Genomic DNA, 126,184 nt, shown 5'->3' with positions numbered 1-126,184 from the left:
GCCGTATGCGCACGTGCGATTCCCGACCTACAAGGCCAGAACCATTTAGGAATCGTTCTATATTGAGTTACCCATAAGCAAAACACTTCTATCGTGGATAAATCAAAGAAGTCTTTAGGTATGTAGGACCATCGGGGTTGTACTTGTCGGCGATAAGGTAGCCTCGCCGCCTGTGGGATTATCTGACTGAGCTATGTCGAATGCTTGTTTGCCATAGTCGGAAATCGAATCCTGCTGTAAGAGCTTTTTTTACGATGGTGAGCTTGAAATTCACCTCCTCCGGTGCACAACATCTGCAGGCTTGCAGTGACGCCTGTCACTGGTACACGATGCCGAGAGCGAGTGGGGCTATACTAATCCAGGTACAACCAAATTACGAAGGCCCACTAAGCTTCAACAAGACACTCCCTCACCAGAACAGGAATTGGCCTCCCTGGTGCAGTATTCGGCCACCCCCTCCCCAAATGGCTCACTCAGTTACCCAATGGCCCTCAGTCACCAGCAGCTGCGGTGCATCTGGCCAAGGCGACGGTCAGACCTGGAACGCAGCAGAGGGGGCTAAGAATCTCTGAGTCCGGACAGGTCGCTTATGGAAACTGACCCTTGCAACGTTTAACACCCGAACCCTCTCGAGGGAGGCTAGCTTAGCAGGACTCTTTGAGGAACTATCAGACATTGTTTCGGATATCATCGGCCTTAGTGAGATTAGAACTGGTGAGCCTTATACATTGCTGAATAACGAACATGTCTTCTGCTATAGAGGTCTCCTAGATAAGAAGCAATACGGGTAGGATTCCTAATCCATAAGGACATAGCGGGCAACATTGAAGAATTCTACAGCATTAATGAGAGGGTAGCTGTGGCTGTAATCAAACTTAATAAGAGGTATATATTAAAGGTAGTAATTTTGTCAATCATTTTCAAAGTGAACCCGTCGGTGGCTAGAAGCGGTACAGATGGAGACGTGGTTCGCTTTGTGTTCGGTCGCTGTTGCTTGGATGCTGTCTTATTGCCGACTATGGCCATGCAAGTTGATCATTTGGAATTTGGTTTGAACACAGGGCTGTGCTTTGTCTGCTTCGGGTGGCCGTGCAGGGCCGCGATTCTGTAACGGTGCTTTTTTTTTTATGCTATTCCTTTTCGCGCTTCGTCAGTGGTCAGAGCGAGGCTCCGCTCACGTTATCAGTGGGATCTGCCGGCACTGAACGGTGGATAATAAAGTTTGCATAGAATCGAGCGGGAGGCACCGTCACATAATTGTTGTCCAGTTGTCGATAACAGCTCGGGCTCCAAGTTGCGTTCGAAGAGATGGTGAAAGATTGTCACTATCCGCTTTACAAGCAATGCGTCCGCTGGCTACGCGACCACAGAGAAAGGTCCTTTGTAAGCTGCGGTTCTTCGCCACCGGCAGCTTCCAGAAGTCTGTCGTCAGCGAAGCATTTATCGCAATGGTCCAGTCCCCTATCAGTGACAGCATTACCAATTACCACCCGCCACGATGGCTTAGCGGCTATTGTTTGCGCTGCTAGGCACGAGATTGCAGGATCACATCCCGGCCGTGGCGGCCGCATTTCGATGGGGGGGAAATGCAAAAAACGCCTGTGCCCCATGCACTGGGGGTGCAATAAAAATTCCGTGGTGGTTCAAATTAATCCGGAGCCCCCCCCCCCCCCCCCCCCCTCGCTACAACGTGCCTCATAATCAAATCTTCGTTTGGCACGTAAAACCCCAGAATTCAGTTCAAATCCATATGACCCCGCGAGTGTCAAAGCCAGCGCCAAAGCGACGTTTGCACGGCATAGTTTTAAATATTTACCCGTCCCACTCACTTCAAGGTTGTCTTGGTCGGCACATCTTTCTGACATTTGTGCATCGGCCTTTAGGAAGTCGTGTTCTTTTTTTCTTGGAAGAAACTTCGGAAAAACTCCAATAAAGCTCATATTATTGCTATACAATACATACTTGAGGTCTAAAACAGAATATGCTTCTATGATTTTGAATTCCCAGACAAAACAGGATATACAAAAGCTAGATATGTCACAAAGGAAAGCTGGCAGATTTATTTATGGGAAACATAAAATGAATGGCTCTCTTGCAAAGCTTACGCGTAATAATGACATTCCAACATTACGAATGCGTTGAAGATTAGCCCACATAATATATTTGCACACTCTTTTAAAAGGTAATCTAGACAAGTCCATACCTTCACATGTCCAACCCTTAAGTACCCGAAGGAATCGACGCACATATGATCGCACGCTGAAACTGATTTTTGGAAGAACAAGCGCATTTAAGCAGAGTTTATTTTTTTCTTCCACGGACTAATACTGACTCTAACGCAATTCCTAAAATTGTTTTTGATGTTATTGATTGTTGCAAGGCAGCTTGAACATATGTTGTTACATTAGTCTGCGTTTTATTTTGCAGGAGGAGGAGACAAAGGAGAGGAAAGACAGGGAGGCTAGCCAGTGTAAGTACCGGCTGGCTACCCTGTGCTGGGGAAAGGGGTAAAGGGAATAAAAGGAGAAAGAAGAAGAGGAAAAAATTGAAAGAAAAAGAAAATTCACACAGTAACGCGAAACTACGCGCTACAACGTTCAAAGGCGGTCGCACAATTCGCATGTCCTTAAAAACTTCAACAAAGCCCTTAAGGCCTTGAGTGCCGAAGCCCGTCTGGACCACTGTCCTAGAGCTTTTTCCTCTGTAAAGGGGCGATTGTCCAGTTTTGCGAGAGCGGTCACGAGCACTTTTCTTCGCACTTTGTAACGCGGACAGTCACAAAGGAGGTGTTCAATCGTCTCTTCGCAGCCGCAGGTGTCACAAGTAGGGCTGTCGGCCATTCCAATGCGGAATGGATAGGAGTTCGTGAATGACACGCCGAGCCACAGGCGGCACAGAAGTGTTGCTTCCGCTCGTGGCAACCCTGGTGGTAGGCGGAGTTGCAGACGTGGATCCAATCTGTGGAGACGTGCGTTCGTGAATTCACTGGTGTTCCACAGATTCTGTGTAAGCTCGCGGGCGAGGAAGCGAAGACTTGTGGCTGCATCTGTTCTTGACAGCGGTATGGGTATAATCTGGGCACCATCATGAGCCGAACGGGCAGCGTCATCCGCACTGTCATTTCCTGAAATTCCGCAGTGACCCGGTATCCACTGGTAGATGATGTTGTGTCCCTTGTTGATTGCGTGATGGTGGAGTAGTCGGATGTCTGCGACTAGTTGCTCATTTGGTCCATGGTTGAAAGGGGATATCAGACACTGAAGAGCTGCCTTTGAGTCACATAAGATGGACCATGAATTTGATGATTTGTGAACAATAAACTCCAGAGCAGCACGGATAGCTGCGAGTTCTGCAGCCGTCGATGATCTAATGTGAGATGTCTTGAACTTGAGGGTGACACACTCTGCGGGAATCACCACTGCTCCAGCTGAACTATTAGAGGAGACAGAACCGTCCGTGTAAACGTGGATGCGTCCTCTGTGCTTTTCATGTAGCACTGAAAGCACGGTTTGTTTGAGGGCGAAAGTTGACATTGGATTGGATTGTAAAAACTTTAATAGAAGTCCTGCAGGACGCACGTCAGCGTGCAGTGGGCGTCTCCCACGCAGGGACCGACAGGCAGTACCTGGCGGCCGCTGCGCGAGCCTGCTGGACGGCCCATTGCTGATCTTGTAGGAGCGGGCTTCTTATCGTCTTCTCCCACTTGTCGGAGGTAGAGTCGGGCGGAGCGTTTCTGCACTCCCAGAGCACGTGTGCGAGTGTCGCCGTGACCCCGCACGAGGGGCACGCATCGTCTGGGTAGACGATGCGTGAAGTTGACATCTCCGTTTTCTTTTTGATACCGGGAATAACAAGAAGAACCTGGAGTGGATGGAGGCACCACAGCGGTTGAGATGGTCGGGCTGCAGGCGCAAAGTTTGACGGTAAAGTTTCATGCTTGGCGGCAATAACCTTGCTAAACGCTGAACGAGGTCGAGCGGCAGGAAGGGAGGCGAGAAGATGCGATGGAAGTCGGGTGAAGTGCCTGATATGCATCCTTAAAGTGTCGACTTGAAGATACGTGTTGATGGGGTGGTCATGCGCGATGGCTATTGTTGCTGCCGTGGACGCACATCTGGGAAGACCTAGGCAAATTCGCAGAGCTTGAGCTTGTACAGATTGGAGGGCACGGAGGTTGGTCTTGCCGGTCCCACCCAGTACAGATAAGCTATAGCGCAGGAGACCGAGGAACAGTGCTTTATAGAGTTGGAGCACCGCACTCACAGACGCACCCCATGACTTTCCCGCAAGAAATCTGAGCACGTCTGTTATCATCACTAGTTTCCTTTTTAGGTAAGAGACGTGAGGACTCCAGGAGAGGTTTCGATCTATTATTACTCCTAGAAAGCGGTGCGTCTTCTCGTAGGCAATTGGCTATCCATTAATTCTGATAACGTACGGTTTCATTGCTTTACGCGTGAAAGCGACTATAGAGCCCTTCTCGCAGGACAGCTCCAAACCTCGTGCTCGAAGATAACCTGATGTTAGTGTGGCCGCTTTTCCCTATTCATTTCTTAGTGTTAATAACTATATTAATTAAGTTTTATTTAGTATTTCTCAAAGCCTGGTACCTTCATTTTGTTTCTCTTTTTTACGCCTATTCCACTACGGCTTGTGGTAATCTGGCCTATAATATTGTGAAATTAAAAATAAAGAACCCTACCTGGTCGAAATTAATCCAAAGGTCTCCATACTATCCCTGAAAGCCGAGGTGTATCTTTGGTACATAAAATGTCCACTAAACTATTTCATTACAGCCCCTGAGCACCTCGTAACATTTTGGCGCACAGCAGAGGCCTGCGCACCCAAAAGTATAATCGTAATGACTCTTGTTCGGAATGCGAGATTGCATCACTTGGCGCATAACCAACAGAATGTAATTGATTGCTTGTGGCACAGACGTCCAGTTTACGCAATGTACAAGAGGAAAATCCAGGCCCCCCACTCCGCTATTGCACACTTCGTGACAGCCAGGACGATGTGTCTTTGAATCTATCTTTATTTACCAGAAAACGTCCTAGCTGGTCTTTTCGTGCTGATAGTAGATGACCCTATACCTGACCTCCCTGTGCGTCCTTGCTGCATGCGGAGCCTGCGTTCCCGCTATATGTGTTTCACAGAATCCGGCACACGGTCTCAAGGTCACTTGCATCTAGCAATATGCAGTCTCGTAGCGCGCGACGGGACCGCTTCGTTACTCAATAATCGCATGAGAAATAGAAAATATACGAGCTGGCATAAACATCTCCTAATGTCTCATGACACTTCTGCACTGCGGCCTTTATGAAAATGTTTCCTGTGCGTTTTCCGTAGTGATAGCGAGTGAGAAATGAGACCTAGTGCGGAGTCCAGGATAACGCTGTGTGACGTGCCACCAAACTGCGCACCGCCACCCATACATGCTGGCGTGCACTTTGCCATGTTGAGGTTCATAGGCGGAGAGATTTCATTCTTCAGGGTGGGGGGCCCGACCAAATTTCTAACCCCATTTATATATATATATATATATATAAATATATATATATATATATATATATATATATATATATATATATATATATATATATATATATATATATATATATATATATATATATATATATATATATATATATGCGTGTGTGTGTGTGTGTGTGTGTGTGTGTGTGTGTGTGTTGTTGTGCCGGAGCACTTCGGCGCCAGTTCTGTGCCAGCACGGAGGAAGAAGTTGACGTTCGTATGTGTCTCGCTTTGTCGGCTTTTTCGGGCTGTGACTGCCTTGTGTAAGTGGCCCTTTTCCAGACACTGTGCCCACCAGGTCGCTGAGACGAACACGCCTACGCTTATAACTCTGTAGCCCAAGCTACCAGATGTTTCTCACCTTTCTTTCTTCTCTATGGACGTGAACCACCATACTCCATAGACACAATTCTGCCATATTGACCTGATGTTTTTGAAGCGAAACCTATTTCCGAAGCGGCTTCTTATGCAGAAGAATGCCGTCAACTGGCGTGTTCGTTCACCACGCAAGACGAGTGTCGTCAAAAATCTCGTCATGACGCCTCTGCATCGTCTACTGCCCACTATTCCCCCGAAACGCTGGTTTGGGTATGGGTTCCATCCACCACTCTCGGCCTTTCTACCAAGCTCTTGTCCAAGTACCACGGTCCTTACAGAGTTCTAGAGCAAACGTCGCCCGTGAACTATGTCATCGAGCCGGTCGAGCCAGCTCCCGACAATCGTTTCCGAGGGCGCGAAACAGTTCGTGTCGCACGGCTTAAACCGTGCTACGACCCGCTTGGGCTGTCTTCTGCCTAGGTCGCTAGGTTGGCTCCTTTCTACCCGGGGAGTGTCGTACTGGAGTACTTCGGCGCCAGTACTATGCCAGCACGGAGGAAGAAGTTGAATTTCGTTTGTGTCTCGCTCTGTCGGTTTTCCGGGCAGTGGCTGCCTTGTGTTAATGTCTCTTTTCCAGACGCCGTGCCTACGTTGCTGAGACGAACACGCGTGTTACAATATATGCATAAATAACCTTTAATAACAGTTGCACTTGAAAATTCATGTGACCTCGAAGAATTGTTCACTGAAGGGACGGCTTATGTGAGTATCTACAAGACCCCATAGTAAGAGACTGTTCAATTTCACAGTCTGAGTAGCCCCCTCGCACCACCAAGAGACTGGCATCTCTCGGATGAGTCATACGACAAGCGGATTCAGTTGAACACGTTAGGAACATATATGTGTTTTGTGCGTATTAGGTGGCGCAAATATGCATCAATGAAAATATCATGTAGCGCTTTCCGAAAGCTTTATTACACATAGATACAATAAAGGAATATTTTCCTGACGAAAGGTCATTTGAGAATATAGGACGTAGCGTATAAAGAAATTGCAGAACATATAACAATTTCTGAACATGACTTATGACTATAATTAGTAGCACAAAGCAAATGTGACTCCATAATGTAATAGCTTAATTACATGTCAAAACACACCTTATTCCATTGGTTTCATTCATTTCCTGGCGGCAAAATAAATGATTATAGGGTAATGAATTATCAGGTGCACAAATTAACAAATACATTAACAGCTAAATCAATATTTATTAAGACACAGCGATGTCTCAAAAGCGCGAAAGGACACGAGAGCAAGTAGGAACAGCATGTATTATCAATCAATCAATCAATCAATCAACCAATCAAATGATTTTATTTCCAACATATTAGTTGGGGGTCGCTCAACAATTATGTTATTGAGCTCCTGATAAAGCATATGACGAACAAAAATTAATAAGGGAAATGCACAGCATAGAAGAGGGAGTTTTACAAATAGTGGAACCAAGCGTGCTTGCGCGCCCAAAAGGCCTCACCCTGCTTGCACTGTTATGTAATCCATTTTCTCTCCTTTGTATAACTTTTTGCGTTGTTTTTTAGACGAGGTGGTTAGCTTGAAGCTTAGCTAACTTCCCTGAAGCTTCCCTCACTGCCTCCTCGCCTCGTATTAGCACCTGATAACTTTTGCCAACTGAATACCTCATGTGTGCCTTGCTGTAGATGGAGCACTCTCTGTAATACAAACTGGCGCCCAGGTACAGAATGGACCTGAGCTATGCGATAGCTCCCAACTTCTTTCTTTTATCAAGACGGATCACCAAGCAACGTTCATGAAGGCGCACCCTTCTAATTACAACGAGAGGGAACAATTTTTCGAATCAGTCAGTTAAGCGCGCGTTTTATCCTGTAGTTTGTAGTGACTGCACTCGGCTGTCCGTGCGCATGAGGAGTATACTGCATACGCGGGTGGCACGCTTTATTTTGGAGGTAATCTGCGCCGGGTTCAAGCTTGCAATCCGAGATGGCTGGTTCCTTCGCGTGCGCTGCCTCCCCGCGCGCCTTGTGTTTATACGTTAGAAAATGCGCTTTCTTCTCAGCGTCAGACGGGTTCTTGCGAAGTGTCGATAAACGATGTGCCCACTGTTGGCTTTGTCGTTGGTGCTCATGCTGTGTTTGTAGCCGGTGCACACTGCGAGGTGCGCAGCCGCGCTAGACGTGAGCTCGACGCATGTTTTCTATTTCTCGATTTATTTCTCGTCGTCGCCGTGATGTTCCGTTAAAGTCCAAAAGTCATATGAATGAGTGACCCAAACATCGTGGATGCGAGAAAAAGCACGTAACAGTGAGCCCAAAAAGGATGGTGGCTTGATGGGCATTATCTTCCCACGCACCCAATGTTCGGGTTAGTTGGAGGTCACGTGATGAAACGCGCGCCTTCTCTATCCCTGCCGTAGCTGCGAATGACAGCGCGGCGGACGTTTACGCGCCTGCAGGCCGCGTCTAATTGTTCGCAATCATTGGTGGTGCAATGACAAAGGCCGAGCAGGAATGGCTGCTAACTTCATGCGCGCTTGTCTTCCTTCCCGGGCTGTCTTTCCGCGCCTGATAGTGTTGCAGATAGCGTAGTCTAAGCTTAGAGAGAGTGGTAATTCGAGATAGATGACAGAGGCCGTACCGTAGTGAACATAAAAATAGACAAATGATGATGATGATGAATTGAATTTGCGGAGTCGTGGTAAATATCGCGGCTGTGCGAACCGTTCGCCCGCGCTGTTGACGTTCTTCGTAATGCCAGCGTTGTGACAGCGAGTGCTCGTGGGATATTTACTGGTTTACATGGCCGGCACATTAAGCTATGCTTCTTATTTTAATTAGTAAGTGAATGTTTACTACAATTTATATGGCCGATATAACTAACGTATAGACTCATGTAAGTGCCGCACTTTCTTGTCGCGATTTTGACGAGCCTTACATGAGACCTAACCATGAGACCTGGAGCAATTTTTCTTCAACCCTTAAGAAATACTATCTTGGCCTTAATTCCTGATTCTTATGTTATTCTTCATGTTCCTGAATTCCCTATGTTATTGATAATGTGATAATGATGCGTCTATTCTTACATATTGTGTCATTTCGAACATATGATAGTACACTCTGTAATTCACTCTGATGCTAAGTTATTTATAAGACTTTCTAACTACTTCTTACTACAGCTTGGAAACATTTATATTCGCGGTAATGTGACGTTTTGATACTTGAAGTTTTTGTGTTTATAAGTGCTTGTTAAACGCGTACCTGCGAATTCTATAAAACGTGTTATTTTAGCTTTTGTTACATTTAATTATATGTTTCAACAATCTTTGAAGTGAAAATAATACGTGTACGTATATGATGTTCTTATTCCTGTAATGTAATTATGCTGTAACTATATTGTATAATGGTAGTACCAGTATTTGCTTTATACTGTTACTCTTTCATTGGACCCGCAACTAGCCTTTGGCTACGGGTCCAACCAGTTTTGGAAACTTTGTATATTCTATGTCTGCATAATAAATAAAATGAATTGAATTTGAGCTAATTTTTTCAACTACGGGTATAAAATCCGACGTAAACCACCACGACCGCCTCCTGTCGGCATCTAGTAGCGAAGTGCGGAAGTACGCTGCACGGGAAAATTCGCTGTTGAGCGTGATCGGAATCAGCGCACCGAACGTGATTTCTTATCGGTTGGGTACTTCTTTAGATATTGGCTGTCAAGTTGAGGGTGCGGCCCTTACAATGGGTGCGGCCCTTACACGGATTTACGCGGTAAGAATTTTCCTTCTTGTAATAGTTTTATACTGTGCTATTACTGTCGCTGCTTCGCCTATCCGGCGAAACTGCAGCCTCTTCTTTTTTCTGTGTGAGGGCTGGGTAAGTATAAGCGCTGCGGCACATGACTGGCATTGAATATAATTTCGAGTGAATCCGGCTTGGCCTCATTTCAGTTACTGAGTGAATTATATATGTGTTTATGACTTCTGTATGCAAGTGGCGATGTTACATCCCTAATAAATGTTGTAAATTATTAGCAGAGTATTTTTCTTTTTTTTCGTGAGTCCTTAGTATTGCCGACTGGAAAGAAAAACAACATTGAGACACATATCATTCACGTGCATTTCACACGCCGTTGATAAAATACTCTGCCGAAGTGGTCACAGAAGTCTAGAAGCGTACGGTGAGGGGCTAGTTGGTATAGCATTACGAAATCCAAGAAAAAACTGCGCAAAAAAAAGGGACAAGACGAAGAAAGAACCACACGACACGGGCGCAGTGGTTCTTTCTTCGTCTTGTCCCTTTTTTTTGCGCAGTTTTTTCTTGGATTTCGTAATGGTCACAGAAGTCTGCAGGCTTCTTTCAAGATAAAGAAGCACGCAAAACAAGTTGAAGTGAACATACAGAAACATATTCATTTTCTAGGCATAGACTATCCATAACATTAGCAATAATTTTTAGTTGGCTAGCTCTTCTCTTGAATAAAGATAATAGAGTTTGTCCTGTGTATATATTTAAGTATATTGCGTTTGTGCATAGAGTCCACAGTGGACATTTCTTTTAAATTTTGAAGTTAAAAAATACGGCTCAGGCAGCCGCCGCTGGTGCTTATAATGCGTTTGTCATCTTATTGTCAGGATTTGCAGAAATAAAGCTAAAGTATGAATTAAGAGCTGTCCACGTCCGCACCGACAATTATGCAGCAGGCTTTTAACCACAATAAAAATCTGACTGAAAAGCTGGAGGCAATTCAAAAGAAACCTCAAATGATGTGGGCAACAGAACGCTGGTCATGTCACTTCAGGGGTGGGAAGGCAGAGTGTAGGCTTCGGCATCGCCGGGGAGGGAGGAGGGGAGGAGGGCTTGGGCCCCGGAGCCCCTCCGTAGTTGGCGCCTATGGTGAGATTCACATTTGACGCGCTAGCATGCCTCTAGCGCTGCTCCGCCATTCACCGCTGTATGCCACCTGTTGTTAGGTTGCTTCGTTTTCCGAACTGATATTGATTTGAAGTCACCTGTGAGAAACTGTGCCGGTCCGACTTTCTCGGCGAAGTAAAAGAAATATCTTTTTTTCACGAGCCAAACCCACGATATGCTTATGAGGCAGGCCGTAGTGGGGAACTCCGGATTAATTCTGACCACCAAGGTTTCTTTAATGCACTCCCAATGCACGGGTGGTTTTGCATTTAGCCCCCATCGAAATGCGACCGCCATGGCCAGAACTGGATTGGTGGCCGCGCCCTTTCGCTACAGTGGCTGTATTTTCGCTTAGCAGCGCACCCTACAATCACTACGCCACCGCGTCGGGTCTCTCGGTCAATTTCTGGAAGAGGCTGAAATTACCTGCATGAGAAATCGCAATGTTCAGGTAACAATAAAATGATTATCTGAATGAGTATTTATTTATTCATGTTAGAGTTCGTGTTCCAATCGCAAAGTTGAAGCCCAGTAGTGTTCCCTTAGCAGAGATAGGGAGACTAGCACCCCTATCTAAATATCCGTACTTAAGATGTGCTAAGAAATGAATTGATGTTCCACCTTAGTTTCCTAAAAAAGCCTGCGTCAAGCAATTCAGGACGATTTTGACTGAAACGCCTATGTATTTTTTTGCAGACTCTGGGTGTGGATATTTTGAAAGTGAAACTAGTGTTATTATTTCTGCTAAGCAGACGCCACTACTGCTCGGCTTCAATTTTACAATAAGAACATGTGTCCTAAAGATAATTAAGAAGTTAATTAGTTAATCTTTTTAATTATTCACTTGGACATTGCGATTGGTCGCACAAGTAACGTCCGCATCTTCAGGTGATTCATATGAATAGTTCAAACCTGGCTGCTCCAAGCGAGTTCTTTTCTAATTAAAAAGAAAGAAAAGAAAGAAAACTACCGGTATATGTGTGTTCATGCTGTGCGAATGGTAACAAGCTGTACACGTATATAGCCACCGTCTCCTTCGATGTGTAAACTTCAACGTGCTTTCCAATGAACACAGGATATTTACATGCTTACGCGCCTATATGCTGCAGGGTCCCTTTATTCTTTTCCCAAAACCAGCCCAAAAAATTTGAGTGTGTATACGTTTGAACTATAATTTTATTTTATTTCTATTTTTTACTATGAAATTAGGTAGCAAGAAGCGGGTGCTTTCAAACTCCCTACCTTCTATATCAGTTAAATTTATAGAGAGAAGAGAGAGAGAAATAGAAGCGGCAGGAAAGGCAGGGAGGTTAACCAGACACACGTCCGGTTTGCTACCCTGCACTGGGGGAAGGGGGTATGGGGATGAAGGGGGAGAGAGCGAAGAGAGAGAGCTAGCCCACTTTCGCTCAAAGTTGAAGGTTTGCACCGAGTCTACACACGGTTCCCAAGACCTGTCGACTTGAGGTATTTCAAGAACGCTTTCGTGGCTTTCTGTGCTATCGACGCGTATGGCCAGTGTACAAGGATCTTCATTATGGAAAATGGTCTAGAGTCCAGCTGGTTCAGTGCTGTCCGGAGAACTTCGCGCTCGACGTCCTATTGGGGACAGATACATAGCATGTGTTCAATCGTTTCTGTGGTTCCGCAAGAGTCGCACATGGGCGTATCCCCCATTGCAATGCGGAACAAGTAGGCCTTCGTAAATGCCACCCCGAGCCATAGGCGGTACAATACTGTCGCCTCAGAGCGGGAAATTTTTGATGGCACTTGTAGCTTTAAGGATGGATCCAGCCTACGAAGATGACACTTAGGGAGGTTGGGAGAAGACCAGTATTTGTGTGTCATAGCTTTAGCCACAATATGAAGCTTTCTTGCAGCGTTGGTTCTTGATAAGAGGATTAGAACTGGTCGGTCATCCAGATAGGCAGACCGGGCGGCTTCGTCGGCAAGTAGTATGTCAGTATGTCCAGGTAATGGCAATGTCAGTATGTCCAGGTAGCCATTGGAATATAATTTCATGCCCTTTAGTGATCGCTTGATGGTTATCTTCTCTTATTTCATATGTCAGCTGCTCATGAGTCCTGTGATATAGGACAAAATGCTGACTCTTATGTGCTGCCTTAGAATCGCAAAAAATGACCCATTTCTGAGCTGTCTCTTGCAGGAGATATTTGACAGCAGCACGCAGGGCAGCAAGCTGTGCCGCCGTTGATGTTGTCATGTGGGGCAGTTTGAATATGATTGTGGCTTTCGTAGCAGGAATGACAACGGCACCTGAAGAGCTGGTAGGTGAGACCCAACCATCAGTATATTCGGTCCCCGTATGTCTCATTGATTAATAGCAGCATCATCTGTTTCAGAGCTATTGTTGGGTTATTGGCCTTCTTCTTTACACCCGGGATAGTTAGGCACACCTGAGGCTGTTGGAGACACCAAAAGAGTAAGGAAGGCCTTGCTGCTGGTGTGTATCCCAACAGAAGACAATCTGTATGGGTGACCATAACTTCAGAAAACCTTGCACGCGGTCTCTGCGATGACCAGAACGCCAAGGGATGATCAGGGACGCGGTAAAGATGACGGATATGCGTCCTGAGACAATCCACCGCAACGCATGTTTGGATGGAATGATCTTTGGTGAGCACAACTGTTGCAGCTGTTGACGCACAGCGAGGAAGTCCTAAACACGTGCGCAATGCTTGGCCCTGTAAGCTCTCCAATGAGCGAATATTTGATTTGCACGTACCGGACAACACTGGAAGGCTGTAGTGCAAATAGCTCTGTACCACTGAAGCATGGAGCGTACAGATGTGCACCTCCCGCTCATGAATCTCAGTACCTGAGCAATCGACTACAGTTTTTTCTTCAGGTACGTGCAATGAGGGCTCCAGGAAAGATTTGGATCGATTATTACACCCAAGAATCGATGGGTCCTTCCATAGGTGATAGTGTGTTCATTAATGGAGACTAGGGGTGCGATCTTGTACGCGTTCCAAAATAGAACGGAGGCGGTTCGTTCCACCGAGCCAAATACGGTTCGTCAATTTGAACCGTGCCGAACGCCATGACGTCAATTGTGACGTGATATCTGCTGTCAATCATTCCGTGTCGTCTGCTATCGGACGAACGGAACGGAACATACCGCCTATTTCGTGACGTAAAGAACGGGCCGCCTCCGTTCTATTTTGGAACGCGTACAAGATCGCACCCTAGGTATGGTGTCGTAGGTTTACGTTTGAATGCAATCAATGCACATTTCTCGGTCGATACAGTCAAGACTTGTGTTTGCAGGTATGCTGATGTCAGAGTTGCTGCCCGTTGCAATCGCGCGCGAAACTGAAGGCGAGTTACCGCAGTCGTCCAAAGGCAGATGTGATCTGCGTATATCTAGAGGTAGATTGTTTTACGTAAAACTTCAGCTAGTCCAATGAGTGTCACAAGCTGCGTCAAACATGAGTGGTAAAATGATGTATTTGCTCAGTTGATGTGTTTCAGGAGTCCAGATGTTTGCATTCGAGCACTGAGCGTAACATAAGCTGGCGACCTCTTTGTCAGCCGCATATGCTGGCCTCAGCGACACGAAAGAGCAATTTTAATTTACCCTAGATGTCTAAGTTACGATTTTATAATACACATTTAATATACCAAAGCTGTCCTTTTTACTGTGAGTGGAAGCTTGGTGAGCCAGAAAACGATATATATAACTATAGACAGGTGCAGGCGCCATCTTGAAAGTCCAGCACCAGTTCCCCGTTAAGCGATAGATTTCAGTGGCGGATTTTCAGCGCTGCTTCTTAAAACAGCGAGCGAATTTTCCGCAGAAGATCGTGGAATTCGTAGGAAAAGAGCGTTCAGGGATCATGGTATGTTTAAGTAGTAGAGTCCTCTTCCTTTTAGATCTGAACATTAAAGTCTGTTGGTCGCCCTTGATAGACCTGATATTTTTGAAGAAAGGCCGGCTACATTTTGCAATCCGTGAAAAGTATAGTTGTATGCACGGCACAACTAGCATCCTTAAAAAAACAGTTTTCGCTTACTACGGGTTACACGTGTTCTGGCAATCCGCATACACCCGTACTGTACTATTACCGGAAAGGGCAGAAAATAATGCACTTTTCTTTCCTTGCAACTTGAGGAGACTTTGGCTAACACGAAGTAAAGTTTTCCTTTTTGAAAAGTACGAATGTGTCAACGCTGTGAACCGTCGAATGAATACTCGAGCGGAGCGAGAAAAGACGAGGGCAAGCGTACATGGAACAAATGAAACACAAACGGTTGCCATGCGTGTTTTTTTTTTTTATTGAGACCTTAAAGGCTTGTCCTCGTCTTATTTTTTTTTTTCTCACTGTTCACTTGTTCATGAACCAACCAACCAGACGAGGCTTTGATTTTGGCTGCGAGACATATTTCGCGCGCCGAGAAAGCGCACTGTAAGAGGCGCTTGCTGTGGGAAGTCACCGGGAATGGTAGGCAGCCGATAGTGCTGTTCGCAACTTCATAATCTGAGGGCCGGCGTTATGAAAATGTATTATCAGCGCCATCTGACCGTTTATGCCCACTAAAACGGCCAAGAAATGTGTGCCAGTCAGAAGCAAGGGGTCACAGGCCACGATACTCATGATACATCAAGAAATAATCTTGAAAGTTGTGACACTTATAGAACAAGCATCCTTTCCAGACGTCCGACCACGAAAACAGACCCGATGACTTCATTCATATGGATGCATTCGATTGTGTAAGTACACTCAATAATTACAGGTACCCAGACAGCCGAAAGCTTCACTGCACTGTAAAAGAAAAGAAGTTTGAGTCGACTTAGTCAGGAATACGCATTTTTAAGCTCCAGCGCCCAAGTTGAGTACTTATAATCCCTACCAGCACGTCTTATAATCGGTTCATGTGTGCCCATGTGCAAAAAGTGCGCGCACTGGGGCATATAAAAAATAGGCATTATCTTAAAACAAAGTCTCAAGCGATCATGTCTTAGGAAATACGCACGCAGAGAGAGTTACGACGCAACAAGAATCACACAGTAGTCAATCTGGAGGCCTTCGGGCTTAAATGGGCTCGATCTAAATACGGTGCTATTCATGGTATGCAGTTGCCGAATATCGCTAAATAAAGAACATGACGACTGAAGCGAGGCATATTCGAAAAAAATATTTATTGCTGAAACCTTCAGTGTACAATAAAAAACATGAAAGGCTAAAAGAGGCATACGCCTCATGACTAGGCCATGTATTTCCTTTGTCAACTTGATGAAAAAGCAGGAAACCGATGAGAATGAAATGCAGTGTTTTAGTGACTGATTGTCACTAGTTATTAAGTTAGCCATTTCTTTTAGGGTGTGGTGCGTCACAGAGAATCATGCAAATTTCTTCTTGTGGTCTATTGGCACTGAAAACCCCAAGCTCTCGCAGAAACTGAAACACCGACGCCACACATATCCTTATACAATTGGTTCAGCGATTGTGGCTTGTTACATTGCTTATACCGTCTAGTATAATAAATTTTAATTCCACCTGAAATCGTGAACTCAAGTAGTCTGGTATTTTTCTAGTTTTGTTGTATTTCAGTCGTGAAATCATTTGCAGACATGACACGGAATAACGAAAGAAGAAAAAAAACTACGTTTGATCCTATCGGTGATTGTGTGCAACGGCATAGGAAGGTGACATAGCCGCGTTGATTATGTTATGAAACTGTGCTGCTTGTTGTGAAGAAAATGGCACTAAACAGAACTCTGCGTACAACCTTAAATATCGATTGTTCCACCTTCCTGCAAGAACGTCTCGAGAGAGAGAAAGGTAGGACCAGGATAAAAAAAAAACTACAGCCATTTCTCAATGCTCTCCATAAAATGAAATCAGTCTCAAATTACCATTGGGTGTAAGCCATAGAGAGATACTTGCGCCCAGTCCCTATGAAACAATCTTCTGGTGACGCTTACAAAGGGAGGAAGCACTCGCAGAGAGCCATTCTCGCAGCGACCCTATGGGTTGCCACATGTGCAAAATGCGTTCCCCTTGTTCGCTAAAGTAATACTCTCGCTGCTAAACATGATGTGAGATGCTGAACATGATATAAGATGCTAAACATGATGTAATCTACCAATACATGTTGGTCATTGGTAGCATGCGACTTGTACTGCAACAACACAGAGTTACCAGTGTTTGTCATCATGCATTCTTTTTTGAAAGTATTCCATCGCAGTGTACTTTTCCTCATGTAGTGGGGCTGCGCCTCTGCCGGTCCGCCTTTCACCCAAGAGGAAATTATGAAGCTCATTTGGGCCCAGGACCAGACCTCTCAAATCCTGGCAGTCCAGAGGGCTCGTGAGAGGGCCGTCAGGTTTCACCTGATGGTCCCCGAGTGGGCCTAGCCAGGTGACGTTGAGTTTCCTCGCGTCTATTGTGGACCAAATAAAGTTGTTTCACTCACTCACTCATGTAGATGTATCCTTTTCAAGGTATTTAGGTCAGAAAATAATATACAAAATATTTTACAACTGCTTGTCGGAAATCCCTATAATACGTGTCCCCGTAACCTCAACCAACAACAACGAAACAAATTCGCATATTTCCTGGCATAACCAACGACTCACAACACACACACGCCCCTAATATTTTTCTAACGATGGGGAAAAGGGTGTTCTGCAACGATGCAAAACCAGTGATTGTACTATTACGCATGTCATCATTCGGTAACACAACACAGAGGCCTCCTTATTCCTAACTTAACAAATCTAGTTTCCCGCGACCTGCACAAACAAATGTACAGGCAACACTTACAACAGGTGTGCTTCATCAGCGCACCTTGCACACGAAGTCAAATTGAAGGGGGAATGCTCTAGTACGCAAAAGGGCGCCTGTAGCCACACATCCGACAGAGATAAAACTACAAATGTGACTTCTCAGCATCTGGTAGAAATCCGGCGTTATCAATGGCACTTTTCTTTTTGCAGTTGCCGTGATTGTTGTTGCTGCTCTCGGAGCTGGCTTTCTCGATATCGACTTCCGTAGTAGAGAGGTCGTCGCTCTTTCTTTGCGATGGTTTTGAGCTAGTAGGCATCTTGAATAAAATCCTCTGCAAATGGAAGGCTGGTGCTTCGAAGCACAAATACAGCAGGTAGCCGAAAAATGCGCTGTAGCAGAATATTCCCAGTGACATCATTAGCTGGAAAACAAAGAAGCAGATGTACGTCAAATTCTTTTTCTTACATTATCGTAACGCAACGTGTTGCAGCATTTCTCGGGGGGGTCAACGCTACCTGAACCAGCATACACCGTAAATGTTTCCCTCCGAAATGGCGCTCCACGGTGAAAGTAATCAACTTTCCGGTGTATTTTACGAAAAACTAGACTATTCAAACTAGTTATTACTATTTGGGAACAGCACTTCTGCGCACATTTAGATGGTGGGTTTCGTATGCGGTATAGCTCAAAATAATCTAGCAAAATCCCTTCGCAGTATGAAATTTATGACTTCATTCATGAGAAAGTGACCAAACAGTCAAGCGCACCGAATTTATTGCTGTAGTATAAGCAACTGTGACAATTTCAACGCAAGCGTAATCATCATGATCATCAGATTACTGTTTTCCGTTGTCCTATGGGCCTTATATTTCCTTCTCCTACACTGTTACCAGGGCTTCCGCGTAATGAGGAAACAATGCTGTGCCGTTTACGCTTGGGCGTCGCATTGACCAATGCATGTACGTTTTTCATTAGAATGGCTGAGAGCACAGAGTGCAATGCCTGCGGTGTCGAGGAAACTATAGAACATCTACTCTGCCACTGCCCATCTTTTGAAAATGAAAGACATGACCTCTGCACAGCTCTCAACCAGTTAGATAGACAACCGTTCACCTTGAACAAGATTTTGGGACCATGGCCTCGCATATCGCAGCTACAAAAGGCCACAAAAGAGCTGCTGCGATATTTGAAAGCTGCAGGATTGAGTCAGCGTCTGTGATCCGGACTGAGTGACCGAACGATGTCCCCAGTGGACTTTCTCTTCTTTTTTTAATATTTCTGTCCCCTTTTTCCTTTCCCCAGTGTAGGGTAGCCAACCGGGCTCAGTCCTGGTTAACCTCCCTACCTTTCATTCATCATTTGCTCTCTCTCTCTCTCTCTCTCCTACACTGTTGTACGCGTGTGGAACAATGAGGCGCTAATGAGACGTACAATGTATGAACTCGCAAAGACGTAGTAGCTCCTCTCTGTTTTCGCGCTTTAGTTACAGGATATTATAGGACTTATTATTTGCTACATTGGACATTTTGCTAGTACGAAATATCTCAAGTTACCTATCATAGTGCATGTATTTGTTACTGCTGGTTAAAATAGAGGACAAGCGATGGGCCAAATTTTTACAACATGCGGCTTAGCGACACCGTGAGGCTCTCTATTAGTTCTATTTTTCGTGCTTACTGATGAAAACATGACATGTTCAAGTACCACTCACCTGCATGTATTCGTCAAGTTCAAAATTTGTTTTCATGTTCCCCATGCGAATTAGGAAGAACAACAAGTGGACAAGATATATGCAGTATGTGAGTCGTGACAAAGGCCTCAGGGCTTTCCATGACAAGAAACCTTCCAAGACGCCTGCGGAAGCATTTGAAGAAGAAAGAATTCGGCATACGTAAGACGAACTGCCATGTAGTTTGAGGTAAATTCGGCAACGGTGTTCACGTAGCACAAAGCTGGCTATTAAGCATAGTAATTAAAAGAACTAGTCTCAAATGGTTCGATCAGCATCAGGAAGACTGCACAACTGCGATAAAAAGATACTTTTGCTCCACTTGACTGAAAGAAAACGCTCGGCACGCTGGACGTGCCGCGCTTTCTGCCCATGCAATTTTTACGTATAGTATACATCGCATTCACGAATGAGAACGGTCATTTAATATGGATCCCGGCGAATTTCGTCCACTGACGACTTTCTTTTATTCTTGCATGTTAGGACAGCTTCCGAGTTACAAATAGTATCTTTCCGCAAGTAGTGCGCATCCAATGGAGTATAGACGAAGTAGTGAGACAAGCATATCCTGAGCACACTGTCCTTCGGTTTCATCACTGTGCACCACTCGCAAAGCACGCGGAAAAGTTAAGGCACCCGCCAGTGGCCGCGCATCTCACCTCCTCTGCCTGTAGCGCAGGCAAACGATGGCCAAGCAAGCGACAGCGCCCAAAGGAGCCGATGGCATCCGCCGTAGAGGGCATTTGCTGCCTTGTTTGGCACATTGCCTTGGTTCCAGTACACCGTCACAAACATCACGAAGCACGCCAGCCCTATGGACAACAACCAGTGTACTGTCTGGATCACCTAAGAGAGGGAGAGGGAAGAAATCAACAAGACAAGAACGCTTTACTTTATTCATAAAGGGATCGCGGAGTATACGTTTACTGCCTGCAACAAAACTCAATTATTGGCCAAACTGCGAGGTTTAAACAAGACTTTTTATTTTTATGCCATAAGGATTCGACCTTGAGCCGGGGTGTTCTTTTTTTTTTCGTTTTTCGGCTTTTTTCTCCCTGGGGGGGGTGTGGCGTGGTTAGCGAAGCGTCGAACGTATGAACTCCAGGTTCATTATGCGCAACAAGCTTATCTTGGCTATTCAAGATGCGTACGAAATTCGTCCGTTATCTGCTCCGAGAAAGGGCCACGAACCACACTAATGAATTCAGGGCAGCTTCCGCTGCACGACGTTTCGCCTGCTGCTGCCTACAAGAAGCCACAGTCTTCGTTTTTTATCACCAGTGATAGAATATAGTGCGCCCAAGAACTAGTTTTTTTTTATTATTAAGATTCTCTTTGTTATCTCTGTACATATGGCACTGTTCGACTGAGCACGAGATCGAGGCTTCGATTCCCGGCCGCGACGGTCGCATTCTGATGGGCGCGGAATGGCAAAAAGCTCGCGCGTCGTATTTTTTGGGTGCACAGTTAAGAATCCCAGGGAGTTAAACTTAGTCCAAAGCCCTCCACTGCGGTCTTTCCCGTAACGTATCTCACTTTGCAGCCTCGGGAGGTTAAACCCCATAATTCCATTTACCTTTATCAAAGTTATCTTTTACTGTTTGTTTGTTTGTTCGTTTGTTTTACTTCAGCATTTAGAGCTGTCTGCCTTTGAGCATTCTGGCTTCCTGCTGTGCATAGAATAACTAAAGTTTCGCCTACTATGTCAAACGTCTGATTTAATAGAAATGTCGCAGTTTCGCCCGAAAGGCGAAGCATCGATTGTGATAGCAAATTATTAGACAGCTATACGAAGTAAGTATAGCAGCCTTATCGGTCGTTATATACTTGTAAACATTCACTCACTAACTAAATTAACAAGCATGGTGTCACGCGCGCACATGCAAACATGAACACGCTCGATGACTGCGTGAGGAAGAGTGGCAACAACAGCGAGGGAAGTGCCCTTCGTGCTGCCTCACGCTTTAACGCTAACAAAATGGCGAGACCACAGCACACACGAAGTTATTAGCCCTCAGCGCGCCTAACTCTATTGGGGGCGTGCTCCACCACTGGAAAAGCTGGCGCCACCGTCGGCGTAACGTGACATGAGGGATCACGTGGACACAGCGGCCGCGTCGGCTGCTTCGGAAGCGCCGAAGCGAGCTGAAAACGAAAGTTTAAAGTCCCACCTGCGCTGCGGTTCTCAATAAGTGGTGAGGCTGTACCGCCTTGGGTGTCTGCTTGACAACATTTGAAAGTACTATAATACGTAGTGGCTGCCTATGGAGGCGTGCAGCATGGTAGGCTACTGCTCGGTGGCGCAGTGCCGGACGTACGCAACGGAGCCCGGTGTCAGCCTTATTCACACGTATACAGCCGCAGGACAAGGAGCTGCGTGAAGCTTGGCTCGCGAAACTTAGAACTGGCAGGCAGCCATCGGCTACAACTCGGGTATGCAGCAAGCACAGACGCGAGGAAGATTTCTGCTACGGCGCCGGGACTGCACGACGTTCGGTGAGTAGCAGAAAACGCGCACTGAGACGCTCGCCCGTGCCCGCTACCCGGCTAATGTCATGACGGTTTGGTCTATGAACTTGTCGATTCTAGGTACTGGCAAATTCCATGGAACGGAAAGGGAGCGGTAAGAAGCACATTAAAAAAAGGCGTGGCATATAGTCATGTTTGTGTTATGGATTAATGCACTGGATTACGAAAAAGAAGTAGAAGGAAATCGCATGCTGAGAAGACAGATAAGCATACAGTGCGACGCAATTTGAGAAATAATATTGAAATGTCCAAGAATTTAGAAGACAAAAAAGATTGAATCGTCGCGCCGGCACATCACAGTCGCCATAGGCGTCGAAGTCTCTATAACGAAATTATTTTTGAACAGTTCTGATAGCGTCCATGCAACAATGGTTGCTATTGTACTGTCAAACGCTCATATGCTGCGGCCTGAAGCTCGCGGCACGGTGCGAAAACGAGGTCACAGCGAAAGCAAAACATTGTGCGCGGACATGCTTGCAGGCGCGAATTCGGTCGCTGCGAACCCGTGCGATCGCTGCATTGAGGCTTCATTCTGTTTGCTCCATTTTGGTTATACAGAAAGCTCACTATAAAAACATATTTCACATATTTTACTCTCAGCGTTTGCCTACCTTTCACGCAAGAAGCCGGTTCGGGAGACTCCATCGCGGCGACCGCGCGCAGTGGCGCTCACTGTACGTATTCGGTAAAGAGATAGCGTCTGTAAACGATCCTGTGCTTTCAGTTTCCCCAAGAATATTATATCGACAGTCAAAAACTTCCCTAGATACGAGAGTACTTACATAAATGACTAGGAGGGCTACCGCGTGGTGTTTTTATTGAACGCCGTAAGCGAAATCTATGAGGAGCGCGCCGCGTGATCCCTCGTACTACGCAAGGCAGGCGCTTCCGACAAATGGCGAATCCGTAAGTCGCCGCCCCCATGCCCACCACAGATCGCCTTCAACATAGGGCCCGTGCGATCGTGCTCAGCCGCGCCATACGTAGCCGCTGGCAGATACAGCCTCCCCTTTACTTTCTCCCCGTCTTCCTGCTTTGTACGCGCGAGATCGGGCCACCATCCTTCTCGACTCACCCTCGCACGCATTCACTCGCACCGTTAGCAAAGGCGCGCGGCCGCGATGTTATCGCACTTGGGCTTCATACGGAACATCGCGGCGACAACGGCGCCGACGGCGGTAATTAGCCTGGAGTTTCTGTATAATTTCTATCGCAAACGAAAAGCCCAACAAACTCATTTACCTATGATAAAGCATTATCTTCACCCCTACTTCTGGTGAACGTACGACTAACGTTTGCCACGTTGCTCAATATAACTGAGAAGTGGGCCTTTACAGTATACTGGTTGCAAACATCCGCAGATGTCTGGTATTTTTTTCAGCATTCTACGTTATTCCTTACGACGCCTATTTGCAAAGATTTTACACTGTCCAAAATTCTTTATGATACTTCCCACGTAGACTAGAATTCGGAGCCGTTCCCCGGAGCCGTCATTTTTCGCGACGCTGGCGAGCATTGGCTACGGAGTGCGGGCACCGCGAATAGCTGCTCTCGCGGAAGCAGGAGCGGTGGCAATGAATTGTTCTCCAAGCGGACCGTTGACGCTTAAAATGGGTAAGTGCATGCTCATTTCACTTCTGCATTATGTACGCATGGCGAACGCAGTAGAACACGCGTAGGATCGGGGGCACGCTTGACTTTTGTGAAGTTTCGCGGCATGATATTCGAAATGAGGGCGATGGATTTTCGTTTGCGGAAGACGTACGCATTGGGTTCCGCGCGTCTTGAAGCGAGATTAAGTGTTCTGGCAGGTGCCGACCATGGTGCAAGATAATTAGTGCCAATAAGCATGCCACAGCTGCATGTAACGTCGCTGTGCGCTGCCACAGGGCCTTTGCAGTGACATGACACTGTGTTGTGGTGAAGCTTTAGTTGTTGACAAAAGTGAAACTCGCACGGCGTAAAACTAGATTGCATTCATACTTCGACAAGCTTATCCAAACAGGGTAACGGTTTTCGAAATGCGTTTCACACCTCATGTAAAATTACTGAGTGAAGGATGCGATGCAATATTGCCGCGAAGCAATGTTTGTTTTCTTTTGAACCGCCTCTGAAAGCTTCTCTAATAGCCTCGGTGGCTACGCGATACCTGACCAAAGCGCGTTCGCTTGAACACGCTAAGAAAAAAATATGAATACTTGGGGAGACCTTCTGCCACCCAACAACAATCCTGATCTGGTTCCCTAGCGTTTCATTTCTTCAAAAGTCATCGCTCGGCGCCGCCGCGTTGGTGCACTGGTTACGGTGTTCGGCTGCTGACGCGAAAGACGCGGATTCGATCCCGGTCGCGGCAGTCGCATTTCAATGGAGGCGAAATTTAAATGCTAGACGCCCCTGTACTGTGCGATCCCGGTGCACGTACAGGAACCACAGGTGGTCGAAATTTCCGGAACCGTCCACTACGGCGTGCATCATAATGACATCGTGGTTTGGCACGTAAAACCCCAGCAGTTATTTGGACGAAGCTTTTATATGTCTCATGCGGAAGTGTCCTTTAAAGAGTTGGCAATGTCCTTGTCGAAAACCCGGCGTCGCTGCGGATGGCAAAAGAAGATGTCACGTGGCCCTATGGAAATGCCTATACCTGATCACGTATGGCGCATGTCCGGGACATGCGGGTATGCGCCACACGCGATTTTGCATGTAGCGAAAACCTATCATTTGGTAATGTATAAACTAGTGTGTAACTTAATGTATAACTCAATGCATGACTAAATGTGCACCAGGCTTTGGCCTTCAAGTGTTGCAAAGAGTGTAACGCCGAGCGAAATTTTTAAAACTCGGCTCTCGCCACATTCCTATCAAGAATGCTAAACGCGCTGATAGAGCCCATGCCGCTTGTAACTTGGAAGTACCGGGCACGAGGCAATAACGCAGGTTAAGCATGCGAGATAAATTACGACTTTTGTTGTGCAGCAAAATAACTCTCCAAATACTAGATATTTATTTAACGCGTAGGATGTTGGAGATGCGTTTCGGAACTTAAGGGCATTATCACAAAACTTCGCCGCCAAGGTGAGCGCGGCTGACAGCGAAGCCATTCTTCACCCGATGACCATGCATTGCTCTTGCTGCTATCGCTGTCATCCTGTTAATTTATTTAGAGGCACAAGCTCACCCAATGAACAGTTTGCCGCCAGAGCTTTGTTCTGTGTGTTTTCATGTATGACGATATTGCAACTTGCGCTTTTTTCTTCTTGCTTCTTCACAGTAGGCGACCGTGTTCTGTCCCATCCTCTTTCTATCGCGGCCAACGAATGGAAAGACGACACAAAACTCTGGCCCCCCCTGCAGGGAAACCAGATTACGTATTACCTGCTGAAAACAAAAGCCTGCGACCTGGAGGACCGCCAAGCAATCAAGAGCTTGGAATCCTATAACTGCGTCGGTCAGCTCCTCGTTTGCCTAGGCTGACAAAGAGACATGTTTCATAAAATGGAAAGTCTCTCCTTCGCAAGCTGACTCTGACCGGCCATACGAAACATGGGTTTGCGTTGGAAATGATTGCCTTATCTTGACCGGGTTGTGCTTGCACTTGCGTGTGATTCTTCGTGCAGGATGGATGTATGGATGAATGTTATGAACGTCCCCTTTGGAACGAGGCGGTGGGTTGCGCCACCAAGCTCTTGCTATTATACTGCCTAATGTCCTACCTATAGGTTAAATATTTAAAAAAACACGATGGATTCTCATAACCAAATTTTCTGACCCCCTATTGAGAACTTTGTTTTTGTACGCCTCCGTTGTTTGTCGTGTCCCTACTTTTCTTCCACCAATCTTGCAACCGCCTCTTACTAAACTCTATTGCGGACATGTTTACTTTCCCCTAGCTCTCGCTGAGCCGAAGGGCTTCAAGGAAGCCAGTGATGCCTAAATCTACCGCTGGGCAGATATCTTCACATTCTAATAAAACATGCTCCATCGTTTCCCTAGCTTTACCACAGCAAGCACATGCTTCTTCTCCTTTCTTATATCTGACCATCCTGACCTCCCTTCGAAAAGTAATGAGCTTCCCTTTGAGTTATGATAAATCGTTTCTTTCCGGATTTCTTTTTTTCCTCTTAAGTAGTTCCTCATCGCAGGTTTCTTTTCCATTATTATTTCAGCTTCTCTGACTTTGCGCTTGACGTTCTTTGTTGCTGTGTTGCTCACCCTACAGGCCACGTAGTTGCTCATAAGCTTCCTAGTTCTTTTACTACACTGTGAATCAATGTTTTTCCTGTACAGATACCTCAACACTCTTCCAACCCATTTACTTTCTTTCATATTCCTCAGTCGTTCTTCATAATCAATTTTACTGTGAGCTCCCTTTGTTCAAAACTTGTACAGCCCATACCACCCTGCACAGCTTCATTTGTAGTCTTCCCGTGAGCGCCCAATGCGAGGCGACCCACTGACCTTTGGTTCCCATCGCGTCCTGATCGTACCCCTGATTTCGAGCAAACAACCGCATTTCCAAAAGTAAGTACTGGAACCATTACGCCTTTCCACAAACCCCGGAGCACCTCGTACTCATTTTATCCCCATAACGCTCTGTGCTTCATATTGGCCGCATTTCACTTCCCCTTTACTGTTATTGCTTTTTTCTTTGTTTCCATATATCTATTGCTTTCGTTTATCCATATACCAAAGTATTTATATTCTTTTACCCGAGGTATTCCTTGCCCCTGTATTGCCAGTGTCTGTTCACTGTTTTCATTGAATACCATAACACCTCATTTCCTAATGCTAAATTTCAAGCCTAAATTCTCGCCTTCCTGTCTACAGGTATTACTCAGACGTTGCAAATCACTCTGCTTGTTAGCTAGCAACACAATGTCGTCCGCATAAAGTATACCTAGACGCTGCTGCTCTACTCCTGTACCCACCTGTTTGTATGAGAGATTAAACCCGATATTACTTCCTTCTAGCGCCCTCTCCACCCTCACCATGTACATCATAAACAGCAGTGGGGATAAATGGCACCCCTGCCTCAGTCCCTTGTTGATATCAACTTTCTCCTCGCTCCTCATTTCTTGCCATTCAACGCAAACGGTATTTTCTAGGTAAATCTATTTCAAAAGCTGTAGACAATCATCGCCTAAGCCTTCCCTTTCCAGAAAGGAGGAAAGAGAAAAGTAGAAGGCAGGGAGGTTAACCAGAATAACGTCCGGTTGGCTACCAGAATATCCCACGAAATGTTGCGGTCTACGTTGTCATACGCTCCTGTAATGTCTAAAAAGGCCACATATAACGGTCTGCTTTCTACTCTTGGTATTTGAATACACTGAGTAAGAACAACTAAGTTATCATCCAAACGCCTACCTATTCTGAAGCCATTCTGAAGTTCTCTCAAATGCCATTACTCTCTGCCCATGCTTGCAGCTTTACTTTGATTGCCTGCATTGCTAACCTGTATATTACCGATGTAATGGTCAACGGTCTATACGAGTGAATTCTATCTTTCGCCCCCTTACCTATATAAATCGAATTCATTCTACTTTGTCGCCAACTGGCTGGTATTCTTCTATCTTTTAAAGCTTTTTCCACTGCTTTCACCAGAGCTTCCTTACTTTTTGGTCCTAGTTCGTTAATCAGCCTAACGGGAACCTAGTCTAGCCCTGTTGCTGTGCACTTAGGAATTTTCTCTTCGGCTTTCTTCCAGTTGAAATTTGTCAGCACCAGCTCCTTCTACATCTGGTTGTCCTTCATGCTCTTTTTTTTTCTTTAAGTACAACCTCGTCATTGCCTTGGAAAGATTCGGCTGTTATCTCTCGGATGTAATTAAATGCCGCTTCCCCTTCCAGTTTGTTTCCATCTTCGTCTAGGATATATTGTTGTATTGTTGCTGACTTCCTACCTAATAATTTTATGTGGTTCCAAAATATTCTGGGTGCGGCCTTCTTTTTCTCACGTATTTCTGACAACCAACGTTCACTTTTACCTTTTAATTTTGCTTGCACCAGTATTTGAACCATATACTTTTTCTCCCGGTATATTTCCCATTTACTGGTTACTTCATCCTGCGGCAGCTGCGCCTTCTTTGCCTGCCTGTGCTCTCGAGATGCTTTCTGTCGTTCGGCGATCGCTTCTCGTACCTCCCTGTTCCACCAGCTTTCCGGTTTCTTTTTTTCCTTTCCAACGAACATGTTATTTCTATTTCCGTATTTCTGTCGTTATTACACCCAGAAACTCACTATATTCTGCCTTCACTATATTCGTCTGCCTTGAGGGACCCCCGAACACTGCACGCTTTCCCGGCTTTCTTGCCATGTATTGCACGACTTTTTCTAATGAAAATACCATAATACTATAATAATGCAGAGCACGAGCCTTCTAGCAAAAACCGATACGCACAGAATCTAAACCCTTAAGATGCCGCAAATTCTCACCAATGTTTTAAAAGCAATCAATGCCGCACAGACTTAAGGTATGAAACGTTTTCGCACGTGTTCAACCACGCGGCCACGCTCTCACTTTCCTGCCAAAGCAATATTCCCAATACCAAAGCACACACAGTAAAATCACTAATAGCTATTAGTCTTGCCTCTTCGAAGCTACTATTTAAAGGCTATAAAGACAACGTCCCACCCGGTTTCACGTGTTGAAGCACGTGGCGCGAAAGGACGTTCTGACTATCCTGCAAAACTAAATATACACGAAACACAACCGCCCACTCCAAAAAAGAGAGAGAGAGAAAAACGAAGAAAACTGGCCAGTTGTTACTTGAAGGCTATAAAATAAACGCAAATCAAAAACAAAAGCAAGTTCTAAGATGCACAAAAAACTTATGATTTCGTCGCCGCCATGGAGCCCTGAAAAGCACGTCCATCCGCCACATCTCACGCTGCCGAGCAGCTGACGACGGCACAATGCCGCCCTGACGAGTAGCTTTTGTACATTGTTGCTGCACGCTCAAACCATGAGTAACAACGACACACACACGCAACGACACAAACAAGCGCCACGCATAAACAAACACACGCGCTACTCCGCCGATTCCCGCAGTCCACGCCGAGAGGTGGCGCCTGGTGGCGAGAGTATAGTGAGTATACAGGAGCGCGCCCGCAGCCTGCGTGCGAGGGTAAAGTAATCTGGTCTATACAGTCACAGAAGACGGTCCTGGAAGATATAGAGCGCGGCAAACAGGACAAGAGTGCTCCGTATCCAAATTTTTTGCTATCATCCGTTGCCTCCTGTTCATTCCTGTTCGTTCGATCGATGTTCATATCTCCTGTTCGTTCGATCGCGCACTTTCTGATCAAAGAATTCAGTTTGGCCTGCGCTTCGCAATATTATTGACTCATTCCGTAGGAAAGTTTTGCTAATTTCTTCCTTCATCCCGGGTGACGAGTGTCACAAAGCTGCAAGATAACGAGCTCTTACCTTGTGAATGGGCTTGTTTCTGTATTCCAGTGCAAGGTATCCCGCTACGAGGCCCACTACGTACGTACCAACGTGCGTAAAAGGCTTATAATAGATTAACTCTAAAGAACGGTATACTTTTCTGGAAAAAAAGACATGAACAATTTTTAATGTCATTGGGCCGAATACATTGAGAGAGGCTTTTTAAATAGTAATGGTAAATAAAAAAGCCGCTAGGCGATGCATGAAATTTCTAAGGTGCAACTCCTTGGCGCCATATTTTTTCCCTTATATCAACATTAGGATAGCAGCACTGAACGTTGTGTGTTATATTTCACTAAATCTAACTGCGAACTTCTCATACAAGCACTAGAGCTACAGGTTTAGTCTAATGGGACGTGATGTCCTCACCTTTGGTCGTTTGTCGCCACGGTCATGGAGTATGTGACATTCCAGTGGTAAATCTGATACGCGGTCATCACAGTGAAAGCAATGGCGAGCGAAGCAGACAGCACCAGACCAATTTTGGGGTGCCTGCGCAGAGAGAGAAAAAGGAATGGTACAATTTTGATGCCTATAGTAGAGCGAGTTTCAGTGATGGAACAACGGTGGATATATGAATTTCGGGGTGATACTAGTTTTTGTCATAGCAGCCTGCCGAAATGCACAATATTCAGCAGGTCACTTTTCGGGATTATTGCAATTTATTCAAATAATATACATAATGAATGCAGATGCATCAACTTACATAAGGCGGTCTCGAGGTAATTCACCGTGGGCAAGACCTTCTGTGCAAGTGAAATGAGGTCATCGCATTTCTGGGTGCCAGCACAGGCAATCACGGAAATGCAACGGGATAATGCACTTCTCCAAAGGTGACCCTACCTTGATGATCATGCCTTTCCATACGGAAAAATATACCTCCACTATTTATTTATCTTTTATTACGTATGTGATTTGAGGTGGAATGAGAAACCTTGACCGCCATTGCGAAAGTACCAAGATGGCGGCTAAGTTTTTTTTTCTTTGAAGTCGATCAGGTTTGCCTTTGGCGAATATTTTTCGTTAATTGTTCTCGAATGACGCTCTACTGAAGAGTTTATTGTACGAAGCGGCTATTCAATGAATCCATGCTTCGTGTACCCACGCTCAACAACACGTTGCCACTGATGGCAGAACGACACGGGACGCTCACGTCGAGTCGAAAATACGAAATGCGCTGAAAAAAAAAAAGCTTATACCAACGACAACCATGGGAACAGACCCTGGAGTCGCAAGGATTCGTCGTCTCGGACGGTTCAGTTCAGAAAGAACTCGGCCAATAATTGTTAATCTTACTTCAAAGACGAAAGAAGAGGCTGTTCTGTCAAATAAAAGAAAGTTAAAACGGAGTTCTACTGGCATTTCAGCGGACTTCTCTTGTATGACGCTCTACTGAAGAGTTTATTGTACGAAGCGGCTATTCAATGAATCCATGCTTCGTGTACCCACGCTCAACAACACGTTGCCACTGATGGCAGAACGACACGGGACGCTCACGTCGAGTCGAAAATACGAAATGCGCTGAAAAAAAAAAAGCTTATACCAACGACAACTATGGGAACAGACCCTGGAGTCGCAAGGATTCGTCGTCTCGGACGGTTCAGTTCAGAAAGAACTCGGCCAATAATTGTTAATCTTACTTCAAAGACGAAAGAAGAGGCTGTTCTGTCAAATAAAAGAAAGTTAAAACGGAGTTCTACTGGCATTTCAGCGGACTTCTCTTGTATGACGCTCTACTGAAGAGTTTATTGTACGAAGCGGCTATTCAATGAATCCATGCTTCGTGTACCCACGCTCAACAACACGTTGCCACTGATGGCAGAACGACACGGGACGCTCACGTCGAGTCGAAAATACGAAATGCGCTGAAAAAAAAATAGCTTATACCAACGACAACCATGGGAACAGACCCTGGAGTCGCAAGGATTCGTCGTCTCGGACGGTTCAGTTCAGAAAGAACTCAGCCAATAATTGTTAATCTTACTTCAAAGACGAAAGAAGAGGCTGTTCTGTCAAATAAAAGAAAGTTAAAACGGAGTTCTACTGGCATTTCAGCGGACTTCTCTTAACCCGTACAAAAAAAATGGAAGATACTGTGGGATTATGCCAAAACTCACAAGGTCACCAATGGTAAAGCGCATTTGAAATACGATGTACTTTATTTGGATAGCGCCAAACACATATATGACGAATCTTGGGGCCAGGTGGTTCAAGCTACTTGACAGACAAACCCGGAACGCTCTGTTTTGTCATTTCTGGTTCTAAATTGCAGAAGTGTTAAGAACAAAGTAGAGGAGCTGCGCGGTCTAATCGGCATGATGAAACCGTCGGTTGCAATTGGAAGTCAATTATGGCTGGACGGTTATGTCATGGATATACAGCGAAGTTTTTCCCAGCAACTACGTCAGCTATCGAAATGATCACGACAGTCATGGTGGAGCTGTCTTTATTCTTGCAGATCTTTTGGTTAACTCTCGTAAGGTCGGAATTGATGTAAGCATAAGTGAGGCTGTGTGGCCTCAAATTAGACCTCGAAATGGTAAATCGCTATCCGCATGGTGATCTTACAAGCCACCTGGAAGCTGGCTTCATGTTTTGGGCGACTAAACTGACATGATTGAAACTGTTCAAACTGACAGTTTAGCTATTGGGAGAGATTTTAACATTCCTGAAATAAACTGGTGCTCAAAGGGTGTTTCATATCGAACCACTACTGCATTAGGCTACGAAATGCTAACTCTCTGCAATGCGTTCAGCTTATCCCAGTTAGGGATGCAGCCAACGCGTGGCAATAACGTTTTGGATTTATTAAAGACTAATCCACTATCGGCAGTTCAGTCTACCCTGGCATTTCCTGGTATCAGTGATCACAGTTATGTTTTGGCGGAAATGAACTTTCAGTAAGTTAAACTTGAAGATTGTGGCTATCGGGACATTTACATTCATCAAAAGGCGCGTATCCCCGAGATAACGTGTGTATTAGAATTCTATATTGATGTGTACAAAACGTCGTCTGAATCACTCAGCGTAGATGAACTGTGGAGCACACTGAAAGATAAACTTCTTGATCTGCGTGAACGATATGTGCCGTCATGAGTGATGACGAAACGTCCCAGCAAAAGCAAGCCATGGTTTACAAAAGAGGTGCGCAGAGTCATTGAAAAGAGACAACAGCTATACGTACGTATACGTCCCGGGCCATGCTGGTATAGAAGGCAACGAAATAGCAGACTCATTGGCAAAATCGGCCCATAAAGATGCAGAAATTCAACTCATTCCTTTATAACGAATGGACACAAAACGGATATTGAGAGTACTAAAGAAAGACTTGTGTATGTCATGATTTAATGAAAACACTAAGGAATCAATTCTTTACGAAGCGCACCCTCAACTGAAATACCAGCTGGATGTACAACTTTCTAAAAGTACTGAGACACTAATTTATCGACTGGGCCTTGGGACAGCATACACCAAACATTTCCTATATCGCATCAAATGGGCTCCTTCCCCGGCTTGCTCCTGTGGCCACGACGATGAGGATGTCCGCCATCTACTCCTCGAATACCTCATATACGAGGTGCAAAGACGGCAGCTAGAACAGAAGCTACACTCCACTGATCCTCACCGGCCGTTCTCACTCGCAAAATTGCTGGGCTTATGGCCACCGAAAATAGCACAGCGAAAAGTATTGAACGCACTTGAACATTTTTATGAAGAAACAGGCATCCTTAACAAGTACTAGGTATTGCACTGAATAATCACACGATGTTACTATAACGTTCTTCTATTATATGTAATTATTAGTGCTTGTATATTACGTGTTATACATTTTTTCCATGCGTGAATTGTTTTAACACTGTGTAATTCCTCCTCTGTTTATATGCTCATCGAAGTCTACATCACGGCCGTTTGTGTGTGTTTGTGACTTTGTTTACGAACTCATTGTGGTGCAACTTGCATTTGACCTTTATACTCTTATGTTCATGGGCGTATAGGACTGCTCTGTGGATTCCTGAGCGTGTGAAGCGATTTCTTTTCATTTTCCTACATATTTCTATATTGTTGTTTCCGCTATGAGAAAAGGAGCGGCCGTCACCATCATAAGGTGACTACGTCTCTTTCTTTTATTTTCATTTCAATAAAAAAACAAGAGATATGAATGCTTCGGTTAAAAAAAGCAAATTGCCTACTTCCATTCCTTCGACTTGCGCATCCATGATAGCCCTAAAGAATTTTGGCAGCATGTTAAAAGAAATAGAAAGGATGAGTTGTCCTTCCCACCACTCGGTCATGACAGAATTATTGTTGACGATAATCTGGAGAAAGCCAAGTGCTTTAACGCGTTTTTCAGCTCAATGTTTTCTGCTGCAACAACATTAGCCCTGCCTACTGTTGCCCTGACTTTATCAGTGCCGAACCCATGGCGGACGTTGTATTTGAACAGCGAGGAATTGTGTCGCTCTTAGAAGGCTTAAAAGAACACAGTACCACTGGACAGGACGGTATACCCATGATCCTGCTCTCTTCTCGTGTTTTTTTTTTTTCTTTGTCAATGTACCTGCAGATTCTTTTAACCAAGTTATTACAGGGCTGATCTTTCCCTGATGAATGGAAACTTGCAAACGTTTTGCTTATACATTAATCGGGACCTATAAATATTGTCTAAAATTTTTTACCCGTATCTTTGACCAGTGTGATGTGTAATGATTTAGAGCACGTGTTTTATACTAACAATATGAGCCATCTTAGTGCATACTCATAACGTTGGGATTTATGGTTCTCGCAGCGGTTACTCGTGTGTCACCCAGCATACCGAATTCCTTCATGACTTACCAAGCGTACTGGATACACGACAATCTGTTGACTGCATATTCCTGGACTTTCTAAAAGCTTTTGAAGTTGTGTCACATTCGTCATTATTAGAAAAATTATCTTTGTACAAGATAAATGAGAACGTTAGGAGATGGATGATGGAGTATTTGAGCCTGAGGAGTCAGAGCGTTGTTATCAGGGGGAAGCAGTCTCAAGAAATTGATGTTACCTCAGGGGTGCCTCAGGGATCTGTTCTGGGTCCTATACTGTTCATAATTTACATGAATGAGATTTTTTACAGGTATTTCTTCGTGCATGCGACTGTTGGCGGATGATTGTGTACTGTATAGCATTATCAACGATTGGGGTGACTTCGAAGCATTACGACAGGACTTGTGTACAGTAGTCCAACGGTGTGAGCATTGGGAAATGCATATTAATTTACAAAAGTCTGTACATATGTGTTTCATTAAAAAAGGCTCCTCATGATTTCACATATAACAGTAACAGTACCAAACTGCTGTCAGTATAGGAATTTAAATATATTAGTGTATCTTTAACCAGTGTAGTGTTGTGGCACCGCCATGTCGATTTCCTTACTGCCAGAACATGGCGTGTTTTGGGCTTCCTGCGTCGTAACGCCAGACATTTTCCTGTAAAGACCAAAGAACTGTTGTATATATCAAATGTTCGAAGCATACTTAAGTATGCTTGCACAATCTGGGACCAGAAATCTGTATTTGACATTAAAAAGTTTGAAAGAGTTCAAAATTTGGCCATTCGTTCTTGTTTAATAACCATGACAGGTATTTCAGCCTATCGAATGTGAAAAACACTTAGCGATGGGACACACTTCAAAAACGTATAGAAGTTCTCCGGTTAAAATTGTTCCATAATATATTTCAATCAAAAACTGGAACTGACCGAACTCAATATATATTTATCCCTGATTATGTGTCCGTACGAAGAGACCATTCGCTCAAGGTTAAGGAATACAGGTAACGGACTGACCTTTTTAAAATGTCTTTGTCCTTTTTCCCAAAAACAATTTCCGACTGGAACAAGTTGCCTGAGGAGCTAGTATCCATAACATCCAATGATTCATTTTCTTCCTTGCTGTGACATTTTTATGTATAACAATTTTGTGTTTTTGCTATCTCAATGTTATTTCTTTTTCTCGCCACCAGCATGCGGTGGTATTTTGTGTACGTTTTCGTTTTCACCCCCCCCCTCCCCCACTGTAATGCCAGGCAATGGCGTTGTGGCTATTATGATAAATAAACACAAGTTCGGCGTCTTCAATGCATTGTTTTTTCGCGAAATTGAAAAAGCGTCACATACGAACGCACACGTAAGATTAATATCAGACAAGGGGTCCACATACATTGAAATGGGTTCTGTGGTTGACAGTTAAGAGAAAATAAAGAATAAATATGCGTTCGATTTGCGCAGTGACGCAGCCAATTTCTTTATGCTTTACACAATGTTTCGATTATATGGAGGTTTTCTCTAACACCGAAGGATATGTAGAGCAATGATTCTGCGCAGTTACAATTAAAACCTGTTATTTCCGTGCTCGCCTGTTTTGCAGTGCTATTTTCGCCCCTTGTTGTCTCCTTTTCAACGTCATAAATAGGTTCACCATCTGCAGCTTAGTTCTGATGAATGGAAATACATGGCGGGGATTGTTACGACCCAAAGTGTCTGTGAAGGAAGCTGTATTAGAGGGCTAAATTTGACCCCGCTCGACTCTTTTACGTGCCTCTCAATCTACGAACACGAGACCCTGTGAGTAAAAACAAAAGGCCGCAGCCGCTGAGCCATCGCGGCGAGTGTTCCGTGAAAAACGAAAACCTGAAGCCCTTTACAATGGACCAACCAATGGCCGCGCATTCATTAATGAGAGTACAAACGGTTGCTCGTCCTACACGTTAGCAGTTAAAACAAAGTAGGTAGGAAGCATGATCGCAGCAAGCCACTATATTGATGAGTTGCAATATTTAGCAGAACGCTTACCTGACGAATATGAGAGTCAGCGGAAGTGCCACAAAAAGGAAAAGCTGCATGTCGGCACTCACGTACCACAGATGTTGCAGGCACTGTAGCAAAAGGGAGAGATACAGTCGTGAGAAAGAGTTTGCTTCAAAACAATTCTAGTATAGCGTACATCTCTTAATTTCATAGTTTCTACGGCGTGTCAGCCCGTGCCCCGTAAGCATTTCTTATGTCTGTTGCAGTCTTCTCTCCTACGTAGAAGAAGAGAAAGGTACTGCTTAGAAATTAAATATTACTGAACAATAAATTATTATCGAGTTAAAGCTGTGTTTAAGAGCATGCTATTACGCCATTGTCACATATATCTTTGTTACTGTTGTTGTATTGTGCGCCAAACGTGTTTGTAATTTCCTATTATGAATACGCGAAAGACAACGGCTGAGTTCACGCAAATACGAGTCGCTATAGACAGGCAAAAACCAATAAAACTAAACAAAATGTAAGAGGTGAACGGATGTAACGAGAACAGACTCTGGTGTCTGAACGTGAATGCTGCGCCGCGGTAGGTGATCACTGCCTCCGGCTGGTCACGAACAAGGACCTGCACTGCACCTGTAGCATGGATGATATAGCACTTTACGATATATTTAGCGCTGATCTTACCTATATCGTCACAGCTACATTGTAAACGGATATGCGGGGTCTTTGAGCTCTCTGATAAGGAAACATATTGCATTGCGCTCAGAAGTGCTACCGAAAAGCATGCTCCACTGAAAGCAGCTAAAATTGCAGGCCGCACGTCACCTGATCTACTCAATTAATCAAAGCACACCGCCAAAGGTCTAAACGTCACTGATAATGAGCGTTAGGTTAATCTCAAAAGTTGTTAGTCGACGCGTCAAGTAAGGCGCCGTGCACGCACCATGTCATTCATTGAGTTGAAGTTGTTAAAGTGCAGGAACACGGTCCACCATTTTGAAATGCAGCCCTGCACTTCACTCGCCACGAAATCTTGATCCGCTGGACCATCGACTAGTAGTGGTAGCAAAAATGTGCACAAGATGACTCCAATGATTGGTATTGTCAACCTGGCAATAGCAGACAAGTCAATTAGGAGACTTAGATGGGCTAGTTGGTAGCTGGCTTGGTGGAACGTGCTTATAACGGCGCGTTTGAGGACGTCCTCTGTGCATTCTTTCGGTGTCCCGTCCTCAAACGAACCGTTATAACCCCGTTCCACCAAGCAGACAAGTCACAAGTCACGCAAGCAGTTTCCCGGTGAATAATTCAAGGGGTGTGATACTGCCGACCGACATGGAGATGTATATTGTCGCGATAAATATAGGAGTCCGATCACTTAATCCCGAAGTTTCAGAGCTCTTCTGGCTTTATGTCACCAAAAAATTCTGACAGAGCCCATTTCACGATGAATGTCGAGGTTAATATGATTACCATTGAAGCAATATGATAACACATCGCATTGTCACCGCCGAAATGCGACATGTATGAGGAGTGTACTGCAGCCGGGTTCCTCTCTCGCGATTCCCTCTGTACACACTGCGCCATGCGACGGCGCCGCCACGAAGTCCGCACGTGGCCTGCGAGATTCGTGGCGGGCTGGTGCTTGCGAAAGCAGATAATCTTTTTCCCTCGCCTAGTGCGCGCATTCGTGGCGCAGCGCTAAAGCGTGGGACAGCTGTGATTGAGGAACCCGCGCGACGAGGGTTCGATTGCGCCTAGCACTAAATCGATTTTAAAGTTTTTTTTTTTTTTTTTGTATGAGCTGCGTGAAAGACGTTAGACGCGGCTGTTTTTTATCGTGAGCAGCTGAAAATGCGCATGAGTCGCCAGACTATTAAAGCGCTCGCGATTAAACAAAAAAAAATCATTTTGAAATAGCTAGCCAATTCACTCACATTTCACAAAGTGGTCGTTTAATGTACGACGAACACGGTGCGATAACGACAGTGCCAAGGTACCTTTGAGTTAAGATGATCGATTTATGATTATAACAAGCGCCTCGAGGCTCTTAGGCCAGCCAAGGGCTGAACTTTTCACTTAATTGTTACCATATCGAGAGATCCCTCCACCAATAGGTCAGCCGGTTACTAAATCAAACAATTAGTATTCATGCAGTCACGATCTCCTTTTATCATTAGGCAACAGTTCGCGTTTTTTTTTAATGATGCTCAATCCGCAATTACACAATGCGTACCTGATATAACGCTTGCAGCAACCAATGAGGAAAACGATGAGCAGGTTCTGCTTGTACAAACCTTGCCGAAAGCCAAGTAGTGAAAACGTTAACGCGAAGCCACTGAAAAGCAAAACAAAATGTATAAGAAACTGATAAAAAAATCCCTACGAGCGGTTTATTCATGAAACGTAGTCAATTATTACGAGTAGCATGCTGCGTTCGAATGTTATTTCGTTTGCCTAAATTTCTCGTTTGTGGTAAGAAACAACGGGCGTCTACTTCAACGTGTTACTTGAACGCGCAACAAACGCAGTTTATTAGAGAGGTAGTATTTGAAGTAAATACAGGCACCGCCAGTTCAGGCTTAAGTAATCTCCTCCTAACGACCTTCGTGGGGCCAGGGCAACGGAGGTGCCTGCTCGCTATCTCCCTTTCAGAGAAGCCATAACTTTAACTACAGCCACGGCTGAGCCAAAAATAAGACGTGATCAAAACTGCAGGGGTCTATTATATGATCGATGGAGTAACTCTCGCGCTTGACGTTGCGGCAAATATCTTCCTGATCACCACATGCGACCTTTATATTTACACGTTGACGTCTTGTCGCAGAGGCACAAAATAACTTCAATAATAATGGCGCTCAGTAACAAAAAGATTCGGTAATTTCCATATTATGCCATGTTACTTATAAAGTACTATCAGCTTGTTGCCGCACGCTGCAGTGATCGCGTTACTTTTCGGCTATCCGTACATCCGATAAAGGTATTGCACAAAAATGGCAAAGTACTCAGGAACCGAGAAGAGATTAATGTTTGTCCGGCGTTTCTGGTTATATCTCCCCTTCAGCTGCTGTCACATTTTCCAAAATTGCCTGTGTGGTCATGCCATGCACTTCTCACCTTAGATATAGAAACGTGGAAACGCTGAGGAATCCGTTCGGGATTATCTGCGAGACAACCTTCCTGCTGATGTTTTCTATATTGAACAAGTTGCCTGCGTATGAAACCATGAGAGAGAAAAAATATTAAGAAGCGATAAAGAAGAAGAAGGAGAAAAGAAAGGAGAAAGGGGGGGGGGGGGCGGGAGGGCTGAGATTTTCAATTTTTTGTAAGTCACAACCATAAGAAAAGTACAGGTAATGAAGTCTAGAAAAGCATAGAGACAATTCTCTGTCCTTTTATTTTATATGCAGAAATGACAAGGTAAAGAAAAATGAAAGCGGACGACGAAAAGGCATCTTGCCGCCGGTGGGAGCTGAAACCAACCCATCCTCAAGATGTAGCACATCCTTTTGACCGCCGGCGTCACGTAGTAAGTGAACACCTTGTTTATGCACCTTGCATTGCCGTTATAACTGAATAAGCTATTTCAACTGCACTCATACTTCAAGATGCATGCAGCAGTGAGAACGAAGGAAGTCTCAACTTTGACAATGGTACTTGCATTCGTTAGGACAACGACTGATTCCTGTTTTCTGTGGAAACTAAGCCCACCGGACTGACGACTGTTTAAAGGGATTTTTAGAGCGCAGCTCTTAGGCGCCAGTTCCTGCGTTTGGCGTCCCTCGGCGTCGTTTCTCGGCGTAACCGAGTGAACGAGCTCAGCGAAGGACGAAAGAGCGAACTCGGAGCGCAGTGGGGAATTAAAGACGGCGATAACAAAGAGATCGCGAGGAGGAAAGCGGAGGAAGAGAGGGCAGCGGAACCATGAGGCGGAAAGCTGAAGAGGAGGGTATGGCGAAAGCGTGAGAAGAAAAGCGTGGTGCCACGCAACACGGGCACAGCGGCAACTATGGCTACGAGATGGCGCCAGAGTTGCGCGCCGTCGTCTCTTCACCGATGGTATGCGGCGAGCGCGTCCCCCGATACCATATATGAAAACAAAGCGCTGCATGAGCGGTGGTCTGTCTATAGCCTGTTTCACATGATGCGATTTTCGTCGCACCGGAAGTGCGATTTCCGTCGTTTGCAACGAAAATTGAAGTCGTAGTGCCGAACCTCCGATTTTCGGCTGCGACCAACCGGTTGGTCACGCAGTCGCACCGTCGCAGCGATCACTGCGATTTTTCGCAGAAATTGTGTGGAGAGCTATTTCGCCGGTTTGTTTTGGAAAATGGCGCCTCGCTGAACAAGTGCAATGCACGGATACGTGGGCTGCCGAATTACGCTACGTACGCGAAGGGAGAGTAAAAAACTTGTACCGCAGGTTCCATTCTCCCATTTCTATGCGTTCGTTGACATGCCGCGCAGCAAATTAAGTGTACTTTCACGTTTGCTTCGTACGCCTTTCACCATCATCATCATCATCATCACCATCATCGTCATCATCATCATCCTGTTTTATGACAACTGCAGGACGAAGGCGATCTCCAATTACCCCTGACCTGCGCCAACCGATTCCAACTAGCGCCCACGAATTTCCTCGTTTCATCGCTCAACCTAGTCTGCTGTCGTCCTCGATTGCGTTTCTCTTCTCTTGGTACCCATTCTGTAACCCTAATGGTCCAACTGTTATCTAATCGGCGCATTACATGACCTGTACGTCTTTGCGAGTTGTCAATACTACGAGGTATTCGATCCCCACGAGACGACATGGCCTTTCGGGGTCGTCACAATGTTCTTTTGTTGAGTAGCATACAAAAATCGCTCATAGGGAGCAGCTTAAATGATTTCAACCTCGGCAAGGGCAAATTACAGAACAGCAAGGTACCCGAAGTTTCAACGTTGTGCTGAAAGCGGTACTGTTCAGTTGCATGTTGTTGTCGATTTTCAAGCGGGAATTTCCCTATGCATCATGAAAGGTTATCTTACCTCACTTATTTATTAAATTTGACATGGCAAATGTGCAGGCTATCGTAATAAATTTTCTACGATACTATTAAATGCATGGCTTCAACAAACAGCGTCGTCAATTTGTTTTCTAATATTTAATGCACGTTAAGTCGCATCTCTACTCTCGGGAATTTTTTTTCCTGCACAGAAGCCAATAAACTTTGAATATGTTGCGGACTTTGTATCCTTGCTGCACCTGTATTAAGATTTGCTTTGAACGGTAATTAACTCTACAGTTAGTAAATTATTGGCTTGCAGTGACAACACACCCTCCAGCGCCGTCATGTAAAACTCGTGCAGCAGTGCAAAAAGCAAGCAAACAGCCTGTTCTTGTGTAGACGAAACGGTAGAAGACGACATGTTACAAAAAAGTAAATCACAGCGGCGCAGTAAAGTCAGCCAGTTGCACCCCTTTTTGTGAATATTTCAAGTATAAATAGTTCTTGTACGTCCACAGCTAATCAAGTGTGCAGAAATATCCATGTTTTACATGTTTCTATAACAGATTCTAATAAGTTTGTGATCACATTTATTAGTGTGTAAACCCATATAACGATATCCTTTGTGATTACTACCTTTATAAGTAATGAAGTACCATGCTACTTGCAAGAACCTATCACCCTGGAATATTAAAAGAAATTTGTACATTTCAACTATACGCAAGGTGCAGTTTATTCAATAAAGAACCACAAACTGCGTTTTTGAAATGAAACACTTGCTGCAAGTTTTACCTACATACAGACAAGAAAAAAAAATATGTAGAGAACGAAATTCTTCAATTTATTCGCCTGCCACTGTGGCTATAGCATTCAGCTGCTAACACAAGGTGAGGGGTTAAATTGCCAGCCGTGGTAGTCGCATTTCAATGGGAGTCATAGGTGAAAAAGAGCTCTTGCGCTTTGATTTAGCTCATCATCATTTATTGAACCCTTAAACTTTGCGAGATTATTGCATAAGGGAGGCATGTCTATGCGAAATCTAACAAGCAGTACTAACACCAATCGAAAGCGAAGGGCACAATTGTAAAACAAGCATCTTTCCAGGTGCTTCGAACGTTCGAATGTGTAAACATTAATTGCATTAATATCTATTGTTCAGCGGCACTGCACAAATAAGCATGGTCAGGCACAGTAAACATTCTATGAGGTAGCTCGTTCAACAGATGTATAAATGTCAAAAGACGTAAATGTTCACAGCACAAAGAAAACCATTTTGAAGTGTTGTCCTTTCTGGCAGATATGAGTGGGCCATAAGCAGCAGTAACTTTAATAGAGGGCATTGTGTAATACTACTTATGAAAAAAATGACGAGAGTGAAGAAGCTTTTAATACAGTACCTCATGCTACTCTAATAGAAGGAATGATGAGCAAAAAAAGAAGTGGTGGTAGAGTACGCAAGTAAACACGTAACTTTTTGAAAGACAGAAAATTCCAAGTGAGAGTTGGAGGTACATTTCGCCCACCCGAACCAACAACACGGGAATACTACAAGAAGTACTACAGCCTATGGTGTACTACAGCCTAGGGTGTACTACAGTCTATGGGAAAGCTATCTTATACAGAAATCAAGAATGATGCAACAAGCTCTCGACAACATAGCAGACTTTCTTAGCCAGTCTGGCCTCCCGTGTTCTGATAAGTCAGCTTACATCGACGTCGGGAATAAGATCAGAATCAAGAACTACCCCAGATTGCATGTTGTGCTTCACATAACCGGACAAATACATCCGCAAGTTCCAAATCCTGTGCTAGTGTAAGACCAAGATGGCAGAGCCAGCACGTGGGCGAAACAATTAGGCCATGCCTGGACACAAATTCTACACCCTTCAGAAACACAACTTCAGCAACACCTGAACTTGAAACACAACAGGCCCATAACATGCAATATGGGGGTAAATGATTAGGCCAGGAGATGATTTGCAAGTGCCAAACACACAGACGAAGTTGCTAATCATGAAGACCCAAACAAACATCAGGCACATATAGTACCCTGATGTGGCAATAACAGAGCAACATTAGTATGGCACTACATAAAAGTAAATACTTAACAACCAAAAACGCTGAGTGAAAGCGATCAAAGCAGCACTCCCCGTGCAAATTTGCAGACTACAACTTCCTGCATGCCTGCATGGATTTACCAGAAACTGTCAGGGCCTACGCATCACGCAAGATTGTCAGGAAAATGGGCAGATTGACACGCGACTTGCAAGCACATGGCCAAGAAATTAAATTACCCGATACATAGCCTTGCAGATATTCCAGGATAGAATTGGACTCATGAGCTGAAAACATAAGAACTGAAAACTGGGGCGCTACACCGTACAGCTATCTCAAACTTTTTTTATTCCAATTCTGCAATCAGCCATCCGCGATTGGTCAAAAACATTTTTGGAGCACCCCTACATCGCCTGTCTGTCACGCGACGTCACGAAAACCGCAATAGCTCCTCATCTAATATGACGTGTACACACTGATTATGCATGATTGGACTGAACAAAAAAGTTGTTATTTCTTATTCGACGCCTTTTCGTCATTAGCCCTCTCCTATTGGTCAGAATTTTTGGGGCTGAACCCACTTCACCTGCCTGTCACGCGACGTCACAAAACCGCGAAAACTCACCGCGTCCAAGTGACGTGTACTCGTCATGCATTAATATGCATTAATATGTCAAACAAAACTGAATTTGTTTTTCTGAATAGCCGCAGGCTGCCCCGTTCCGAAAGGAATAAAAGATGGCTGCCGCCAATTGCTCGGGCAGTGGCTACTCGCTCCTGCCGGAGAGCTTGAGTTGTTTTGCGTACAATCAGACTTCTTGCATGGCAGTGTAACGTTTTTGAGCACTTTCGGCACGTTTATGACGTCGTTATGCCAACTCTTCTTTGCTGAGGATCTGTTTTAGCGTCATTCTTAAGCTTCCGTTGCATGCCGCCGCGATTGTCGACGAGCCACCGCAAGCTAAGTAAGAGAAAGCGGACCAATCGCAGACGCCGGCACCACCCTCTTCATCCGGCACCACCCTCTTCATGTTAAGTATTGTATAAGGTTGTGCCCTTCTTCGTTTTGTTACAACTTTTTTATTCCCCCTCACCTAATACTCCAACCTTGCAGCCTGCGAGGTATATAAATGAATAAATAAATACATAAGCACATGTCATTAATTTTTCTGCGCACACCTCTTACCATAACTCCCTCAACAAACGTCACTGCATTAATGTCTCGCAGTGTGCATCGACTTTAACTGCCGTTTGCATGTTGGTATAGTTTGTGAACAGTGTAGTGCATAAACATTACATAATATTAATGTTGTCACCTAAGCGGCGCATAAACAACCCTTGCGAAAGATGGCACGTTGGATTGTTGAAAATAAGGACAACTTTTTATATCGCAGTTACTTTAACAGCATTTAGCTGACCACTTGACAAATACTTCGCTTTGTATAGATTTCAACATGTGCTCTGAATCTGCAGCTGTTTCTTTTTTTTTTTTTTTTGCTAATTAATGTGGCCATTACTGTGTGGCCACATCTTGTAGGTCTGAAAATAAAGTTCAATAAATTGCATTGTTGCAACATTTACAAAAATGCGTACATCACTGCGATGGCAACACCGGAACTTGATACAAACACGCACACTATAGGATGCGGACAAATGATCAGGACAATCTCTCGAATGTTTGGATCCTGAAACTTATAAAAGTGAACGGTTTCATTCCATGCCTGTTAATGGGAGGGAAAAGGAAAACTTGTGTTCATGGAACAAAATCGCATTGACAAGGTTAGAGATATAGTCATTGCTTAACACTTTCGATATGAATAATTATAGCTTGCTATAGACATTAAAGCAACCTTTCGACAGCAAGAAAAGGAATCAGTTTTTTTAGCTTTGAGTATTTAATTACAGGCAATTCAAGCGGGCATACAATTCTGCAAATAGAATCTGTTTAGAAATACCAGATAGGAATTAACGTTGAGGCTTTCCTTCGTACTTTCTTTGACTGAGTAATCAAGTTTGAAATGACTTCCATTAGTATGTCGTAGCAATGTTGATCTAATACCGGTTAAATACATGACCAGCTGAAGAAATCTGGATGATTGCTATTGATTACAGTGAAGGAACTATAACATCTATTAACATTAATAATATAACAATAATAATATTTATTTCCACAAGACTGGCCAACCGTGAGCGGCGTACGACGCTGAGCAGAAAGGTGAGAAACTCTACGGCAAGTGCGCCTGCCGTGAGCATTATGAGTTCCTGCATTATGCACAGCACGTATTCATACGATCCCTTCAAGTGGCAGTCTTCCTGTGAACCCTTCTTCTTGCTAGAAAATACATTCAAGGAAGACAGGGTGAGAGTTGCAGGGTAAATTGCCAACATTTACTAGCTGCATACAACGAGCCACAATGACTCCAAGTTTAAAAAAGAGAAACGAGGGTGTGGGGAAAGAAAGGAGAGAAAAGAAAGTCAACGCAAGAGTCTCGTCGGCCGAGTCCGACGCAGGGGCAAGGCGTTATTTCAACGGGCCACAGCGAATACCTCAAATATCTTTCCTCTATCAGAACGACTGGCAACGTCGTCGTGCGCCAGGCCGGCCCGCAAGCAGCTTCCTTGTAATCAGAGGCGCTCACCGGAGAATTCGAGTTGCACCATTATGTAGGCGTGTCCGTATATGACCCACAGGATGAGCAGCACCTTGAAGCCGCCGAGGAAGAGAAGAGGCCGGTTCTTGTCCGTGTTCTCGGTGCGCAGCAGGTAGCGTGTGTTGCTTATAGCAGAGAAGTACAGCAGCGTTCCAAGCATCGTGCCATCTGAGGGTGAAATTGGATCAAGATTAAAGAGTGGTGTACAAAACGCTGACTTCTCTTGATGCTCTAATTCGCGGATTTGCCACGACGCATGCGCAGTAAACAATTTAAAAAAAGAAGATGTCATATAAACGCATGCAGCACTGTGTGATGCAGGGGACTTATAACCGTAAAGCTATTCCGATCTTTTATATTCAGTTTCTGCAATCAATCCTCCACGATTTGTCAACATATTTTCGGGCCGCCCCCATTGCGCCTTGTCTGTCACAGGACGGCAAAAAAAGTCACAGTCGCTTTAGCATACCCCAAAGAGGATGAAGGCGAAAGCCTGCGCGCTCGCGAGACGCTCATTGCATTACTTAACATTTTCATTCTAATGCGTTGTTACTTCCTGTTGCTTGTTTCCTCCCACCAAAGGTCGATTGCTTTAATTAAATATAGCTTAATTAACGGTCCCTTAATTAAATTCGCCTTAATAAACACCAAAGGCCGCGGGTTCGACTCTCATCAGAGGTCAAGCGTTCGACTGCAATTTTGGTGTCATTGAATTTTGGTGCCATAAAGCCGGCTGGTCAAAATTTTCGTAACGCCGGACGCTCAGATTTTCGTCCCATGAGCTGTCTAAGGCTTTCGCCTTAACACCTCGAAAACTCCGCATATGATATGGCGTGTACACACTGATCATAAAACTGAAAAAAAGAAAGCTTATTATTTCCACTTCTACGCCTTTTTCACCATCAGCCCTCCGCTAATGTTGAAAAGTTTTCGGGCTGCGCCCACTTCGCCAGTCTGTCGCGCGACGTCACAAAACCGCAAAAACTCAGAGCGTTAAAGTGACGTGAACGCATTTAAGATCCATTAATATGCCAAACAAAACTTATCTTTTTCTTTTTTTCCGAAAAGCCAAAGACCTTCCCGTTCCGAAATGAATATACGATGGCTGGCACAGGCGACTCGGAGATGCCGGAGAGAATGGTTTATTTGCGCATAATTAAAATTTTTGCGTGGCAGCATAACGTTGTCAAGCCCTTTCGGCACGTACAAGACAACGCTGTTCCAACTTTTCTTTGCTGAGGATTCGTTTTAGCTGCATTTGTACTCTTCCGTTGCACGCCGCCACAATTTTCCACCAGACGCCGAAAGCTAAGCCAGAAGTGGCCCAATCGCCAACCCCGGCACTACCCTCCTCATCCAGTTGTCTACTTTCAGTGCGCTAGCCCGGTACAACGAAACCCTCTCGACTTCTGCGTGATCCTCGCCTCTAGTCAGCCAATTAGGTAAGAAAAACCTGTCGAGTACGTCAATGCTATTCGCTCTGAAAGCAAACAAATGTGACTTCCTATTAAAGAATTGTTTATTCTTTATAAAAACGGAATAAACAGGTAGTATATTGACACGTGTACTTGTCTTTATCGGGCGACACGTTTCACCGCCTAACAAATGTTATCGCACAGCGCAGGACGCGCCTGCATGTATCGGAAGTTTCTGGAATGTTATCGATGGTTCCATCCGCTGTCTGTGACCGAACCTTGTGTAATCCGATTGCATGTGTGCGCGACGCGAATAATGTAGAACTTTGTGGAAGGCACGCGGGTCCCAGCGATTACTCTGGAACATTCGACGACTGATGTATAAAAGCCGACGCGCTTGACCCGCTCATCAGATTTTCGACGATCGCCGAATCTAAAGGATCCTTCTGGACGACTGGCGCGGTGGAGCCTCAGACTACAAGAATACGACATCACTGTAACCTACAAGTCCGGACGAAAACACTCTGATGCCGATTGCCTGTCACGCGCCCCCATTGACCCGCCGCTGCAAGATGACGAGAATGACAACGCTTTCCTTGGAATGATAAGCGCGGAAGACTTCGCTGAACAGCAACTGGCAGACCCGGAGCTAAAAGGCCTCGTCGAGTATTTGGAAGGGCACACCGACGTTGTCTCTAGGGCATTTAAGCGCGGATTATCTTCGTTCACGCTTCAAAACAATCTACTCGTGAAGAACTTCTCACCAGTCCGCGCCAACTACCTTCTTGTTGTTCCGTCGGCGCTGCGTCCAGAAGTACTGCGCGCCCTACATGACGATCCGATCGCCGGGCACCTCGGTTTCTCCCGGACGCTGTCGAGAATATAGGAAAGGTATTACTGGCCGCGTCTGACCGCCGACGTCGCCCGTTACGTCAAGACATGCCGAGACTGTCAGCGATGCAAGACACCACCGACAAGGCCAGCGGGATTGCTGGAATTACTACAGCCGATCAAGCCTCCTTGCCGACCTTTTCAGCAGATCGAGATGGACTTGTTGGGACCATTTCCGATGTCAACATCCGGAAATAAGTGGATCGTCGTGGCGACGGACTACCTCACCGCTTCGCTGAAACTAAAGCTCTGCCGAAAGGTAGCGCAGCCGAAGTGGCAAAATTTTTCGTCGAAAGCATCCTGCTGCGACATAGCGCCCCAGAAGTCCTCATCACCGACAGAAAAAAAAATTATATTATGGGGTTTTACGTGCCAAAACCACTTCATGATTATGAGGCACGCTGTGGTGCAGGACTCCGGACATTTCGACCACCTGGGGATCTTTAACGTGCACCTAAATCTAAGTACACGGGTGTTTTTGCATTATCACCGACAGAGGAACGGCCTTTACAGCGGAGTTCACCCAAGCCATTCTGCAGTACAGTCAAAGAAGTCACAGGAGGACGACTGCCTACCACCCACAGACGAATGATCTTACGGAGCGCCTGAATAAAACCCTCGCCGACATGCTAGTAATGTACGTCGACGTCGAACACAAGACCTGGGATGCCGTGCTGCCGTACGTAACCTTCGCGTACAACACGTAGGTGCAAGAAACAACACAGGTCACGCGTTTAAACTGGTTTACGGCAAGAACCCGACGACGACGCTCGACGCCATGCTGCCGCACTTCACTGACGAGGAGAATCTTGACGTCGCTACCCATCTCCAGCGCGCTGAAGAAGCCAGACAGCTCGCCCGCCTACGGATCAAGAACCAGCAGCGTACCGACAGCCGACACTACAACCTCCGACGGCGCTTCGTCGAGTACCAACCCGGCGACCGTGTTTGGGTATGGACCCCGATACGCAGACGAGGACTGAGTGAGAAACTATTGCGACGCTATTTCGAACCCTACAAGGTCATCCGACGTATTAGAGCACTGGATTATGAGGTCGTGCCAAACGGCATTTCGCATTGACAGCGGCGCCGCGCACGATCTGAAGTGGTCCATATGGTGCGTCTTAAACCCTTTTACGGACGCTGACGAACTTCCTTATTTTGTTATTTTCTTTGCTACGAGCGCTTTCCTTTCGTTTGTTTGCAGCATCGGGTCGATACTTTTTAAGAGGGGGGTATTGACACGTGTACTTGTCTTTATCGGGCGACACGTTTTACCGCCTAACAAATGTTATCGCACAGGGCAGGACGCGCCTGCATGTATCGGAAGTTTCTGGAATGTTATCGATGGTTCCATCCGCTGTCTGTGACCGAACCTTGTGTAATCTGATTGCATGTGTGCGCGACGCGAATAATGTAGAACTTTTTGGAAGGCACGCGGGTCCCAGCGATTACTCTGGAACATTCGACGACTGATGTATAAAAGCCGACGCCCTTGACCCGTTCATCAGATTTTTGACGATCGCCGAATGTATTCGCCGCTATCGTTCTTTGAGTGTAGCCTGCTTTTGAGGGCACAAGTTCGCCCAATAACACGCTAGTTTCGTTAATCAAAGTTTTGCTGCCTTCTTCACCGTCACTACCACCTGACAATATTATACAAGCGAGGGTTCAAAAATCTAAGATTGCACCGGGATGTTCAATAGGAAATACAAAGAATTAATACATGGGAAGCAATATAACAGGTGTTACTGAACATAAATGAAAAAAATCAATACAGACAGTAATCAGACTATCTATCTGAAATCTGAATATCTATCTGAAACATAGATATTAATCTAGTAGGAAAAAGCACAAGTAACAAAAGTTCCCATATAACAGAACATTTACCACACATGATGCATTATACAAATGCGCAATTGCTGGCGGAGCAGAACGGCGCCCCCCTTGCCTACCTCCCATCCCCCCAAGGGCTTTCGCGCGACGGAAGACGGCGCGTTTGCTCTCCGCCTTCTTTCATCGCGCGCGCCAGATTCAGCCGCGACCGTCGGTTTCCCTCGCGTGTAATAACGACGCACGGCGACGTTGTTGTAGCCTTTGGACAGTAAGAATGCGGCAGGAATGCCCATATAATTTCTATCGCAATAAAATGGCCGTGCTTTGATGAGTACATGCTCTGATGTCAAATTTAATCTTGCATTTCAAGCGATGAATATGGCTATGAAACTCTAGGTTGCTATGTATTTGTATGCCAAAAAATGCTACAGATTCAGTGATAATGATATGACGCGATCCAAGAATCACTGATGTAGCGTTAGGTGATGTAGCGTTGTTTCCGTGGGGAGCGGACATAAATTTAGTCTTAGATGGGTTAGGGACCAATTGATTGACAGAACACCAGCGAACAATTAGTCCTAAAGCAGTATTTAGTTTCACAGATAAAGAAGCAATACAAGTATTACATGTTAAAGCAGTAGTGTCATCAGCATATAAAATGACATGAACATCCATTAGTTTTTTAGACAGGTCGTTAACGTAGATTATGAAGAGTAACGGACCTAAACTAGAGCTCTGAGGTGCGCCTTGGTCAAATATTTTTGTACCAGAAAGACAGCCCCCACAGCTAACAATTTGTTGCCTGTTTAGTAAATACGAATTTGAATATTTTAATGGAGGAATAGTAACACCATAAGCTTCAAGTTTGTGAAAGGGGATATTATAGTTAACAGTATCAAAATCCTTACTAAAATTTAAGAAGACAGAATCGACAAGATATCCAGAATCAATAGCATTTTTAATAAAATCTGTTAAAGAAAGAAAGGCCAGACTTATTGAGTGTCCAAAACGGAAACCGAATTGAGAGTTGGTTAATATATTAAACTTATTTTGATAATTTTTAGACGCACCCCAAGAAGTTGTTCTATAGTTTTACTAATGACGGAAATGATAGAAACAGGACGTAATTAGATACGATATGCCTGTCACCCTTCTTAAAAACAGGAATTACTTTTGCTATCTTTAAAAAGCTAGGAAAAACACCGTTATTTAAAATTAGGTTTGTGATGTAGTTTGGTGTGTCGTAGACAAGATGAGCCACTAATTTTAGATGGCCAGCGGAAAAATTATCTAATTCAGGGCCAGTGTTTTTGAGATTACGAATTATAGCGATCACCTCGTGTGGTGTGAAAGGAAACAGAGAAAACGATAAACCAACATGTTTCAATTCACAATGAGAGGCTATAGGATGGTCAATATCCACTTCATGAAAATAATTACTGAAAGCATTTGAATTATCAACCGCATAAGTGTATGTTTCTAGATTACAATTGATTTTATCTACGCGAACGCTGCGCATGTCCTTGTTTAAAAGAGGATTCAACAACTCCTATTGTTTCTTAGTTTTCTTTTTATATTCTTCAAATTCATGTTCGTAATAACGCTTTTTTACATTCTTTAGCAGATTAGTTAAAACCGCGAAGTAAGTTTTATGTCGTAAAAGTGAATCGTGAACATAAACGAGGAGAGCGTTTCACAGCCTGTTCAAACAACGCTGCGAGTCGCCGCCCGATGCTTGCGTCGGCGGATACGTAAATTTGATGACATAATATTGGAATGAAAACGTATTGGAACCGTTTATGTTACAGGGCCCAGGTATGCGGCAGAAAATTCTGACTTGTTTGATTGAGAACATAAAGCGAATAATACACTTCACTATGGTTTACTGTCAAAGGAATCAGTATTTTGTCCCGGATTATCGCTTAGATATGGCATAAAAACCCACGGACTTAATATTTTATGTATGTGTGGTGTGTCATATCAGCCACTTGTTTCCAATAAAGGAAAATAAATTTTCCAGTTATATTGGTCTCAATGGTGGTTATAGGTGCTTTCTTTAACAGTGTACCATACTGCACAACGTATTAAAGGTACCATGTAAGATAATTTCAGCTTGTGCCTGTTTATACCATCTTTTGTGTGTCACCTCATCCATCACCCCCTTTTTTTTTACAGTAGATTGCTGGACCTGTTGTTAGGCTAACGTCTCTAGATTTCATTTCATTGTCTGTCTCATGTTCTGTCTCTCTTTCTTGCTTATAGGTTAAGAAAACCAGAAGAAAACCTATGTAATCCTACTCGATACCGGCTGCCACTGTTTTTCAAGCCTGATTCTCAGAAAACCCGAGGAAAATGGAACGTAATGACTACAGGCAAAAAAAAAATCATTGAGATTCAGAACGTACAGTGACTGAAATAAGAATGCAGAAGTGAACTCCTACGGGGAAAAATAAAGAAATTCAGTGGGAAAGGAGTCACCAAGACTGTTCATCAACCATAGAGTGCTTTTATTTTACATTATTATCCTAAACCTTCCCTGCGGAGACCGGGTCGCCGATCCGGTCGAAGCGCAAGGACACAGCAGGGTATTTCCCGCAATAGGTGCGTGCACAAACAATGACTTATGAAGGACTAAAACCGGACTCTTCGTTCCAAAAAGGAAGGGGAAAAAACGAAAGATTGGGAGTTTCAAGTGAGTTGTGGATTTCCCGCGACAGGTACGTGAACAAAAAAGTCGTGGCAAATGAAGAACTAAACCTGCGTTCTTCGTTTCAAAAAAATAAGAAAATAAAGATTGAGAGTATCAATTAAGGTGGCGTAGAGTAGTGAGCAACGCTGTTTTTGAGGCGCCCCTTTCCTGCTGTCTGCGGCTACTCGAGCTATGACGTAGCGCCCAGCTGACGCCAGGTGTGTCGCTCTGGAGGCGCTCTTTTCAGGGGCAGGTCCAAGTTCCTTCGGCTCGCGGCATGCTGTCGCAATGAGCACCTCCCCGGCTACGAGCCGATCGGCCACCCTCCCCTCTCACCACGCGCAACGGCGGGGCCAGCCGTTTTCAAGGTGAAGCTTACCACACACTAAATTACGATAACTCCTTCGCCTTCTCCATTCGAGGTAATTGCGTCGATGACTGTCAGGTTCGTCGACACATATCAAGACATTTCCACTTCGTATACCCCAAAGCGTGGTTATTATGCGCGTGGGCGCACGCGCCAGGTGCATGTGCGTCTTCCTTAATTGCCATAAGATTATTTTTTTTATCGCTGTCTCCAAACGATCTCCAGTTGGTTACGCAATAGACAGGACTGCCCGCGAGCGGCGAAATTTGCGCGCGGTGTTCTGTCCAGGCAAATATTATGCCGTCACCGTTGTGGCTGATGTTAAAAGAACGTCGACCGGAAATATATTATGGACAGGAATGCGTCTTGTTCGTATTTTGCTATCTGTCTCTCCCTCTGGAAGCACCAAAATTGTGTCACACGACCCGAAAGGCTTTTAATACAAAAAAAAAGAGATATAGAAAATGTGCATATGTGCGCTTGTTCAAGGTCGCTGATTACACTCGTAGAGAAATAAATGATGCAGTGACATTGATTTTAACGGCCGTACCAACCGGACCTGCAACTTAGACGGTTTCTCTTACCCTTCGGCTTGGCGTTGCATGCACCGCGTGCTTCCATTATCCATTCCGCAAGCGTCGCCACAATAACCGTGAGTGCAAGACCTCCTAGCACTGCCCTGCAATCGGAAAGAGAAAACGCAAGGCAACGAATGGTATGAAAGACACCAACTTCACGATTCTTCGAGCGACCACAGTTCGATCTTTCCTTACGTGACGACGTCAAATTTTTCCATCAATATCTGTTGATTGCTTCCCTCTAACGACATATTAAGAAACTTTGGCTTGGAGAATGATACTGGGTCTGCCTATCTGGTCTGAAGGATCTCTATCAGATTATCCGGCCTTCCTGGAACGAAGCGGAGCAAAATGCGCGTGGTCTGCGCGTTATCTGGCTTCACAGAATATGAGTAATTGTGCAAGCATTTCAGGGCATCAGCCTTGTGCTGAGGCTTTTTGAACATTTTGACCACGGTGCACTCATGCTCAGAAGAATAAAATATCAACAGCTCGAATTTTTGCGTTTTAGTAGGTGTATGCATTTTTTTTCTACTTGTTACTTGTCGTTTATTTATGTATTTATTTATTTATTTATTTAGAAATCTGACAACCGTAGGAGGAGGAGGAGGATGAAAAGGAAAGAAAGAAAAGTAGGCAGGTCAACCAGACAGCACGCCCGGATTGCTACCCTACACGCGGGAAGTGGATTAAGGGAAGAAAAGAAAGGAGAGGGAGGGAAGAAGGTACTATCAGTGTGAATACGTGCGGATGTCCATAACTTCACGCAAGTAAGAACACTCAAGGCTTACATGGATGCTGCTTGAAGTTTAGTGATGGCCTTAGGAGCGTCCGTACGACAGCTTCTGACGGTGGAGTTTATCCCATACTGGCCGAGCACTGAGAATCAGAAAGGCAGAATAAATCAACCCATATGAGCAGCAAAATTGTTGTCTGAATTAGACATATTAAACTAGGGGCACAAAAAAAATGTCCCTATGTTGACCAGATAGGTAATAGAAAGCTAAAAACTGAGAGGTAGCGGTATTAAGCAGTCAAAATATTTTGTGCACAATTTTCGCCGCACACCATAGCGTTCCGTCACGGTGCGTCATGGCTCCCTGAGCAAAAAGTATGCGGACCAGAGACATTGCGATAAGCGCCATTTTCTTTGCCTGTGAACGTAACTTGACATTGGCAACATTCCAGCGCACTTGTCGATATCAGCTTGTGCTTCTGACTCAAGAATGAATTCAGTTTCTTTTTTTTTTTTTTTTTTGCTTTTCTTTGAGGGGGGGGGGGCGGGTACACGGATGTGATCCATATACTTTTGATCACGGGTGTACGTGCGGAAAAATTGCTTCTTTTAGAAGAAAACCACCCTTTAGCAGCCTCAAGTCACGCGTCAGCGTAATACTTAAGCGTCACTGTCTTGCTGCAACATTTTCCAAAAAATTTCCCATTAAGCACATGTACCCTGACACGCCGGCACCTGCGGGACTAAAGTAAAGTTGTCCGTCGACGTACTTTTTGTGGCCAACACTTGCAGGTCCTCGGCGGTGCACGTCGACGGGGTGCAGATCCCGATGCGGTAGTCCGTGCTGGCGAATTTGTTGTGCGTGGTCCGCGTAAGCGGGTTTTTACGCCCCTACGAAATAAGACGTATTGCTTTCAGTCTCTTGTGGCTTGCGGGCAAGACCTTTTATTCGAGTCTTAAAGAGACGCTAAAGAGAAACACTGAACCAATTTAGACTCATAAGGTACAGTTTAAAAACTCTGTTTTCGTTGCGATAAGTGAGTGATTCCTTGAAAACAACAGTTTTAAAAATATGGTCAAAGATATTTTTGTTTATTTCGCGCCGAAACTTCAGTCCGAATAAGTCAGTTTGACGTCACGGATTTCAAAAAGAAATTTTCGTATTTGGGTCGTTACGGCTGAGTAAAACTTCCTGAAACTTGCCGAGTTCAACCTTTGGCTAAAATTTAAATACAATGTAGTGCATCTTTATCCATAAACGATAAACTATAGGCCCAAAGAAACACCATACAAACATGCACGACGTCACGGCAACACGGTGCGGGAATTTCGAGGTGGCGTCTCCGCTCACCTTCCACTTTCGCGTCTTTTGTGGCTTGCCAAGCACCTTCTCGCTGTAAGAGCGGCTTTTTGCTATTGTAGAAATGCAAACTAATGCAGCTCGAATAACTTGTTTTTTTTTTCTGTTTGGCGTGCCTTTGGGTTGGCTTCAAACGACAAACAGGATTGATGATTTCGTCCGCTGACGATGGCAATTAACGCGGCTCACGTGCCACCGAATCACGATGCGCTCAAGGGCAGCTGGCTGCTCGCGGCGGGATTCTCCGCAGCTCAACCACGTGATGCTCATCCGCAGACTGAACCAGCTGTTTCTCCCATCGGGTGAACTCAGCCTGAATGCTTGCTCCTTTCAGCCCACTGTTTGGTGAACGTTAAAGTAAATGTTGAACTAATGCTGAAGAGAGAGAGAGAAAACTTGACCGGTAGCCGCCCAGATTACAATTGTGCCAATGAAAATAAGGCATTGTGAGACTGCACTTCTGCAGGCTCTATTTCGAGAAAAGACGGGGGGGGGGAATAACGCGTAAGTACCGACGTCGCTTTCAAGTGCCCGCACCAGCTGCACCGTGACTTCATAGTGATTGAACTTCACTAGAGTAGAAGCCTGGTCCGGCCGACGTAGCGTAGTTCAAATTCAGGAAGACCAGCGCTGAGACGAAATTCACAGAGAAGAACGACACATGTACACGCATTGCGTTGGAATTTCACTGACGAAATAGAATTTGTCAACGTCTGTCGAAAAAGGGGCAACTGTTTATTAATAAGAAAAAAACAAGAGTGCTGACTTTTTCTTATGTAATAAACAAAGGTCTACCTGGCAGCTTTTCTGGAATGTTACTTTCGTAACAGAACCGATAAAATTAGCTAAAACAACTAGAGATTATTAACGTAACAGTGAGCCACAATTTTCTAATTCAGTTGCCTTGTTGACATGAGTGTGTGTGTGTGTGTGTATATATATATATATATATATATATATATATATATATATATATATATATATATATATATATATATATATGTATATATGGTGTTTCAGCGCACACTTGCAAAAATCTTTAAAAGTTGCCTGTGGCAGATATCACAATGCTACCTCATGAGCTGGCCTACTCGAAGCGGCGGACAATACTTGGACAAAAATTGAGATGCAAAATCGACTAATTAATAAACATTCACTAATTAAGTTTTCACCTAATTACATTATGGTCCATATTGCAATTTACAAATTCTAGCTGTGGAATTCGCAAGGCGAATCCACTTGGAACGAATTTTCAAGATCAAGATAACACCAGTTTCGAGATATAAATTCCCGAGCTTTGCAGAGAAATGCATTGGCGTTCAGTTAACTTGTTAACAAAACGTCGTTTCATGCACTGAAGCACACAGAGGATTCTTTCGATTATGTAGGACATATCCTCGCGCTGAATACTTGGAAGAATGACTCGCATTTACGATATCATCCGCAGGTCCTGTGTGGGTTTCTCTTGCAGAAAAAGAGACAATGGGCCACTACTTCCCCAAATTCAACTTTACATAGTTTCTTCGTCGTTTACAATTTCTCTCTACTTTTTTTTCCTTTTTGGTACTAATGTTCCGATTGGCACGGGTACTTCCGCAGCACATTCATGCTTCTTTTTGCTTAGAGTCCAAAGAAGTTACGGTTATGGCCTGCGCGCATAATCAAGTAAAGGAGTTCTGCACCCGTTGATTGCCTTAGTGGCAGACGTTACCAACGCATGAGATTGCACAGGTAGAATAATTGCCACCCAAGCACGCCAGGCTTGACCGGTAATCCGATGTAATACAAAGCGAATATTGAAAGAGTAATCTGCCAGCCTGCACGGATCTTGTATTTCTCTTTAGCGTCCTCTCATATGAACATGAGCTGTGCATGACGACGGCCTGTTCGTGCATATGCGACCATATTCTATATACAAAGTACAGCAGCAGACTTGATGAAAAAAAATAAGTGCGAAATCTTGAAAAATGCAGTATACCAGGTCCCACGTCAGCAACACATCTGCTGTACACAATGACTGACGCTCTGGCGCTGGCGAGTTGAGACAGCTAGCGACAGTATTACGAGACGATAGCTACGGCTCCAGCGAGGCACGAACGATGCAGGCGTAAAAGTCAGTTTTGTAACTATAATACAGCACGTTAAAAAAAAAAAACTTACATGTATTCGGCACTATTCGGGAGCAATTTTCCTTGTACAATTTAATGAGACTTCATAACCTTCGGGTGAGAAAATATCGTATCGTATAAGCTACTCGATAAAAGTTACTTTCGCGTATAATGCTACTTCTATCCGAAGGGTGAGAAAAGCTTAATATAAAGGAAATCTAGAGAAACCATCATGAACTGCTCTCTCTCTCTCTCTCTCTCTCTCTCTCTCTCTCTCTCTCTCTCTCTCTATCTATCTATCTATCTATCTATCTATCTATCTATCTATCTATCTATCTATCTATCTATCTATCTATCTATCTATCTCTCTCATTTTGTTTGCAAAAATTAATAAATGGGCGTGTGAAAAAAAAATTACGAAAAGGAACGCAAGGACAAGAAGAAAAATTTTGCGACTGAGAGAGGTGGTGGGTGGAGGTGGTAACAACTTTATTGCGATTCTACTCAGTTATGATCTGGCAGGTCCGAGTCCTAGGATGGCCCCTCACGAGGAGCGACCCTTTCGGCCCAGGCAACGAGGGCTTTTTGTGGTCAAATCTCAATGCGCTTTGCTGACTGCGCAATGCGTCTCAGTAACAAGCTTGATACCACGGGAGCCCTCATCTAGTACACCGGAACGGAGAAATCATCGTTCGGCCTCCACCGAGCCAATGTGGTAGCTTGCTACATTTTAGAAATAAAGCTAAACTCTGCCAACTGCAGCGACAAATTTTTGGTTTAGGGCTTCTATGTTTTCACGGAAAGTGCCAGAAATAGAAAAATTTTGAGAAGTGATTTCGTCAAGTTTACGAATCAATAACTCCGCAATGAGAAGAAATATTGCATTCCTGCACGCTGCTTAAGTATGACTATCCAAAGCCGTCAAAATATAGGAACCACTCCGCAATATGCCCCTAATTTGCAATGTTTGCAAGACGCATGCCCGTTAACAACGTAACAATTTCCCGTAAACTGTAAACTAATATTGGTCCGTTTCGGAAAATAAAAAAAGTACAGTTTAGAAGCTTCTTGACTTCCATTGTTAGTGTGGAGTTACGAATTTGTAAACCTGGTAGTTCATTGTAATAAACTGCAACATTGGTAAAAACGCTTGTTGCCCCGAATAAAAATTCTCGTTGCATCGGTAGAAATTCATTTTTTTCTCTTGAGAGCGATAAATTTCATTGAAATCGGTGCAGCGGTTGCCAGATTTGAGCACTTCCGCATTTGACATGATTTGAGTAGGAAAATCGGAGTTCGCCCACGAGAGTTAAAACTTTCTTTCAAATAAGAACTAATACGAACGAAAAAAAACTAATACATTGCACCTTTTTGTTATATATTCAACTGCAAAACCACGCCTTAATTAAAAGAGGTACATTGCGCGACAACCTGGCCGTCAGCGCTTGGCGTCAGCGCTTGCCATCACGTGACGGGGTGCGTTGAAATGCTAAAAAGAAATGTTAGGTTGAAAGAATACTAGGTGGAAACCTTTAAGCCTAAATGTGGCGAGGACACAAAGAATAACATATAATTACAGGATCAGTGCCGTATTTGAGTGATTCTGTAGTTTGTCGAATCACGATTTCAAGGAAAAGGCGAAAGACACGGCTACATTTGGCCCGCTTCTATCAACTGTCCTTGTATTCGTCCGCCCCAACATCACTTTTACGAACAGATTTCGGCCACTTACTAGGAGCTCCCCAATCTTGTGGAAACTGTCGACAAGCGAGCCCATGAGGTCGACGGGCATTCTGACGTGCAGTGAACAATATTGCCCCTGCGTCGTCTTCCGGCCTTCGCTGTTGACCAGCCTAGTGTGGAGGCATTGCTCGTACGAACCGATGTTCACCTGGCCGCCCTCGAAGATGTTGCTGGGGAGGAACCCGTTGGAGAGGAGCACTGGAAAGTGAAAGCGATGACGTCAGAACTGAATCCCCTTGCGCCCCACGGAAGTGCGCTGTACTATACTATAGCCGGTTACCAGGATACAGGGACTTTAGCAGAAGCGCGCGATGGTGCGGTCACGCGGGACAGAAATCGGGCTTTCGGTATGGCTCCCCTAAGAATGCTTCCGCGAACAGCGAGCCGCTCACTCAGCTGTTTCAAGTACACCGTAGCAGGAGGTGCAGATGATTAAGAGCAGCCATCAGCATTTTTTTGAGTAATTGTTATCATGAATAGCACTTAAGCCGATATACAAGTGAAGCGGAATAGTAGCAGGAAGCTAATGCTTCCGGCCTCTAAATGTAATCTAAGTGCGCTTGAAAGGAAGCGCAAGAGTGCCGTGAGGCTCAGCGCACCCCAGTGCGATGGAGGAGTATACTGCACGGCGCTAAACGCCCGAAATGCAGCTGCGCAGCTTCGAAGGCGAGCAGCCCCGAAATCCCGAACGCGCAAGGTACAGTGTGGCGGTAGCGAAGCGGCGACTTATAGTATCTCCCGAAGCATTAGACGTGCAAAGGAGATTCTAGTGTGTGTGTGTGTGTGTGTGTGTGTGTGTGTGTGTGTGTGTGCGCGCGCGCACCGACGCACACACCCACGCACGCACCCACGCACGCACACGGGTATCATCTCCCGCCATAGGAAATTAAGTATGACCGTCCACAAGGGTGCTATTGTTGATCTTTCAAGTCATTATAGTTCACATTCTTAAGCCAGAACACCGTCCGTGCGTTCTCAATTAAGAGTTGGGGCTGAATAAATGCGAGAGGGAACGAAGTGGCAACAAAGGAGCCGGCCAATGGCAAACAGTTGTTTAAAAAAAGTGCAAGTTGTGATATTTTCTCCCTAATAGAGTAAACCATGCTCCGGGTATCAACGCAGGACACATCAGACCCTGCGAAAAAATAGCCGTGCACTTCTGCGTTGGTGACGCTTGCACCAGGATTCACTGGACGGATCGAGTCACTGATTCGAAGTGCAGAAGACGCATCGCGTGCTGTGACGTCGCTAATGGCGGATTCAAGTGCGCTCTCACCGCAGGCCAATAAAGCGAAGTCTCTCTCTCTCTCTCTCTCTCTCTCTCTCTCTCTCTCTCTCTGCATTTGAATTCAAGCGGCTGACAGGCTGACAGACGTGTACGTAGAGCAACATACTGCATCACCGCTGGCAACCAAGTTGCTCGCCTTCCTTCCCAGCGGGTGCCACATGAGAACCAGCTTTGTAGAATACCAAGTGCAACGGGTTAATTCATATCTGCTTGTATTGACTTTGGCCGACGACGCAATGCTCATATTAAGTGCCCTCTTAGAGCGCATCTCGACGCGCTCTAAGAATGGCGAAGAAGGGTCGAATCAGAAATGACTGTCTTTCTTTTTTCTGTCAAATCATGCATAATCAATTTGCACACATCATGTCAGATGGGGAGGTATCGCGGTTTTCGTGACGTCGCGTGACAGACAGGTGAAGTGGGCGTGGTCGAAAATTTTTTGACCAATCGCGGAGGGCTGATAGCAGAATTGGAATAGAAAAGTTTGGAATAGTTTTACGTTATAGCGCCCATGGATTCGCCCGCGAACTCGATTCGTAGTGTGAATCCTTAGGGGTAATCCCGCCGTGGTACGTACATGACGAAACGATGAAACAACGTAATTAGAGATGAAAAACGGCAGAAAAACCGGCTTGCGGAAAACAGCAAGACACCCTCGGAGGGGGGAATTTCCGGCTCGCAGTTCTGTATGCGTGCTGCATCGCCCAGAGAGAGAGAGCCACCAAGCTTAAACATTTCCTGCTATGTCTTCGTTTCGACTTTCTCATTAGCCCGCTGTTCTCCACCTTCCTCCAATACTGCTGAAGTTTGACACGATTACTTAAATGAACACATTTTCGCTTCGCAATTTTGACGCAAGTCCCACGAGATATTATGGCAACATATCCTCCACGACATCGGCTGCTTCAACTGGCACTATGGCTACTTTTTCTGTGGGCAAGGAAAGCATAGCAAAATCATGGCCCTCTTAATGGAACGGGAGCTTTGTTCGTTTTGTTAGATTGTAAACAAGGTAAAAAAACCACAGTCTCCGCGTGTCTCGATTGAGGCAGCAGCGGCAACTGTCCTCACACTTCCTTGCGCGGATTTGTGACCCAGACTTAAGGCCGGCAAATGGTGCCTTTGCTCCCCAAGGTTACTGGATTTAGCCCATACGATGATATCACGTGTGGCGCGCACAACAGGCAGAGTCTTTCTAATACACTCTCGTCTGCCAATTATGTGTAGTTTCAAGGATATCCAATTCCATTATCTTCTTCGCTGTTCCCCACATCTCTCAGACTGCCCACAGAAAATCTATAACCGTGAGCCCACTATTCGAATTTTGTCCCCGTACACGTTATTCAAGTAGCTTCGTACGAAGGTTTGCGAAGCAGAAATTAGACGGTCATTGGTTCACGCTCGCCACGAAGTTATTTCATTTTATACATTACCGTTATTTTTTTTTTTTGTGCGTATTTGTGCAGAATGCGGACAAGAAACGAAAAGCTGACCACCTTAACAAAGCATAACTGCGAGTCGGCCTAGTTGGAACAGATTCATTTTTTAAACTTTTTGTGCGCAAGCAAACAGGGACAAAGAAGAGGATCAACACAAGGACGAGCGCTCATCCTTGTGTTGCTCCTCTTCTTTGTCCCTGTTTGCTTGCGCACAAAAAGTTTTAAAAATGAACCTTAACAAAATTTGCTTAAAATTCGCGCACTAATTTGATGCTATCAGTTTCAATGGCCCGATACTGCTTAGAGCACTCGTAATTTTCGCTGTTGCAGCTGTCATCAGGCGTTACTGAAAGCAAACCGGAGCACCCGTCGCAGGCGAGATTTCTGCGATTTCCGAAAGTATTCTAGAGTCCACCAATGCCAATATCAACCAATACCAATAGACCCCCCTCTTGCATAATGCTGACAACCCTGCGCGCACTAGGTTCCCGGCACCATCGTGTATAGGGCGAACACGCGGACGAGTGCAGGGCGCCCCGGAGGAAGCCTCTGGGCCTCGCGGGTGCAGCAAGAAATGAACGCGTGCAGTACACACCGGCCTATAGTTATCTGTTTTTCACACGCATCAGTTACAGCGCCGTCATGAGGTGCACGTCACTCGCCTAAAGCCGCGTAGGCGGCGCAGGCGACAGCCGTCACTTTTCTTGAGCCAAGGATGACATATATATATATATATATATATATATATATATATATATATATATATATATATATATATATATATATATATATATATATATATATATATATATATATATATATATATATATATATATATATATATATATTGGATGATATATGCCAGACAGCGGTGGCTGCGACAAGCTGACCCGATCGCGCGGCCGAATACTCAAGCCCTTGCGAGGCGACTTGGACCGTGTATAATTGGTGGCGCTGGATTGCTACACCATCCATGAGATACAGCAGCATGTCGCGCTTCCTTTGACGTGTAATTTGCTCTGATGGCATCAGGAATGACGTAAAACCGGAGAAAAGTTGCAGCTCCTGCAAACAAGGCCTCTTCCCGTGGCCGCTTTCGAGACGCAAGCGCATGCATGTTCCGAGATATATTCTTTCTCTCCTGTTGCGGGAAACCATAGACCACCATACATAGTTTCGCACCCTGGGCGGCAGTATGTGCCGCTAGCAATGTTATTTTCATCCATTGTTATCATTTGGTCTCGTGCAAGTCGTCGTAAACACAGTAATTGAAGTGCGCACTTCTAGCGCGTCATCTGGTTCTGTCGTCGTGCACGGTCTTCGACAGCATGCTTAATTTGTCATTACAGTTACTTAATTTATCGCTACACTACAATACGTCTCTCTCTCTCTCTTTCTCTTTCTTAATTTTTGTGCCAACTTCGAATTCCTAATATGCTTATTCTGATGCTGTCATAGCAGCCGCGAAATAAATTTGCAACTATACAAGGGTCTGAGGGATTCATCTATTAACCTTCATTGGTATCATTCGATTAATATGCGTGCCTCCTGACCTTTATAGCATTACACCTACCTGGTCATGTTTCTCGCGCTAAGGCGACGCGCTTTCTGCCGCCGCAAGCTTATCCCGTACTGTTGTCAAGCACTTTCGCTGAGAGCACTATGAGAATGTCAGTATGCAATCTGCAAGCCCGAATTGCTTGCAGAGAAAGACGGGAATTTAGCTGTCTTTAAGAGCAACCAATTTATAGACAACATTGCTTTACAACAAATGCGTCGTTTTGCGTGGTTTAGAGGCTAAGAATCTAAATAACACTTTCAATTCATCGAATGAACCCTGTATTTAATCGATGTTTCCTTTTTCGTGTGTGTGTGTGGATTCCTAGTTCCGTCAAAAAGAGCGAAGATTTGTTTTTCCGTATTTTATTAGTTTCTTTTCATATCTGCAATATAGGTATTGTTGTGCTGCCTTTTATGCTTAATACAGTAAGCGCATCCACACCATTACGCGTCTGCTATGCCATTTCCTTGTTTTCGTCCCGTCGGCGCCACTGCAGCACGGTTATTATTACAGAGAAGCGACCGGTTCGCCTACGTGTACGTGTTTCGATGTCCACTGGTTCGTCGGCTCATACAAATGCACACGAAGGTGTATTTTTCGTCTCACTGTGCAAATGAAGTAGGGGATGTCCTTGTCCCGGTGCCTATTAAGGATTCTTCACGCAACTTTCACTCTCTGGCACGATTTGTTGCGTAAGCGAAATTTGGAAACTCTTGTTGACGCATTTCGGCGGCCTCACGCGCTTTTCCGAGCTAGCCTGCCCTTATTGCCTACGGCTGGAACTATCCTTCCCGGACTCATAAACATCTGAGAATAAGGACCGACCGCGATGCACGAAACATGAGTGGACGAGACGATACTAACGAACGCTGCTTGCCATGGCCCGAAGGCGCTGAATATGGCTGTCTGCCAGGGCGCCTGCCGTCACGTAGTACATTGGAAACGACATTGGGTCATTTCGGACATTCCGATACGCTTAGAACGCCTTTGCTGATGTTGCGTCTGCACTCCTCCGTGCGTGGCCGTACGTAAGCTAAATGTGACAATTTGTGCGCTTAAGGAAACCGCGGGCGCGCTGCCATGCACCAGACGCTGTACCGAGGGTGCACGGCTCCTGGTGGTGCGCTCCGTTCCAGAGGCCGATACAACAGCAATTAGCAATGCGACTTCGCATATATGCACTACGAAAATACGCTGTCATTATGTATACGCAGAATCGAATCATGGGCAACTACACAACGAAGCATTTATTTATTTATTTATTTATTTATTTATTTATTTATTTATTTATTTATTTATTTACTTACTTACTTACTTACTTATTTATTTATTTAATCTTATTGCCGATTTGCAGCGCGGTTTTTAAGAGGTATACTACATTAACAGACAGCGTGCTTCTCGCGAAGCTAGCGAGGGATGAAGCATAAAGAGCTGCAAGTTATTGACGTAATAGTTCTGCGAAAACCCGCAAGCCGCAGAGGAATAATTAACAAAGGGGTAATGAGACATCCACCCGACCGTAGCGATTGCTACAAAGAAATCCCATTCAGTTTCCTCGAAAGAAAAGCCGCGCAGTTGAAGAAAAATTCGTCCTGATCCGGCGGGGTTTCATTGGTTTCCATGGGTTTCCTTTGTAGCAATTGCTACGATCGGGTGGATGTCTCATTTTCTCTTTGTTAGTTGAAAGGTATATTTTTCTATGTGGCGATGCTGCTGCCTTTTTCTAAAAACCACGCTGACAATGCGTCCGCTGTAGCCGGTACTAATAAACTCTGCGGAAGCCGCACTAAAATGGGTAACCACGCTAAGGCGAAATTTTCTACCTTTACACCTGCGCTGCGCGAGTGCATTTGTAATGAACAGAGCGATGTCCAAGTTGAAATTGCCACCGAAATGCGCCTCACGCCGTTGTCTCCTAGAGAGGTGAGCCTGCAGTTTAGCGAAACACGAAACAGCCGATGCCGCCACTCGTTTCCTCGCAAAACAGCGCTGCCGCTTCGAGGAGTTTGCACTCAGTGGAGTGTTTGTGTCCTGCGCCACCGTTTTTAGTGCCACAGGACACAAAGCTTCCAAAGGCCACGATGGCCAGCAGCGTGACTAGTCGCGGCAACGACACGCGTGCTCGTTACATTGTGGCCCACTGCCAGGGTCGTAGGGAGGGGGTATTACAAAAAACAAAACATGACAAAAAGCCGAGCGCAATCTCACATTCACCCCTTCCTCCCTTCCTTCCTCTTTCAAACTTCAACCTTCCATCAGAATCGGAACACATCGAAACATGTCCACCTCTAACTATCAAGATCGCCGCCCTTATGCCAGTTTACGCCACATGTTCTTTGTCACTGCGAAAGAAGTATGCATAGCGCGGCACGCTTTTTTTTTTTTTTTCAGCGCTTACTTTTCATAGCCCAGGCATCCTTGTTCTTTAATCCGAGCAGGAGCTTCACGACACTCGCTGAACAGGCAACGCTCAGGTCCGGGCTTGTGACCAGGTCCGACACGCTGGGCAGAAACTTGGAGGCAAGCACCTTGGTCACTGCAGCGAAATCGGCCTCGAGCCTCCTTGTAGGCGACGGTGCAGTCGTCGTAGTCGTCGTCGTTGTCGTCTCTACACCGGCCACTGCGCTGGTGAAACCGACGAGAGATGACAGAGCGGCGCATAAAAATAACACGCGCGCCGTCAGGTGCAGATTCATGGCGCGCGCCGGGATGTGTGGGACGATTACCCGGGAGATGGACACTGCTCCGCCGTGATTACAGTGTTTCTTTCGGTGTGGAGCAGGTTGAGCGGGATCTGTGTATATTATAGGACCGTTCCTCTCTCCGTCCGCCCTTTCTGTCTTTCGCTTTCTCCCTCTCTCTTCCTCTCTCGCTTTCGTTGGCGAAAGAAGAGACCCCCATGAATTCGCTGCTCGTTCCGAAGTCCGATGCGAATGAGCGAGGGTCAAAATGCCGCGGCCGCTGTGACGTCAGTCACACCATCCTTTTTAAACTGGTCCACGTGGGGCGTTTGCCCAAGAAGACCTTGGCTCGCCGGTGCGTCCGCCGAAACTGACAACGAAACGCTTCCAGTCCGGCACATTGGGCCTACCCGGTTATTTACGCCAGTTGTAACCGTGATGCTCTTCGTTTCCCTCTCCCACCATTATTCACTGGTCCGTACTCTCCCTTTCTCCGCCTGCTGTAGCCGTGTCGCAATGTTTCGGCGGAAGGCTCAACCTACGTGAGCGGCTGCGTGCATGATGGAGTAGAGCCTACTCGTATGCCAAGCCAGCGCGATGCCCGGGAACGATGGGGAGCGACAGGTGGCCGAGCCCATTCGTAACGCACGACGCGTCTGCTCACTTTCCTTCACTCATTCTGGGTGCTTCAAAGTGCGCGGGTGCCTCCGGATCATTCGCGTTCTAACGGCTCCGAGCACCGCCCACACGAATTCTCTCTTGGTTTTTGCTCTCCTGCCCGTGACTTTTATGAGGTTTCAACTGGTCATTATCTCGTCTGCTTTCCCATATTTTTTTCGTTATTAAGATCTCGAGAAGGCCATGGTCGCTCATCTATATACAGCATAGTGCCCGTGTCGGTTCAGATCAAAGGGTGTGGTCGACACGAACTAACGTTATTGTTATGTTGTCAACGAGCGTGCGTTACTTCCTCCGTCGTCTATTCCATTGTGTTGCGTCCAGCAATGGTTTCCCAGAATTTCGACAGGTTTCGAAGTACACGCTTTTGTCCGTAAAGTGCTCCGCGGAGTTACTCAATACTCTGACCTTCCATATACCCTTTGTTCTTATCATGTATATTTATATGGCGGTATCCGATTAATGGAAGCTCTGCTCCTTGTTATATAGTCCTAGTTTCTCTATTAAAAGAACAAAAGAAAAAGAATCGGTGCTTTCTCAGGGCATTGCCTGCAGGAGGAGCCCAAGGAAAACGATGTACTGCCGAATAAACACAGTAAATGACACCCACACTATACTATACGCTTTCAAGAAATGCGTTGGCATTGGATGGTTTATACGTGACACATGAAGCATAATACACACTTTAACAGGTAAATAACGTTTTAAAAGGCGGGGATCAATTACGCGTCTTTTCACGCACTTTATACCTGTTACAATACCGTGCCAACAAGACCGAAAGTCAACTCTTGGCATAATACATAGTTTAAACAGGAGCGTATTGTGATGGACTGTGTATTAATGTCATATTTACACAACTTTATTCCAAGGCGCTCAACACGCTATTGCAAGAAAGACAAGGTGGTAGGATAGTGACTTGCGTGTTCTATAATGAATCATCAAAATTAGGGAATAATTAAATTTTCCGTTTTTGCATGAAATGGTTGAATCACAGGCTTGAAGTCCACGCACAATTCAATCATTGGCTGCATGCAGAAGAGAAACATTGTTCTTTTGTCCTCCCTGCCCGAACGCGAGACGTCGAACATCCCTCAAACATATGATAGTGGCTTCAGCAAAGTAGTCGCATGTAATAGCGGGCAGTAATTTGAAGTGAAACAAATGCTCATTGAGTATGCACAGTGTGTAAGTCACCTAAAATTATATGTCCATTACTTTTTCCGTGGCACCGCTCGACAAAACTAGCAACTACAGTTCGCGTCGACAAATGTGGACTGCGCGCCTAAAGGACTGGGTTAATAAAGAAGTCACGAATAGCCAAGAACGCCGGCATCCACGGGTATATTAATTCGACGAGTGTTTCACCTTGAAATCTATTCGCGCAGTTGAACCACATATAACATGTAAGGAGGCGGGCAGCTCCGTACATTCGGACTCGGTAGTCGTAAACGTGCCCGTCGAAGTAGACAAACTTCGTAATACTTGTCACATGTGATCACAATGTACAAACAGGGCCGTCCTAACTTGCCCCACACCAGGTCCTCGTCAGTGGCGCCAACAGTACCATGAAACGCATGTCGAACATGATCTTGGATTGTAGCGCGAAGTGACACGGACAGAGACTAGAAGCAGACAGGACGAGCGCTCGTCCTGTCTGCTTCTAGTCTTGGTTCGTGTCACTTCGCGCTACAATCCAAGATCATGTTACCGTACCAACTCGCCGAACTTTCTATCTTTTTGAAATGCATGTCTAGTTATGCGAATATGTATGTACGGCTTCCCAGCAGCTGCTCCTCGCACACCTGCGCAAGCAAAAACCTTGGCGTAAAAGCAACCTTTCGTAATACATTTCATGCTAAAGTCTAGGGTCAATATATAACAAGACATATTAGGGCACAAGTGACCGGTGGTCAGAAGCTCGAGAATCCATCACGTGTCACTGCAGTTTAATAAAAACACCATTCATGAGAGTTATCGCTCGATAGGCGCTATATACTTCAAGCTTGAACTTCACATGTCAGCCTCGAGAGCAAGCCATTCGTTCAGAACAAAAAACGAACACGCGCAGAGGGACAGAGTGACATTAATGGAAGTGAAAGAAGAAAACTGACGAGTAGTGGGTGTCGTAGTTTATGAAGACAAAACGGACTAGTAGATCGTCTGCCAAAAAATGCGCCTGCAATCGTTATTAAACGACATCATAGCGATAAGCGCGAAAAGCAAAAAGCTGGTACACATGTACAATAATATCAAAAAAGCACGAGTGAATTTGCCGCACATAATGCTGAAATAATGGTAAGGACCGAGCAAAGATCAATGGAACGAAAAAATCTTACACGTAACGTTAAGAGACATGAAGAGAGCGGTGAAACAAAACTACCTGGTTTGACCAGCAAACTAAAAACTCGGAGTTATACTCTACAGACCCATGTATAAACTTATCAATGCCGGAAACTCTAAGAGACAACAGAAAATTTGAAACTTTGGTACACCGGCTGCGTCTTGGTACTGCATTTACGAAACACTTCTTGTACAGAATGAAACGTGTCTCTAGTCCGCGGTGTTCTTGTGGCCATCCAGACGAAGATGTGCATCATCTTCTTCTCGAGTGCTCGAAATACGATACGCAAAGAACGGTACTGCAAGCTAATTTGTTTATATTAGACAGAAGACTATTCACTCTAAAAAAGATACTTGGCCCATGGCCAACTGCGGGCCTTCAAAAAAGAGCGCTTCTTGCACTGAAAAAGTTTTTAGAGGACACCAACATTTTGGGAAAATATTAAGTATTGGATGATCCGAATACGCTAAATGAGTTACATAAACGTTGTTCGTGGTTCATAGTTGGTTTATGTGGTGATCGCAATTTTTACGCATTATGTATAATTCTGTCCTGTACTTGGAGTGTATTACAAATGTTGTTGTGTGTTTTGGCTGTTCAAAACATCGGACTTTATATATGCGTACGTGGACTGAACTAATGCACAGAACTTTGCGACTGATGTACTGTTGGACTGTATATTTTTTATTGATCCGGTGTTCTACTGAGTGTTATATTTAGTGTCGCTATTCTCCCTTTTTGCGCAAATTTGTTTCGTCTGGCAAGTGACAAGGAGTAGCCGATGCCACCACATAAAGGCACCAACTTCTCCTAACATTCACTTCAATAAAAAAAAAAGAGAGCGGTGTGGATCAGAGAGCTAACGGGGGATAGCCGACATTCTAGTGAATACTAGAGAAAGAAATGGAGCTGGGCAGGCCATGTAATACGTACGGAAATTAACCGGTGGACCAAAATAGGTACAGAATGGGTGTCCAGGTAAGGGAAGCGCAGTCGAGGATGGTAGACATTTAGGTGAGGGGATGAAATAAAGAAATTTGCCGGCGCACGTGGGAATCAGCTGGCGCGAGACACTGGTAATTGAACATCGCTTGGAGATTATTGGGTAATTGGACTTGGGGCAATTGGAGATAACGTCCACTGCAGAATGAATGCCTTCAGTGGAGATCATAAAAAATAGGTGGATGATGCTGACGAAATTGATGATGATGATGATGGTGGTGGTGGTGGTGATGATGATGATGGTGATGATGTAAATAGCATGCCAATATTTAATAAATGTGTCCACGAAAAAACGACTGATGCAAGGTTAAAAACGAATTAATGTGGTGAATATAAGCAGTAGAGTACCGCTGGACAGTCAAAGCAAATCTCTTCTAACAAGGAGTCATGCCACTACGCACACATCTGTTAAGCTACGAAGAACAGTGCAGTGTTGTGGGAGTTAGCGCTCGTGGTGTGAGGCGCACGCTGTGTGTGCGCGCTTTCGAATCGGCACTGGCGAGTGCAGCAAGCAAGACACTGGACTGAGAAAAACTTAAAAATTTTCAGCTTCGCGCCTCATGCGATTGGCCTATAGCCGCGCCGACGTAGTCAGCCGCGGGGTGCGGCCACGTCTTTCGTCAAGTCAAAATGACAACACGCTCCTGTCAATCATTTCGAAACCGAGCTCGTCGTCTTCTATTAGCAGAGCGCGACGAGAGGTGTTCCATTCGAGCTAATGGCGTTTTTCACTGGTCGATCTGGAGCGGCCGCCGAAATCGTCCAGCGAGCTCTCGAATCGGCCAACGGAGCGCAAAAACGCTCCGCGAGGGATCACACAGGAAGTCTGCGTACACGTCGCACAAACCGATTCTGTAAATCATGCACGACTTCCACTCTGTACGTTTCCACGGCAACCAAACTCGCCGTCCCCCGTGCGTAATTTGACCGCGGCAGTCGCAGAGCCCGTCATTTCCATGTCGCGCCCGCAAGGATTGTGCATGGACAACGTGCATAGAAGGCTTCGTACAGCACCTGCGTCACTTCGTAATCGTTGTCGTCCGAGCTCTCATCGCTAAACGCGAGCTCTGCAGCAGCACCGAACGCAGTCATTTTGCGAAGCAACACAATGTTGTGCGTACCAACCGCTTACCGATTTCGCTTGAAGATGGAAGTAACGCGAGCTATTTCCGCCCGAATCCGCGCCTCGGCGGAGGAGCAAGTGAGAGCGATCCGAATCGGAGCGAGTGGATCCGAAACGACCAGTGGAACGCCCGAACCCGCTCCAGATCGACCAGTGAAATTTGGATTCGTTGCCGCGGAGCAAGAAATCCTGCTCCGAATGGACCAGTGAAAAACGCCATTAGCCACCATAGTTTGAGCGATCACGCGCTCGCTACGAAACCGGCTTCGCATGGCACATTTGTTGAATTGGATTGGATCGAAACAGCGGCTACGGCTACGGAATGGCACGTTCGGATCAAATCCATAGTCCAATCAGAGAAAATGGTGCTTGCAATGGGAGCTTCTATGGCGGATGGATGGATGAAAACATTTAGCGAGCGATTGTAAGATTCGCGGTGAGTCTTCGAAGGCCGGAGGCTCTTGGTTGTGTGTGTGTGAGTGGAGGGGGGAGGAGGAAGCAGAGCGGTTGGAGGTGCGAAATTTGTTTGAAGACATGGTAGAAAGCCGATTCCGGCGCCGCTTTAGTTTTTCAAAACGAAAAGTGCGTTGAAAAATTCCCTCTGACGTTCCGAGACTCGGGAGCCCAGTCAGACATTGCAGTGCGACACGTCGTTGTAGCGTCAAGAAAATCGCGCCACTGTTCCCTTTGTTTGTTTTTTTCGTTCTTTCGTGTGTGTGTGTGTGTATGTGTGTGTGTGTGTGTGTGTGTGTGTGTGTGTGTGTGTGTGTGTGTGTGTGTGCGTGTGCGTGTGCGTGTGCGTGTGCGTGCGTGCGTGCGTGCGTGTGTGTGTGTGTGTGTGTGTGTGTGTGTGTGTGTGTGTGTGTGTGTGTGTGTGTGTGTGCGTGTGTGTGTGTGTGTGTGTGTGTGTGTGTGTGTGTGTGTGCGTGTGTGTGTGTGTTGTTTTTGTTGTTTTTTTGCAGCGGGGCTGTTATGCACTAAATTCTGGCGGTTTGTATGCGTAGGCGAAAAAGAGGACGGCTACCGCATAGCTAAAAGAGCTAAAGCATAAAGCGAAAACGTATCGCCGGGTATGCCCCAGCTGCGTTTCATCACGAGAAGGGTCAAAACGTATTGTGATAACAAGAATATTGTAATAAAAGAAGTAAAACCGGAATATACATTGTTTAGTATGGATTGCTGTTTGACGTCACGGGCTCTATGGGCAAACCACGTAACCTTATCTCAGTTTCCTTCCACCCGTGCAATGGGTAGGCCACGTGCGATGAGGACTGCGGAAGAACAGCGCAACTACGGAGAACGCTGTCGTGAACAGAAGCGGGAATGTCATCCGCTGGTCATCCACCTACACAGAGTGGAATGACTGAATGTTTTTTTTTTTTTCCTCTGTGCGCGACACCCCCTAGCGACCATGCAGAAACACTAATGGTAATAAATTGTAGTAGTCATGCGTATTACTATTTGAGAACGTGTTTAAGCTTGAGAAGAAAAATACATTTTTATATAAATATTTTGTTCATTAGAAGGCGAAAAACATTTCGTTTTGTAGTATATTGAACCCATGCCGACGGCAAACGAGGCACGTCAACTTCCGGGGAGTTCCTCGCTTGCCGATTGGCTGCTCTCTCCCGCCCGTTCTCACAAATTTGCGGGCCGCCCACTCTGTGACGTTGCAGCGACTGAACGCATTCTGTTCCGAACAAAAATCTCCAGTCGCGCCTCTCATCTGCCTTTCGAAACTACGCGCGCATACTGTAAAACTATTCCAATCTCGTGACGTCAAATTTACGTAACTGCAACGCAAGCATCGGACGGTGACACGCAGTGTTTTTTGAACTGACCAATCAAACGATACCCTCGTTCACAGCAGGTAACCTTTGTTTGCTTTCAAAACGGATGGCATTGCCTATCTTGACAAGTTTCTTTCTAACCGGCTGAGAAGAGGCGAGGACGACGCAGCAGTGGAGAGGATTTCGGTGGGGCCGAGCCAGCGCAGTGAAAGTAGACAACCGTATAATGAGGGTGGTGCTGGCCTCTGCGATTGGCCTCCTTCCCATTGCTTAGCTTGCGGTGGCTGGCCGAAAATCGCGGCGGCGTGCAATGGGAGGTTAAAAATGCTATACAAATGCCGCCACACAAAAATGGTTGTTATACACAAATACGAGGGCGAATCAGAAAGTATTTGTCCCCATTTTTATTAGCCAAAGTAAGGCACATACAGGTAATTACAAATGTACGTACTATTCTACGTACCTTAAACTATTCTTCCACATAGTTCCCACACCGGTTCAGACATTTGTCCCATCGTAGTCCTAAATTTGAGATGCCCCTGTCGTCAGTCAGCCGACGCATGAGGCCTCCGCAAGCGCTCATTGTCATACAATTCTTCATGGCCTTTTTCGAGCTCACAATAGCACCACCTCACACTTCTCAAAGCGAGACACCCTTTCCCATACGTGGGCAGTATTTCCCTGTGGATTTCGATGGGCGTTCGTCCCTTGCTCCATAGAAAAGGAATCACACTTCGTTGCTCGTACGTCGTGGACGTGTGAAGCACAACCTCCATCCTCAACAACTGACAGCAGCGCCGTGCAGTGGAGCTACCGGCAGGTAAGGCCAGACCGGTCCAACAAAGGTCCAACTCTGGAAATGGATATGTTCACTTTGCATTTACAGCCTTAATTTGGCAAAAAAAGATTGGGGCAAAGACTTTATGATTCGCCGTCGTAAATTCATGCTCCCCGGCAGCTTGAGCGCTATAACGTTAAGCTATTCCAATTCTGCAATCAGCCCTCAACTATTCATTAAAAAAATGTAGAACCGCCCCCACCTCGTCTGTCTGTCACGCGACGTCACGAAAACCGCGAATCTGATATAACGTTTACAAACTGATTATGCAAGATTAAACCGAATAAAAGAAAAACGACAATTTCTCATTTGACGCCTTTTTTACCATTAGCCATCTGCCATTCGTCAAAAGTTTCCGGGCTGCATCCACTTCACCTGTCGGTCACGCGACACCAAAAAAAAAAAAAACACGGAAAGTCACGCGTCAAAGAGACATGTGCGCGTTAAAGATGCATTTTTATGCCGAACAAAACTGAATTCTTTTCTGAATAGCCGTAGACTGCCCCGTTCTGAAAGGAATCCTGGGATCCTGCGTTCAGCCTCCTCTTGCACATGCCTTTTTAGTTTTTGCGGAGCGCGCAGTACTTGAACGTCATGGCGTTGGGCTGTCTTTTTTAAAGTTCAAGTACTGTTCTCCGCTCCGCAAAAACTCAAATGCAGGTGCAATAGAGTGAAAGCAGGATCCAAAGAAAGAAGTGCTACAGTCTGTCAGACTAAGCACGTGAACAAATGCGTAGAATGCGCTAGTTGCAAAAATGTGTATATTGGGCAGACCAGACGCTGTCTAAATAAGAGTTAGCGGGAGCACAAATACACGTGCAAGCTTCTGACAGTGCCTAGCAACTTGGCTGTGCACTGAAAACTATGCAAATGCCCTCCGCAACCAGATTGCACTAAAGTCATCGGCACAGCGAAAACGAACCGAACAGAATATGGGAAGCACTGGCGATCGCAAAAGAAGAGAAGCGCGTAAGCATTCCGTCCATCATGTTCATCGAAGCTAAAGTCGAGTTTTGCAGGGTCAACGGGTGCAAGTGAACGCCGCTGTTCCGGTCCAGAGCATAATCACATGTCATCACCTTGTCATACCTTACATTTCGCCTCTCTAGCCCCCCCCCCCCCTAACACCATGTATATAAGCGGGGTCTAACAATATTAAACGAGTTGGTAGTTTTGTGCCACGTACGTCCACTTTTTGTTCCCTTATGTTCGTTCTATATCGTCCTTCCATCAGTTAATACTAAGCGCAATACAATCAAGATCGTACATCAGCTAGCCCCATTCATTGCTTTACTAAGTTTGACACAACGCGTTAGCAATAAGGGCGTGACAAGATGCTTATGTACCGTTGAGGACATTACTTTGTATTCCTTTCAATAAAAACATACCAAATGCCCAATGAATCTAGCACGATAACGAAAGAAAAGGGAACAGAAACTGATGCTGGAAGCTCTCTTCAGTTTCAATAGAATTTGCACTAGGCTTCCTTTAGCGCACCAGTCTAGATGAGAGTGAAATCACTGACAAGAGTGGTCGGCTTCCAAACACTGCCATTCGTCTCACCGGTATAACTCAGCCTACGTGAGACGCCGCTGCAACTGAGCTTCCCACCTATGAGCACGCGCTTTCCCTCACGGCATGACGTTCACTTACGTTTACAGTGTCTTATATAACGCCACAAAGAACACTCACACGTTGCTACCTTTTTGTGGCTGCAAACTTCGTTGCGACAAGACCTAGCACAAATATTCATGGACAAGGCTGCATGTAACCATCTCCAAGGAGAATACTCCAATGAATATCGATAACACCGACCTCAGCATCATTGTGAATGTCTGCGGACGCGCGAAGACGGTCTTGACTCGGCAACATGTCTGTATCACCTCCAGAACCACCAGCCTGTCGGGGTTCGCAGTCAGGGTTAAACGGCAACGCCTTGCAGCCGATAATCCTTTTGCTGCCCTCTAGGAGTAGATGAAGTCTACAAGTTCACGACTGCGGGGAAATACGGACATATCAAGCAGGCATTTAGCGATTCTGTCTCTTTATCCCTCTTTGTATCACTTGGATATTTCACACGTTATTGCGGCTAATACTAAGCGAAGTTGCGCTTATGATTGCTATTAATGCCGCCACGTCGTCCCTCGCTTAAATCACATCACTGGTAGACATCGGTTCGATTTCCCAACCCACAGGTGACTAGCAAGGAATGAAATAAATGAATCACAGGTTAAGCGTTTCAACGCGAAAATATCTTTCGTCACGTAGCTCCGTCGCTGCCATAAAGAGTCGATTGCGCAAGGTCGATGCGCGCAAAGGTCGGCAATCTCGCCGTAATGCTTGCTCTGGTGCTTCAAGCGACTCTGTTACAGTGCGATGATGTTACTGAAAGCCCCATGGTAACCCTTACAGAGATCAAGACAGCACCAGATAAAATATATACGACTGTAAAGGGCCGAGTGATGTAACCCCCCCTCCCACCTCCTTATTGTCCCCCAACTCTCCCTCCCTTTGTTACAACTGAGCTGCGACGGCCAGACGGCGCTGCAGCTGCTTCCTTATCTAGCCAATATTGCCGTCGCCAGTCATTCGAGCTTCAAAGGAAATGAGATGACATTCTCATCAAAAAGAGACACGCGACTGCTTCATTAGTTGCCTGACCTTGATGCAGCAGCACGCATGCTGCCGTGTTCGAGTGCGTTCGTGTGCACACATAAATACCCGTAGTTGTACTTTCCCTCAACGTAAACACCGTCAGCGCCATTAACTCTTAGATAAGCGATTGCAGGTACCGTCTCAAATAGGTACACACTGTGGAAAATAATTTGCACCCTCATGAACCAGTGTTTTCTTGGTCTATAACTCACATGGGAAAAACATGGATAGCGATATTATTTTAAGTCGCTTTCCATAAACGAATCATGACACTCCTTACACCCATAAAAAAGGTGTTTGAGTTAACTAATACACCCATATGAATAGGTAATTTCGGGGCGATGGAACCATTTCCTGCAATAGATGTTTTTCGAAATGCATACTACGTTTTGAATTAATACTAATAAGGCCAGTTGGAATCTTTTGTTCATAGTTACGAAAATTCAGCACGAAACCGAGGGACAAAGAAGGAAATGCACGACACGAACGCTGTCTCAGAACTGAATTGTTATTGGAATCTACCTTGAATATTTACACATACAAAAGAAAGTAAAGAAACAGAGCAAAGACCATAGAAAATCCATAGCCAAGCCCCTACGCAGCACACTAGGAAGATGCAAAAAACAACAGGCCTGACGCGCTGTCGCACGGCACGAGCGGTCTAAAACGACTTATTAATGTAGTAACATTCCGCGTCATGTAAGATGAGTGATTCCTGGCTGACGCATTCGTCTTCGTGTTTCCTAATGAAAAACGCCTTTGTTAGTTCACGGGTTACAAAACCGAGCACCTGCTGAATTATGCTTACTGGGTACAAAGCGATATGTAGAGACAACAAAAATGGAGAGGGGTTGGCGACCATCACTGACAAAAAGTTGCCATACATTGAGCATGATATTCATCTTAGACATTCCAGGTTCGAATTTATCCTAGTTGAGATAATACTTAAAAGGAACAGAGGCAAGGCGCAAAGCATTTTCTGCTTGAATATTTACAGCAGTCCTAACGACATGAGACAGAGGTTTAGAACACTCTTCAACAAGGTGCTTTCGATTGCCAAAAACTCCCCGCTCAAAATTGGAGGGGACTTTAATGCTCGCTATTTCACATGAGGATACACTTGGAACACAAAGAAGGGAGAGGAGCTATGGAGTCTTGCCATGGATCTGGGGTTATGCTTGATTACTGATCCGGCGTATCCCACCCGCTGTGGCACGTCCACAAGCAGGGACTCCACACCAGATCTTACTTTCGTAAACAACTCAAGAGGAGCCAATTGGGAAAATTCAAATATGGATCTCGGCAGCGATCATTACATCATACACATAACCATACCGAGACAGGAAATTAGAATTTTCAAATTCACTTGGGATCAGTTCAGGAAAATCAGGGTGAACAGAAGGAAAGTGGGGCCTTTAGATGCCGAGCAGGTGCCCCTTCAGACATGGGTCATCCACCTCAGAGAGGACGTCAAAGAGGACACTAAAGCAATCACGACAGAGGAAAATATTGACGCTTTGGACAGCAGGCTGGCGCATCTGTTTCAGGCCAAACGTGCTATATCACAGAGATGGAAAACACAAAGACTTAACAGAAGGCCAAGGAAAAAATAGCGCAATTAAACAGAGAAATTGATGATCACTCGAAGACCCTCGTGAAGCAACAGTGGGATGAGATTTGTAACTCGGCTGATGGTAGACTCAAACATGGAGGCAGCTGGAACTTCCCCAAGCACTTGCTCAACGAAAATGAAACAAGGACAAGCAAGAGAACAGCTACAGCTCAGTTCGTTCATCAGGAAAGCCAGAATAAAACACAGAGGGATATAATGGATGTACTCGCAGCCAAATATCTCCCACCTAAACAACCAAATGAAGGAGACGAGAGTTCCGAATATACGGGAGGCATATGTGAAGAACTTGACCGAGGCTTCACTGAGAGTTAAGTGAGGGCGGCTCTTCAAAGTCTTAATGGTAGATCGGCGGCTGGACCTGACGGAATAATTAACAAAATATTAATAAATCTAGATGATGAATCAATTTCTTATCTAACTGAACATTTCAGTGAATGTTGGAGAAAACGGGTATACTCAGAGGAATGGAGGGTGGCCAATACTATCCTCAAACCAAAGCCAGTCAAACAACTCACTCTGGACAACCTCCGTCCTATTTCCTTAACGCCATGTCTAGGCAAAGCTATGGAACATGTCATCCTAAATCGGCTCACGAAATACGTTGAGCAGAACGACATCCTCCCATACAATTTGATCGGCTTTCGTCCCGGGCTATCAACTCAGGATGTTATGTTACTGATCAAACACCAACTTAACAGGCCAACCCAGCGCATACAAAGGCTCTTTTGGGATTGGATGTGGAAAAAGCTTTTGATAGTATAAAGCATAAGGCAATACTTGACGTTCACTCGGAGATGGGGTTAGATAAGAGACTTTTTAACATGATTAAGGACTTTCTTAGAAACAGAACTGCACAACTCATGCTGAAAGAGCTTAAATCAGAAGCTAAGAATTTGGCAAATAGGGGCACTCCACAAAGGGCTGTGCTCTCACCCATGCTATTCAATTTATCAATGTCCAAGGTTGCAAGAAATCTGGAGAAAATTGAGGGTATACATTATGTGGTATATGCCGACGACATAACCATATGGAGTGCCAAGGGTAATGTAGGACAGACAGAGACCAGGTTACAGGAGTTTATATCTTGTAGAGAACACACTGAAAGACATGGGGTTGAAATTCTCGGCAGCCAAATCAGAACTCTTGGTCATTAAACATCGCAGAAAAGGTCGTAAACCAAGAGGTTACGTTCCGGAAGATGAGCCAAGAGTGTGCTTATACACTCATGAAGGATGCGCAATCAGGCTAGTTGAAAAAATCAAGGTTCTTGGATATCACATAGAAGGAAACAATGCTAACTATCTCGACTAAAACAGATGAAGTCATTAGGTTACTAAGGAGAATTACCAATAGACACAGAGGCTTAGGAGAAGACAGCGCTTTCAGGCTAATACATGCTCTCTGTCACTTCACTTATTTGGCTGGATTATTCAAATGGAAGCAGGCAGAACTTAACAAACTTACTGTGATGCTCAGGAAGCTTGTTGAAGTAGCCCTAGAGATACCCACTAACGCGGCAACCGACAAACTGATGAGTCTAGGGGTGCACAACACAATGGAAGAAATTGCGGAGGCCCAACAGCTAGTGCAACACGAAAGATTGCCAAAAACACGAGCTGGAAGGAACATATTACAGGCAATAGGTGTAGAACTGAATAGATCAACGCGCCTGATAGAGGCTGAAATAGAATTAAGGACTGAAGTTAGGAATAATATCAGAACCAACCCTCTCCCCAGAAACATGCATCCAGAATATAATATCAAAAGGAGAAAGGCAAGAGCTAAAACCCTCTTGCAGGAAATAGAGCAGCAGAACCAACTGGCAGCTATAGTTGATGCTGCATGGGTGAAAGGTAAAGAGGCATATACGGACATTGCATCAAATTATCAAGGGAAGGTGCAAGACACTATCACTATTTTTACCAGGACCCCATCCCCATGGTGACGGAACAAGCGGCAATTGCTCTAGCCATCAGGAGTAATAAGTGGGCCTGCATTTAGAGTGATTTGAAATCTGCTATAAAGTGTTTTGATAAAGGCTACGTAGCTATAGTTGTAGCTAAACTTTTTCAAAACACTGGGATTCTGAGAACTCAAATACAATGGTTTCCTGCGCACATGGGGAAAGTGGACGAGATTCGGGTAAACCTCAATGAGGTTGCTCATGACTTGACACAAGGACTTGCTAACCGTGTCAGTCACAACCAAGCCGTTCACCATCAAGCCAGGGGCCAGGGAATCTAGAGATCATAGGCGGAGAGTTTTGATTATGTCTTCGGGGGGGGGGGGGGGGGGGGGGAGGGGGGGCGACAAGCTATCCGGACTCCAGTTATATATATATATATATATATATATATAGATAGATAGATAGATAGATAGATAGATAGATAGATAGATAGATAGATAGATAGATAGATAGATAGATAGATAGATAGATAGATAGATAGATAGATAGATAGATAGATAGAAACGAGAAGAAAGGGGGTTAACCGAGGGGTCCGATTTTTATTAGTCATATCATAAGAAGCCAACAAACACTGACACCAAGGACAACATAGGGGAAATAACTTGTGCTTAATAAATGAAATACAGAAGCGATAAATTAATGGGAAATGAAAGTTGATGAAGAAACAACTTGGCGCAGGTGGGGAACAATCCACAACCTTCGCGTTTGGCGTGCGATGTTCTACCGATTGAGTTACTGCGGCGCCGTTTCCCCATCCACTTTCTTGGGTATTTATGTTTCTTAGTGGAACCCTGGGAGTGTTAGCCAGCGCTGCCCCTCACAGACCTTGGCGGCGGATGTGGAACATCCTTTGTGCCGCAGGCGTCACCAGTACGGGATCTTTTTGGGTGAAAGCAATCGGTCAATAAACCCACACATGCTACCTGAAGGCATCAATGTTGCCGGATTTGAGACCCTCGTTATGTAATAAACGAGAAAAAAGGGGGTTAACCGAGGGGCCCGATTTTTATTAGTCATATCATAAGAAACCAACAAACACTAACACCAAGGACAACATAGGGGAAATTACTTGTGATTAATAAATGAAATAAAGAAACGATAGTTAATGGAAATGAAAGTTGATGAAGAAATAACTTGCCCCAGGTGGGGAACGATCCCACAACCTTTGCATTTCACTTCACCGAGATGCCAAGGTCTTCCACCGCAACAGTCCCCTGGCAAGCTCCGTGAGGAACATGTCAACAACAACCGCAAGCCAAACCGAGGGGATCCCAAATGTTGCTGTACCATGCATTGTCAACGCGCCTCGCTCGCCTAACCCGTTCCACGGCGACGCCTTTGAGGACGTTGAAGACTGGTTGGACCATTTCGACCGGGTCGCCACCTTTAACGACTGGGACAATTGCCGTAAGTTGAAGAACGTCTACTTTTCCCTTTTAGACGCGGCAAGAGTATGGTACGAGAACCACGAAGCCTCATTTACCAGCTGGAAGGAGTTTTACCGACTGCTTCGCGACGCCTTCAGCACCCCCGAAAGCAAAGAAAGAGCCAAACAGGCACTGTCTTTGAGGTTCCAAATGCCGAACGAAACCGTCGCCATGTTCGTCGAAGACATGACGCGATTGTTCCGTCGGGCCGACCCACTAATGCCAGAAGAAAAGAAGGTGCGTCTGTTATTGCGAGGCGTAAAAGAATAGCTCTCGCAGGCCTCGTACGCAATCCTCCTACAACAGTGTCTCAGTCCGTTCTTGAGGCAACAGTCATGGAGCGTATGCTTCGGCAGCGGATCTCGCCGTATGAACGCCAGACCACCATGACTCCTGCATGGTCTCTCGTACCTGCAAATGACAACAGGGAGTCCCTTACCGTACTAATGCGGCAAATTGTTCAAGAACTGCAGAAGTCTTATGCATCGGCTCCGGCACCTCCGAGTGTCGGAGGCTCTTACGGACGTCATTCGGGAGGAAATCGGCAAAGTGGTTCATCCCTCGCCACCTACACGTACCGAACCCCCCACGTTTTCGTACGCGGATGCTCTTCGGGTTCGCGCGCCGTCGACGGGCCGTTTCTCGCAGCCGCCTGCTGGGATTCCTCGAGGCTTCCCAAGTCCAATCCACCGCACGAACCTGCAAGCAGCCCTTCATCCTGGTCCGCGCAAGTCTACAGTATGGCGCGCTCGCGACAACAGTCCATTGTGCTACCACTGTGGGGAGGCTGGTCACATGTATCGCGACTGCCACTACCGACGGATTGGTCTGCGGGGATACCATCCGGACGCCCGTTGCCCGCGCTATGGCGAACGCCCGCACGAAATCGAGGAATACTTAGAAATTAACCGGCTTCCTCCTGCCCCGCAGCGCAGACAGTCACGGTCGTCATCAAGTTAAACAAATGCTAGACGATGATGTCATTCAACCATCGACAAGTCCTTGGGCTTCACCTGTTGTATTAGTTAAGAAAGACGGTTCACTACGATTCTGTGTTGATTATCGCAAACTGAACAAGATCACGAAAAAAGGCGTGTACCCACTTCCTCGGATTGATGACTCTTTGGATCGCCTGCGACATGCCCGTTACTTTTCTTCAATGGATCTGCGTAGTGGGTACTGACAGATTGAAGTTGACGAACGCTACCAGGAAAAAACGACGTTTATAACACCCGACGGAATCTATCAATTTAAGGTCCTCCCTTTTGGATTGTGTTCCGCTCCGGCCACATTTCAACGCATGATGGACACAGTTTTGTCTGGCTTCAAGTGGCACTCGTGTTTAGTCTACTAAGACGATGTAGTTTTTTCCACCACGTTTGAACCACACATCCAGCGGCTTGAGGTGGTTCTTCAAACCATCCGCACCGTCGGCCTGTCTCTGAAGCCCGAAAAATGTCACTTTGGCTACGATGAGCTTAAATTTCTAGGTCATATTAAGCAGCACCGGTGTGCGCCCTGACCCTTACAAAGCCATGGCAGTCGCTCTGTTCCCGATACCGAAGACAAAGCACGATGTCCGCCGATTTTAGGGCTTTATGCGTATTACCGCCGTTTTGTGCCCAATTTTTGTGAGATTGCCGAACCTTTGCAACGATTCATGAAGAACGTCGTCGAGTTTGTTTGGGGCCCGGCACAAGCCGACGCCTTCCACGACCTTCAGCGACGTCTACAGACACCATCAATCCTTGGTCACTTTGACACCGAGGCCGACACAGAAGTGCATACTGATGCTAGTAACATTGGTCTCGGAGCTACACTCATACAGTTTCAAGCTGGTGTTGAACGCGTTACTGCGTATGCCAGCCGAACGTTGTCTGCTGCTAAAAAAAAACTACTCAGTAACTGAAAAGTAATGTCTGGCAGTCGTATGGGCTATCCAGAAGTTTCAGCCATACTTGTATGGCTGGAACGGCGGTTGTTCCGCGTCGTCAGCGACCACCACTCTCACTGCTGGCTGGCGAATCTCAAGGATCCGTCTCGCAAGATGGAGCCTTGCATTGCAGGAATTTGATGTGACAATCGTCTATAAGTCTGGCCAGAAACACACGGACGCCGACTGCCTCTCCCACGCCCCCGTCGAACCCACATCACTAGATACTGACGACGACTCTGGTTTTCTTTGTACTCTTCCGTCTTTAGACCTAGCTGAACAGCAACGTCAAGATTCCGAGCTCCAGCCCTTGATTGAATACCTTGAAGGAAGCCGCCCACAACCCCCGCGGCAGTTCGTGCGCCACTTGTCCTCTTTCCGCCTACGCGGCGACATCCTATACAAGCGGAACTTTCACCTATACGGCAACCGCTTTCCTCCTCGTTGCTCCCGCTCCTATCCGCGACGACGTTTTACGTGCATGCCACGACGAGCCAACGTCCGGGCATCTTGGTTTCACGCGTACTCTGGCAAGGATCAAGCAGAAGTACTACTGGCGAAAACTCGCAAAAATCGTGAAGCAGTACGTCAGAAGTTGTCGAGATTGCCAGCGTCGCTAATTTCCACCCCTGAAACCAGCCGGTCTGCTTCAGCCTGTACGACCTCCTTGCTAACCTTTTGAACAAGTCGGGATGGATTTACTTGGCCCGTTTCCCAAGTCTTCGGCTGATAACCGCTGGATCCTTGTCGCCACCGATTGCCTCACTCGATAATGCGAAACACAAGCCGTTCAGCGAGCTACTGCTTCATATGTAGCCAACTTCTTTGTCAAAAATATCGTCCTTCGACATGGTGCTCCCGCTGTAGTCATCACAGACCGTGGTACGGCCTTCACCGCCCAGTTGGTCCGAGATATTCTGCAGCTGAGTGGAACAACGCACCGTACGGCAACTGCGTATCACCCGCAGACTGACGGGTTAACTGAGCGTCTCAATAAAATGATTGCGGATATGCTTTCTATGTATGTCGCCACGGATCATAAAAATTAGGACAAACAGCTCCTGTATGTGACATTCGCGTATAACACTGCGCTTCAAGAAATCACCGGGTTTCCTCCTTTTCATCTGGTCTACGGGCACGACGTCACCACTATGCTCGATGTGATGCTCCTACCAACTTGGTCTCAACCTACCACACCAAATAAAGACGTCTTTGTTCAGCGTGCCGAAGCAGCGCGGCACCTTGCGCGGCAACGAATTCTATCCCGACAAAGTCAAGATGCTCGTCGATACCACGTACGCCATCGAGACGTCACATAGAACCCGGGCGATCTCGTATGGGTTTGGACCCCTATACGTCAACGAGGCCGCTCAGAAAAATTGTTGCGCCGATACTTCGGACCGTACATAGTTTTGCATAGTCTAAGTCCTGTCAACTACTAAGTTATTCCAGCCGAAACTTCGCACCACTCCCGTAGACCACGTTCCTCTGACGCTGTTCACGTTACCAGGATGAAGTCCTACCACTCGCGCTGACTCTCATCTACAGACTTTGTGGTGCGGCCCCTGTCGTCACGTCCATTGTCTTTCTCATTTCTTTCATTTTCTCCTTGTGGCACTTGACATCTTCCCAACTTTTTTTTTTTGGGGGGGGGGGGGGCTAACTTTCGTCTAGGCGCATGGAGAAGTAGTCTATTCTTTTTTTTTTTTTGAGAGAGGGGTAATGGCACGCGCTAGTTACGCTAGAAGCCAAGGAAGAAGTGTGCGTGGCAGCTGCTGCAGAAGCCAACAGTAAACGGCCGTTCGCTTGGAACTGACTGCTTGCCATTTCCTCTCGCGACAATATATATATTTGTTGCACTTGGAGAAGCTTCGTGCGACCTAGAAAAATTGAGCGCTGAAGTGACGGCGCTATATCAGTATATACAAGACCTCATAGTAGGAGACAGTTCAATTTCACAGCCTCAGTCCTCTCGGTAGTGTAATCTTCCTTCGAGTAATTATCGCATACCTGGCTATCACTAATACCGTTTCGGCTTTCCGGCGAAACTGCCGCCTCTCTGTCTTTTTTTTTTCTCTTTTTCTGGGAGTCAAGTATGAGCGCTCCTGCACATGACTGCTATTGATTCTGATTTCTAATGAATCCGGCTTGGCCTCATTTCGGTTACTGAGAGAATTTTAGTGTTGCCCAACTATCATGCACCAAGGCTTAAAGAAAGAGCAGTTGTGTCACTCAAAGAAAATTTAGTTTCCAGTACAGTGGAGTAGCCGACAGTAATCTTTTCGTTATTGAGATTTAATTCGGTAATTGCAATTAATTATCTAACTCGAGAAGTACTGTCCTAATCTTCAAAGTGTCAATGAGGCATTTGTAGGCACCCCAAAATAACATCTAACTGCGGTGTTTTGAGCGATGTAATAATTGCGCACAATATTTTTTCGGCTGGCAAAAGAAAGGCCTCACGAAGTATGAAAATTACCACGTGAGTGCGCTCCCACACGCATCATAAAGCACCAGCCTCAAATAAGCCGATTGAAAGCAACTTCACTACCTCTTGCAAACCCGAAGAGACAGCCCATCAACTTGATGAGGGTAGGGAAGGGCACCAAATGCAGGTATCGTGGCTTCGCAGCTGTTCCTTCCTCTGTTCCTTTCTACGTCACACTTATTATCCGTCTCTGAAGGCTGACTGATCACAATGATAACAAAAGCTCCTTGATAACGCGGCCGAAGCGCCGCTCTGCCCACGCACGAAATTTTAATTAATTATGGGGTTTTACGTGCCAAAGCCACTTTCTGATTATGAGGCACGCCGTAGTGGATGACTCCGGAAATTTCGACCACCTGGGGTTCTTTAACGTAGACCTAAATCTAAGTACACGGGCGTTTTCGCATTTCGCCCCCATCGAAATGCGGCCGCCGTGGCCGGGATAATGGCTTTGCTCGCACCGCATCGAAAGAGTGCGCGCGAAGCTATAGTTCGCGCCAGAAACTTCCTTCGGAACAAAGCCAAATTAAAGCGTCGTTTTATTTTTCATGAAGGTGTATACGTGTTGCAAAAACAGGTTCGTGCCAAAATAAAATAGACCGGGAAGCGACCAACGTGTAGAGAAAAGGCAAAACCGATGCGTTCAAGAAAGTAAATGTACCACTTGTAAATGAGCTGGATTGGCAATCAGGATGTCTCCACAAAAAGAAAACCAGATTTCAGTGTGCCATTATTATATATGACTCGTAAGCTCTGTTGAACACCAGCCTAGAGGACGTGTTCGAATAGGTCTCCTTCTGCAGCTACTGTTAAGAATGGCGAGCTGCAATGCAGGATTGCCACCCAATTATGACTGGGGGACAAGACGCGCATCCCCCACTCTCCGTCGCTTCAGCTAGGATGCGTTCGATGAAGCGGGCTTTGTGCTGACACCGCCGAAAATCCTCCAGCCCCATCGCCGTTGTGACGGAACGAGTTCGGAGGGCGAACTATTGTGCCCGAGCTCTCCAGCGCGGACCTGATCTGCTACGCGTGAGCGAGCTGCCGCGGGAAAGCCGTCTTTTGGTGCTTCTCACGCGACGAAGATGAGCAGGACAACGAGTTACCCAGAATGGCTCCGAGCTTCCCGGAACGGCGCCCCTCTGACGTCGGCGCCGGACATCGGAAGGTGTGTGCCTATGTGTGCGTAAACTGTTCTGCGGAACGGCGCCCCTCTGACGTCGGCTCCAGACCTCGGAATGTGTGTGCCTTTGTGTGCGTAAACTGTTCTTCGGGGTGGCGGCGAATTTACAATGAGTAAACGAACGCTCGCGTCACCTTGTTTCGTGGGAGGCGGCTAGTTTTGCGATGACGAAACGAACATTTGCCGCCTTGTATCGCCGGCGGACCGAGTGTTTAAAAACGGCTGTTGTGCGGATGCTCGACACACTTTCTCTTGAGCAGTCATGTTGGACTGACACTCTTTTTCTCAAGCAGTCATGTTAGACTGATATAAATACTGTAAATAAACCCATTTTCCTCGTTCTCGATGAGAAGCAGTTCTTCCCTTCATCAACGTCCTCAGCGTGGATAAGTTGGACGACGGCATGGGCCAGCTACCTTCGAATTCATGCCGAACTCCAATCTTGGCAACGGATCTCGAGCGGTGGGATTGAGCCCCCAATCCTGACACTACGCAGTACTTTGTCCGTTTTATCACATATGCAGGGGCTTCCTTGATGACCGTCGCCGGAATCCTACGGCAGACATGCATTATCCTTGCCTTGAACTAATCTGACGTCCATCTCGATCACATAAGCACGATTTTTCACACAGCCCCAACGAAGGAAATCAAGTGGAAAGAGGTCAGGTGATCTAGCTGGTCAATTTGCAAGCCCATGCGTTACAACCTATTGCGCATGAAAAGTAGCATCGAGCCAGTTTCGTGCTCGGCTGCTGCTGTGTGCGGGTGCCATATATTGCTGATACCACAGAAGTGGAAGACGTGACAGTGGGACTTCGCTGAGAAACTCATCCACCACTCCTTCAAGGATTTCGTTCACGTAACGCTGTCCAGTCAGTGCGTGATCGAAGAAGATGGGAACGATGATAGCACCGGCGTAAATTCCGAACCACACATTGCGCGACCACTGGTACTGGTGCCGACTGCGCTTTACCCAGGGTAGATTGGAGTCCCTCCAATAGTGTGCATTATGCAAAGTTACCTGGCGTTTTTGCGAAAATTGGCTTCGTCTGTGCACACAATGTTGCTCAAAAAGGTCGTTGCCACACCGGCTTTAGTGAGGACACCAATTCGAAAAATCTAGACGATTCTATGGGTTTCTATCTTCTAAGCATTGGTGCTGATTCAGGTAGTACGGATTAAAGGCCGTCATTTAGAATACTCCAAACTGATGACTTGAAAATTTGTATCTGGGCGGCCAAGTCCCGCATGCTAGTATGAGGGTTTGAGGCCATAAATGCTAGAACATCCGTGCGTAGGCTAGGACTTAAAGATGGAGTCCTCACCGTTGTTTCTTGAAGCTGCCGGTTTGTCTCAGGTTTTCATAATTTATGATGATAGTCGATGCGTTTGGTCTACCGCCACACTTCCATGACTGATATACATATTTGCGGCCTTCCTCTTGTTGCCATTTGCCGATCCCAAGCAAGGATCATGTTTACCTTCTGCTCATTAGAGAAAGGCATGGCGACTGGGACGAAACGAAACGCGCCTTTAAACCTTTGCATTGACGTTGTCAATTCGCTTTTCTTCTGATAGCTTTTGTGGCAAGAAAAAAACGTGCACTTTATTTACACTAAGACGACAGCTATCGCATCTTGTTTCCAACTGGCACCAAACGCGACGTGAGAGACGACGACGACGTTACTGTGCTCGGTTGCTGGTTTTCTTCTGGTGCTGCAGGTTTTCTCCAATTACATTATTTTCGTGCATCAGTAACAGGCAACGACGTTTGTGCTGAACCCTGAAGTCTTCTATTCTGCTGGGAGATCCTCCCCGCGGAGCTTGCCATGGAAGATATGGTCTTGGACGCGTCTGGCGGTCAGCATTGATCGCCCGCGGCTCGGAAGCGGCTCAGTTTGGCAGTAGGATCCGACGCTACTGATTCCGAGCTTTCTGACTCAAGATCGGAAGATTCGGATGCTTTCATACCTGTCAAGCACCGCCGCCCACGACGGACGTCTCCGGCATCGTCCTCAAGTGAAGGGACTATCATATACAGCACCATCAAGACTACGACAGTAGCTTTCATGCCCGTCGAGGCGATGGTAAGCCTGAATGCTATCTCTCGACAGAAACTTAATGATTTCTTCTTCAAACTTGCTACTGGTCTAATCCAAGAGGTTCGCGTGAACTCCTGGAAAAATGTCATTGCTGTTGACACAACTGATGACAAGATGGTGCAAACTCTACTTGGTTTGTCTGAAATCTGTGGGGTGCACACGCGTCCCAACATACCACAGGGTACAAATATAGCAGCTGGTGTCGTATCTGATGTGGACTTGGATCTCAAAGACCACGTTTTTAAGAACATGATCGTTTGCACGCCACCATGCAAAATAATTAGCTTTCGAAGGCTGGGCTCGTCAAAGTGTATGAAGATACTTTTCGCCTCTGGAAAGCTGCCTAGTCACATAAAGGCTGGATTTGTGCGCTATCCTGTTCGACCTTTCGTACCACGGCCTTTGCAATGCCATAAATGTTTTAAGATTATGTTCATGTTCAGGGCTTTTGCACCAAAAATCTGGTCCGTGCCAAATGCGGTGGGAATCACCATGTAGATTCCTGTGAAAGTCAGGCATATCGGTGCCCTAACTGTAATGGTGAACATTTGACACCGGATAAAGGATGTCCCTCATTGAAGAATAACTAAAGGCACTAAAAGAGAAAGCCAAGAAGAAGACAGCAGGAGATGAACGCTCCTGTCGCCGTAGTGCGGCCCCAGCGGCTGGAAAAGCAGCGCGTTCAAAGAGTGACAAAGACACAACACATCGCAAAGTAGGGGAGCGGACCTTCTGCCTCTCAGACACGTCGTGGCCTGCGCTTCCATCGAAACCCTCGGAACAAGCATCTACAAAGACTTCGACCACAGTGGAAAGCACTGCAAACACAGTACCTAAACCGGTATCAGCCAACGACGATGTGCAACTTGTCAATCTTCACCAGACACCAGCAGCGTCAGCAGCAGAGCAACTTTTGGAGGCACTCGTTCCTGTCCTCGACGGCCTTCGCTAGACGTTTTACCGGAAACAATTCTAACAGTTGTCAGCAGCCTCGCCCCTTTGTGTTGCAATGGAATGTCAGGTCGGTGCGACCGCGGCACGCTGATCTAGTCCTTCGACTCATCGCTATGAAGACTCCACCAGACAGTATAGCGCTTCAGGAAACTAACGTAAGGAAAGACGAATATCGATTGCCAGGCTTCGTGGGTGTCCACAGTAACACTCGATGCGCGGAACCAGCTTGTGGCTCTTTCCAGTGTGTGGAGGCGGCACAAATGCGCAATGCTTCAAAAGCATCACTGTATGTTCGTGCTGACTTGGACTTCGCGTTTATTGACACAGACGGCATCTGTGACGATGAGTTTGAGTGTGTAGCTGTTACTATGAGCCTCAGAGGTGTGTGTACGACGGTGGTAAGCATATACAACAGGCCTACACGTTCTTCCGATACCTCGCTACTTGAGTGCTTAGTGTCTCGGTGTGGTGCATCGTTTGTGTTATGCGGAGATTTTAATGCCCACCATCCACGATGGCGTAGCCGTCCCCAAGACAATCGTTGGGCAGAGATTAACGAAATCATTATCAAGAACGATCTGCAAATACTGAATGAAGGTTCACCTACATTTATAGGTAGAGGAAAGGAGCATTCTACTATACACCTTCCGATATCAACGAGAGATGTGTGCTTAGCCTGGTCATGTGAACACGACCCGTGGGGCTCAGATCTCCTACCCATTTGGTTAACACCAACACATACTGCAGGTCGCCAGGATGTCGTTTATACAGTGACTAACTGGCACAAGTTCCGACAGCTGATCTCAGAGGCACCATACCAAGACAGCCTATTTTAACTTATGAGTGAGTGCTTACGAAAAGCTACAACGATGGAGTGTCCGCAAACCAAATCCCGATCTAAAGCTTTTGCGGCTCCGGGCATGTTGACGGCGAGCTTATAGACGGACACAGCGCTCCAACCGACGCACCGACTGGACTATATACAATCGCATTGACGCAGCCATACCGCGGCATACAAAACAGCTTCGTCGCAAGAGCTGGGAAGCTTTGTGTAGTTCGTTGCATACTGGAAGTGATTTTGGAAATGTATGGCGCATACTGAAGGCTCTCCGCACTCCTGAAATCTGCAAGAATGCTACGGCTGCATTGAGCATAGCGACTGGCCAGTCACCAAAAGTAATAGCGGAGGCATTTGCAGAAATTTTCGTCTCTCCTGCATCCAGTGACACCACAATTAGCGACTTTCCATCTTTGACAAGTCACAGCACCATAAGCTGTTCACAGCTTCCTACGGTTCAACCTGCCAGATGGACGAGGTAGATTTCACTCTTGAGGAGCTGCGACATGCACTGAGCCTCTCCAAACAACGCACTGCTCCAGGCGAAGATGGTGTGACGTACCAAGCATTGCGGAAAGTTGATAAGAGTTTCCATGACCGTATATTGGACGAGTACAGTGAAGTATGGAGAACCGGTGTAATCCATGCTGAATGGAAATCGTCCGTGGTAATACCAATTTTAAAGCCCGGGCGTCCTGCTACGCACCTCAAGTCCTACCGACCAATAGCCCTAACTTCAAATGTCATCAAGTTAATGGAGCGAATGGTCTTGTTTCGCTTAGATGTCAGGCTAGAGGAGCTTAATTTTTTCCCTGATGTCATGAGTGGCTTTCGTCACCGCCGTTCGGCTCTGGACAGCATATCAAACCTTGTCTCAGCACTCGAATTTGCTAAAGAAAATAAGCATTCCGCCTACATGCTCTTCCTAGACATACAGCAAGCTTTCGATTCGGTTCCGCATAAGGCGATTATTTTCGCACTTGCAACCGCGGGAATTTCGGGTCGTCTGCTCCAATTTGCTCATAATTTTCTATCGGAGCACCTGATGAAAGTGCGTATGGGAGGAGTAACTAGTGAATACCGAAATGTGAATTGCGGTGTTCCACAGCGCAGCGTATTATCGCCGCTTTTGTTTAACACCGTACTCGCCGCGCTTCCAAGTCGTTTGCCTCGGGACACTGACTTCCCTGTGAGCATAGCTGTCTACGCAGGTGATATTGCTCTGTGGATAAGCGGCCCTTCGCACCTTGGTCCGCGGCTTCGTGCAAGATTGCAAAGAGCTCTCAACGCTACTTCGGAGTACTTGGGTGAAGTTTGCTTGCTCATATCACCTGTTAAGTAGGCTGCAATAGCGTATCACCCTAAACAACGCGCTCGTCGAACAATGAGCCGACTGTATCTTGACGACACGTCTATAAACTGGGTGCGACAACACCGTTATTTGGGGTTAATTGTGGATGATCGCATCTCTTGGCGTCCTGCCGTTAAATCTGTACTACGCAAATCGCACTCCCTCCTTACGTATGTGGCCGCCTTGACTGCTCGAGGTGCTGGCTGCGACCAAACAACGGCTCTTCAGGTGTACCAGTCATCTGTACTCTCAGGCATGCTGTACGCATTACCAATTTTGAACATACCACCCAGTTTGATGGCCCAACTGGAGCGAGATCATCGCGTTGGCCTTCGACTAATGCTTGGATTACCTCGTGAGGCGCAATCTATTGCATTACTCACTGAAGCGCATCAGTTACGCCTGAGGCTGCAAGCAGATCAGAGAGCTCTGTATCAGATTGAGTGTCTGCACCGCGCATCGAATGGTCAATCGCTCCTTGATCGTCTCATTCACCGCCCGTTATCTCGCATGGGAAATATGGCGGCATTATTAATGGATATCACTACCATTTCTGAACATGCTGCTTCAGATACGTCTCCGCCTCCAGAAGGTATCACGAAACACGTATTCCCCATTTACCTCACAATCCCTGACATGCACAAGAAGTCTCATATGCTGTTTCGGCAATATTCCAATTGGCTCAGTCTCACATGTTCGAAACGTTTCCAGATTATCTTCAAGTTTTTTTGTTTTTTACCCGCCGTGGTTGCTCAGTGGCTATGGTGTTAGGCTGCTTAGCACGAGGTCGCGGGATCGAATCCCGGCCACGGCGGCCGCATTTCGATGGGGGCGAAATGCGAAAGCACCCGTGTACTTAGATTTAGATGCACGTTAAAGAGCCCCAGCTGGTCGAAATTTCCGGAGTCCTCCACTAAGGCGTTCCTCATAATCAGAAAGTGGTTTTGGCACGTAAAACCCCATAATTTTTTTTATCTTCAAGTTTTCACAGATGCATCTGTACACAACGACGGTCAAGGCGCCTCTGCAGCTTTTTTCTGCCCTTCAACTCAAGTACGACGTATCTTTCAAATACCTCATCCAACTTCTTAATTAGCGATTAATGTTGCACTGAAATACGTGCTATAGGAGTTAACTACATCGAAGGTTGTCATCTTCACGGACTCCCGTGCTGCCCTTAGCAGGTTACAACGCAGTGAGCTTGATTGTCTACTTGTGCGCAATATTACTGACTCTGCGAGCAAAATTACATCATGTGGGGTATCTCTCGTTGCTCAATGGATACCTTCACACGTAGGAATCGCCGGAAATGAAGAGGCGGATCGGCTCGCTTCAAGTTGCGCTCATAACAACTGTGACTGCCCAGAAATTTTGTGCAAGCTTGATGGCGCTCGTCTACTGATTCGTCGCCACCTACTCAAGCAGCATCCAGATCAGCGCGTCGTAAATGGAACGTTCCCGCCCCGTGTTCGCGGTTGAGGCTTGCCTCGTCGCGCTAGAGCACAACTGCTCAAGCTGAGGGTTGGTTGCGTGAAGTGCACGAACGTTTATACAGACAAGGGCGTGTGGCAAGTCCATTGTGTTCGTCTTGTGGCTGCTACGAGACGCTTCAGCACCTTATATTTGAGTGTCCCGCTTTCAGTGGGCAGCGCATGTCGCTAGTGAGAAACTATCATCTCCTTGGCCTGCGGTGTGCGACACTCGAGGAATGTTTATACCCCCGTGGTTGTGCATCTAAACGTGACCATTCCCGTCGCGCCCTACTAACTTTTCTAGATTTAACTAACTTAGGTTCACGTTTGTAGCGTGAACATTCAACATTCTGTAATAGCGTGACCTTTAGTGACCGGCCCTACTGTGTGTGATCTGTACTGTGTCCTAACGCTTCTTCCTTCGAAGATCGGAGGTGGCGGGATCAAACACCTTGTAGTGTATATTGTGAACCGACTACCGGTGAAACCGTGATTGCGTGCAGCTGTACTTGGCGTCTCATCGTGGAGCGCACAATTAGCCGCATAGTGAACTAGTCATGGATGTGATTGATAATTGTGGAGGCTGTTCGACACGGCGTCACTTTAATTCCGGCTGCAGAGTCGAAACTGGGCAGAACAACGTGCGTAGTGTACTGTGTTCTACTTTAGTCTTTAGATTTGTCCTGTTGCTCTTCCTTTCCTCTTTCCTCCCCTGCTTCCTATATTCCACTTCTGTGTTGCTGTCACCTCCCTTCAGAGGAGTAGGCAGGCGTTGTGCCCCTTCCGGTGGCAGTTGCCAGCCTGCTCCTCGCTTTCCCTTTCCTGTTAACTGTGTATATGTGTTCAAAACAAATAATAATAATACTAATAATAATAATAATAATAATAATAATAATAATAAACGCGACGTATTACTTCGGCGGGGGCGCGGCAGATAACACACTAGCTCGATCACGATGCTTTTTTTCTTTATTTCCTTTATTTCGTTCGGGATAACTCGGAGCCTGTTCTAGGGCGCTGCTTTATGATCCGGCTGGGAACTCAGCCACGCGGTATTCTCCATATTTCGTGGGGTTTATTCATCAGTCGGAAAAAAATTAGTACGCAATTAGTGCGTCGCTGAACATACCGCAGTTAGATGTCCCTTGGCTGTATACCTTCAAATGCCTCATTGACACTTTGATAATTAGGATAGTACGTCTCGAGTTAGATAATCCATTACAATTGCCTAATTAAATCTCAGTAACAAAAGATTACTGGAAGCTACTCCACTGTACCGTCAACAATATGCACTAGGTTTTCTTCGAGTAACGCATTGCTCTTTTTTTAAATCTTGGTTCATGTTAGTTAACTGGGACACCCTGCGTATATTTATGACTTTTGCATGCAACTGACGATGTTCCAGTCCCTAATAAATGTTGTAAATTATTATAAATGTTTACCCCCGAGTCGTTAGCACTGCTTATTGGAAAGACAAGCAATACTGCATTTAAGAAACGTTTACACCTTTTAGGGTGTATATTTGCCACACAAAGATAATTGTCATCTGTCTTGCCCGCATTTCCTTTCATAAAAACGCTGCGCTCGTTACTTTCCTGTCGATAATAGACAGTTTTAGTACTGCGCCATGATGATACGTACGCAGCACGCAAGCGCTTTGCGAAACGTAGGAGCGCGTGTCACATCAGGGCTTTTATACTGCGAAATTCCTACGTACGTAAGCGGGCGAGCGTTATTAGACGCCGGGCGCGTCGGAACGCGTTGGCCGCGTCCGTCAGTATACGTCGAACTATCGGACGAACTATAGACGCTGTTGATCTCACCAACGTGATGTTACGTGTGGGCTCGTTCACGCAACGTCGAACTATATTTAGGCCATTAAGAGACTTCGATTTTAATACGGATGCTATACACGAATCATATCGAGAAAAATAAAAAACGAGTACTTGCTTTCTGAGGCTGGCACAGTCATTTGCAACGAACTACGCCAACAGGAGCTCGAGCCTCTCGCGCGAACAGCGTACACTGAACACTTTCTCAAAAACAAAATTCATATTTTTTTTATTTTTTTTTTTGCTATAGATTCCCACCGTACAGGATCCGGGAATGGCTTCGGCGTGTTCACTTCACGCCGCAAAGCCAAATCGTAAGTCATTCAAAAGTACAGCCTTCCGATGGTCGCCATCGACGCCGACATTTTGCGAAACTCTTTTGTCTCGTGCACTCCCGAACAAACGAGAACCACGAGAAGAGCACGCAAGCCTCCCTACGTACGCACGCAAGAATCGGATGCGCGCGTACGCAGCGGCCGCGTATTCATCACGAATCACGAACCGTTCGTGTTGCGTTCTGCACATGCGCACTTTGCAGGACGTAGCGATCTTGCGTACGCAACGCCGTTACGTGCGCAACGTATGTACGTAGTACTAAAATTGTCTAATGCTCTGCCATGCTGATAACGCCCATACCGTTCGTGACTTGGAAGTAGCGGGCTCACAGCGTTAAAGAAAGGAAATGCGGGCAAGACGGATGACGATTATCGTTGTGTGGCAAATATACACCCCAAAGGGTGCAACTGTTTTTAGAGTGCGAGACACACAACATTCACGTGCATTCCACATGCCATTGAGAAAAGTCTCTGCCGAAAGGGTCAGTGAAGTCTATAGGTTTTTTTCATGGTCAAAAAAGCACGCAAAGCAATTTGAAGCGTGGTGAACATACAGCAACGTATTCATTCTCTAGGCGTAGGCTATCCATACCTTTAGAAATAATTTTTAATTGGCTACCTCCATCTCTTTCAAAAATATAATAAACTTTGTCCAGTGTGTATATTTAAATATATTGCGTATGTGCATCGTACTTACAGTGGACATTTAAAACGATCTTGAAGTGAGAAAATACGGATGAGACGGCCACAGCTAGTGCTTCTAATGCACGGCCGGGTCCTCCTATTGTCAGGATTTGTAGAAATAAAGCGAAAGTATGAAAGTATGAATTAAAAGCCATGCACGTCCGCGCCAACAATGATGCAGTAAGCTATTAGCCCCAGTAAAGTTTCAAGGGAAAAGGTCGATGCAAGTCAAAAGGATCTTCATATGATGTGGGTGAGAAAGCTCTGGTAACGGCACGTTAGTTGCGTTTGCGGGGAGCGAAGGGAGGGGACTTCGGCATTGCCCGGGGAGGGGGCTAAGCCCCCCTCCCTCCCCGGGAAGCTCCGGAGGGGGTTCGGGCCCCGTAGTCGGCGCCTATGCTAGAGATCATTTAATAACTTACAATGCCATTACCAAACATTACTATTGCATTACATTACCAATGGCCCTCAGTCCCCAGCGGCTGCAGAGCACCTGACCAAGGCGGCGGTCAGACTTGCAACGCAGCAAAAGGTGCTAAGAATACCTGAGTCTGGACAGGCCGCCAATGGAAACTTACCCTTGCAACGTTTAACACCCGAACCCTCTCGAGTGAGGATAGCTTAGCAGGACTCTTCGAAGAACTATCAAACATTTATGGGATATTATCGGCCTTAGTGAAATTAGAAGAACTAGTGAGGCTTACACATTGCTGAATAACGACCATGTCCTCTGCTGTAGAGGTCTTCCGGATAAGACGCAATACGGGGTAGGATTCCTAATCGATAAAGACATAGCAGGCAACATTGACGAATTCTACAGCATCAACGACAGGGTAGCAGTAGTCGTAATCAAACTCAATAAGAGGTATAGATTAAAGGTAGTACAAACCTAGCTCCAACGTCCAGTCACGACGATGAGGAAGTAGATCAGCTTTATGAAGATGTAGAATTAGCGATGAGAAAAGTGCAAACGCGGTATACAGTAGTAATGGGGGACTTCAATGCAAAAATGGGGGAAAAGCAGGCGGGTAAACAGGCAATTGGCTACTACGGTGTCGATTCTAGAAACAGCTAGAGGAGAGATGCTGGTAAAATTCGCAGAACGGAATAAGCTGAGAATAATGAACACCTTTTTCAGGAAACGTAGCAACAGAAAGTGGACCTGGCATAGCCCTTATGGTGAGACAAGAAATGAAATTGACTTCATATTTTCTGCCGATCCCAGCATAGCGCAGGATGTAGAAGTAAAAGGTAGGGTAAAGTGTAGTGAACATAGGTTAGTGAAGGCCCGTATTCACCTCAATTTGAACAAAGAAAGAGTAAAATTGGTCAAGAAATAACAGGTCAACCTAGAGGCAGTGAGGGTAAAAGCAGACAAATTTAGGCTGGTACTTGCAAACAAATATGCAGCCTTAGAACAGATAGACGATGATGATGACATAGCAGTAATGAATGAAACTGCTACGAGGCTGGCTTCAGAGGCAGCAATTGAAGTAGGAGGCAAAGCACCAAGGCAACCAGTAGGCAAGCTCTCCCAAGTAACAAAGGACCTAATAAAGAAACGACAAAGAATGAAAGTGTCTAACTCAAGAGATAACATAGAATTCGCGGAACTGTCAAAACTGATCAACAAAGCTAAAATAAGTGACATTAGAAATTATAGCGTGAGAAAGACTAAAGAAGCCGTTAAACATGGACGCAGACTGAAATCAGTGAGAAGGAAACTTGGCATAGGACAAACCAAGATATATGCACTGAAAGATAAGCAGGGCAATATCATCAGCAATCTCGAAGGTATAAGAAAAGCAGTGGAAGAATTCTATACTGACCTGTACAGTACCCAGAGGAGTCAGGATACCTCAATTAGAAACAGTAATGAACAGGATACACAAACTCCTCCTATAACTAGCGATGAAGTCAGAAAGGCCTTGCAAGAGATAAAACGGAGAAAAGCGGCAGGAGAGGATGGAATAACAGTCGATTTAATCAAAGATGGAGGAGACATAATGCTAGGAATACTGGCGGCTCTCTATACAAAGTGTCTATCGACTGCAAGGGTCCCAGAAAACTGGAAGAATGCAAACATTGTACTAATCCACAAAAAGGGCGACGCTAAAGAACTAAAAAATTATAGGCCTATTAGCTTACTCCAAGTGTTATATAAAATATTTACCAAAATAATCTCCAATAGAATAAGGACAACACTTGACTTTAGTCAACCAAGGGAGCAGGTTGGTTTCAGGAAAGGTTACTCTACAATGGATCACGTCCATGCTATTAACCAGGTTACCGAGAAATCCGCAGAGTACAATAAGCCTCTCTATGTGGCTTTCATCGATTACGAAAAAGCATTTGATTCAGTAGGGATACCAGCAGTCATAGAGAAATTGCGTAATCAAGGAGTACAGACCGCTTACGTAAATACCGTGGAAAATGCCTACAGAGATTCCACAGCCACCGTAATTCTACACAAGAAAAGTAGGAAGATATCTATAAAGAAAAGCATCAGGCAAGGAGACACAATCTCTCTAATGCTATTCACTGCGTGCCTAGAAGTATTCAAGTTATTAAACTGGGAAGGCTTAGGAGTAAAGATCGACGGCGAATACTTCAACAACCTTCGGTTGGCCGATGACGTTGTTCTATTCAGCAACAATGCAGACGAGTTACAACAAATTATTGATGACCTTAACTGGGAGAGTGTAAGAGTGGGGCTGAAGATTATTATGAAGAAGACAAAGATAATGATAAATAACCTGGCAAGGGAATCAGAGTTCCATATCGCAAGTAATCCTCTAGAGTCTGTGTAGGAGTACGTTTACCTAGGTCAACTAATCACAGGGAACCCTGACCATGAATGAGAAGCAAATTCTCCATGTGCGCGTGTTTCTTTCTTTCTTTTTTTAGCGTTTTCCTCTGTCATCTTTCTAACCCCTATCCCCAATCCCCAGTGTAGGGTAGCAAACCGGAGACTCATATCTGGTTAACCTCCCTGCCTTTCCTCTTCATTCTCTCTCTCTCTCTCTCTCTCTCTCACACACACACACACAGAAGAATAAAAATGGGTCGAATCGCACACGGCAGACATCGTGAGCTCCTGACTGGAAGCTTATCATTATCATTGAAAAGGAAAGTATACAATCAGTGCATTTTACCGGTGCTGACGTACGGCGCAGAGACTTGGAGACTGACAAAGAAGCTTGAGAAGAAGTTAAGGACCGCGCGAAGAGCGATGGAACGAAGAATTCTAGGCATAACTTTAAGAGACAGAAAGAGAGCGGTTTGGATCAGAGAGCAAACGGGTATAGACGATATTCTAACAGACATTAAGAGAAAAAAATGGCGCTGGGTAGGTCATGTAATGCGCAGACTAGATAACGGTTGGACCATCAGGCTGACAGAATGGGTACCAAGAGAAAGGAAGCGCAGTAGAAGACGGCAGAAGGCTAGATGGTGCGAAGAAATTAGGAAATTTGCGGGTGCTATAGTTGGAATCGGTTGGCGCAGGACAGGGGTAATTGGAGATCGCAGGGAAGGGAGAGGCCTTCACCCTACAGTGGACATGAATAGGCTGATGATGATAATGACTATTTAGGACGCAGGCAATTCCCATTGCCACATTCAAAACTGAACAGGGCTCAGGCAGTCTCGCTGCGCTTATTGAAAACAGGTACATATGCCACGCCGTACCACAATAATAAAATATATCCAGAGAGGGAGATTAAGATGGACTGCAACGATTGTAATGGCATCATTGGAATCAGAGATATGCTGGCGGGGTGTCCCGCGACTCTCCCCAACCTCGTTGAAGAATGGACACAGTGGGAAAAAAAGGATTCAAAGCCCATTGTTTCAAGACCAAGGGCCGTCTGATGGCCCATGATGTCGCTGATGGGCTTGACCTGACAGTGTCAACGTGTGAGCCTTGGCTTAAAATGTCGAGCCTCCAGACCTCATTTCAATAGAAGTTTTCACACACACACACACACACACCTGCTGAATTCTGGTATGCAGCCGCGTTTGTTGCAATGCGAAGCCTTGTGCGAAACCTTGGGCTGGGTGTCTACCAAGTTGACCTCCAAATTCCCTGAGTGCCTTTGCAAAATTTCTTGAGTGGCACAGAACTTTGTTTTATGTCAAGACGGCCTGACACCATGTCGCCCGATGCTGTAACTCCCTAGTAAGCACGTCAAAAAATTAAGAAAACGACTTAACCCAGTTCGAATAGTGACTTAATCGAGTTTGAATAGTAAGTTGTAGTGTTTATCTTATTCAAAAAGAAAACAGAAGCTCGTCAAATGCACAACGAATAAAATATCTTAGAAAGAAAATGGTAAAAATCATTGCAAACCGAGTCGAACATTCTCAAATACGAATAAAAAATAGATGCATACAGAATATTTTCGAATATGAGCTATTTCTATCAACTGATAGCAAGCTAATTGGTATGAGGCCCGAACTTTCTCTCGGGCCTCTCGCAACAGCTGGTACGTCAGCCTCAACTGTCCTGACATACTCTCAGCCCGCGCACAACACCTCAGTGTTGCGTTTCACGGTTTTAAAGAGTTTTTTGGCTGGGATGAGGGACACCTGCTCGTCGGCGTCAGCCAACACTTTGCTTTTTGAGCGCAAGCTCCTTCAAAAAAGGGGCGGCACGCTTCCTTTCCCGTTCATTCCTCAATGCATAGGTCCTTCCAATGTAAAACATGGCACCGAACGGCAAGAAGCTCAATAGCGAACGTCGAAGCAGCTAGGCCTAGCGCTGCCGCGGTGTTGGCTGTGGCTGCAAGCGGAACTACCTGCGAGAGCACCGGTTCGAGGCGGCGAGGTAATCAAAATGGCGGCGGTGCTGGCTTCGATTGCCGTTTCGGGGCAAAAAGTCAAGAAAATCGGACTGCGAAGGGTTCTTGCGCCCGAAATTTTTGACGTTCTTATACGTTGACTCTGTGGGGTACGTGGTGATGCCGCGAAGCAGTCCGAATCATCGGGCGTCCGGAAAGTCGGTCGTTGACTGTACACTGGCTACTCCAGCTGACGACATGGCATCAAAGACGATTTGTGGCGATTCCTCTCTGTAACTCGAGCCACCATTACCGCGACTTTCATTCCCTTTCAATAAAGTTACAATTTTCCCTGATAAAAGCACAAATTCCCTGAGTTTTCCCTGAACATTTCGACACTATTCGAAAACCCTGAAAAATTTCCGGTTTTCCCGTTTGGTAGACACCCTGTTGTTCAATGCGAAGCCTTCTCTTTGCACCATTAAACTACTTCTTCTCTTTGCATGTGTATATTACATTCATATATAGCCCAGTAAAAATTCAGTTGTGAGACAGCACCCGTCTCGTGCATTTCCTTCTTTGGCCCTTGGGTTAGCGCTGAATTTTCGCAGCCATGAATACCGTATTTTCGCGATTCTAAGCACCCCCCCCCCTCTATTTTCGCGAAAAGGTTAGGAAAAAAGTTTGCATGCGAATCTAAGCACCCTTCTATTTGTTAGGAAGAGCGCGTAGCCAAGGTCGCCAAACGCGCTTGCTCACTCTGGAATCATTGCTCGGCGGACCTGCAGGCACGCGGTCGATGCTTCTGTTGGACGCATTTCGCGGCCATCTGACCCCGGAGGTAAAGACAAAGCTTCAGAACATCAATAGCGACGTGGTTGTGATTCCGGGTCGCATGACGGCAGTGCTGAAACCCCTCGACTTTTCAGTCAACAAGGCCTTCAAAGCCAATCACCGACAGGAGTACGAAGAGTGGGTGCGAAACCCTGACCGGAACAAGACGCCGACGGGAAAACTGCAGAAAGCGTCCCCATCAACCATCGCAAAGTGGATTTCGGACGCGTCGAAGAGGGTCCAAGTGGACGTTGTGGTCAAATCATTTAAGAAGTGCTCGATCACAAACAACTTCGACGGAACGGAAGACGACCTGCTGTAGGATACCGAGAGCAGCGATTCAAGCGGTGCGACGAACTCGAGTGGCAGTGATGGTGACTGAGCATCCTACACAAGCTGTCACTGTCTGCACCGATTTTTCTTTTGAATGTTTCCAAAATAAAATGTTATTTCTCGCACCTATCTCGTCGTGATGTTGCAGCGACAAGAGGGAGGGGGGGGGGTCATTCTAGATTTTTCGAATCTAAGCACCCCCCCTGACTTTGGGCATCGCGATCGTGAAAAAAAGGGGGTGCTTAAAATCGAGTAAATACGGTACTACATTTTCTTTTATCACTACCCTAGACTTTGGGATGTCCGTCGAAGTAATCCCGAAGTACTTTTGGAGAAGCTCTTTATAAAAAAAAAATAAAGGGGAATGAGCGTTCAGCACTCCACCAGGATCCCAACTGTGAAACTAGATCGCTAATCGGAAGTGTTACTTCTCGGCCATTCCACCGACACAGCCACAGAGAATAATGCAGCGCCTAAAGAATGCGATGTCATCTCTAGCTGCTATGGTAGGTTGACGCCACGCTCTTCAGTTAGTCTACAAACCAGCATCAAGATTAAACAACAAAAAGACAGGAATGAGGTAGGATAAAATAGTGGTCTTCCCACTTTACAACTTGATCGCGCCATTTCCACAATAAATGTGTTGTTATCGTTAGGAGATGGCTACACATTATATCAACGAATGTTTATTCCAACTGATACTGCGTGAAACAGTGCAAGACTTACTGCGCATAATAGTGTGTCAGTGCCGATGCTACACCAGAAAGAACATGCTCCTGAAGAACCATGACTGGCCGACGCTCTATAATTCGCTGATGCTTGAGAGCTGATATTTAAAACAACACCAAGCTTAAACAATTTAAACTAAGCCAGTGATTAAAAACGAAGGGCATGATGGTAAATAAAAAAAACTGTTCCATCTCTCCACTTCACCACCGGGGTCGCCATATACTTGAAGTAGCAGGATGACATCCATAGCCTGCTGTGACCATATAACGTGCTCGAACAATGACTTCGCGCAAACCTCTGGGAAGTAAAGCCGTACGGCTTTTTACTTGCTTGAAATGTTGAAGTGCCCAAGCACCCTTAAATTCTGTAAAACGTGTGTTTCGCACAAAACATCCTTTTAGCACCCTGAAATTAATCAAAGGCTGCTAACGAGTATATGCATCTTCAAGAGAGAGAGACAAAAATGTTTCAATAAAAGTTCAATAAAAGTGTTTCAATAAAAATGGTGTTTCGACATCCAATCCACCATCGAGAGTGTAATTTTTCTTAGTGTGTATACTATGTCTTGTCGTACCAGAAAGATTACCGCTTCTCGACACAGCTGGGCTGTGTGTTCGGGCTCTCCTTTGTTTATTGAAATATTCCGCGCAGGATACCTACAGAAAAATTTCACAGAATAATTAGCCAGTATGCATCTCACAAGTGCCCAGGAAATATCACAAAATGTCCATTCATGTGACCGCTCAGGTTCAAGGTTTCGGCCCCGTGATGTGAAATGGAAAGATTTTTCTTATACAGCTGGGAGTTTAGTCGGGTCAGAAATTTTCCTTCAACACCAGTGCACAAATCAGAATTTAAACGGGTGGAGCATGGAAGAAGAAAGTGCCATGAACACAAAACTGATCTTTCGTACCGATTAAGGCACTGCCTGAGAGGATAACGGCACGTCGTTTTACTCAGAGTAGGCAAGTTCCACGTCAAAGAGTACAACTATAAGGCGATGCCTTTGGCATCGCCCTATAGTTGTACAGCAATGTAACTTCAATGAAATTATGGTCATGGATGAAATGTTGCGTATTTGAAAATTTGCAGTGCGTCATCGTTAGAGATTCGACGAGATGGTTGCATGGTGGCACAAACGTGGCCTACTTCTTAGGCCACGTTGGGAAGAATAGCAAAATAAATCTTTTGAACTATCATTACTTTAGATTGTAGCATTTTTTGACCAATTAAAGTTAGATTTTCTTTCTTGTATATTGGAGTAACTATAAGGGTGGGATCCTTTCCTTTATTGCATCTCTAGCCACTTGTGTTATCCCCGTATACATCAGCATCCATCTCACTGCTTCGAAGGCTTTTGTCGAAGCTGTCCATAAGACAGATCACCATATTCTAATACACATCTGAGAACATGCACCAGCGTGCGGACATCTATTTCTCTGCTTCTTTTTTCATGTTTTAAGGTGCCATGGCCAAGCGAATGTAATGCTCTTTTCAAACACATTCAGTATCATATAGTAGATGCGTAGAAATGATATCTGGCCGCGCATTAGAGTTTGACTAGTTGCTCTGGAAAACAAAGGAGCTCTTTTAATCCAAGAAGTTGTTCATAATTACCACGCACCACCTCAGCGGTTAGGTCGCTGTCTTACTGCGTGACAAAGCAGAAGGTCTACCTCAAGTGTAGAACGGCCGTAGGCCTTCTGCTGCTCTCAATGCGCTTTATTTGCTCCTGATTTTTTTTCCTCCTCCTTCTGCTATCTGGGAAACTTCGCGATGTCGCAGCTCAGCACTAGACACTCCAGATCTACATAACGAAGTTGCGATTAAGCTTTCCTTTCGAAGGATCCATACAAACACTGTGTTGAAGGCAGTCAACGACAGTTCAGAACGCAAAATGTTCAAATTGGGAAGCGACTTCGCGAAGGCCAAGTGGCGTTCTCGGTGATGATCTCTCGCTTTTGACCGTTAACGTGAGTGTGTAAACGATGGTCTTTAGTTTATGCGTAGCTTTACCAGGCAGCCAGCTTAGAGAACTATGAGAAAAAAAGATCAGATTTCAGCTAATCGTCCGGCTCCGAACTCATCTACTGCGACATCAGTAAGTCCTCACAGCGGACGCTGCCATCACCTTTTCTTTGCGGTGCACACAACGTCGTCCTTGTCTGCTACAGTATTACCTGCTGTGGGACTGCGAACTGCATAAGCGCATCTGGTAGTTTATTTATAAATGCGAAGAGAGCCCGTGCCTCCCTCTTCCAGAAATAAGTTTCAGAACTATGACTGTTGGATCAGTAAGACTTCAGAATCACTACAGCAACCTTCCTGACATTTGCAGCACATCCCACTGGCAAACAGTTGTTCGCAATGTTACTGCTGCTGCTATACGCTGACGGGAAATCTTGCTCTTCTCTATTTATTCTCATCCATGCAGCATGCCGATTCACAGAATCAGGCAAAAATAGTTTCCTCCTGCAGGCAGACTGCCCTTACTGTGGCACTATAATCTGTCCTTGAATGCACGGATGAAGCGCGTGGCTCAGACGTTAGCGCGTGGGAGTTGTTCATGGGGTGCTTGGGGCGTCCCCGAGCCGGAAACGAGTTTATATGTCATCACGACGCGTGCAGTTATGTGCTATGAGCCAGCCTGGCGTTCGGTTTTCTAGAGCTATGAAGCACCACCGTTAGAGCTTCTCCTCTCGCAGCTTGAGTGCAGTTCGAGAGCGCGGGATACTGCGAAACGAATGAGAGAGCAAAGGCGGAAAAGCGGTGCAAAACGACGGAGCGTGCAGGTGCAACGACAAAATGAGCCAACAGATGGTGAGGCCCACTACCAGTATAGAAAAAAAATGTGCGCGACATCTGCGCAGATATCAATACGCGAGCGAGAAGCTGCGGAACAGCGCGTGCACGCCGTTGAAATTCGAAAGCGAAAGAAATTCGTGCCACCGATGCTTCGTGCGCCACTGTCTGATGGTTCCACTCTGCAGGAACCGTTTTACGTTTTGTGGTGTCAACTGAGCTGAAATAGTTCCCGGATATCGAAGCGACTTATATTAAGTCTCAATATAACCTTATATTAATGACGCAAGAAAGTTTACATCGCATGGATGCTTTCGGTTAATAATATTGCTACGGGATAGTATTTCCAATGACGAAGAGTCGAGCAGTAAGAAGACGACGACGACGATTGGAAGCTAGCGCGGGCTGTTGCCTCTTGGCCAACTGCGGCGTATTGCCTTGTAAATATACTTGTAAATAGCTTTTCGTCGGTTTCTTCCTACGTAACATATCTGGTGGAGGTGGACGTTCCCTGTACCTCGTCACGGAGCTTCGCAGTGGACGGTACGCCGAGCCTTCCTTCATGGCTCCCGCCGACGACAACTCGACTCCGCCGGCTCCGACACCTGCTGCCACTTCGACGACCTACATCACTCTCCCCTACGTAACAATATTGTTACGTAGGAAGACGCAGACGAAAAGCTATGTACAAGTATATTTACAAGAAAATACGCTGCGCTTGGCCAAGAGGCAACAGCCCGTGCTAGCTTCTAATCGTCGTCGTCGTCTTCTTACAGCTCGGCTCTTCGTCATTGGAAATACTATCCCGTAGCACTACCCCCGGCGGCAAAAGCGCCGTCCCGGAGCGACTAAAGGCCGGAGTCTGAAGCACTGCAGTAGGTCTTGAGCCTACTGACGTGCACGACATCACTAGATGCCAGAGTAGATGACGAGGTTGAGCTCACAGGAGCAATTTTGTACGTCACAGGCATCATCTGGCGCAGCACGCGGTAGGGCCCTGTGTATCGCGAAAGGAGCTTTTCTGAAAGTCCGACGTGACGAGAGGGCGACCACAGGAGCACGAGTGCACCAGGCGAAAACTGTACGTCACGGTGGCGGGCGTTGTACTGACGCTGCTGCGTGGTTTGCGAGTCCGTCAGTCGAGCACGGGCAAGCTGGCGTGCATGGTCGGCGAGGGCGATGGCGTCGCGCGCGTACTCGGTTGTTGAGATCGCAGCAGGAGGAAGTACCGTGTCAAGGGGCAAGGTCGGTTCGCGACCGTAGAGTAGATAAAATGGAGAAAATCCGGCGGTGTCGTGCCGGGAAGAATTATAAGCAAATGTGACGTAAGGAAGGGCAACGTCCCAGTCGTGGTAGACTTTCGAAACGTACTTGGACAGCATGTCGGTAAGAGTACGGTTTAACCGCTCTGTCAGGCCATTGGTTTGAGGATGGTATGAGGTAGTCATCTTGTGTTGAATAGAGCAGGAACGCACAATGTCGGCGACAACTTTCGAGAGGAAGTTACGACCACGGTCAGTAAGCAGCTGTCGTGGGGCGCCATGCACTAAGATAATGTCACGCAAGAGAAAGTCCGCGACGTCAGTGGCGCAACTGGTAGGGAGAACTCGCGTGATAGCGTATCGGGTGGCGTAATCAGTTGCGACGGCTACGCATTTGTTCCCAGAGGATGACGTGGCAAAGGGACCGAGGAGGTCTAATCCAACACGAAAGAATGGTTCCACAGGGACGGTGATCGGCTGTAGATGACCGGAAGGTAGCACCTGAGGTGTTTTCCGACGCTGGCAGGGATCACAGGCAGCAACATAGCGTCGGACGGAGCGAGCGAGACCAGGCCAATAGAAGCGGCGGCGGACACGGTCGTACGTGCGGGTTACCCCAAGATGTCCTGCAATGGGTGCGTCATGCATCTCAAAGAGCACAGTCTGTCGTAGATGTTTTGGCACGACAAGAAGAAGATCAGGGCCATCAGGGAGGAAGTTCCTTCGGTACAGAATGCCGCCCTGGAGGACATATCGGCGAACGGATGCGTCGGTAGGTGTAGAGCGCAGACGCTCGATGAGTACTCGCAGCGATAGGTCTCGGTACTGCTCATCGGCGATGTTAGCGAAGGCAGACACAGAGAAAATGCCGTCGGTGGTACTACTGTCGGCGTCGTCAGGCTCGCCTACCGGGTAGCGAGACAGGCAGTCAGCGTCCTTGTGTAGTCGGCCAGATTTGTAGGTGACAGAGAATGAATATTATTGGAGGCGTAAGGCCCAGCGACCTAGTCTTCCTGTAGGGTCTTTCAATGAGCATAACCAGCAAAGCGCGTGATGGTCTGTGACAACGGAAAAGGGTCGGCCATATAAGTATGGGCGGAACTTCGCAACCGCCCAAACTAGGGCCAGACACTCACGCTCAGTGATGGAATAGTTGCGCTCCGCGGGCGAGAGGAGCCTGCTGGCGTAAGCGATAACACGGTCGTGGCCACGTTGGCGTTGTCCCAGTACTGCGCCAATTCCGTGACCGCTGGCATCAGTACGAACTTCGGTAGGCGCAGAAGGATCGAAATGGGCCAGAACGCGAGGCGTTGTGAGAAGGTCGATTAGAAGCGAGAATGCAGAGGCCTCGTTATCGCCCCACTGGAAAGGGGCGTCTTTTTTCAAAAGCTCGGTTAGTGGTCGTGCTATGGCCGCGAAATTTTTCACGACATGGCGGAAGTACGAACAAAGGCCGATGAAGCTGCGCACATCCTTGACACACTTTGGAACAAGGAAGTGCGTAACAGCATGGATCTTGCCTGGGTCCGGTTGCACTCCGTTCGCGTCAACGAGATGTCCAAGGACGGTAATCTGGCGACGGCCCAATTGGCACTTCGATGCGTTGAGTTGCAGACCGGCTCGCCGAAAAACGTCCAGGACTGCTGAGAGGCGCTCGAGGTGCGTAGCGAATGTTGGGGAGAATACTATAACGTCGTCCAAGTAGCACAGGCAGGTGGACCATTTGAAACCGTGAAGAAGGGAGTCCATCATGCGTTCAAAAGTGGCAGGAGCGTTACATAGACCGAACGGCATCACTTTGAATTGATAAAGACCGTCGGGTGTTACAAAGGCAGTCTTCTCGCGGTCGAGATCTTCCACGGCAATCTGCCAATAGCCGGAGCGAAGGTTAATAGAGGAGAAATAGCGAGCACCGTGGAGGCAGTCAAGGGCGTCATCAATCCGAGGCAGGGGATACATGTCCTTTTTGGTAACCGTGTTAAGGTGCCGATAATCCACGCAAAAGCGCCATGAGCCATCCTTCTTTTTTACCAGCACAACAGGTGACGCCCATGGACTACATGACGGTTCAATAATGTTCTTGGCAAGCATTTTGGGAACTTCGGTGTGAATAACTTGACGCTCAGCCGGTGATACTCGATACGGGCGGCGATGAATAGGAGGGGCATCGCCGGTATTAATGCAATGTTTGACAGCTGTTGTTTGGGCCAAAGGACGATCGTTAAAGTCAAAAATATCTTGGTAGGAAATCAGAACGCGGTAGAGCGCACGAGCGTGCTCGGACGGCATGTCGGGTGCAATCATTTTCTGTAAGTTGGCGATGGTACAAGTTGCTGACTGCGACGGTAGAGGAGGATCGGCTGAATGGTCGTCTACTGAAATCGATGCTACTGAGTGATCCTCGAATGAGCAAAGTTGGGCCAGAGACATCCCGCGTGGCAGCACTTGTGTCGTCAAGCCAAAATTGACCACTGGCAGGCAGACGCAATTCGCCGTAATAGATAAAACTGTATTAGGTACTGTGATCCCGTGTGTAAGGAGGACGTCTTGCATAGGAGCCGCGATGTAGTGACCGTCGGGGACTGGTAGGGATGACACGAAGTCAACGTAAGTCAGTGCCGAAGGTGGCAAGCGAACGAAGTCGACGGAACTGAGGCGAGTAGGGTGTTGTTCAGCCGGATCCAGAACAGGCAGGTCGAGGCAGAGAGTACTGGCGGAGCAATCGATGATAGCAGATGTGCGGAGAGGAAGTCTAAGCCGAGGATGATGTCGTGGGGACAGTGAGCGATGACTGTGAATAGCACGATTGTTGAGCGATCGGCGAAGGAGACGCGGGCGGTACACATACCAATTACGGGGGCTGTTCCGCCATCGGCGACATGGACAACAGGCGTCGTGGCGGGCGTGATAATTTTCTTGAGCCGGTTACGAAGGTGAGCGCTCATTACAGACAAATGCGCCCCAGTGTCTATGAGTGCAGGCACAGAAACACCGTCGACTTGCACGTCAAGAAGGCTCAGATGAGTGGGCAACGTCAGTAGAGGATTTGGCGGCGTAGGGAGCAATGCAGCGTCACCTCGAGGCGCTGCATCGTCTAGTTTTCCGGCTGGGAGCGGCGTCCGAAGGGAGTCGGCGAATAGGTGCGACGCGGCTGGGGAGAGCGAGATTGTCGTCGTTGGGGCGAAGGCGAACAAGAATAGGAGCGGTTCGGTGCAGGAGAATCAGCGGCGGCGTTATCGGAGCGTGCGGCATAGGGACGAGAAGGGCCACCTGGGGGGCGAGAGTAGGCAGTATAAGTAGGCCTGGTCGGGGAACTCCAGCGACTGCGACAGTGGCGAGAAATGTGCCCGATTCGATGGCAGTGGAAACAAATGGGCTTGTCGTCAGCAGTGCGCCATTCAGATGGGTTGCGGAAAGGTGGTGAGTAAGAAGATGCGGGACGGGGCGGAATCGAAGAAGCCGGGCGGGTATCAGGACGATGGGCCGAGCAGATGGTGTGAAGACCCATGTTTTCGAACTCTTGGCGGACAACTTCCTGGATCAGTGAGACCGTGACTGCAGATGTGTTGGTGGGACTGGAGTCGAAGGCAGCCGGATAGGCGGCCTCGATCTCACGCCGGACGATCCTGGTAACATCGGCAGTGTTGTTGGGACGAGGAGTGTCGGCACAGGAAGATGTCGCTGGGGTGTTGGGCAGACGGGCAAACTGCTGGTCAACACGTCGGCTTTTAGCGAGTTCCAGACGGCGGCACTTTTATAACAGCATCCACCGTCGCTACGTTGTTGCAAACGAGCAAGTTGAAGGCGTCATCGGCAATGCCTTTGAGGATGTGGGCAACCTTGTCGGACTCAGTCATGTGGGTTTCAACTTTGCGGCACAGAGCCAAGACGTCCTGAATGTACGTGACATAGGGCTCTGTTGACGTCTGCACACGGCCGGAAAGCGCCTTCTGCGCGGCAAGTTGGTGACCGTAGGGGTTGCTGAACAAGTCTCGAAGCTGTGTCTTAAGTGAATCCCAACTGGTGAGCTCATCTTCGTGCGTGCGATACCAAACTCTAGGTGTGCCACCGAGGTAAAAGACTACGTTGGCGAGCATAATAGTAGGGTCCCACCGGTTATTGCGGCTGACGTGTTCATACAGGCTGATCCAGTCATCGACTTCTTCCCCATCTTTGCCCGAGAATACGCCAGGATCACGGGGAGCGGGGAGAGTGGTGTAGGTCGTCGAGGTGGCAGCAGGTGTCGGAGCCGGCGGAGTCGGGTTGTCGTCACCGGGAGCCAAGAAGGAAGGCTCGACGTACCGTCCACTGCGAAGCTCCGTGACGAGGTACAGGGAACGTCGACCTCCACCAGATATGTTACGTAGGAAGACGCAGACGAAAAGCTATGTACAAGTATATTTACAAGAAAATACGCTGCGCTTGGCCAAGAGGCAACAGCCCGCGCTAGCTTCTAATCGTCGTCGTCGTCATCTTACTGCTCGGCTCTTCGTCATAGGAAATACTATCCCGTAGCAATATTCTGGGGAGTAAGTGTGGCATATATTTTCGCGAGAGCCCTTGTATACGCTATAATGCATATTGCCTTCAATGATTTTCAAAGTTAACTCCAAAGAGATTGCATAAGAAATTCATCCTGAATATAACAGCAGATACATGTGGAACTGTATAGAACTGCTATAAGAGTATTCTTACGATCATCTTTTGCAAAAATTGCCACTAACTTGATCTAGAGCTTTGAGTCATCACATCTGACGAGAGAGAGAGAGAGAGATAAAACTTTATTATGTCCTTGATGGGGTCCAGGGGTGGCGGGGGCTGGGAGACTAACCCTTCATCAGACGGCGGCCAGTCCTTGCTTTCTGGCGGCGTCTTCGGCCAACCGGAAGGCCCAGAGCTGCTCCTCTGGGTCCAAGCTGAGCTGCAAAGTCTCCCGCTGCTCGGCCGTAGTTATGATGCGTGTAGTGTTAGTGCGGTAGGTGTTGGTGGATGAGGCTTTGGGGCATTGCCAGATAATGTTATCGAGGTCAGCGCGGTCCTCGCACTCTTTGCAGAGTGGGGAGTATGCATCGAGGTAAATGCGGTTGTATAGCATGGGGTTCGGGAAAGTTCGTGTCTGAAGTAGTCGCCAAGTCGTGGATTGAGATTCATTCAGTGTTTTGTGTGCTGGGGGGTAGCGTAACCGCTCTCTGCGGTAGTGGAGGATTGCTCTGAACGTGACTATTCAGTGCCGCGCGTGACCGCGATGCAGAACTGTATTCGAAACACACTTCAAGGGTGCTTTTCGTCAGATGGTGAGTCTTCCAATCCTGACCAGCCATCTGACGAAAAGCACCCTTGAAGTGTGTTTCGAATACTGTGAGTTGACATGAAAATTCAGGTTGTTGCATCAACATTTCAGGTGCGTGCTTTTAAGCGGCCCATTACTGTCGCGTTACGTGCGTTAGTAAAAAAACCAATAAACCCATGGTCAAGAGAGACCGAGGAAAGGGGAAAGGCAGGGAGGTTAACCAGAGGGGAAGATCCGGTTTGCTACCCTACGCTGAGGAGAGGTAAGAGGGGAGGTAAAGTGATAACAAACTAGAGATAAAGAAAGAAAGGAGCCTAGACATACAATCACAGTCGGTCACTGTCGCCACATAGTGCCACCGCAGAGCACAGTAGCACTTGCAGCACTATAAACATCTGTCCAGGCTACAGCCGCTTGTCCAATTCTGTCGCCCTCAAAAACCGCAAAGTGCCCTCGTCGCGCTCTGCTGCGATGGCTTGTGATGGCGGCATATTAAAATAAGTTCCTCTGTGAGAGGTATTCGGTCAAAGCGCGCTATCGCGATTGCGAGTGATTGTCTCTGTAAATTATAGCGAGGACAGTCACAAAGAAGGTGTTGAAGAGTCTCCTCGTTACCACAGTCATCACACGAGGCGTCGTCGGCCCATTCGATTCGGAAAGCAAAAGACTTGGTGAAAGCCACCCCTAGCCATATTCGACAAAGCAGGGTAGCTTCGCGACGGCAGAGTCCAGCTAGAATGCAAAGGCGTAGAGAGGAGTCAAGAGTGTGGAGTCGGTTGTTTTGAAAACTTCCTGCGTTCCACAAAGAGAACGTGATATCACGGCTGAGCATTCGAAGTTTTCTAGCGGCATTTGTCCTTGATAACGGTATCGGCTCCTCTTCGTCCCCTTGAAGAGCCGACCGAGCAGCGTTATCGGCATGTTCGTTCCCTATGACTCCGCAGTGACTTGGAAGCCACTGAAATGTCACGCGGTGTCCTTTCTCAGTCAAGGTATGAATTAGTTCTCTAATCTCAAATACCAGTTCGTGTGGTCTGCGCCGCAGGGCTGATAGGAAAGATTGCAGTGCTGCCTTCGAGTCACTGAATATTGACCATTTTCGAGGTTGTTCTTGGCTGACGAGACGAAGTGCAGCGCGAAGAGCTGCAAGTTCCGCAGCCATCGGTGTCGTTGAGTGACATGTCTTGAAACTGATGGTGGTGGCTTTCGCTCGGAAGACCACGGCTCCAGAGGAACACTGGAGAGTTGCCGATCCATCAGTATAAATATGTACGTGTTCGGCGTATCTCTCGTGCAAAAGGAGCAGAGTTAGTTGTTTAAGAGCAGGTGATGACAGCTCAGATTTTTTTCCTGATTCCTGGTACGGTGAGGTGTATGTGCGGGTCGAGACAAACACCATGGAGGAATCGATGGCTTAGTTGCGGGGGGGTGAAGCCTGATGGAAGGCAGGTGTAATACTCCGAAATCGTAGTACAAAATGATGCCTGCGGCCTTTCTGACGATAGTGCTGCCAGGTGGTGTGAACGGGCACGGGCAACGTGCCTAATGTGCACTCTCAACACTTCCACCGCAATGTGTGTTTGTATAGGTTGGTCCCGCGCAATCGCAATAGTCGCTGCTGTCGATGTGCATTTTGGCAAACCAAGACAAACCCTGAGAGCCCGAGCTTCAATAGCCTGTAGAGCACGAAGATTTGTCTGGCAAGTGTTGGTCAGTACGGGCAAACTGTATCTCAAGAAGCCCAGAAAAAGAGCCCTGTACAATTCCAACATTGCATGCACTGACATTCGCCAAGTCTTTCCGCCCAGAAACTTGAAAAGGTGGGAGATTGCTGTCAGACGCTGTTTCAAGTAGGTCACGTGCGGGCTCCATGAGAGATCTCTATCAATGATTATGCCAAGAAATTTGTGAGTCTTCTCATAAGAAATTATCTGGCCATTTATTGAGATGGCGTAGGGTGTCATTGGTTTGCGAGTGAACGCCATCAGTGCACATTTGTCTGACGAGATTTCAAGACCTTGATTGCGGAGGTATATAGCTGTTAGAGTAGCAGCTTTTTGAAGACTTGCACGTATCTGAGGACGTGTCACACCTGAGGTCCATATACATATGTCGTCGGCGTACATTGATATCTTGATCGCTGCTGGCAGATGATCAACGAGACCAATGAGCTTGAGGTTGAATAGGGTAGGGCTTAGTACACCGCCTTGAGGAACACCTCGGTACGTGCAGTGTCGTGCGGTTTTACCATCACCGGTACAGACAAAGAACGATCTCATAAAAAGGTAATGAGAAATCCATTGGAAAACTCGACCACCTAGGCCAATCATCTCAAGAGCATCAAGGATAGCCTCGTGAGATACGTTATCGTATGCCCCCTTGACATCAAAGAACAGAACTGCAGATAATATTTTGCGTGACTTTTGATGCTGGACATACGTAGCGAGATCAACAACACTGTCTACTGAAGAGCGATCTCGACACTGTCTACTGAAGAGCCATGCAATTTGGTAACATGTTGTATTGTTCCAGGTACCACTCCAAGCGGCTCATCTTTTCCATTATCTTTCCCACACAGCTGGCCAGCGCTATTGGGCGGTATGAGGTCAGTTCAAGTGGGGACTTGCCTTGCTTCAGGAGAGAGACCAAGCGGCTTGTCTTCCATTCTTCTGGAACCATGCCATCCTGCCAAGATAAGTTGTAGAGATGTAATAGTTCTCTCTGTGCGGCATCACTCAGGTTGTTCAAGGCGCGGTAGGATATTCGATCTGGTCCCGCGGATGAAGAACGCTTGCATAGAGCCAGAGCTGCTTCTAGTTCCTCTATTTTGAAAGGAAGATTCATGCGGCAGTGACAGGGATGTGACTGGGGGCTGGAAAGCCTGGACCGGTTGATTGGCCAGCGATCCTTGCACAAAAGTCTTCTGCAACATCAGCCTCTAGCCGCCCCTGGAAGAGCGCCAGCGCTTTGAAGGGGAAGCGTTGTTCAGGGAGGGAACGTAGACCACGTATGGTTCTCCAGATGTGGGAAAGTGGCTTTCGGGGGTCTAGTGACTGGCAAAACCTTGTCCAACGTCGAGATGCCAATATATCCATGCGACGTTGAAGTTTCTTTTGTAGTCGTCTGGCTGTCCTAAGGTCTTCGATGGATTTTGTACGCAGGTAACGCCGCTGCGCACGACGACGGAGTACACGAAGTCGCTCCAACTCTATATCCAATTCCGTGTGCTTCGACGAAACCGTGACCGTGCGCGCGGCGTGTAGCATTGCAGACTTGATTGGTTCCTCTAATCCAGAGGACAAGCCCTCTCGACAAGCATCTTCCATGGTGGAAGTAAAATTGGTCCAATCAATTAATCGAATGGCGTTCCGTGGGATGGGCCTGGACATCCCTTTGATGATAAGGTAAGTGGGTTTGTGATCACTCCCGTGTGTCTCGATATCCGAAAACCATTTAACATATCTCGTGAATGAGCTGGAGACGAAATCTAGGTCAGGACAGCTGCCACAATTCACGCCTCGTATAAACGTTGGGCTGCCGTCATTCAAGAGTGAAAGGGTCTGGCTGCAGGTGAAGTTTGTAAGTCTTTGCCCTCTTGCATTTGTCCTTGTGCTTCCCCATGCCATATGGTGCGAATTAAAATCTCCGATAATGACATATGGAGCAGGGCACACGGACAAGATGTTCGTAATCGTTTGGGATCAAAAATACTTGAAGGCGATATATAAACGCCTACAAGTGTAAACATGAGTTTGCCCTTTTTAATTGTTAGGCAAACGTATTGATTCTTATCATGAGGCGGAATCGGTTGGCGAACATAGGTCAGTTCTCGACGAATAAAAACGATGACTTTGCTGCATGCATCTGTTGTTGCAGATATAACAGCTTCGTATTCCGATAATCTGGCTGGTTTTGACACGTTAGGCTGACATATGACAATGATCGGGAACAAATTAGTATATATGTATATATACTGACGAAAGTCCGAAAGGCGCGATTTTAGTCCCCTTGCGTTCCACTGGATGATTGACGCTGCCTTGACTTGTTCTCGAAACGATAGGCGATGGTTGGCCATGTCTCTATTCGAGGGGCTCAAGCACTGGGCTTAAGGCGTCCAGTACTTTCAGTGCACTTCGAGCAGACGTAGTTCCAAAGTTCGACATAATCACTCGAATGACATCAATGAGGGGACGCAGCATTGAAATGACTTGACGATCTGCTTTGGGAGTGTCATCAGCGGCAGGAGTGGGCTCCCGGCGGGCTTGACAATCTGTGGTTCTGTGGGAGGTTGCTGGCTCGGAAGCGCAGGCCATTCTTCCTGAGACAGATTCCTTTCAGCCGACTTTCTTGTGCTGCTCAGCCCCTTTTTGGCCTGGTTGGAAAATGTGGGTGCTACAAAGGAAGGGGCCCTCTCCTTTCGCGGCTCTGCCTTTTTTGAGGAGGTTCGGTGACGCCGACGCCGACCGCAGATCGTTGCAGCAGCCTCCCTGTCTGTCGAATTGTCCCGAACCATTTGCTTGAGAACAGCAACCTCTTTTTTGATGCGAGGGCAGTCTCTAGACGAGGCAGCATGGGAACCATTACAGTTGCGGCACTTTAGGACAGTAGCCCGGCACGTCTCCTCCGCGCGAGGTTCAGCACAACGGGGACACAGTACCGAGTTTGGACAGACACCCTTGACATGTCCAAGCCTAAAGCACTGATGGCATTGAAGAGGCTTTTGTACAAAGGGTCGAACAGGGTGTCGGAAGTGACCGACTTTGACGTGTGATGGTAGGCAATCTCCTTTGAAAATCAGTTTGACGCAACGCGATGTTCCAAGGCGGCTCACACGCGTGATGACAACACCCTCACTTGCTGGTTTGACGAGGATATGCAAGTCCGCGTTGGGAATGGCGACATCGATGTCATAAATGACACCTGATGCATCACGCATCTGGATATAGGAACGCACTTTGAAGCGCCCTAGCTCCGAGATTTGCTTCAGTTTTTTTAGCGCACTCCCGTTGAAAACATCGATTGCGAGGACATTTTTGCGTGTATTTATCCGAATGTCCTTAATTTCATTTGGCACTACCCCTTCCAAAAAGCAGCTAGTTCTTGCCTGTTCAGCAATCGGAGGTTGCTTGAGGGTTCCTCGGGTACGAACATGATGGCGTGAGGCCAGCGTTCAGGCCTTGACTTCAGAGTCGCCGTGCTCGCTTGCGTTGATGTGTTCGCGTTGACAGTCCTCCTTTTGGCCCTCTTTCTGCGGACAGTGATGAAGCTATTATCCGATGAGTCTTCATCCGACATCGAGTATAGCTCAGTGTCCTCGGTGTCACTGAGCACGCTTCCACTCTTCCTCGTGAGGGACGGCCTTGATGACCTCTGGCCAGGAGGGCCTCTGGAAGGCTCCGCGTCCATAGCCACAAGACTGGGAGCCGAGGCACCAGGAAATTCCGAAGATTTCGTCAGAAACCAGAGAACACCCAGATAGAAGCGTCCTAAGAAGAAGACACTTCGTCGTCTCCCATGGTCAAAAACAAGGCAGCACTTATGGGGATATAATTTTGAGGCGGATATGTGCCAGCCCATATGGACGACAATCACCTTCCAAGCACCAGCTGTACTTTCTTTCGCGGTTACGAATCACTTGCGAATTAGCTAAGATGTTGCTAAATGTATTATTATTTTTTGTTATTACTGGACTTAAGCTTACGCCCTTCGATTCTGCAGGCGGTGAAATGCGCATCCCTACACTATTAGAAAGCACCCGACTCTCTCGAAAACCACAGTTTGTATTTAAGTGTCGCTCGCATCAATATCACTTCGAAGAATGTAATTCTGCATACAAATGTAGCCCTGGCATCACGTGACGCATAAGACAACTCGACACATTGCGTAAGTGTCACATGTGTTTCTCTCGTTGAAAGTAAGAAAGAAAAGTCGCAGTTCCGCCCGAAAGGCCATGCATCGATTGCTATAACAAAATAGTCGACAGCTTTTTACCAATAAAGATAGTAGTTTTATTGGTCGTATAAACTTTTAAACATTTGTTTAACCCGCCACGGTGGCTTCGCGGATATGGTGTTGCGCTGCTAAGCACGATGTCGCGGGATCAAATCCCGGCCGCGGCGGCCGCATTTCGATAGGGGCAAAATGCAGGAACGCCCGTGTCCCGTGCATTGGGTGCACGTTAATGATCACATGATGATCAAAATCAATCCGGAGTCTCAATTACTGCGTGCCTCATAATCAAATCGTGGTTTTGGCACGTAAAATCCCAGAATTCAACATTCGCTTACTAGATAAATTAACAAGCACGCCCGCGCGCACAAGCAAACATGAACGCATCACACCCGATGACCGCGAAAACTCTGACGAGACGCTGGGGCGCTATAACGTAAAACTATTCCAAACTTTTCTATTCCAATTCTGCAATCAGCCCACCGCGATTGGTCAAAAACTTTTTGGACCACGCCACTTCACCTGTCTGTCACGCGACGTCACGAAAACCGCGATAGCTCCCCATCTGATATGACGTGTACACACTGACTATGCATAATTTCACCGAACAAAACAAAAATAGTTATTTCTGATTCGACACCTTTTTGCCATTAGCCGTCGGCTATTGGTCAGAAGTTTTCGAGCTGCACCCACTTCACCTGCCTCTCACGCGACGTCACAAAACCGCAAGAACTTACCGCTTCAAAGTGCTGCGTACGCGTTAAAGGTGCATTAATATGCCGAACAAAACTGAACTTTCTTCTGAATAGCCGCAGGCTGCCCCGTTCCGAAAGGAATAAAAGATGGCTGCCGCCGATCGCTCTGGCACTAGCTACTCGCCCCTGCCGGACAGCATGGGTTTATTTGCGTGTAATAAAACATTTTGCGTGGTCGTGTAACGTTTTCGAGCACTTTCGGCATGTTTACGACCTCGTTCTGGCAACTCTTCTTTGCTGAGGATCCGTTTTAGCGTCCTTCTTAAGCTTCTGTTGCATGCAGCCGCGATTGTCGACGAGCCACCGCAAGCTAATTAAGAGAAAGCGGACCAATCGCAGACGCCGGCACCACCCTCTTCATCCGGTTATCGATATGCAGTGCAATGGCTCGGCCCCTCCGAATCCCTCTCCACTTGAGCATGCTATTCGCCTCTTGTGAGCCAATTAGATAAGACAAGCTGCTCAGTGCAGGCAATGCTATTCGTTTTTCAAGCAAACAAAAGTGACCTCCTATGAACGAGGGGAGCATTTGATTGGTTTGTTCAGACAACCCTGCGGCTGACCGCCCGATGCTTGTGTCGACGGTTACGCAAATTTGACGTCAAGAGATTAGAATAAAAACGTATTGGAATAGTTTTGCGTTATACGGCCCCTATGAGGAAGCGCGGCAGCAGCAGCGAGCGAATTGACCTTCGTGCTGCCTCTTGCTTCAACGCGAGCTAAGCGGTTAGAACATAACGCCCACGAATGTGTGAGCCCGAGGCGCACCTAGTCTTTGTACTCCATCGCAGATCGCTCTCAAAATATATCACCAGCGCGGCCGCGCACGGCCGCGCCATACGCAGCAGCCGCCGCAGTACAACCCCTCCCCCTCTTCCCTTCAGTGCCTTGCACGCTACAGAAGACGGCGCCTTCTCCCCACCTTCCTCGCTTGCGCGCGCGAAATAGAGCCGCCATCGTCTGCTCACCCTCGCACGCTTTCACTCGCACACACACACGCACCATACGACGTGCGGCGTCGATGTCATCGCCCTTGAACTTTATGCGGAACATCAAGGCGACGCCTGCGGCAGAATGCGCCTGGAGTGTCCATATAATTGCTATCGCAATAAAGAATAGTCGTCATTAGCCTAAATGCGCGAGTGGACCGGACGTACGTCTTATAAGGGCCCACTGCTATACACAACTGTTGTTGCCCTGCCTCGCTCGTATGAAACGAAGGCCACGAAAAAAGGAGAACAAAAGAACAGAGAAAACGAGGCGCACGCATACCTTCCTCTGGCTACCACGTCAGCCAGCGGTCGTCAACCGCCCGTCCTGGAATTTCCAGACGTCCGACACCCGATTACCCCTCTGCCGCCCCTCCGTACTTCACGCCGCCTGTACCCCGCGCCCCGTACGTTGCCCGCGAATAGCTGCCGTTGGTCCGCTGTCGCGATGGGGTATTGCGCCATGTAGAAGGAGGCTGGTTCCGCAACTTTCTCAATCTTGTAAGACAGGCCGCCGTAAAACGCCCATGTATGGACTGCGAATGCATTGAAAGCGCTCTTCTTTTCGCTTTCCCGCTGTGATTTCCTTTTTTGTTGCCATTGTTGTTGGTGTTATTTTTGCAGTGTCGTATTTATGTATGCGCTCTATTCTGCCGCAAAGCTTGGATACACAACGCAGTAGATACAATCTAGGATGTCCGACTACGCGGATATACTTTTCATTCTTTCTTCCTTTCTCCTTCGTTCTTCGTTCCTTCCTTTTGGTTTTCTTTTTATTTCCCCTTCACGGGCCTCAGCACCGTTGCGCTCCGTTTCTCACCCGTTCAGGTAGAGCAAGTTTTCTTGGCGCCACTTTCTCTTGGGGCAGCGTCCCTTGCGCACTCCCCACCATCGCTGTTGCTGTGGTTGTTTTCTGGGCATAAACAAAGACAGCCAGGGGAGATCACGGTGCTTAGGAGGAGAAGCGGCAGCAGTGTGGTGGTTCTTTTCCAAGGAATGTCAGGGGCAAACGCCTCTCTAGCGGCCGCAGAGAAATGTTGAAGCTGCCCTTAGTGAAGCTCGTTCTGTACACGCCTAAAAGAGAGCACATAATTGATTGCCCAAATTTCCAAAGCAATGAGCCGGAGGCAACCATAACTCGTAAAAAAGATAGATATTTATGTTTATTTGTTCATGTTTCTTTAACTGGGCCGTCGTTGCATTGTAGGGCCAGACTTCATACGCAGAAGTCGTTCTCATGCGTGACCACCAGACGCACGACATAAATCGGCCTGGATCGCAAAGCCCATGCTTAATTACTCTTTGTCATTATCCACTGCGAACGCAGACATCCCGTCTGGCATAACAATCAGCGTAGGCGCCCGTTCTGGCGGAAAAAAACATGCTCCCATCCGCGCGATATTGTGGAGGCCCATGATCTGCCGATGGTAGTGCGACATATTGAAACTTGTTTTTCCAGAGAAAGTATTGAGCCACATTCAACCGTTTAAGTGGTGGCCTCACTTACACTTTTTTTTCTTTGTCTGCTTATTGTTTTCCCCTTCTTTCTTGCATATGTTGTTGCATGTGTCGCTTAAATGTCGGGTTTGTGTTTCTGGTGGCTCCTTTATTATAGCATTTACGTCACGCGACCGTAAAATATCGAGACCTTTCCTTCAGTTGTCCAGCTCAGGTGGTGCTTCACCCCCATTGATATACATGCACCGTCAGAAGTCAATATGTGAAATTCCCGCAGTGGTGCAAAAATTTATATGAACCACTGCGTTCGACCACTCGGTGAACTCAACGAGTGACGCAGCGAAAAAAGAAAATAGCATATGTTCGCGGAAAGTTCGAGGCATTCACAGCGATCGCTTGTGCACCTCTGGAGACTCACTGCTAGCCAATCAGTTCTTTCTTTCTTTTTTTTTTTTTTCTTAGTTTCAATTCGCGTCTCTGCAGTGTTTTGTGCTCCTGTTCCTCTTCTCCTGTTCCTGCTCCTGTTCCTCTTCTCCTGTTCCTCATGAAGCGCGTAAGCGCTTACTTCGCTACCCCCATGTTATCTATGCCTGGCAGTTAGGTATGTGTCGACAGGCAGGTATGTGTCTTCGGAATGAGCCTATCTGTGCATTTACAAGTGCACTGCCTTTAATAAGACCCAATGCGCCGACGAGGACGTCACCACATGCGGTGCTTTGCTGATAGATCACGTGGGTCGGTCTCTTGCGCTTGTCGGCGCTAAGCGGTTGGTTTTTGCAAGCCTAGAAGTAACCTTCGTCCACTAAAAAAATATGCATACCCGACGCACGTGTTGGAACCTGCGTGGAGTGAAGCTTTAGTAAAGCAGTTAATTAAATGCTTTACAACTAAAAGCAAAAATGCGGTAAATTTTGTTTACTTCCATCTTGTGTAACGTGTAATGTCATGTAATGTTTGTTTGTCCTCCCCCTAAAGGTTACAACTATATTCTCGTGCAATGTTTAAGTTTATGCACTACATCGCTCACAAGCTATGCCTGAATGCAAACTTCATGTCAGGGCGATGCGCTGTGTGAGGTGTCTAAGCAGCGATGTCACAACGAAAACGATGTATGGGGCCGAGGGGAGAACGGTGATGACAGCTGTACGCGCCGAAAAGTACACGACGCGTATGAAGCAACATTTCGGAACTCTGTGCCTCTCGTGTCGGAGTGGGACACACCCATTCTGGAGGATTGGCCAAGAACGGGCGCCCATCCAGTGGCTCATACCGAATGGCTAAATCACAGAAAATAAAGTAAATCGAAGAATCCGTTAAATATTGCCATATAGGTTCTATGTAGACGACAGAGAAAACTGCAAGAGTTTTAGCGTACTCGGTCTCGTAGTGTGGAAGATCCAAAGACGAATAAGACGGCTATAGGCATGATCTCTCAAACAGGCTGTTTTTGTAATACTAGTCCTCGTCTCCTGTTTTCGGCGCACCGTGATAATATAATGCACTGTTTCATAAAATATCGGAGTGCTCTAAAGATGCCTGTGAGCTAACATTATATGTTCTGGTACTATGTAGGAGTTTGTTGTTGTTGTTGTTGTTGTTGTTGTTGTTGTTGTTGTTGTTGTTGCGGGTCGCCCATAGGGACGACCCTCAAAAGAGGCATGATCGGCCCTTAAAGGGAAGCTGAAACACTTTTCGAAAAAAATGAGTTCCCTGCGTCATTATACAGTTTGGAGTCCACTGAACACGAATATCTCGTTTAAAAAGGGCGGAAACAAACGCAAGCGGCTGTTTTTTGCAAGAAAACGCGCACCAGCGCCTCAGGGCATCGCGCGAACGCCGATGCGCACCCGATCATGCGGGCACGCGATGCGTGCCCGCATGATCGCGGGCTACGTTACTAGGCTCCTGTTATAGTATGAATCATGTATATACACGGGCCATATAGTAAGAGCTGTTATTTTGAACTTTTCTCCTGTATAGACGGCAGAGTGGGGTTGATAAGCGGGATTTTACTGAAAGCATACTGCCAGTGTGAAGAGTTTAGGGAACCCGAGACCTGAAGATACGCTAAATTTCCGAGCAGCGTGTGACCCAGCCAGCAAAAGCCGCACAACTCTGTATTGTTCACATATGCTATAGTGCAGGCTGTAAATCGGAATACCACGCTGTGTACCCACGCTGCGGAAATATGCAACTTTTTCTCGGATCTCATGGTCCTTAAACTTTTGTCAGGTGCTAGCTCTTGCTGCAAAATGAGAGAGTGGTGCTGAAATGGATCCAGGAATTTCGCGCATTGCCCGCATCGCTGCGACTATCTCCACGCTGCACGCACGCACGCACGCACGCACACACACACACACACACACACACACACACACACACACACACACACACACACACACACGCGCGCACACACACGCACACACACGCACACACGCACACACACACGCACACACACACGCACACACACACGCGCGCACACACACGCACACACACACACACACGCACACACACACGCACACACACACGCGCGCGCGCGCCTCGCATAGGAGCGCGAAGTGCCGAAGCATACACGCCGTAGGACTTTCCCTCTCCCTTCCAGGTTTGGGAACAAGGATGGTCGTGAGACGCAAATGAGGTCGACGCTGAATTTAGTCACAACTCATGTCTTTACTGAACTCAATGCTACAACTTGCACTGCATCACACAGCCATGACCAAAATAAACTAATCACTGCACTTCATCTTTATTTTTATTGCAAACAATTTATGCATGTGGAGTGCAGATTAATTCCTTAGGTGTTACTTATATGAGTGGCGATTCTGGGCCCAATTTCATCCAGCCCATTGTACAACGCCTAAATATTTAGAAATATTTAGAAATTGCTGGAAGAGTGGCCTAATATTTTTTCCTGTACCTAATCGTGAAGTTACTGTGTTTATTAGTATGATTAAAACTGTTTTTCATAAATACGGTCGGCGTACTTTTTTTCGGTGTTTTATAGTATTAACAAAAAATGGCGATCTGTCCGTTTACTGATACCACATGCTTAAAGGGACACTAAAGCGAAACAATAAATCAGTTTAGACTAATGAAGCATTGTTTGAGAACCCTGCAGGCAGTCATTTCAAAAATATTTTTGATTATTAGATGAGGAAATGAAGGTCCAAGTATCAGTATTTGAATTTCACGTCGAAACGCCAGCGCCGGTACGTCAGAGTGACGTAAGGGATTACGAAGAATGTTTTCGCATTTGGGCCGCGTTGGCTGAATAAAGGTTCCTGAAACTTGCCATGTTTAATATTTGGTTCCTTTAGAACACAATGTAGTCAATCTGTACCGCTATATATAGTTAGTAGGCCCTAGAAGATGCCATCAAAATCCAAGACGTCACAGCCCCCAGGTGCGGGAACTTAAGTAGGCGTCGCCACCCGTATTTCGTTCTTGCGCTTTTTCCGGCTTACCAAACGTCTTATCGTTGTAAGAGTGGTGTTTTTGGTGTTGTATAACGGTAATTTACTAATGCAGAAGAACTCATTTTTCACTTTAGTGTCCCTTTAAACATGCGAGGGCGAGTACATTTTAAAACAGAGCAGAAGAAATAATATACGTCAAGTGGAAATGCACCTCTACAGCTATGGCAACTAATTGCTCGTAGTTAACAAATTACTCCTTAATCATTAGTTTATCAGTCTTGGTGAGGCGTTTACTGACGTCCGCGGCAGTTTGTAATGCGCTGCAGGAAGAAATCGGTTTTGCGAATATTCTAAATGACAAATACAAATCGTACAGTCCTTGCTATTCCATCCATATTCTATTCGAGAATTTTGTGTTCTAGATTGTAGAATAATTGTTTCTTTTCTATGAAGGAGTTAACAACAGTTAATGCAGCCTACAGGGAGTATACTATCGATGAAAGTAGTTACTGTTCCGAATGAGTCTGG

At 46.4% G+C, this 126,184-nt stretch overlaps 1 protein-coding gene and 1 long non-coding RNA gene across 2 annotated transcripts; one reads left to right on the top strand and one right to left on the bottom strand.

Moving 5' to 3' along the window:
• Positions 1-15,949: 15,949 nt before the first annotated feature.
• Positions 15,950-66,785, bottom strand: LOC126547432 (nose resistant to fluoxetine protein 6-like). Its single transcript, XM_050195435.3, has 15 exons — positions 66,151-66,785; positions 59,454-59,662; positions 55,024-55,144; positions 54,309-54,396; positions 53,524-53,618; positions 45,730-45,909; positions 39,165-39,258; positions 38,284-38,385; positions 36,991-37,156; positions 36,090-36,172; positions 29,631-29,753; positions 29,241-29,361; positions 19,946-20,132; positions 19,269-19,411; positions 15,950-17,978 (listed from the first exon to the last, which is right to left on the bottom strand). Exons 1-15 carry the CDS (start codon positions 66,446-66,448, stop codon positions 17,700-17,702), a joined length of 2,289 nt encoding a protein of 762 aa, XP_050051392.3. The 5' UTR covers positions 66,449-66,785; the 3' UTR covers positions 15,950-17,699.
• On the top strand, positions 20,040-52,345 carry LOC129380854 (uncharacterized). Its single transcript, XR_008609078.2, has 4 exons — positions 20,040-22,489; positions 23,276-23,429; positions 39,458-39,576; positions 52,146-52,345. It is a non-coding gene; the product is annotated as an uncharacterized lncRNA (long non-coding RNA).
• Positions 66,786-126,184: the final 59,399 nt, after the last annotated feature.

Source organism: Dermacentor andersoni, chromosome 1, assembly GCF_023375885.2.
Source record: "Dermacentor andersoni chromosome 1, qqDerAnde1_hic_scaffold, whole genome shotgun sequence".
Lineage (NCBI taxonomy): Eukaryota > Metazoa > Arthropoda > Arachnida > Ixodida > Ixodidae > Dermacentor > Dermacentor andersoni.
The sequence above is the reverse complement of the archived record's forward strand: the minus strand, read 5'-3'. Positions and strand labels throughout refer to the sequence as shown.

Excerpts from the sequence above, each read along its gene's own strand:
- LOC126547432 (XM_050195435.3), bottom strand. The coding sequence starts at position 66,448 with ATGAATCTGCACCTGACGGCGCGCGTGTTATTTTTATGCGCCGCTCTG. Across the intron at positions 37,157-38,283 it reads TGCTGCAAGCGTTATATCAG|GTTGACAATACCAATCATTG; the intron begins GTACGCATTGTG and ends TGCTATTGCCAG. Across the intron at positions 17,979-19,268 it reads AACTTGACGAATACATGCAG|CTAATGATGTCACTGGGAAT; the intron begins GTGAGTGGTACT and ends TTTGTTTTCCAG.